Below are 131,044 nucleotides of genomic sequence, written 5' to 3'. Positions count from 1 at the left end.
TACGTTATGCCCACCTTGGATGATGTCCTCTACAAGCTACCCAAAGCACGCATATTCACCCTGGTGGACGCACGTGATGCTTTTCTGCAATGCCGCTTGGATGAGGAGAGAAGCCTGATGACAACATTATGGACACCGTGGGGTAGACGACGTTCCCTGAAGCTCCCATTTGGCGTTTCGGTTGCTCTGGAGCTGTACCAAAGAAAGCAACATGAACTGCTGGCGGGCCTGAAGGGGATTGAGCCCATATAGCCGATGACATCCTCATAGTTCGCTTCGGGGATACGGAGGATGAGGCCAACCACGACCACGACACAAACCTCATTGTTCTGATGGATCGGTGCAGAGAAGTGAAGCTGAGGCTGGGCCTAAAAAAGCTGCAATTCTTAGCGAAGGAGGTCGGCTTCCATGGCCACATACTATCGGCAGAGGGCCTCAAGGCTGACCCCGACAAGATCAGAGCGGTTCTGGACATGCCGAATCCCACCGATGCAAAAGGGGTCCAGCGATGTGTTGGATTTGTGAACTATCTGTCCAGGTTCATGCCACGCCTGTCAGAGGTATGTGAACCACTGAGGAGACTGCTGAACAAAGACGTGCCATGGCACTGGCTGCCGAAGCATGATGCCGCCATGAAGGAAATCAAGACACTGGTCACAGCAGTGCCAGTCCTACGATATTATGATGTCCACAAGCCAGTCACCATACAGAGTGACTCTAACCACACAGGTCTGAGTTACTGTCTGCTTCAGGAGGGACGACCTGTTGTGTTTGCCTCCCACGCACTGACCCAAACGGAGCAAAACTATGCACAGATTGAAAAAGAGTGCCTGAGCATCGTGTTTGCCTGCCAAAGTTTCCATTACTATCTATACGGGAGGGGTGATGTGACTGCTGAGACGGACCACCGCCCATTGGTCTCCATCTTCAGTAAACCGCTCTTCAGTGCACCGAAGCGTCTTCAGAGCATGCTCCTCACACTTCAGAACTACTGCCTTGCAGTGATATACAAGCCGGGCCCCGAGATGTATATAAGCGACACGCTCAGCAGGGCCACCACTCCACGACAGAGTAGTGGCACATTGTACCGACGTGAAATGGTCTGCAGCATGCACCAGGAGCAGTGTGACACAGCAGCTATTCAGCAGGCAGACTACCTGAACGTCAGCAGCCAACGTCTGGCACAGATCTGGAAGCACACAGAGGAGGATGTGTGTCTCCAGCCGCTCAAGTCAGTCATGCTGGAGGGATGGCCTGAACATAAAGAAGAGACCCCTGTGGCCATTAGGGACTACTGGGGCATCAGGGATGAGATAAGTGCACAAGATGGAGTGCTCTTCAGGAGCCAGCGAATCATCATCCCCAGAGCTATGCGTCCTGAAATGCTGCGTCGAATTCACTACAACCACGTGGGGGGCGAGGCATGTTACAGACAGGCCCGCGACATTCTACTGGCCAGGTATGCAGGCAGAGGTCAAAGACGTTGCACAGCAGTGCTGTGTGCAATGAATGTGCACACGAGCAGCAGAAAGAGACTATGATGTCACACCCGCTCCCCACCCACCCATGGCAGCTGGTTAGCATGGACCTCTATAGTTATGGGGCGCAGGACTTCCTGCTCATCATCGACCACTACTCGGACTTCTGGGAGATCGACCTTCTCCCTGACCTGTCAGCGGACACCACCATTCGCCAGTGCAAGGCACAGTTTGCCCGTCATGGGGTCCCTGACAGGGCTATATCCGATGGTGCCGGACAGTTTTCTGGTGGTGAGTTCCAAGCTTTTTCAAGGGAGTGGGGTTTCGAGCATGTCATGTCCTCCCCAAGGCATCCGAAGGCCAATGGCAAGGCGGAGTCGGCTGTAAAGATTGTGAAGAGCCTCTGCAGGAGGGCAGACCGTGCCCTTGGACCCTTGGACCCTTGGAAAGCCATTTTGCACTGGAGGAATACGCCCACTGAGGGCATGCAGAGCAGCCCAGCACTGCGCCTCATTTCACGAAGACTGTGAACCCTTCTCCCTGTGACTGACCAGCTACTGACACCTCGGGTCGTCACAGGGATCACAGACAAGCTGAGGGTGAAGCATCAAGCAGCGAAGCTTGATGCTAAACTAATGAAAAGTGCTGCTGTACTCTAATTTGATTATTTTAATAAGCCATGTAATTCTCTATGATCTAAGGTTTTGAACAAGTGTGATACTGGTGTGTGGTCAAAGCGTGCACATCTGATGTTACTCACAGTGGTCCTCGGTGTGCTCAGAAAGCTTGTGTGTTTGCCCAGACACATGAAAAGTTAGAGCATTTGTGGCGACAAGTAGTGATGTCTGAATGGCGCCCCGTGGGGCTTCAAACTGTTTGCGACAATTGTGCCGCAAACTGTTTTATTACTCGGCGCCCCATTCATTGAGAATATGGACGCCACGTGACTGATGACGTTTGTTACACCAAGTGCACTGAAACACTAAGCACCCCGTTCAACAGGTGACACACTGGTGCTCCATTCACCAGGTGAAACAGTTCAGTGGTCCGCATCTATGGGTGGTCCAAAGCACCGGCCGGTCCGAGATGCGTTAGAATGGATGAAACAGCGCGGTGCGATGCTTATCGTGTCAATATCCCTTGGAATGATCACATTAGCGTTCCGATTGCTGACAGACAGTTTGCATCCAACCAGAAGGAGATCCCAAGTCTGGGAACATTTTGAACTGGTGCCACCGAACAAAGTAGACTTTAATCTCTAAGAAATGTATTTTCAGGCTATGTTGCTAACACAGTAGAAAATAATAACCAAACACATGTAATTTTAATTGCAGGTGAAGTGTTTGCTTTGTTCCCAGCACCTGACGTACAGTAACACACATCATCAATGATGAGGCATTACCGATCCTGCATTGATCTACCTATGCACTAGCTTTGATCTATGGTCTTATTCACACTGGCCTTCTCCATATGCACAAGTCTAGCACTTGTCAGGTACTACTTTCAGGGTACCCTGACCTACCCTGAAAGTAGTTGTGGGATGTTGCAGTCTGTGACAGCCTTGTTTGATATCAATTTGACTTTCTAAATGATCAAAGGGCATTTGCTATACAAATTTCTTTGATCCCTCAAAATCACAACAACAGTAGTCAGAGGGGACCCCATGCTGGGACTACGGTGGACCAAGGCCAAAGTAGACGGGACCCTGACCTAATTTCTCCACCACACGAAATGGGGGGGTGTTGCTAGCCATAAGCACCCTAGAAAAGGGAAAGTAGCTTTGATCTACCTGTGCACTAGCTTTGATCTAGGGTCCTACTCACAATGGCCTTCTCCCTCGTCTTTCTATCCTATCCGGCTCCTGAGTGTACAAAAGTTGAAATTTGACATTGACCTATTTTTCTCAAGGTCAAGGTCATCATCTCACTTTCATTCCCTATGCTGCCCAAGTCATTTGCTTTTTGTTTCATCTTTCCATCTGCAATGGTTGCAAACAAACAAACAAATGGACGAACACACAAACACTGACAATTGCAATACATTACCACTTTGAAGCGGGAGGTAACTAGAACAAATGCAATCACAGACTGCAACATCCCGCGACACCCCTAAATTAAAATTTTTACCCTGATCTACTTGCATAAGTCAAAGATCAAAGGTAGTGCTCTGACCTACTGTCATTGATGAAAGCACTAGCTTTGATCTATGGTCTTACACTAGCCTTCTCACATGTCTTTCTATCCTATCCAGTTCCTGAGTGTACAAAAGTTGAATTTTGACCGTGAGCTTCTTTTCTCAAGCTCATCATCTCACTTTCATCGTCTTTGCCATCTGAGTAATGTGCTTTTTGTTTCATCTTTCTATCTGCAACGGTTGCGAAGATATTTGGTGGACAAACGAACGAACAGACGAATACACAAACACTGACAATCACAATACATCACTGCTTTGAAGCGGGATGTAACAAAAGTTTAAATCCTAGAGATCAAAGCCAGACAAACTTATAAAAGCAATCCAACATAACTAAAAATGTGTTTACTCAGGTATGTTTCGATACAATACTGTGAAGACTCTTCCACAAATAAATTTCACAGCCATTCACAAGTTTCGTAGGGAAGATAAAAGTCAGCACCACAGGGTTGAAGGAAAAAAATGGCGAGATCGTTCCCATTATGGTCGCAAATACATTAAATGTGAACAGCAAGTAACGCCTCAGCTGGAAAACTGCCAAAGCACAAGCAGGGACATGCAAAATCGTTTTAAGAACAAATATCATTTGAAAACATTGAAACTTAAATATGATCTAGCAAGAGTGACAGAACTCCTAATTCTCAAAGAGAATGAGTTCCAAAGTCAATATAAACGGGACTATGCCATCATTGAAGCTCAACAGGCAGAGATCCTCTTGCTCAGGGAAAGTCTGCAAGACCAAAGCAATAGAGTTGCAAACATCCAACAACAGAAGCAAAAGGAAATTGATGAACTGAGAGAGAGATTGCAGGAAGAAATTCACATAAAACATCAAAAAGAGATGGATTATTTCAACTGTCATTTAAATATTCAAAAGGCTGAGGTCCAGATAAATGTATTGCAGAACAAGGTCGATCAATCTGACAACATGCTCATCAAAGACGATAAATACATTCTGGATATGAAAAATGACATTGGTATTTTCTCAGAATCATTCACCAAGACCACCAGAGATTTTCAGGAGAAAATAAATGATATTGACAGTGCAGAAATCTTACAGACATATAACGAAGATCCGCCGGACGAGTCCAAAGAAGAACTTGCAGAGAATAATGGACATTGTAAAATGACAGACAAGTCTTTTAATGCCAAGGAAAATGAAGACCTGGATGACAAGACAGAAAACCTGGTCAAGAAAAATAAAACCAGATACTTCTGGCAAAGAAAACAGTCCATGCCGACAACTGATAATAACGAGATGAAAGCTGAAATGGATGAAATCGAAAAGAGATATAGAGATTTAAAAGTAATTTGAAAAGTACTAATCATCTTTGGCCAGCACTACCTCACAGCAAGAAGGTTCCAGGTTTAGGGTTCGGTATCTTTGAACTCTTGAACATTTTCTCAAAAGCTGAATCTAAAGCGAAGGCCTACTGAGTAAGATGTTAAGACTGCATTAGACACACATTTTTCATCCAAATCTTTGGCGCAGTGGATAGCGTCGTCATCTCACAGCAAACAACACAGCAATATGTGGGTTCTCTCCGGTTCTCCAGCTTCCTCCCACCTCCAAAAACATGCAATTTAGGTGAACTTATCAATCTAAATTGATCGTAGGTGTGAGTGGTTGTTTTTCTTTCAAGTGGCTCTGCAATGAGCTGCCAAACAAATACAGAGCGTACCCCACCTCTAGTTTTCAGACTGAAATACAGCACTTTTCTAAATTTGGTCAATGTTCCATCAGGGGAAAAGAGTCCTGAAATATATTACCAGTTTATGTTAGATACTATGCCACTGACATCATCTTTTACAAAGACCCTCAAACAGTGGTTAGTAGTAAGCCAGACCTGATGCGATACTTAAATTTTCAACTCATTAATTTATTTATCTTCAGTACACACTTCTTCCACTGTTGCGGGTTGCAGGGGTTGCTGCAGCCTATCCCAGCAGACATGGGGTGTGAGGCAGGGTACACTCCATGTGTGACGTCAACTTTTATTGATAACTTTTATTTATAAAGTGCTTAATCACATGAGCAGATATTTCAAAGCACTTTCACAGACAGAAACCCAACAGAACCCTCCAGAGCAGCCATATCCAACAGGGGCGGGGGAAAACTCCTTTTAGCGTAGCCTAGCCTATCCCATTACACTGGACGGCCGTTGGTCCACCACACATGACCCGCGGTTGTCATCATATGCTATGTGTTGGGCAATTGAACCTGGCGGTGCCCATTCTACTCCAGGTTAGATGCAGTTCAATGTCATAACCAGGAAACTCCCTCATTGAGGAAAAAATTCTGGTCTGGGTAGGACCCAGACTAGTCTAGAGGGTGGCTAACCGCCTGGACCGGTTGGGTGGAAAACAAACAGAATGTGGATAGAGCCAGGGCAATAGAAAGAGAGAAAGAGACAGTTGCAGATTGGCCAGATAATCACTGTCTCAAGTTTAGAACTTCTGTATTTTTATTTTCTATATGGACTTTTAATGTGAATTGGGATCTATTTTATGTGTAAAATTGTTAAAGCACCTTGACTGCAGCCGCGTAATCAGATCACATTATGTTTTTAAACCATTCTTAACCAATAAAGTCTGTCACGTGGATTGCTCTATGCATGTTCACACGACGGTATAGATGTGAAACTGTCTTCCAGTTTTTATATGGAGCCAATTGACCCCGGAAAACCAGAGATATGATTGTTTACCCTTGATCCAAGACACGTGTAATTGCCTTTTTTAATTGGTGTAATCAGTTGGCAGTCGCTGTACTTCCGTCCATGTAGTCGTCAGCGTACAAGTGGGGTTGTATTTATTCACTTGATTCGAACGTGTTCATTTTGTCACGTGATGCAAACTGTACCATGATTCATGCATTTTGTCACGTCATACAAATATGTCGTGCATTTCACGTGGCACTGTTATTTTGAAAAACTGCTTTGAAGAGTGGCATACATAACACAAACTGTATATAGTTATGTTAGAAGCCTATGGCAAACCTTTTTTAGTTCAAAATCAAATTGATGCGCATGTGTTTGGTTTCTATGTCAATTAAATACAATTTGTTCCATTATTGAATTTGAGTGTATGTCTATTTTGGCCCAACAAACTCCTTTGAAGAGTAGCTTAAGTGACACAAGCTGTATATAGCTATGTTAGAAGCGTATGACAACGTTTTTGGAATTCAAAATCAATTTGATGAAAATGTTTTTGGTTTTTATGTGCAATAAAATAAAAATTTTCCATCTTCGAATTTTACTGTCTATTTTGCCCCAATATGTCAATATAGTAAGTTATATGGAAATAACTATCTCTTCATATAGCTTAAGTTTTGCTGAAGATAAGTATACCAAGCGTGGGTATGTTAAATCATTTTTAATGAGGTATATAGAGACATATATCAAAGGTACCAAAAAACGGCCAAAATACGTCAGGGTTCTTAGAGTTAAATCTATTTGTGTATTGCTTGTGGGTTTTTGACTTGCCTTAGGTCAATGGATGTAAATTAGCAACTGTGCTAAATCCAACATATTTACATTGATGCTCTGGCATCAACAGGAATAATATACAATGCCCTAATCAAAAAAAATCATTTAAAAAATGCTGCATGATTTCAGTCGATTTGTTCACCGTTTGTTGACTAATAAAGATTAATCACATTACCAATCCATCAGTTCTGATGGATTTGTGATCTACATTTCCGACTCTTCACTGTGAATGTGAGCTTATTGATTTAAAATGGTCCAGGAAAGTGTTGCTCGACCAGGCTACATGAATGTATAATGTGTAAGTGTGAATCTATATGGATTCTGTAGCCATGGTGTCATAGTAATGGTATTATGATGTATAATCATTTAGGTGAGACTAATTAGGACAACCATTAATGCTCTTGTCACATCGCCTCCACTCCAGTGTTTTTTGTTTTACCTGCTTTCTCTAAGTTTGACTCTTTCTCACTTCAGTTCAAATTAATGATTTATATCTTCTTCTTTTCCTTTCGGCTTCTCCCTTCAGGGGTCGCCACAGCGAATCAATTTCCTCCATCTAGCCCTGTCCTTTGAATCCTCTTCTCTCACACCAACTACCTTCATGTCCTCCCTCATTACATCCATAAACCTCCTCTTTGGTCTTCCTCTAGACCTCCTGCCTGGCAGTTCAAAACTCAGCATCCTTCTACCAATATATTCACTATCTCTCTTCTGGACATGTCCAAACCATCTCAGTCTGGCCTCTCTGACTTTATCTCCAAAACCTCTAACATGTGCTGTCCCTCTGATGTACTCATTCCTGATCCTATCCCTCCTGGTCACTCCCAGAGAGAACCTCAGCATCTTCATCTCTGCTACCTCCAGCTCTGTCTCCTGTCTTTTCTTCAGTGACACTGTCTCTAGACCAAACAACATCGCTGGTCTCACCACAGTTTTGTACACCTTTCCTTTCATTTTAGCTGAAACTCTTCTATCACACATCACACCTGACAGTTTCCTCCACCCGTTCCATCCTGCCTGTACACCCTTCTTCACCTCTTTTCCACACTCTCCATTGCTCTGGACTGTTGACCCTAAGTACTTCAAATCCTCCACCTTCTTGATCTCTTCTCCCTGTAACCTCACTCTTCCACTTGGGTCCCTCTCATTCACACACATGTACTCTGTCTTACTGCGGCTGACCTTCATTCCTCTCCTTTCCAGGACAAACCTCCACCTCTCTAGCTTCTCCTCCACCTGTTCCCTGCTCTCACTACAGATCACAATGTCATCTGCAAACATCATAGTCCATGGAGATTCCTGTCTAACCTCGTCTGTCAGCCTGTTCATCACCATAGCGAACAAGAAGGGGCTCAGAGCTGATCCCTGATGCAGTCCCACCTCCACCTTGTACCCCTCTGTCACACCTACAGCACACCTCACCACTGTCTTACAGTCCTCATACATGTCCTGCACTGCTCTAACATACTTCTCTGCCACTCCAGACTTTCTCATACAATACCACAGTTCCTCTCTGGGCACCCTGTCATCAGCTTTCTCCAGATCTACAAAAACACAATGCAGCTCCCTCTGGCCTTCTCTGTACTTCTCTATCAACATCCTCAAAGCAAATACTGCATCTGTAGTACTCTTTTTGGCATGAAACCATACTGCTGCTACATACTGCACAAATGTTCACTTCTGCCCTTAGTCTAGGTTCCACTACTCTCTCCCATAACTTCATTGTATGGCTCATCAGCTTTATTCCTCTGTAGTTGCCACAACTCTGCACATCTCCCTTGTTCTTAAAAGTGGGCACCAGCACACTTCTCCTCCATTCCTCAGGCATCTTCTCACTATCTAAGATCCTGTTGAACAACCCAGTCAGAAACTCTACTGCCACCTCTCCTAGACACTTCCATACCTCTACAGGTATATCATCAGGGCCGACTGCGTTTCCACTCTTCATCCTCTTCAATGCCCTCCTCACTTCATCCTGACTAATCTTTGCTACTTCCTGGTCCACAACAGTCACCTCTTCTAGTCTTTGTTCTCTCTCATTTTCCACGTTCATCAACTCTTCAAAGTACTCTTTCCATCTTCCCATCACACTACTGGCACCTGTCAATAGACTTCCATCCCTATCCTTAATCACCCTAACCTGCTGCACGTCCTTCCCATCTCTATCTCTCTGTCTTGCCAACCGGTATAGATCAGTCTCTCCCTCCTTACTGGCCAACCTAGCATACAAGTCATCATAAGCTTCTTGTTTGGCCTTTGCTACCTCTACCTTCACCTTACGCTGCATCTCCCTGTACTCCTGTCTACTCTCCTCAGTCCTCTCAGTGTCCCACTTCCTCTTGGCTAACCTCTTTCCCTGTATACACTCCTGTACCTCCTTATTCCACCACCAAGTCTCCTTATCTACTTTCCTTCCAGATGACACACCAAGTACTCTCCTACCTGTCTCCCTGTAGTTGTCCAGTCATCTGGAAGCACCTCCTGACCACCCAGAGCCTGTCTTAACTCCTTCCTAAAAGTCATGCAACACTCTTCCTTTTTCAGCTTCCACCATTTCGTCTTCTGCTCTGCCTTTGCCCTCTTGATCTTCCTCACCACCAGAGTCATCCTACACACCACCATCCTATGCTGTTTGGCTACACTCTCACCTACCACTACTTTGCAGTCACTGATCTCTTTCAGGTTAGACCGTCTACACAAGATGTAGTCTACCTGTGTGCTCCTACCGCCACTCTTATAGGTCACTCTATGTTCCTGCCTCTTCTGGAAGAAAGTATTCACTACAGCCATTTCCATCCTTTTTGCAAAGTGAACTACCATCTGTCCTTCTGCGTTCCTCTCCTGGATACCAAACCTGCCTATCACATCCTCATCACCTCTGTTTCCTGCACCAACATGTCCATTGAAGTCTGCTCCACTGACAACTCTCTCACTTCTAGGCATGCTCTGCATCACTTCATCAAAGTCCAACCAGAATTTCTCCTTCTCCTCCAGCTCACATCCTACCTGTGGAGCATATCCACTAACAACATTGAACATCACACCTTCGATTTATAGCGTCAGACTCATCACTCTATCCAACACTCTTTTTACCTCCAGGACATTCCGAACAAACTCCTCCTTCAAGATAACTCCTATTCCATTTCTCTTCCTATCCACACCATGATAGAACAACTTGAACCCTGTTCCTAAACTTATAGCCTTGCTACCTTTCCACCTGGTCTCCTGTACACACAGTTTGTCTACCTTCCTCCTCTGCATCATGTCAACCAACTCTCTACCTTTTCCTGTCATAGTTCCAACATTCAACGTCCCTACTCTTAGTCCTATACTCTTGGTGTTCCTCTTCTCTTTCTTTGAGCGAACGCACTTTCCTCCTCTCCTTCTTCGACCAACAGTAATCCAATTTCCACCGGCACCCTGTAGGTCAACAGCGCCAATAGCGGTCGTTGTTAACCCGGGCCTCGACCGATCCGGTATGGAAGTCATAGGTTTGATTCGCATCTTTGATTTGGCAAAAGTTTTACGCCGGATGCCCTTCCTGACGCAACCCTCTGTATTTATCCGGGCTTGGGACGGGCACAATAAGACACTGGCTTGTGTCCTCTTGCGGCTATATTAAATTAATGATTTATATACTGTATAGATATTTTAACTGTTACATAGTGCACGCGCACACACACGTGCCCTCTCTTTCTATCTATCTCTCTGTCACCGTCTCACACAGTCACTCAGTCACACACACACATGCACAAACAGACACACACACAATCACACACACACACACACACATACCTTAAGACTTGGCCTCTCAGAATTCTGCAACTACCAAAACTCCCATAGACATTGACTTTGACTGCTTGAACATTATTTGTATATAATTTGGATTATCATTGAAAATATCTAAGAATAAATTGGTGGAATAGATAAAAACATATCAGGACTAAATGAACTTCGTATAACTTGGCGAGAAAAAAATGGAAACATTGAAAAATAAATAATTTTAAAAAAGTTTGGTCATAAAAATAAAAAAATTGAAAATAAAAATTAAAAAAAAAAGTTGTGTTTAGTATGACAATTCTTGTTCATGCATACTTTATAGTTCATAATTTCCAATTGCATGTGTTGTATTCATTAATCCACTTCATGTTCTGAGTTCATAAAAAACTTAAATAGTTAAATAGTTCTCCTACTTTTGTGATCAAAAACATTGATTTGAACTGCAATTTTGAGGCTGTTCGGTAAATACTTTTAAAATAAAGAATAAATACGGCAACTTCTAATCAATCCATATCAATTTCAGGCTTAACATAATGTCGTGATTTCAGCCCCACCCATTTCCGGTCAAAACACAGCCACTTCCGGTTTAAACCCCGCCCATTCCGAGTACAGATACGGATACAGATAATTTAGATGGTTGAACAGATACAGATAGTGGTGTACTCGCTCAGCCCTAGTTGGAACCACCTTATCCTCGACCTTCTTCACCACGACAGACCTATACAGCGACTGCATCACTGCAGAAGCTGCACCGATCCGTCTGTCAATCTCACGTTCCATCATTCGCTCACTCGTGAACAAGACCCCAAGATACTTAAACTCCTCCACTTGGGGTAAGGACTCTCCACAACCTGAAGAGGGCACACCACCCTTTTCCGGTCGAGAACCATGGCCTCGGATTTAGAGGTGCTGATCCTCATCCCACTCGTGTGACACTCGGCTGCAAACCATCTCAGTGCACGCTGAAGGTCCAGGTTTGATGAGGCCAACAGGACAATATCATCTGCAAAAAGCAGAGACGAAATCCTTTGGTCCCCAAACCAGAGTCCCTCCGGATCCTGGCTGCGCCTAGAAATTCTGTCCATAAAGATCATGAACAGAACCGGTGATAGAGGGCAGCCCTGCCAGAGTCTAAAATGCACCCGGAACAGGTCTGACTTACTGCCGGCAATGCATGTGGACTGGTTGGGCAAACTCCCATGAACCCTCGAGCACTCATTGCAGAGTATAGAGCTGGTCTAGTGTTCCACGACCGGGACCAAAAATTTTATACAAAATGCCTGCAATTAAATTTAATTAACACTTTTCTTTAAAAAAAAGAAAGAAAGCTGCAATTAGGTAGTAATTATCAAATAATGAATAAACATACGAGCAGTCATACTTGATCTCGTTGATGTCCTGTCCAAGTTCGCTCCCTTGAGTGTTTTCTTCATCGGTGTGTTTCTTCTGTAGTTCAAGGAATGAAAGAGTGTAAATCAACCAGCAGCCACCAGCAGTTGATAAGGTGTTTTGGGGAATTCCCTCAGAATACGTACAGTAAGTTTCCATCATTCATACATTTTCCTCAATGCTTTTTCCACTTACACTAGGGGTGGGCGGATCGATCCAAATATCGATATTATCGATACTAAGCAAGTAATTGGATTGGATCGCTATTATTGTCCTGGGATCGATATTTCACTCCTCCACCAATTTCCTCAAAGCGCCGCTTCTCTGTGCAAATAGCGCGTCCCCCTCTCTCTCTCTCGCCCAGCACCCCCTGCTACTCAATCTGCCTGAGTGACTCAGGCACACCTTTAGCCCCTCCCACTACCTGGCCACTGGCCTGCTGCATCCTCCGGACAGAGACAATGTACGGTACTCTGGCAGAGGCTTTTCAGCCACAAAATCAACAATACCCACGTAATCTGTTTTTCACAATGTCATTGGGTATCAATTTTTGGAGATTGGTTCAATGGTTTTATGATCACCCAGTTGGAAAAAATCTTGTTTTACTAAGGGTAAAAGCTATCCATTACCCAAGGAATCGATTAATCTATTGATTAATTTTATTACTAAAGTAATCAGATTGTTATGGCCGTAGCTCATCCATTTGTATTGTGTGTCCCTCTGCGCCCCTGCCTCTGAGCTGCTGGCCCTGCCCTGCTCTGCTCCCAAATGCTCCGCCCTCCGTCAGTGCCAGGTGTGGTGTCTCTGGGACGCCTGACTGCACCTCGTCACCAGACCATCTCCTGATTGGTGTGCTGTCTTCCTGCCTGGCCCAAGCCCTGCCACGTCACCTGGCAGGGACACTTTAAAAAGCTTTGCAAGCCAGCTAGTCAGGGCGCCTGTCTGACTGTGGCAGCACGCCTTTGACTCTGACGAATTGCGAACTTGTGACCTTGCGGATATGTTGAATTTGTATCCGACCCTTGGTTAAAAGCTTGTTTAAGTTGAGTATTTTTTTGTTAGTGAAGTTTTGATCTTTGAAATGCGCCCATTGGCTGAGAACCTTAGTTAAACCTTTGTACTTGTTTGCGAGAATTTCGAATAATGTTTTATGTTCCCCCTTTTTGAAATCCGTTATTATGTTACCTATCCAGTCCTCTAGCTGGGTCGTAACATAAGTGGGGGCTCGTCCGGGAATCGAACACGGGACCTCTCGCAATAGTTGGTTTATTGACCTCTCGCACTAGTTGGCTTATTGACCTCTCGCACTAGTTGGGTAATTGACCTCTCACTCGTGTGTTTAATTGAGATCGTTGATTGTGTGCACCTGTCATGTCACAGTTTGACTTAGACACTTTCTTAGCTTCCCCCTCGCTAACGGTAATAAATATTTGTATAAAAGATGATTTATTAAATATAGCCAGTCATTTCAGTCTCTCGGTGCCGAAAACAATTTTGAAAAGGGAGCTCAAGGCTCTGGTTACAGGTAAGTTGGTGGAAGTGGGACTGATTGAGGCTCCAATGCCGACAGTGTCAGCCAAGGTTGAAGAGGTCCCCCTGAGTGGAGAGGCTGGTAGTCTACCACTTAAGGGTGACTCTTCAAAGGGTCGGGATGATGATGGAGCCTCAGACGAGGGCTCCCATTCCCCTTCCCTCAGCAGTTCCGGGTCCAAGGACGCAGCCCGTTTGAAGCTGCGCATCGCTCGCCTGAAAATGGAAGCCCAGGTGAAGGTGGAAACCCGACAGGCTGAGCTGCAGTATCAGCTTGAGGTACAGAGAATGGAGATGGAGAAAGCTGTACGGCTGCATGAGCTGGAGATTGAGGCTCTGAGGTTGACTCAGAAGCCCAGTGTGTCTGCTGGTTCTGAGACCAGAACCCACTCTTCCACCACTTCCCTGCCAGCGGCCTTTGACATCGGTAAGAACATTGTTTTGGTTCCTACATTTCGAGAGACTGAAGTGGACTCCTATTTTGGTGCATTTGAGCGTATAGCTAAAGCTTTACAGTGGCCACCTGATGTGTGGGCCCTTTTACTACAATGCAAAATTCAGGGGAAAGCTCAGGAGGCTGTCGCAGCTCTTCCGGTTGAGGATAGTTTAATTTATGACTCTGTTAAAGCTGCTATCCTTCGCGCCTATGAACTGGTACCTGAGGTCTATAGACAAAAATTCAGACACCATAAAAAGGCCTCATCCCAGACTCATGTAGAGTTGCCAGGGAGAAAAATATTCTTTTTGATAAATGGTGTACTGCTGGTAAGGCTAACGACTTTGACTCTTTGAAAGAGCTAATTTTGATGGAGGATTTTAAAAAGTGTCTTCCAGAACATATTGTGGTATATATAAATGAACAAAAAGTGTCTAGCTTGTCCTCTGCCGCTGTGTTAGCGGATGAGTTTGTATTAACGCACAAAATAGTTTTTTCCTCTGGTGCCGAGGAAAAGCCTCATTCGCCTCCTGCTCGGCAAAACTCTCTCCCCTCTGGTAGCCCTAAGAAAGAGAACAGGGAGTGTTTTTACTGCCATAGGTCTGGACATCTCATCGCCAACTGCTTGGCCCTGAAAAACAAGTCTTTGAGCTCATCACAGCCAAAAGGTGTCGGTATAATTAGAGCCAAGTCAAGCGTCAGCGCGAACTCCGCTGGTGAGTCGCCCGATCCCTGTTTTAATCTGTTTGTTTCAGACGGTTTAGTTTCTCTGTCAGGTGAACCCGATGACCAGAGCCCAGTGCGTATTTTGCGTGACACTGCTTGTTCACAATCTGTGATCCTGGCTAATGTGTTGCCGTTTTCTGAGACGTCTGCTTGTGGTTACAGTGCTGTTTTACGTGGTATTGAGATGGGTTATGTTCCGCGTCCTGTGCACCGTCTCCACGTGCAGTCAAAACTAGTAACAAGATTCTTCCCAGTTGCTATCTGTCCTGCGCTGCCTATTAAAGGTGTATCATTTTTAATGGGTAACGATATAGCTGGTGGTAAAGTTACCCCCGCGTTAGAAGTGTTGAATATCCCTCAGTGCGCAGACAGATAAACCTTGGTCTTCTTCTGATGCCTTTCCATCTTGTGTTTTACTCGAGCACAAGCTCGAAAAGATGATAATGTGTTTCCATCCGACATTTTTCTGATGCCGGCCTTCTCAGGAGAGGCTGAGCCAGAGACGGAGGCAGAAGGTGCCCTGGAGCCTCCGTGCGTAAAGGCCGCTCCTACCTCTCCTGACAGCTCGTCTCTTCCGGTGTCTCGCGACCGCCTATGTGCTGCGCAAAGGGTGGACCCAACATTACAGAAATGCTTCTCAGGTGTGGTGAGTGCTGACAAAGCAAAGGGAAAAAAGGTGGCTTATTTACTCGATGGTGAAATTTTAATGCGTAAATGGTCCCCTTCCCTCTCCGACGCAGAATGGAGTGATATATTTCAGATAGTTGTTCCTTCAGTGTACCGTTCACATGTGCTATCTGTGGCCCATGACAGTCAGTGGTCTGGACATTTGGGTGTGACTAAAACATATGTAAGATAAGCTAAAATTTAAATGAAGTATATGTGTGTTTCTAAAATGTCATAATCTACATTTAGAAGTGCTGCACCCGAATGTACTAACAAACACATCCTGTTCCAGTTAATCACCTACTGCAGACAGCTACAACCTTGATGACGATTAGAATGTTCCAACATAGATAACCACAAGTTAACTCCCAACATGTAGAAAAACGTCTTATTGTTCTCGACCTTGTGTGTGATCTAAACTGTTACGACGCCTGCGCGCGTCTTTATCTAACCCTGCTCTATCCATTTTTTAATAAAAGAAAGCAGCCGGGTGGGACAGAGTCAGAGTCTACTTTGAATTGCACCAAGTCAAGTGCATCTCTTCTGTGTTTCTCCCTGCTGCAGCTGGTAAAACTTTAAAACCTCTCTGGGTGCCTTTGTCTGATGACCCTGGTCTAGCTTAGAACAGTTTTTGAGTGAATGATCGAGATTTAGACCCAACATTTCTCTGGTGCCGAAACCCGGGACCCAAGACCTGGACTTCAAATCGACACGGGAACGCGAAGGCCATCGAACCAAACCGCATTCCATCACACTACGTTCGTCGCTCCGAAAAAGGCCTAACTTGACTTCCTGCGCCGAGGAGAAGCTCCGGTGACGGGTCCCCCGTGAACCAGGGCAACATCGGACAAGGTAAAATCTGATAAATAAAAAGAATTCAAGTGAAATTTTGTTGTGTTGCAAGGCTGGACCATATAATACCAATTTAAATAAGCAAGATATCTCCTAATAGGTTCAGTCTGTCCGGGACGACTGACCGGGCCCCCTCCCACGTAAAGTAACTGGTGAGAGCTGGAAAAGGGGTGCCTATTGAGTTGATTTAGGACCTGAATCTTCCTGTATTCACGGCAGTGTGTGTCGAGTTCCGGGAACCGACCAACGGTGTTTCAAACTGATTCCGCGGCGAAAAACATTAAGAGTCCGTCAAGACCGACGCAGTGTGTCTTCGGTGCAACGTTTCTGCGTACCAGAGTCGACTATAAAGAAACCCTAAATTTTAAGAATCAAACGTTGGTCCTGCCTTCACAAAAAATACGTTAAAAGCCCAGAGAAGGAAAAGTGCACTATAAAACGGTTCGAACCCAAAAGTGTTTCATTGTTTCATGTCATGTCTGTCTTCGATGTGTCCACTGCTTGGCTATAAACGTGAAAGTTAAGAGTGAATGATAAACTAACATCGGATCAGCGGATCCATTCTGTGCTGTGTGGCACATTGTGTCTGTGGACAAGCGTTTGCTCCGTTCGCGCGCGTCGCCCGTTCACACACACACGCACACACACACACACACACACACACACACACACACAGACACACACAGACACACACAATCAACCTTTTAATTGTAAGACATTATTACTCACATTTAATGTAAAGAACATTTCTGTCGCATGAAATTTCTGAAATATTCTGATTTTATTTAAAACTAAATGAAGTTTTCTTTTCCGTTTTGTTTGTTCTAATTCGTGGTTGTAGTTTGAAGTTTGGAACACTACAAACCCTCATTCCTCACACACACACACACACGCACACACAAACATTTGCACCATGGGACTGACCCAAGCAAAAGACATTGCAACCAAACCCGACGTCTGCTTTATGCAACAATGTCATGCGGACTCATGTAAATTTCTGGAAAAATGGATCAAGAAACACGGATTAAACCCATGTTTGAAGAACTCTGAGGAAATTACAGAATTGGTCCGAAGATTGCGAGAAGAGCGAAAGGAAAAATTGAGGAAAGGAAAGAAAACGAATGTGAAAGATGAGGAGCTGAAAATGGCCAAACTTTGGCTCGAACAAAGCACAAAGAGAGTCCTCGCCATCCGAGAGAAAGACGAGAAAAAAAAGGCAAAACAGTCAGCCACGATGGCTGCGCTGGGCATCTCCCCAGACCACAAGACAACGCCCAAACAGCCATCCGAACACTCGACTGAAGCAAGTGATCGCCACGAAAGCCAAAGCAAGTCTGACGAGAAACAGGAAGATCCTCAGAGCACCCTCGAGGGGCGGACCCAAAAGAACCGCCTCAGAAGAAATGCCAATGCACACCTACCAGATGATAGCTCACCCTCCCTCACCCGTCATGCTCGCAGACAGCAAGAACGCTTGTATCCTGAGCTGCCACAAGAGGGCGTGCAAAACTCACCCCAACAAATGAACAACCCATTCGCCACCAGCAGCCCTCCAGCATACACAGGCAGCCCACAGTTTCAACCACTCCCCAAAGCCTACGGCCCCCTCTCATGGCCCGATAGCCCAGCCCAAACAACTGGGGCCGTCACCCAATACCCCATGTTCGCCGTTGCAAATCCGGCCTACACAGGCCAGCCGAATGGCCAGCCACCAACCATCCTGGTACACCGCCCATGGACTCAGCAGGAATGCGCCGAAGCTTGCAAGGGCCTTGGGGACGTCGAAAATAACCCCACAGAATGGACAATGAACTTCCACAGCTTGGCTCTTAGCTACCACCTCAACGGCAGAGAAATGGAAAGCACCCTTAGAATGGCTCTAGGACATCGCTGGAGCAGACATCTCAACGCCCCCTCGGATGGACTACTACGGCCTCTCCAACGACTCACTTGTCTGCCTGACAACCAGTCCAAGCCCTTCATGTAGCCTCCGACTTTCCACAGATTCCACTGAAATTCTGGTCCACCTCCAAAGCCGACGTGGGTCTGTTGACCACAGCCTCCCAAGTGACAATCGAACCAAAGACAACGTACAGACCCAGAGTGAAGCAATACCCCTTAAAGCCCGATGCCAAGGAAGGCATCCGTCCCGTCATTGCTACCATGATTGCTGCCAAAATCCTCGTGGAGTGCCCCACAGCTGAGTGTAACACACCCATCTTCCCAGTTCGAAAGGCAGACTCCACTACGTGGCGCCTGGTCCATGATCTCCGAGAAGTCAACAAAGCCATCGTCCAACGAGCCCCGTGCGTTCCAGATCCACATACTCTACTGAATGAGCTCCGCCCGGAGCAACGATGGTTCACAGTCATTGACCTCGCCAATGCATTTTTCTCCATTCCTCTCCACCCCTCTGCCATGGGTTGGTTTGGGTTCACTTTTGATGGAAAGAAATACACTTATACGAGACTCCCTCAAGGTTTCTCCGAAAGTCCCACCATCTTTTCTCAAGAAATCAACAACTGTATCGCACTCCATGGCCATGCCCAAAGCACCCAAATCCTACTCTACGTCGATGACATCCTCATAGCCAGCCCTACACCAGAAGAAAATAAACTCGAAGCTGCATCCTTGTGTACGCACCTGGCCAACACAGGAAACAAAGCCTCACTTGCCAAGATACAATGGTGCCAGCAAGAAGTCACCTTCTTGGGCCACAGAATCTCTGGAGAAGGTCGACAACTGACCGCAGAAAGAAAAGACGCTGTTCTACAAGCACCTCGCCCTGCCACAAAGAGACAGATGATGGCATTCCTGGGCCTGACAAACTACTGCCGTGCATGGATTGCGTCCTACGCCGAGAAAACACAGCCACTTCTAAACCTCATATACTCAGAGGATTTGCCCCTGTCTGCCCGCCTGGATTGGACCCCCGAAGCTGCAGAGGCCTTCACAGCACTCAAATACATCATCACAGACTCCGGGGTCCTGGCCCTGCCCAACTACAAAAAACCCTTCACCCAAACGGTTGATTGCAAAAGCGGCTTCATGACATCTGTCCTCCTCCAACCCCATGGCCAAAAGCTCAAGCCAATAGCCTACTACTCCAAGAAAATGGACCCTGTCGCCGCTGCGCTACCCCCATGTGTTCAGGCCATCTGTGCCGACGCCATGGCTATCACCATGTCAGCCGAATTGGTCCTGTTCCACCCTCTGACCCTACTTGTTAACCATGCAATCGATATTTTGCTCACCAAAACCAAAATGTCCTTCCTCTCACCAGCTCGACATCTCAACGTAACCGCTACGTTGCTCTCACAGCCCCATTTAACCATCAAACGGTGCGGCACCCTGAACCCAGCTACACTGTTGCCTACTGCTGAAGATGGTGACCCACACGACTGCCAAGAACGCACGTCTGTCTGTTGTAAGCCCCGAAAAGAAGTGCAGGCCTAGTTGAAAGAACAAACGGTACGGTCAAATTGGGACTCCGCAAAACCATGGAAGAAACCAAAAAGCCATGGCCAGAGTGTTTAGACTTAGTCAAAACATACATGCGCATCACACCCACAAGCACAGGTCTGACACCATTCGAAGCGGTACACGGCCGACCATTCAACCTCCCACTGTGGGAAGGTCAAACGGTACAAGAACAAATAGGCCAGCTCGATCCCCTGACAGAATGGCTGTGCAAACTCTTTGAAAAAAGAGAAATCCAAAGAGCAAATGATCTGCCCCCTTCCTCTTTATCTCTGTCGCCCACACAGGAGCTGCTGAGACCTGGGGACCTGATCTTGCTTAAGGTGATCAAGAGAAAAAACTGGTCAAGTCCTAAGTGGAACGGGCCCTACAGAGTATTGATCACCACCCCCACGGCTGTCAAGATTGCTGAACGAGACACGTGGATACACCAGTCCCATTGCAAGAAGGTCCAAGAATTACAATGAAGGTCCAGCAACTCCTGGTAACAACCATTGGACTCCTGATAGCCACCCCAACTAACCAGCAGAACATCCAAGCAAAAATCTGGGGAGACGAGTACAAAGCAACAGAATGCCCAACCACCACCAGCTATGATAGAGGTGTTCAACCTTACACGTACTGCCAACCCCTCAATGGAACCAAGGCATCGATCACCATCCCCTTGGAAGGACTCACCACCTACTGCTACCGTTGCAACTCCTGGAGGAAACAAGCCAATAAACAACGACGCAACGGAATCAAATACCACGACTTCTACTGGTATGCTGGAGCACCAAGGAATCCTCAAGTGGTCCACTATGACTCCAACCAAGGAGAGCCCTACGAGGAACCATGGAGTGAAGTCTTCCTCTACACATATTGGCCAACACACTCCGGCGATCAGTACCAATGGGCAGTATCGAAAACTGCCAAAGCCTACCGTCAGCTCTTCCCCAAGATGTCAAAAAACGACACCCACGTAGTAATAACAGTTGTGCCCACCACCCCAGGATGCGTCAGATTCAGCCTGTGCCCAGCAACAGATGGCCCGGACCCAGAATTCAACATTCGCGTCTGTGTCTTATCACCTAAAACCATTCCCTCCGTAGTCGGAGGTAACCCTGCTCTCCCAGCAGCTACAAAACTCATCGCCCCAGCCGTCATCCCGCCAGTACCACACGACGACCCCAGCCACTTTGGGTCTAAATGGACTATACACGACGATGAGAACGACCCCGATCATCCTTCTCCATTCCACGCCAACCTTTGGTGGAAGTACGCCAACCTGCAGCCCATAAAGCCAACAAGTCTGGTTGCTATGTTTGCTCCATCCTCCCCCACGCTGTGTCCCAACCACACCTCTACGCATCCCCACTCAGCGAAACCCACTCTCTCAGCATCCTGAACCAGACCCTGGGACTCACCCCCACGGACCCAAACGCACCTCGGTATACCCCACTGCCACGTTTGACCAATGCTACGCCCCTAGGTCTTAGAGTCACTCTCAACCACAATGACCTAGACCACTGCACTGGTATCAATGGCACCTGCTTTCAATTGTGTGTCAACATCACTGGAGCTAATCTGAAAGGCTCCATTATTCCAAGTCACTGCAAAACAATCCGTTCCATTCCCTCTACTACTCACACCATTGCCCTGGACGAGATTTGGTGGCTTTGCGGTTGGAGAGTATATATGGCCCTGCCCCGAAATTCATCTGCTATCTGTGCGCCAGTTCGCGTATCCGACCACACCTACCTTCTGACTCTTGAGGACCTGCCCACCAGAAGAAGCCGATATGTGGATTTCAAACCTCATGATCCCATCTGGGGATCCGATGTCCCCTCGGAAAACAAACATTGGACAACAGGACAAAAAGTCCTCCTAGCCCTTTTTCCAAACATTGGGGTAGGAAAAAACATGTTGCGCCTTGAGACCATCGACTATCGCCTCCAAAGTTTTATTAACGCCTCTATCACCATCAATGATGCCCAGAACAAAGAACTTACTGCTCTACTCCTCATGGCTCTCCAAAACAGGATGGCCCTCGATCTTAGTCTCGCCCCCCAAGGTGGTGTCTGTGCAATGATCGGTGAATCCTGTTGTACCTACATCCCAGACGAGAACTCCACCATCATCGATGCTATGCGTACTATGACGAATCTTCGCCGCGCCATATCCGCGGACCCTCACCCCCAAGCTGGCTGGCTCGATTGGCTCTTCACTGGCACATGGTCCCAGGTGCTGGTAAAAATCATCTTCCCCTTTGTCGCCGTCGTCGTCCTCTTCCTCCTGACATGTGCCTTTTGCTCATGTTGTGTGATCCCCATGTCCAAACGCATGATGAGCCAGGTGTTCGTTGCCCACCTCCTGTCAAAATTGAGGACATTGACTCTGACATTGACGAGGAACTATCCTCTATCTAAAGAACTTTCTCCCTCGTCGGGGGAGCAGGCACCCGCCTGGTCCCCTGCTGCGTGGTATAGCCACCACCAAGCACCCGTCGCAACTTAAGCGATTGTGGCGCCTTCGGTCAGGCTCACCCTTTTTCCCACAGGTCTTCCAGGTCATGAGACTGCCGCTCCGTGCGGAGGGTAGGAGGGGAATTTTCCCTAACTGTGCATTTTTCCATGTTCCCATTCCGAATTGCTTAAGGTTTTTCGCCCCTCCCTGGGTTGACCACCTGTTTGTGAAGTTTCTCCCATGATGACACGATGAAAAGCTTTCGAGACAAGTTGTGTTTGATGTTTAGAAACCCACAACAGGAGGGAAATGTAAGATAAGCTAAAATTTAAATGAAGTATATGTGTGTTTCTAAAATGTCATAATCTACATTTAGAAGTGCTGCACCCGAATGTACTAACAAACACATCCTTTTCCAGTTAATCACCTACTGCAGACAGCTACAACCTTGATGACGATTAGAATGTTCCAACATAGATAACCACAAGTTAACTCCCAACATGTAGAAAAACGTCTTATTGTTCTCGACCTTGTGTGTGATCTAAACTGTTACGACGCCTGCGCGCGTCTTTATCTAACCCTGCTCTATCCATTTTTTAATAAAAGAAAGCAGCCGGGTGGGACAGAGTCAGAGTCTACTTTGAATTGCACCAAGTCAAGTGCATCTCTTCTGTGTCTCTCCCTGCTGCAGCTGGTAAAACTTTAAAACCTCTCTGGGTGCCTTTGTCTGATGACCCTGGTCTAGCTTAGAACAGTTTTTGAGTGAATGTTCGAGATTTAGACCCAACAACATACCAACAAATTATGAAACATTTCTTTTGGCCTGGTTTGAAATCTGATGTTGCCAAATGCTGCCGCTCCTGTCACATTTGTCAAATTTCAGGAAAACCAAACCAACCCATTCCTCCCGCTCCGTTGCACCCCATACCTGTCATAGGAGAACCATTCCAACGAATAATGGTAGATTGTGTCGGACCTTTACCCAGAACAAAAAGTGGAAACCAGTTTTTGCTGACCGTTATGTGCGCCGCCACTCGTTTCCCCGAGGCCATCCCGCTGCAAAATATCACAGCCAGATCCATAGTCAAAGCCTTAACACGGTTCTTTTCCACATTCGGCCTTCCTCGTGTTATTCAGACAGACCAAGGCAGCAACTTTAAATCCAACCTGTTCAAGCAGGTGCTGTCCACTCTAAAGGTGCAGCATGTAGTCTCCAGCCCGTACCATCCCGAATCTCATGGCACGTTAGAACGCTGGCACCAGACGTTAAAGTCGATGCTTCGTAAATATTGTTTGGAGACTACAAACTGTTGGGATGAAGGAGTCCCCTTTGTTGTGTTTGTGGCTCGTGAAGCTGTACAAGAATCCCTCGGATTCAGCCCCGCTGAGCTCGTTTTTGGACACACGCCCCGCGGTCCGTTGAAGTTTCTGCAGGAGACATTTCTGTCATCCGCCGCTTCTCCTCAGAGTAACGTGTTAGATTACATTAATAAATTTCGTGAGCGATTGCACCATGCTCGGTCGTTTGCAAAACACTCTTTATCCTCCTCTCAAAATGAAATGAAACATCAGTTTGACCGTTCTGCTGTTCCACGACAGTTTCACCCCGGTGACAAAGTTTTGGCGTTACTGCCCATCCCAGGCCCCGCGCTCTCGGCTAAGTTTTGCGGCCCGTATGAAGTCCGTGAGTGTCTCGGTGAGACAGACTATGTCATTTGTACACCCGAGAGAAAACGCAAAACCCATGTATGTCCCATAAATATGTTGAAGCGGTATTACTCCAGAGAGAGTCCCGAAAATACCGAGAACCTGTCCCGAGCCTGCATAGCCACCTGTGACTCCCCGCAGCTGCGCGCTTATAGTGGCGGAGTCCTCCGACCAGTCCCATGAAGTAGCTGTGCGTGCCTCCTCCCATCAAAGACCCCGTCTGTCCAACTCAGAAATGTTAACGGTATTGGCGGATCACTTATCCCACCTGTCACCTGAGCAACAGGTTGACATAACGGAGTTAACAAAACGATACTCTTGTCTGTTTGGTGACGTTCCATCCCGGACTACTGTCACACTGCATGACATTGACGTGGGTGATGCTCGGCCGATCAAACAACACCCTTACCATGTAAACGCCGCTAAGCGCCCCATAATGAAAAGAGAGGGTGAGTATTTATTAGAAAATGGTTTAGCCGTCCACAGCTCCAGTCCCTGGAGTTCTCCGTGTCTTCTGGACACTAAGCCCGACGGGTAACATCGTTTTATTACGGACTACCGAAAGGTAAATGCCGTTACTGTCCCTGACTCCTATACGTTACCAAGGATGGAAGATTGTGTGGATAATGTGGGTTCAGCAAAGTTTGTGAGCAAGTTAGATTTGCTCAAAGGTTACTGGCAGGTGCCGCTAACCGAACGCGCATCTTTGATTTCCGCTTTTGTAACCCCCGACTATTTCTTGGAATACACCGTCATGGCCTTCGGTATGTGTAACGCACCGGCCACCTTTCAGCATCTCATTAACTCCGTGCTGGCCGGTTTATCACATTGTAGTGCTTATTTGGACGATCTTATTGTGTACACCCCCACGTGGGAGGAGCACATCCAGATCTTGGAACAGGTGTTCGCACGTCTCGCCAACGCATCCCTCACCATAAATTTGGCCAAATGTGAATTTGGTAAGGCCACTGTCACCTACTTGGGGAGACAGGTAGGCCAGGGACAGGTGCGACCTGTAGAGGCTAAGATTTGTGCAATCTCAGAGTTCATTGTGCCATCCACCAGGAGAGCCCTGCGCCGCTTTCTTGCTGGTTACTACCGCAGCTTCTGTAGAAATCTTTCCACCGTGGTGCGACCACTAACCAGCTCCTTAGCCCAAAAGTTAAATTTGTGTGGTCCCCAGAGTGTCAGACTGCTTTTGAAAGTATAAAATCACTTCTGTGCCACTCTCCCGTGCTCGCTGCACCTGACCTCTCTCGACCCTTTAAACTAGAGGTTGATGCCAGTGGGGTGGGAGCTGGCGCTGTTCTGCTGCAGGAGGATGGGGATGGAGTAGATCACCCAATCTCATTCTTTTCACGAAAATTCAACAAGTACCAGGTCAACTACTCCACCTTTGAGCAAGAAACCTTAGCTTCGTTGTTGGCACTCCAGCACTTCGAAGTTTACCTCGGGTCCAGTGCTTTGCCACTTACAGTTTTTACAGATCATAACCCTCTCACCTTTTTATCCCGCATGTATAATCACAACCAGCGTCTCATGCGGTGGGCACTGGTTGTTCAGGACTACAACCTGAACATTAAACATAAAAAGGGATCTGAGAATGTGTTGGCTGATTCTCTGTCCAGACTGTAAGTATGGTGTTTGTATTTTGGGAGATTTGAACAATTTTTGTAGTAAGTATGCTTTTAGTTTAGATGGGTAATTTGATATGTAACCCAGTGGGGTTCCATTTTTTAGGGGGGGAGTGTTACGGCCGTAGCTCATCCGTTTGTATTGTGTGTCCCTCTGCGGCCCTGCCTCTGAGCTGCTGGCCCTGCCCTGCTCTGCTCCCAGATGCTCCGCCCTCCGTCAGTGCCAGGTGTGGTGGCTCTGGGACTCCTGACTGCACCTCGTCACCAGACCATCTCCTGATTGGTGTGCTGTCTTCCTGCCTGGCCCAAGCCCTGCCACGTCACCTGGCAGGGACACTTTAAGAAGCTCTGCAAGCCAGCTAGTCAGGGCGCCTGTCTGACTGTGGCAGCACGCCTTTGACTCTGACGAATTGCGAACTTGTGACCTTGCGGATATGTTGAATTTGTATCCGACCCTTGGTTAAAAGCTTGTTTAAGTTGAATATTTTTTTGTTAGTTAAGTTTTGATCTATGAAATGCACCCATTGGCTGAGAACCTTAGTTAAACCTTTGTACTTGTTTGCGAGAATTTCAAATAATGTTTTATGTTCGCCCTTTTTGAAATCCGTTATTATGTTATCTATCCAGTCCTCTAGCTGGGTCGTAACACAGGTAAAAATAAAAGGTTCACAATGTGTTATTGATATTGTGATTTATGTGTCTGCTTTCCTATTTGGTCTGAATTGTAATGACATAACTAAAAGTTGTAAGAAGAAACTCCATTTTCAATATTTATTACCCCAAAATGACTCTCATAATCTCTTATTGTGAACCACATACATACATTAAAGTGTCAAACTTTAATTCCTGAAATAAAATTACGTTACATTGCTGCTTTTTTGGTTTGACTCTCTTGACTTTTGTTCTGAAACAATTGTTGTAGTAAAACTATTTTTAATATTTTAGTTAAATAAAAAATAAAACATTTTTTAGTGCCTAACATCTTATCACAATTATAATAAACTCAAGGGGGGCTTGGGTCAACTATTCAATAATCATGACATTTCCAAGTAAAAAGTATCGGTATCGTCCAATACTACCATGTATTTACTTGGTTTCGGATCGATACCAAAATTCCCAGTATCGCCCACCCCTAACTTACACGGTTAATCATGGGTGTTGCTGGAGCCTGTCCCAGTTGAAATGCAGGCATACGGCAGGAACATTCCCTTATAAGAATTGTCTGAAATTATGTACAAATTATGTGAAAATAAGTTTTGAACAAAAAAGTTTCAGGACCCTGGACAGCAGCGACTGGAGAACTGGCCCCTGAATCTTAACTATCTGACCATTGAAGCTAAAAAGAAATAAGTTATTCCAGCTGCTGAGTTACACTGATGGACACTAGTCACGATGACATGGGGACAAAAGTGCTCTTGAAAGGAGGTGGTGGCTCTTAGAAGAGCCGTTGGGCTGGGGGGTCGGCAGGAGGAGGTCTACTTGGAGCTGGTGTACTTGGTCACGGCCTTGGTGCCCTCAGACACGGCGTGCTTGGCCAGCTCCCCGGGCAGCAGGAGACGCACGGCGGTCTGGATCTCCCTGGAGGTGATGGTGGAGCGCTTGTTGTAGTGAGCCAGACGAGAGGCCTCACCGGCGATGCGTTCAAAGATGTCGTTCACAAACGAGTTCATGATGCCCATGGCCTTAGACGAGATCCCGGTGTCTGGGTGCACCTGCTTCAGCACCTTGTACACGTAGATGGCGTAGCTCTCCTTCCTGGGCCTCCTCCTCTTCTTGCCGCTCTTGCTGGCGGTCTTGCTCACGGCTTTCTTCGAGCCCTTCTTGGGCGCTGACTTCGCTGGTTCAGGCATTCTTCCTCTTCCACCTCTTTCCCTGGAAAGAATAATGAATGCCTCAGGCGGTGGGGGTGACCTCATTTATAGACATTCCATTCAAATAGCTCTGTGTGGACCCTCTCCTCTGATTGGTGGAGTTGCACACCGGTCCATCTGGTCGGGTCGGGTACATTGGTTTCTTTCACTTCATAGTAAAGCACAAACTGTCTGTGTGGAAATTTTCTTCAGGCTCCTCTAACATGTTCAGTCCTCAAGTTATTTTCCTCTGACTCCGACTTTTACGTTTGAATATTAAAAATGCAACTTATCGTTTTGTCGTCACGGCTTCAAATTTGGTGTTACTGTCATCGCTGGAATCGATTCCACACATCGTGTTCACCACGCGTGTCGAGTGACGTGGATTACAAGGGTTAAAGGTTGTGACACAGCATCCGGCGAGCAGTTGATCCACTAGAGTTCCATTTACTGTAGAAAGTCACCATATAGGACAGAGAGGACCAGGATGTAACGCAGAGAGTAAAGAAGAAGGAATTATTTTTTTAAAAGTAGTTATTAAGCAAAAATTGTTATCTAAACAAAGAAATTAAAATAAATGTTATAATAAAAAGACATAATAAAGACATATTTTTCTGTCCCTCCAAAGAGACCACTGCTCTAATTTCTCCACCCTGTTGACGACCTTGTGGTTCCGGTCAGGAGAGAAGTAGTCCCGCCTCTGTCCTCTATCACGTCCGCAGAGTAGACATATTGCTCTGTGAGAACGGACAGCTCCTCATTCAGTCCAGAACTTGTGATCTGAAGATGAGTGGAAGAGGAAAGGGAGGAAAAGGACTCGGGAAAGGAGGCGCCAAGCGTCACCGGAAAGTTCTCCGTGATAACATCCAGGGAATCACCAAGCCCGCTATCCGCCGCCTGGCTCGCCGTGGTGGAGTGAAGCGGATCTCCGGTCTGATCTACGAGGAGACCCGCGGTGTGTTGAAGGTGTTCCTGGAGAACGTGATCCGTGATGCCGTCACGTACACCGAGCACGCCAAGAGAAAGACCGTCACCGCCATGGATGTGGTGTATGCTCTGAAGAGGCAGGGACGCACCCTGTACGGCTTCGGGGGCTAGACCGCTAGTGACGTCATCAACCAAAGGTCCTTTTCAGGACCAGCACTGTTCAAAGAGTCCAGTTCGATCTATAAATAATGCCGATTGTAAATTATAAACTACGTACAGATTGAAAGGATCACGTCCTCAATAGATTTAACAAATAGCTGATTTCAGTTCAATCTGCAGCACTAAACCTAATGGTGTCCATTCAACTAACAAATCATTATCAAGGCATTGTTACATACAGGCCCTGTCAAGACTGGTCGCCTATAACTGATTTGTAGTGCATTCAGATTGATGTTGCATATCTCGTGTGTAGTCTGAGCGTTTTCATGATAGGAAGTTTGCGTATTTTTCCAAACAACACAGACATATAGCATTGTAATTGAGTAATACAATATGGGCACACATTTTTTGTTAAAGAAACTGCTGATCTGATGTTGATTAAATTAATATCACCGGTACATTTAAACAATTTCTGGTTAAGTTTATATGTGGCTTCCATTTGAATTTATGCTTTAAATTACTATTACTTTTACTATTACTTTTCATTGATGAACTTGTCCATAACATTAAATCATTCTTGTCAAATGATCAAATCCTACTTTGTCTGGTTGTTTCACAAATTTCCCCGCTGTGGGACAATTAAGGCTTATCTTACCTCTTAACTCATCTGACCACAGTTGCAGCACATGTTGAAACCAGTTTGATTTCAACGAGACAGTTTCTTTCCTCGTTCTCACATTGATGTTAGACTTGAGATTCCAGCCACAAAATCTGTAGCATCCTAAATTATGTCAACCCAAAATATCAACGAAATAAAAAGGAACCTTTTAATATCAGTATACAATTGTACATGAAATTACAGGGCTAGAGGTCGAGTTTGTCCCTGGAGCACCACTACAGATCATAAAAACCCAAACTTCCTGAGACGAAGGTTTTTCCTGATTCGTTGGAAAACTTGGATACTCATTCAGGCAGAGAAAGAGCATGATGGAAGTACTGGGATTTGTACCAAAAACCTACCTATTGTGGGGCAACAGTACCAACCACCCTGCCACTGTGATTAAGCAACAAATCAACCCTACATCTATGTTTCATGTACATTTACATGTACACATAAATGCGCAACTAAACGAAAATCTGCTGAACACAGGAGAAGCTCTGATCAGTGAATAAAGAGGCTCTGAAAAGAGCCGTTGGGGTGTCAGTGGGGCTGTGACGTCAGTCTAAGCCCTCTCTCCGCGGATGCGGCGGGCCAGCTGGATGTCTTTGGGCATGATGGTCACCCTCTTGGCGTGGATGGCGCACAGGTTGGTGTCCTCGAACAGGCCCACCAGGTAAGCCTCGCTGGCCTCCTGCAGAGCCATGACAGCGGAGCTCTGGAAGCGCAGGTCGGTCTTGAAGTCCTGAGCGATCTCTCTCACCAGACGCTGGAAGGGCAGCTTCCGGATCAGCAGCTCGGTCGACTTCTGGTAGCGACGGATCTCTCTCAGAGCCACGGTACCGGGCCTGTAACGGTGAGGCTTCTTCACGCCGCCGGTGGCCGGAGCGCTCTTCCGAGCTGCTTTGGTGGCCAGCTGCTTTCTGGGGGCTTTGCCTCCAGTAGACTTACGAGCGGTCTGCTTGGTTCTCGCCATCGGTTCTTGCTTGTCTCCACAGGAACACAAGAATGCTGCAGAGACAGGAGAGCCGCTGCTCTTAAAGCGTCCGAGCGGCGACCACTGGTTGGTGGGGGGCTCCTCCTGGAGCTCAGCTCCGCCCAGTGGAGCGTCACACAGCCCGCAGCTCATTGGAGCCGAGTCTGAGCTGGAACGTCCCGTCTGACCAGCTCCCGTCAGCCTCTTTCTGGTTGGTCCGGCGGGGAGAGTGGCGCGCTCTGCTCCATATAAGTGAAGGTGGGGGCGGTGTGAGCCCCATTTTCTGTGAGCTACATCTCTAGAGAAACCAGTCAACATGAGCGGACGTGGTAAAACCGGCGGTAAAGCCAGAGCTAAGGCCAAGACCCGCTCCTCTCGTGCCGGGCTCCAGTTCCCGGTCGGCCGTGTTCACCGGCTGCTGCGTAAAGGGAACTATGCGCAGCGCGTCGGTGCCGGCGCCCCCGTCTACCTGGCGGCTGTGCTGGAGTACCTGACCGCTGAGATCCTGGAGCTGGCTGGAAACGCTGCCCGTGACAACAAGAAGACTCGGATCATCCCCCGTCACCTGCAGCTGGCTGTCCGCAACGACGAGGAGCTCAACAAGCTGCTGGGCGGGGTGACCATCGCTCAGGGCGGCGTGCTGCCCAACATCCAGGCCGTCCTGCTGCCCAAGAAGACCGAGAAGGCTGCCAAGAAGTGAACTGCTGGAGCCCACAAGCGGCAACACAACGGCTCTTTTCAGAGCCACACAAGGCTGACAAACAGACACGTTTTTCCTCCACATTTCACCATCAAAAATCATGAACCCAATTCAAACAAGTTCTGAAACTGCTCAGTCTTCAGGGTTGAACATTTAACCACTGAAATTTGATCAGACTATTGAAACCCTGCTGACCACTTTAATATGTACAGGATATGTTCACAGTAACTCATTTCAGTGGCTTTGATACACTTAATTCGAATACAATTTATTTTCAACACTTTCCGACAAGTTTGTAAAAAGCCTCTGACTAATTCTAAAACAAGCAGGCTTCATGACTAGTAAAGGATTACAATCATTTAGACTGTTTAGAAATCTGGAGTCAAATGAAATTCCTCAGATTTGAGGGACTGCAGACTATTTTCAAAAAAATTGAAAGGTGAAATAAGGATAATAATGTAAAATGATCATGGAATACAATTTATTTTCATTTGTTTCTAATAGAAGTTTGTAAAAACATTTGAAGAAATTCTAAAAGAAACAAGCAGGTTTCATGACATTAGTCACAGATTACATTCATTTAAATTGTTCAGAAATCTAGAGTCAAATAAAAAATGTTCAAACATTGAGGGAGTCATGAAGGAAACAACTTTGTCCATAGAATTAAAACAACCAGGAAACAACCTGTTCATGTGGTTTAAAGTCTTCTTTTTTAATTGGAATTATTTTTACTAAGGTTGAAGGATTCTCAAGACTCGTGTGTCCTGCTCTATTATTATTTGTGTAAAATCATTTAAACCTTTACTTTAAAAAATAAAACACCTTTAGGAGGAGATACTTTATGATGTAGTTGAAAACTGCTGACTTTTTATTTAATTGGCAAATTACATTTTAGTTCACAAGTTATTTTTTAATTTCAAAATTACCCTTTAAAGCTGACTGACTTTTACTAACAGGCTCCATATTTTAAAAGTTCTCTAATCTTAAGAGGATGTTAACATCACTTCAGATTCTGATGATTCTGAGCGTGAACCAGATCAGAAATTAGTCTCCCTGTTCCTCCAGCAAAGACACATATGGAATATCTTCAACCAACCTAAAACAAGTCCAGTTGGTTTTTGTTTTTTTGTTTGGTTTATTTGAAAGGGGACAATGCATTTCCATAAAACACATGATTACACATGGTTAAAAAAGCCAGAATTAGCCAGAAGGCTAGTTTTCATCTGTAGTCCCCTGGCCATGATGTATAACAAGCACAAAATAGTAAAATACATCTACAATATAGTGAAAATGTACATATTCAAACACTTATTGTACAATTAAAAGATACATAACATAACATTATCAACATAACATTCTGATTTATATCACACTGATTGTGTGTCTTTACATGATATATGTTCATAAAAGATAGTTCCAATGAATAATTTTAGTTTTATCTGTATGGGTCAGTTAGAACCTGAATTTAAGACGTATTCCATTTTAATTGATCAACATCACCCAATGAAAAATAATGCTTTTTTTAGGCTTCTAAAAAACCATGTTATGTAAACTATTACACTGGATATGTCAGTTTTTCTAACATGAATACAAACCAGTTCAAAAGAGAATAACAGCAGTTTGTGTGTTTTCATTAAAGGTTCTTGTTTGAACTTTATTGTCGTTAGAATTGTGTTTCTGGTCTGTTTGTCTCCAGACTGCAGCTTCAGCAAAGACGAATCAAGACCCCGACACAAAGAGAGACGGAGACCCCCTTACCCCGTGATCAGCTCCACCAATCACAGGAAGGAGACCACACAGTCTGCTTTGAATGGAGTCTGTTCAAATACAGTCACCGTGGTGCGTCTTGATTCATTTCTGTGTGACCAGAAAGAAGAAGAATGCCTGAACCAGCGAAGTCAGCGCCCAAGAAGGGCTCGAAGAAAGCCGTGAGCAAGACCGCCAGCAAGACCGGCAAGAAGAGGAGGAGGACCAGGAAGGAGAGCTACGCCATCTACGTGTACAAGGTGCTGAAGCAGGTGCACCCAGACACCGGGATCTCGTCTAAGGCCATGGGCATCATGAACTCGTTTGTGAACGACATCTTTGAACGCATCGCCGGTGAGGCCTCTCGTCTGGCTCACTACAACAAGCGCTCCACCATCACCTCCAGGGAGATCCAGACCGCCGTGCGTCTCCTGCTGCCCGGGGAGCTGGCCAAGCACGCCGTGTCTGAGGGCACCAAGGCCGTGACCAAGTACACCAGCTCCAAGTAGACCTCCTCCTGCCGACCCCCCAGCCCAACGGCTCTTCTAAGAGCCACCACCTCCTCTGGAGAGCTGATCCGGTCTGTCAGTAGACGCGGGTTTCTGTTCTGTGGTCTGATGGACCAACTTATTGTAATCAAGTTATAACTAGACATTAAATAGTACGGTGTTGGATGTCAGAACGAGATGAACAGTTCAGCCAGCACTCTTCCTTAATAATTTTACGCAGAAACCTGCGCGCAGCGACGTCAATTAATCGCATTGGGATTGTTCTTCCCCACTGCAGTTAGCCTCATGAACAATCCCCCCCCCCCAGGTAACCATCCGCCCATCACCACTCTGCAAAGACAGTTTACAGTTGGTACTTCTTTTCTCGCCGTCAAACACCATCCTGATACTGGAAGCGTCCACTAATAGAAAACAGAACTGGTGTGAATTCAACTCATGTTACATGGTGTTTAATTTAAAAGCGTATATGGAACTAAACTGTTGGGGGTGATTTTAGATCAATTCGTTTTAAAGCCACAAACAAAATATAGTAGACAACGTTTCAAAGTGTGCTTTTATTTTAATATTTAGTTATTTCCAAAAAAGCAATTTCAAAACTAGAAATGTGTGTACATATACGTATTTCTTATGGTCATAATATATGGTCATATTATGTTGACGTTTGGGAAAAATACACAAATAAAACTTCAGAACATGAAAACAATAGTTTTTAGAGTCCAGCATTTTCAAAGTGTTAGATACTGTATCCTTAAAAACCTCAGAAATACTATTTTCAATTAAAGACAAAATTTAGAGGGTTGAGCGTCTTTGAAAGAATTACTTGGAACTACTGTTGGAACACATTCGTGTTTTATGTTTAGGAGTTATTTCACAGAATGGATTCAGTGATAATTTGTGTTGGTCTGTTGATTCTCAGAACACATGTTAACATAGAATAACTAAGGATTATAATGTAAAATGACTGATGTGAAATGACTAAGAACAAGAATGTAGAATGAATCTTTTTATCTATTTCTGTATTGGTGATATTGTGGGTAATTTAATGGATTGTACAGGATGGAATAATATCAAACGGCTTCAACTGATTCCTTTTTTGATCTTTTTTTTGTATATTTAACAATCCTTTGTCAGCTGAATAAAACACAAATTTTTTACAGCAGATTTATCTGAAAGAAACTATTAAAGTCATGAGACTGAACTTTATGAACATCACAAGTACAATGTTGGGTTGTGAGAAATTAAGTTATTATCTACACTTTGTACTTGTTGAATCACTTTAATTTCATATATTTCTTCAACAATAAATTCAATGAAAACTTGTTAACACAGAAATTATTCATTGTCTTGAATAAAGTAAATTGAATGCAAATGCAGAATCCCTAAAGGAAACATGTGGTCAGCTGCTGATGGTGAATGAGTGTAACGTTAGTGAATGAAGTGAGTTTGTAGCTCAGCAGTAGTGATGTGGTTGTTCAGCAGTGATGGTGGTGTGGTGTGAGGAAGAGTTGATGTGATGATGATGATGATTAGAATGCTTTTTTTTTTGAGGAAAGCTCTTTCATGTGGACATGGGGGCTCTAAAAAGAGCCTTTAGTCAGACGTGTGTTCATCACAATGATGACAGCTCACTTCTTCTTGGCTGCTGCCTTCTTGACTTTGGGCTTAGCAACCTTCTTGACTGCCTTCTTGGCTGCGGGGGCCTTGGTCTTCTTGGCCACTTTCTTGGGGCTCTTGGTGGCCTTCTTGGGGCTCTTGGCTGCAGCTTTCTTGGCGGCTGCAGGTTTCTTGGCCTTCTTGGGGGACTTCTTAGCGGCTGCCGGCTTCTTGGCTGCCGCCGCCTTGGGCTTTTTAGCCGCTGGCGGTTTCTTGGCTGCGGGCTTCTTGGCTTTAGACGCCACTTTCTTGACGGGCTTCTTGGCCTTGGGTTCGGCTGCTTTCTTGTTCATCTTGAAGGAGCCTGACGCCCCGGTGCCCTTGGTCTGGACCAGAGTCCCTTTGGCCACCAGAGCCTTGATGGCCATGTTGACCCGCGCCTTTTTCTTGTCCACATCGTAGCCGCCGGCAGACAAAGCCTTCTTCAGGGCAGCGGCTGACACGCCGCTCCGCTCCTTGGACGCGGCCACTGCTTTCAGGATCAGCTCGCTGACGCTGGGGCCAGACTTAGCCGGTCTGGGGGCCTTCTTCTTGGCTGCTTTGGCCGGGGCCGCGGCTGCTGCTGGAGCTTCTTCTGCCATCGTTTTCTCTGTTTCGTTCCTCCGGACTCCGATTCTCGTCGCTGAAACGACTGCTGTCGAATCCGGAGCCGGAGGCGGGCCTTAAACGCACCATGAGAACCGTGGAGACTCAGCCCAGCTCAGCGGCTCCTCTGTCCGGCGTGAACGTGGGCTCACTTGTGTTTTCTGTCACATATAAAACACTCCAAAGTCCCCGTGGGACGCGTCCTGAAGGCTGGCCGTGAAGGGAGAGGACCGCGGACTAGAACCTCTTCATCCTGAACTCGTGGAGAACTCTGAGACTCTCTGGCTTGAGTTCAGGGAGCCTCCACACCTCACGAGTCCACCGCCGTGTCCCGCCAGTCTCCGTGACTTTTCCCACTCGTTAACGTGATGAAATGTTTCCGATGCATCGGAGCTCCATCAAACTCCGTTTTCCAGCGACTCCACATCTTTGCTCAGAGAATCAAAGTGACAGCAGTTGTCGGCTGAGGATCACTTTGGACTCAAGTCAAGTTGTTGTGGAGCAGCAAACACACTGATGGTGACCGAGGCTCGGGGACCGTGGAGCCAGACTTCCTGTCACAGCTGTGGACTGTGGACATTTCTGCTGCTGGCAGCTCGTTTGGACACAAATCAGCTGTTCATAGTGACACTGATGTGACAAAGTGGAGTTTCCATCTCTGCTCATCTCTTGGTTAATGTGTTTATCTGGGGGGGGGGTTAAATTCATGGGATATGAGTATATTTTTAAAGATTTACAAACACTCCCATGATTTAATCTTTTTAAATCTTAAATTCCCAGCATGGTTAGGCATTTTCTGCTACACGTTCATCAATACACTATCAAAGGCCTGATTAGCTCAGCTTACAGATCAGTGGAACAATTTTTATGACATGATTTATTTGGTGTTTACAATACTTGTTGCAAACCCTGCTACCAACACTGAACAACGTGAGAAAAATACATCATTGATTTCTGAATATAATTTCTTTCCCATTGAAATAACTAAGGTAACATTCTCTTTGAATAACTAGTTGGTTTCACATAATACTTGATTTTAATTAATTTAAAAGTTTTTGAAATCTGTCTCACCCACCTTTTCAATCGTGGCATGTTTTCCCCAACTTCAGTATTTATTTATTGCACAAACATTGAAGCCGTTTCCTGGATTTTTCTCTTGTCTGTTTTGCTCATCTCAACTTTTATAGTATTTCCTCTTCTTTTTGGATTTTTTTTTTGTCACCTGCAGCAAAATATGCATTAGCAGTGCTTTCCATTCTGTGCTTACACTAACTTCCATTACTCAATAACCTTATTGTCTGATTACCTGGAAGTCCCAGATGGAGAGCTGGAGATAGATTCTGGATATTCTGCCCCTAAATGGGAATTACTGAATGGAAATAAAAGAAAATAATTCAGTACGTGAAATTCAGAAATGTGTTATCAACATGTAAAGCAATTAAATTATATGTCAGATGCACCTGCAGCTAAGTCATGTCCAGCTGAAGAGACAGGACATAGATTGAGGCTGATGTCGTTTTTTTAAGGCCCTCTCATGAGGTCTCATAATGTCACATAAGGTCACATAACATCTCATGTCTGGTAAGTTAAAGGCTTATGATGTCTCATAAGGTCTTGTAGCATCTCAAAGTTTCATGAGGGATCATAATGCCTAATTTCTCATAAGGTCTCATAAATCCAAAGGCCTGGAAATCCCGTCCACACTTCAGCAACTACACGATTATGACTGCAAATTCGATCTGGCCCTTCTGCCACACTCTCTCTGCCTCTCTCTCCTTTCCTTACCCTGTGTCTATCCCCAGTGTATTTCCTTTCCATGTCAGCCAGTCAAGGTTTCTAAATAGTTTCTAAAGTCTGAGTAAACTGGAGGAGACACAACCCTGTTAATGTAATTAAAACCTGGTACTCAAATCACAGCAACAGGGATGTGAGTCCATAATAGTTATCTTTCTCTCTGGAGTAGAAGCTAGCTGATCAGCCAGCTGTTACTGTTAATAAAGAAAAACCTATATAATAATAATAGTAATAGTAAACTACAATGTAACTTTAAGTAAGACAGAAACATGTCTTCTCATACTCAAAATAAATTCTAATACAAATATGAGGAAGAAAAACACCTTGTTGTTGTTGTTGTTCATATCCAGCGGCGACTTGATAAGTTCAGACTGCATTGAAAACAGACTGTGTTATCCAAAAGCTGTTGAGTCGATCCACTGGACGTTAAGAAAGTTCTTGAAGACGTTTCGTCTCTGATCCAAGAGACTTCTTCTGTTCAGAGAGTGGCTGATAATGTCCCAGCTTATAAACCCTGTGGGGTGTGGTCAGTGCTTTTCACATTCCAACGACCATCATTACACCCGTCTGGCTCTCCAACGATTGTTGGTGGGGGTGTCAAAGGGGGTCGTTGAGATGTGAGTTACACCTTTGTATGCTAATGAGGGTCATTAGCATGAGACCTGGGTCAATCCACTGAGACATATAGGAAAATTCCATGGGCTTTGTGGAAAAGGTGAGAGGACTGAGATTGGATACAGATGAGACCATGGTATCCTACGACGTCACCTCCCTGTTCACATGTGTCCCCACAACGGAGGCTGTGGAAGTGGTGAGATAACGGCTTTGACAGGACACCGCCCTCAGCGACAGGACAAACCTCAACCCCGACCAGATCTGCAAAGTTTTGGACCTCTGCCTCAACACAACCTACTTCCAGTAAAGGATGCTGAGTTTTGAACTGCCAGGCAGGAGGTCTGGAGGAAGACCAAAGAGGAGGTTTATGGATGTAGTGAAAGAGGACATGAAGGTAGTTGGTGTGAGAGAAGAGGATGCAAAGGACAGGTTTAGATGGAGACAATTGATTCGCTGTGGCGACCCCTGAAGGGAAAAGTCCAAAGTAAAAGAAGAAGGAGATAAAACAATATATAATCATTCACTGAAATCATCTCTTCTTAGCTGATTCCATGTTAAAGACACACAACCAGTCTGATATAAATCAAAAAGAGAAAAAAGGAACCAGCTGGACTTTATTTTTAGGTTGGTTGAACATGTTCCATGTGTGTCTTGGCTGGAGGGAGAGGGAGACTAATTTCTGAGCTGGTTCACAATCAGAATCATCAGAAGCTGAACTGATCTTAATGCGGTTAAAAGACTCAGATTCATCCTCTTCCTCTTTACTGTCATGGTCTAGTAGGGGTTCCAGAACCTCCAGAACTGACATTTGCTGGCTTATACTCACGTAACAGTTAGTGGAACATCTATTATTATGGATTGTAATGCTGGTTAGACTCCCAAGCAGAGTACCTTTTAAATGTGTGACTGTCCTTCTCTAACATCTGACTAAACACTTGCTGGAGCCATCTCTGGTAAAGTTCAACTGGCACCATCCTCTCATTTCAGCACCACCGCTGGCATCTGATGGTGTTATCTCCAGAAAGTACCACTAGAGGACTCCCAACTCCAACAGACTGTAGTTACAGAATATAATTCCATTCCCATTGAAATAACTAAGTTAACATTCTCTCTGAATAACTACTTGGTTTCACATATTACTTGATTTTAATTAATTTGAACATTTTTGAATTCCAAGTCATGTCCAGCAGGAGATACAGGACAGATTGAGGCTGTTGTGATAGTAAGGCTCTTTCATGAAGTCTCATAATGTCACTTATGGTCACATAACGTCTCATGTCTGGTAAGCACAACTAATGTAATCAGACTTCAGAAAGAGTTGCTTGATTTTTTTATAATTTGTACTGACACCAAACACCATAAGAAGTAGGTTCATTTATTCTGATAAGTGATGATGAAACGAGGAGGAAAAACGTGTCTGTTTGTCAGCCTTGTGTGGCTCTGAAAAGAGCCGTTGTGTTGCCGCTTGTGGGCTCCAGCAGTTCACTTCTTGGCAGCCTTCTCGGTCTTCTTGGGCAGCAGGACGGCCTGGATGTTGGGCAGCACGCCGCCCTGAGCGATGGTCACCCCGCCCAGCAGCTTGTTGAGCTCCTCGTCGTTGCGGACAGCCAGCTGCAGGTGACGGGGGATGATCCGAGTCTTCTTGTTGTCACGGGCAGCGTTTCCAGCCAGCTCCAGGATCTCAGCGGTCAGGTACTCCAGCACAGCCGCCAGGTAGACGGGGGCGCCGGCACCGACGCGCTGCGCATAGTTCCCTTTACGCAGCAGCCGGTGGACACGGCCGACCGGGAACTGGAGCCCGGCACGAGAGGAGCGGGTCTTTGCCTTAGCTCTGGCTTTACCGCCGGTTTTACCACGTCCGCTCATGTTCGACTGGTTTCTCTAGAGATGTAGCTCACTGAAAATGGGGTTCAGACCGCCCCCACCTTCAGTTATATGGAGCAGAGCGCGCCACTCTCCCCGCCGGACCAACCAGAAAGAGGCTGACGGGAGCTGGTCAGACGGGACGTTCCAGCTCTACTCGGCTCCAATGAGCTGCGGGCTGTGTGACGCTCCACTGGGCGGAGCTGAGCTCCAGGAGGAGCCCCCCACCAACCAGTGGTCGGAGGTCCGACTCCGCGTCATCGCTGTTCAGCCGCTCGGACGCTTTAAGAGCAGCGGCTCTCCTGTCTCTGCAGCATTCTTGTGTTCCTGTGGAGACAAGCAAGAAACGATGGCGAGAACCAAGCAGACCGCTCGTAAGTCTACTGGAGGCAAAGCCCCCAGAAAGCAGCTGGCCACCAAAGCAGCTCGGAAGAGCGCTCCGGCCACCGGCGGCGTGAAGAAGCCTCACCGTTACAGGCCCGGTACCGTGGCTCTGAGAGAGATCCGTCGCTACCAGAAGTCGACCGAGCTGCTGATCCGGAAGCTGCCCTTCCAGCGTCTGGTGAGAGAGATCGCTCAGGACTTCAAGACCGACCTGCGCTTCCAGAGCTCCGCTGTCATGGCTCTGCAGGAGGCCAGCGAGGCTTACCTGGTGGGCCTGTTCGAGGACACCAACCTGTGCGCCATCCACGCCAAGAGGGTGACCATCATGCCCAAAGACATCCAGCTGGCCCGCCGCATCCGCGGAGAGAGGGCTTAGACTGACGTCACAGCCCCGCTGACACCCCAACGGCTCTTTTCAGAGCCTCTTCATCCAGTAATGAGAGCTTCTCCTTAGCCTTTAGGTCAGTTACGCATTTATATGTTCATGAAACTGATTGTAGTTGGTTCTGTTGCCCCCCAACAAGAAGGTTGGTAAAAATCCCAGGATTTCCATCATGGTCTTTCTATGCCTGTATGGGATTCCTCTAGTTGCCCAACATAATCAGGAAAAACATGCATCTCGGGAACTTCAGGTTGTGTGGACCTGTGGTGGCGCACCCAGGACCAACTCTCAAGCTAACCTTGTAATTTCGTTGTATAATTGTATACTGACAAGGTTCCTTTTGTTTCGTTCACATTTTGGGTTGCCGTTATGAAGGATGCTACAGATTTTGCAGATGGAATCTCAAGTGCAGCATGAATGATTTAATGTCGACAAGTTATCAATAAAAAATATCAATTTGTGGTATCAGGGCAAATTGCTAAATTCAACTAACACTAAATTGAGTCAAAATTGAGGAGTATGCAAAAATGATTCCTTAAGTCATTTTTAGATCATAAATTCAAATGGAAACCACATACTATGTAAACCAGAAATTGTATATAGGTATTGGTGTCATTGAAATTTAATTTCACAACAGAGTTGATATTTGACAAGAAATGTGTGTACATATTGTTACTCAATTATATGTAATTGTGTTGACATTTTGGAAAAAGTTTCCTATCATGTTAACACTCAAACTGTTCTTGGATGATATTAGTACAGTACTTTAAAAGTTTAGATCTTTGGTTCTTAACCTGGGTTCGATTGAACCCTAGGGGTTCGGTGAGTCGGTCTCAGGGGTTCGGCGGAGACTGGTGTCAAGACATCACTGGCTGCAGGTGATCACGCTACATCGATTAGCCTACCTGTGCTACTGGGGATTTTGTGCAATCAGTAGTCGATTTATGTCTGTCATGATGCTACGTCATCTTATTGATGAAAGTAGTTGTACGAATATGTGCAACGTGAATTCACATGTACTGTTTAACGGAACATGGTGGGAGTCAGCGTTCTGCATGATTTGCAATATCAAGTTGAGCCACTCTAGTCTTGCACGGGCAAAAATAAAGGAACACTTCCTCAAGCTGCTGAGAAAACAAAATAAACGGACTTTGCTGTGAAAATGACATCAGAGTAGCACTTGTCAAGGTGTAACCACACATATGTGAACTGGTCTCTCAATAACAGCAGAAGTCACACTGGTTTGCAGGCAGGTCATTTCATGTGAGTTCATGCACTGTTTTGGTTTTGTACTTTTAAAAAGACATTAATGCACAATTCATTAAATACAGCAGTAAAACATATACTTATCCCTTAAATTTGAGAGAGAAAGGTTTTTCTTACTAAAGAAGGGTTCAGTGACTGAGCATATGAAATCGGCAGGTTTTGGTACCTCCAACAAGGATAAGAACCACTGGTTTAGATATTGTAATATTAAAAATACTATTTTGAGTGAGGAACAAAAATCTTCCCACGTGTAATCAGTTATGTTTTTAGAGGAAGTGTATAATGGGAAAGCACTTTCTCAGCTTAATGCCCGCAACTAGGGTTACAATCAACAGTGCAAAATCTAATAAATTATTCAGTCACTGAATAATTTAGTTCAGGGTCTGTCTCCACATTTGGCGTGGTCCCCTGAGCAGTACCAGAACTACCATTTCTGTTACTTGGCAACCATTTAATGGACGGTCGGTGAGGATCGATTTCACCTGGCGAGTTTAGCTAGAAACTAGTGATGGGTTGGGCAACACCAATGCGTCGGCGCATGCGTCAAGCTCTGAGAGCGAAGCGCCGTGTCGATACATGTATCGCTTTAACAAAGTCATGTGACGATACAGATGTCACGTGACTGATACAGCACCAAAGACCTTAGAGCACCTTTTATTGTTATTGTTAAATAAAAATCACCCGAATCTCTTTATTTTGATTTTCACATGTTATGACCTTATATACAGTCAAGTTTCCTTTATTGACACCCTCAGGGAAATTCAGAATCACAGCAGTCCCAATGTGGGGTGGGGGGTGGGGGGTAACAATAGACATGAGTCACAGAACGAAAAATAACTAACAGAAAGAAAATAGCTATCATTGGTTATTATACACACATTCACACTATTTATTGATTGCATATAAAGGTAGATATTTAATATTAGATGAAGATATGAAATATTACAATATGCAGTGTAAAATACATTAACTTAAATAGTATTATACATATTATACATTATACAGGTCATTGCTTCTGTATGTTAAAGCACTTTGAAATGTCTGCGGCCATGATTAAGTGCTATATAAATAAAACTTGATTGTCATTTGGACTGACTAGGTTGTCTGTAATGATTTCCAGCAGGTTTCTAGGTATTCAGCAACACAGTATCAATAGTTTGGAAGTGTGTCACAACGCCTCATGAGGCCTCATCTACCCATCACTACTAGAAACATGACTCTTTCTGAACTCAGTGCTGGTCCTGAAAAGGACCTTTGGTTGATGACGCCACTATTGGTCTAGCCCCCGAAGCCGTACAGGGTGCGTCCCTGCCTCTTCAGAGCATACACCACATCCATGGCGGTGACGGTCTTTCTCTTGGCGTGCTCGGTGTACGTGACGGCATCACGGATCACGTTCTCCAGGAACACCTTCAACACACCGCGGGTCTCCTCGTAGATCAGACCGGAGATCCGCTTCACTCCACCACGGCGAGCCAGGCGGCGGATAGCGGGCTTGGTGATTCCCTGGATGTTATCACGGAGAACTTTCCGGTGACGCTTGGCGCCTCCTTTCCCGAGTCCTTTTCCTCCCTTTCCTCTTCCACTCATCTTCAGATCACAAGTTCTGGACTGAATGAGGAGCTGTTCGTTCTCACAGAGGAATATGTCTCCTCTGCGGACGTGATAGAGGACAGAGGCGGGGCTACTTCTCTCCTAACCGGAATCACAAGGTCGTCAATAGGGTGGAGAAAATAGAGCAGTGGTCTCTTTGGAGGGACAGAAAGTATGTCTTTATTATTTTATTTTATTGTAACATTTAATTATTTTTGTTTTAACTGTTTTTATTTCATTATTTCATTTTTTTAAACATTTCTTTCTTCTTTACTCTCAGCATTACCCCCTGATTCCCTCTGTCCTATATGGTGACTTTCTATAGTAAATGGAACCCAACAGAACCCGACAGGAGAACCCAAAGCTCCGTGTGTTCTGGTGATGAAGAGCACACCGACACACCGATGAAGAAAACACTCAAGAGAGCACACCTCCACCAAAACTGCAGTCATTCCCACGGCAAACAATCAGAAAATAGTTTCATACAACCACAAAAAACATGTCTATTCAGCATGACATCAAGATCAAGTAGAACATGCAGCAATATATTTTATTCATCTTCCAACCCGCTTAATCCGCTAACGCAGGTCGCGGGCAATATATTTTATGATAATTCAAAAATTAACACCTAATTGCATTTTTCCTTTTTCGAAAGAGTTATAAATTATATTTTAGTGTAGGCATTTTCTACTAACAATTACAATTTTGGAGCGTTGCTTTATAAATAACACAATGAGACAAAATAATACTGGAATTTTTAAATTTCTGTAAAAAGTTGTTTGTTTTTTAAATGAAAGATATTTCCTGTGTTTAAGGTTGAAACAAATGTTTAATATCTAAAAACAGTTTTAAGAGGTTACAGACTGTACTTAAAAAAAGTAGTCATGGGTCATCTGAAGGTCACTGACACATGTAGGTCTCTCATTTTAAATCACTAATAATCAGTCCATCAGTCTTCACTATGTGTTTTATTTGTGTCAGCATTTTAATGCTGAAGAGAAATCTTCATCAACAGCTGTACATGTAGACACTCACCTCATCTGATCCTAAGACATACATGTCAGTATAGAAGTAGAGTTCCATAGTACCCCAGAGTGTCCAGTGCCTCAACAGGTGTGGTGGCAGCAGAGTGTCCATGTCCTTTACTTTACACAACACCTGAATGTTTGACCTGCAGTTATGTTGAAGCACCGGGAGGAACTCTGCTGTTTTAAGTGTGAAACGACCGCTTTATTCCCTCCTCTTCCCTTTGCAGCCTCAAATGAATCCTTTAAACGTTTACTGATAATGACAGATTTCATTCACATTTTGTTTAAAATTATAGAAGAATCTAAACTACTTTGTTTGCTTCAGGAAGTTCACACTGGCCAAACAGTAACAAAAAATTAGTTTTGGGTTAATTGGTCATATTTTCTGATTCAGTGAATTTATATATAGATTTGTTCCTTTAACTGCATGTATTCAGACTAACACATTAATAGTTTTAGCCCTTGTTGGTCGATCAAAATTGAGTCTTTATATATTTTAAAGAGTCTTCATGAGATATACTGTTTGGGGTTGTCCATTGGTAACATTAATTGTAAAGAAATCTGTTCACATCGGTGCACATAAAAGTTTTCTTGTACTTTTCAGTAAAATACACAAAGTCATGGCTATCCAAAGTTGTTTAAATCAATCCACGGGCCTTTAAGAGAGCTTCTTGAAGATGCCTCACCTTTCGTCATAGAAGTTATCCAAAGTTGTTCCATTTATAGTTATTAGGATTCTTTCCCACTTACGGGGCCTAGATGGTGACAACATGTTTCGTCAATAGCTAGAGTGTGCTGTCTTAATTTCCCTTCGGGGATCAAACCAGTATATAAAATTAAAAAATTAAATTAAAAAAAAAACATGTCATCATCTTGGCCTGTGGGTAAAGAAAGGCTTGGTGAAACTCACATTTCAACGACGCTCTTTGACACCCCCTGGTGCTCTCATTAACCATTGTTGAGGAGCCAGACGGGTCTTGACAGTGGTCGTTGGAATACGAATAGCACTGACCACACCTCACAGGGTTAAGAAACTGAGACAAGACCAACCACCGCTAGAACTGAAGAAGCGTCTTGAGTGAGAGGTGAAACATCTTCAAGAAATGATCTTAAAGTCCATTAGATTGATTTCAGCAACTTCAGACACAAATAAATGAAATTGAAACTCAATGCATTAACAATAAAAAAATAAATGGATGTCTCCAAAAACATTTAGTAAAGTTGAATTGAATTCCTTTGCAATGGACATGAAAATGAATGTTGGAATTGATTTAGCTTTGCATTGATAATCAGTACAATCATAGAAATGTTAACAATAAATAAACCTTTGCAGTAATTAATATTTTAAAAGTTGATGTTGTTAAGAATTAAGAATAACATAACTTGACCTTTTGCCTTATCAGATGTACCAAAGAGATCATGATGTTATTGGACCTAGTCAGTAAAAAGAAGACGTATGTCTCAACTAAGCTGCAGTTGTGACAGGTGGGCCAGAGGTATGGGATTTAAAAGAGGAAGTAATGTCAGTTCTAGACTCTTCTATAATGGACTGACCAAAGCCTGCTACTGCGTAAAGATTAGGAAACTTTGTGATGCTTCAATCTCATGTATGAAAAAATAACATTTTGAATTGATCACTCAAATCCTCTCTCTGGGTGTACAAACACCATGAAATACAAGGAACAGCTCTTAGTGATAATAATATTATTATTATTATTAATAATAATAATAATAATAATAATAATAATAATAATCAATCAATCCTTCAATGATCCCTGTAGGAAAATTACTTTTTTCCACTCTGAATATTCATATGCGTATATCTATAGATATAGATCGTACAGGCCTGTACATACATACATAGATTAATTACAAAGGATGGAAATAGCTACAGTGAATATTTCTTCCAGAAGAGACAGGAACATAGGGTGACCTATAAGAGTGGAGGTAGGAGCACACGGGTCCTGACTACCAAGAGCTTATCTTAACTCCTTCCTAAAAATCATGCAAGATTCAACGCTTTTGATCACAATAGTATAGGAACTATATATAGAATGAGTAAACACAATGCATTCACAATTAATTAAGTGCATGCAATAGGAAATTATCAACTACGAAGTATGCATGAACAAGAATCGTCATATTTAGCAAAACTTTTAATTTTTTTTCTTCTTTTTCAGTTATTTTTTTTTTATAATCATAATTTTTTTTCAATTATTTATTTTTAGTACCTAATGTTCTTGCCATTTTTTCCCCACATAAAGTTAAACAATGTTGATTGCAGTGAGTGAGTGTGTGTGTGTGTGTGTGTGTGTGTGTGTGTGTGTGTGTGTGTGTGTGTGTGTGTGTGTGTGTGTGTGTGTGTGTGTGTGTGTGTGTGTGTGTGCGCGTGTGTGTGTGTGTGTGTGTGTGTGTGTGTATGCGCGCTATGTCTATGTTAAAATAGTTATAAAGTATATCAATTATTAATTTGAATAGAACAAACAGGTAAAAAAAAAAGGACGAGTGGAGGCGGTGGTTAAATGCACGCGTACTTGCAACAAAAAAGCAAAAAGAAAGTTCACCAGGTAACCAAACACCGAAAACCTAGGAAGAAAGACGTGAGGAACAGTGAAGCCACCAACAGAGAAACCAGTAAATGTCTGCGTGTGCCAGAGAGTGGGATAGGGACAAACTCTGCTGTAACTGCAGTCTGTAGGGAGGGATGTAGAGAGGGAGTATGTGTGAAAACAGTCAGGATGATTTTCCTTCAGTCCGATCACGAATATTAACGGGTTTTATTCGTATCGTACTCGTCAAAAATGCGTTATCCATACCGAATACTCATATGAAACGAGTATCCGGCTCAACCCTAGTGTCTACCATCCTCCTCCGAATCATGTCAACCAGCTCTACCTTTTCCTGTCATAGTTCTAATATTCAATGTCCCTACTCTCAGTCCAATACTCATGGCATTCTTCTTCCCTCTCTTCCTACGAACACGCTTTCATCTTCTCGTTCAGTTGTCCCAATTCCACCAGCACCCTGTAGGTGAATTGCATTGATGCTGGTTGTAGTTAACCCGGGCCTCGACCGATCCGGTATGGAAGTCATAGATTTGATTCACATGATTGATTTGGTTTTATGTCAGATGCCCTTCCTGCCACAACGCTATGTATTTATCCAGGCTTGCGACCGGCACAATAAGACACTGGCTTGTGCCCTCTTGCGGCTACATCTAGCATTAACAGCATTTAATGATTAATTAATTTAATGATAAATTTGTATATACTAAATGCTGTTACTGCTACAGCATCTAGTGATTAATATCCATAAATAAATAAAAAATCTTAATAGATGTCACTTAATAGATGTCACTGCTAGATCTCACCCAGTTTCACCGCTTGTTCTTGTATTTGCATTATTCTAGATAGATAGATAGATAGATACGTACTTTATTAATCCCGGAGGAAATTGCATATATCCACTGCTCAGGCATTAAATAACAAATAATACTGGATAAACACCAGGAGAAAAGGAAACATTGACATCACAGGACATACCACAAGACATACATTACACTAACAGACAGACACATGCAGCACTAACAGGACTTATATACTAAACTATAACTAAAATATAAACAGTATAAAATTTAAAAATATTACAGTATTAAAATATAAACAGTATAAAATAAAATCTAAACAGTATAAAATTGAATTAAAATATAAAACAGTATAAAAAATAAATAAATTATATATATATATATATATATATATATATATGCTGCTGTTAGATTGTCTCCAGTCACACATTACTACAACACAGTCGGGATAACTCATCCCAACTCCTGTCGTGCTCTGCTGCCACCCTCTGGCAGTTATAAAATATAGCATCACCCTTTGACACAAGTGATAAATATGAGTTTTAAATGACAAATCCAATCACAGCGACTAACGTTGTAGGACAGGGGTATTCAATTCCGGTATTAAAAATTTCTTCTTAGTAAAAGGTCCGAACCCAAGTCCAGTTTCTGTTTTATAGCCGGTCCCTATGTCCACATTATCATTTATTATCAATTTTCAATGCAGGATATGTTTAACTGAGTGCACAGCTAGCTCTTTTACCTCACCATAAATAAAAGTAGACCCAGGCAAATCAATTTCAAGCTTTTGTGTTAGATTGAAGAACACACAAACCTCAAAATTAAAAAATAAAGTGCAAAAAGAGCTGAATAATCTTTTGTCTCGTAAAGACATCCCAGCCTAAAGAACTGAGGGCCTACACTTCAAGTAAAAAATTTTTTAACATGTTCAAAAAGCATGAATAAAAACTTTTTCAGAGGAAAAAAACAGAACTTTCTTCATGAGAGAAAGGGGCATGCATGGTGCTCTCTGAACAGCTGCATCAAGCTGTTAATATTTCTGATTTTCTGGTTGCCGTTGAAGTTGACATTGGGAATATTTCCACTCATCTTTCTGTTTTCCTCTCAAACAATGTCTCAACAACAGATTTTAAGCACTTATTCACAACTGTCCCATCAATAACAGATGTTTATGTTGCCCCAAAATCCAACATGCCTTTAGTGAACATTCGTTTGCATTTTTCTCGATCATTTTGCCCTCAGCTCAGACTTCAGGAGATAATTCTGTGCAAATTATCTCCTGAAGTGGCCCTTCATGTTATTAATTAATTAATGCTACGTGTTCAAAATATATGAGGTAAAATGGTTTTGAACTGCCTGACGGAGTAATGAACATACATTTCTCCGTTCACTCATTGTTAACCAGCGGTTTTCCTCATTAACCTCCCTTCGTTCGGAGCTAATCTGTCCTCACCGTCTCCCTTCCTCTGTGCTCCTGTAGCGGTAAACTCACAGCGGTAGCGGCAGCGAGCTGTCTCACTTCCAGGTGCGCTGACAGAGCAGGTAATAAACAATCTGATTGGCTGAACTGAGTGGAGCCATTACCGTGTTAACTGTAGTAGCAGCGCCCGCCCTCTGTATCCGTGACTGTCAGTAAAAATCCGCCAAGAAAATCTACTCTCGTGAATTTATCATGGAGTGGTCACGGGTCCGGACAGAGCCATCACGCAGTCCGCTATTTGGTGACCCCTGTTCTAGGACATATTCATCATTCAATGTGAGCCGAAATAACAAACCAGAGAACAATCAACCACAAGTAAGAATAAATGGAGTGTTGGTCTGCAGTTCTTGTTTGTGCCAGCCTTGAAATTCAGCCTGCATGAAGAGAAGAACGAAGCAACAGGAAGCAGAGCAGTTAGCGTAGTGGTTGATGTTTCAGAACCATGGACAGCAGCGACTGGAGAACTGGTCTCAGAAGATGCAGGAGCTCATCGGTCAGTTGAAGCTAAAAGGTAGCGAGAATTTCTTGCAGCTACAGAATAAAAGTAAAGACATTGGGACAAAAGAAGTGCTCTTGAAAAGAGGTGGTGGCTCTTAGAAGAGCTGTTGGGCTTGGGGGTTAGCAGGGGGAGGTCTACTTGGAGCTGGTGTACTTGGTCACGGCCTTGGTGCCCTCAGACACGGCGTGCTTGGCCAGCTCCCCGGGCAGCAGGAGACGCACGGCGGTCTGGATCTCCCTGGAGGTGATGGTGGAGCGTTTGTTGTAGTGAGCCAGACGAGAGGCCTCACCGGTGATGCGTTCAAAGATGTCGTTCACAAACGAGTTCATGATGCCCATGGTCTTAGACGAGATCCCGGTGTCTGGGTGGACCTGCTTCAGCACCAGCTCTTGCTGGCGGTCTTGCTCACGGCTTTCTTTGAGCCCTTCTTCGGCGCTGACTTTGCTGGTCCAGGCATTCTTCTTCCTCCTCTTCCTCTGAAAAGAAAAGCGAGTGACGCAGGCGGTGGGGATGACCTGGTTTATAGACATTCCATTCAAACAGAACTGTGTAGATCCTCTCCTCTGATTGGTGGAGCTGCACACCGGGTGGTCGGTCCGGTTGTGTTTTCTCTGAGGCCTCAGTGTGGAGACGAAGAGAAGAGAAGACAAAGACGAGACAACGAGCTGTGATCATGTGACTGAAGTGTGAGCAGCTCTTCATCACCAGAACACATGGAGCTTTGGGTTCTTCTATCGAACTGTCTCTGTTTCTGTCTCTAGTCTTTATTGAAAAATCAAACAAGTTATTGGATCAATTCCCCCTAAAGGTCAAATCGGTCCACATGCAGCACGTCATGAAGGATCTAGATAGATTGATAGATAGAGATAGATACTTAATTAATCCTTGAGGAAATTGCACATATCCACTGCTCAAGCATTACATAATGAACAAACACTGGACAAACACCAGGAGAAAAAGAAACACTGACATCACAGGACATACCACAAGACATAAACCACATTAACAGATACTTACAGCATGAACAGGACATATACTAAACTATAACAAAAATATAAACAGTATAAAATTAAAGAAAATAACAAATAACAAAGCGCAATTGAAAATTAGCAGGAGTCCCACATGGTGTGTAAGGTACACCCTTCTTACAATGTAAGGGCGTCACTATCTAATATCACAACATCTAATATCGGTCTAATATCACAATGGTCAAAAATATAAGGCGTCACTATGCAGTACAGGCTGACATCCCATTTCCTCCCCTCCATTCAACCGCGTGCTGACCTCACCACCTCCCCCCCCGCTCCTCCTGAGAGAGTCATTGTACCCCCTGATGGCACGGGGCATGAAGGAGGACCTCAGCCTCTCTGTGGAGGCGCTGTGTGACAGCAGTCTGCCCCTGAAGGTGCTTCTCTGCTGGGAAAAAGTGGTGTGTAGGGGGTGGCTGGTGTTGTTCATGATAGCCTTAACTTTAGACATGGTCCTGCTCTCCAGAAGTGTCTCCACAGAGTCCAGGCTCAGCCCAACCACTGAGGAGCTCTATGGATGAGTTAAGACGGTCCATATCTCTTTTCCTAGCCCCCTCCACCCCAACACACAAAGCGTATGACAGCACACTGGAGACTACGGACTGATAGAACACAAGAAGGAGTTTAGGACAGATGTTGAAGGAGGCCAGTGTAGCAAGTTCCCTGGCTACATTATTTCAAAGATATCAGTGTTTGGACTAGGTCAATCAGAGGTCAGATTTGTCTCTTGGAGGCAATGGTACAATGAACCACACAAACACAGTACTTTAAGTGCAAATGGTACCTTGCATTAATTTGTGAAAAAATATATGCATACAGTGAACCCCAATATTTAATCTGCAGAAAGAAAAATAAACTAACTAAAGTGCACTTAACATTCTTGAGGCATCACGGCATTCCAAATCAGGTAAAAACCACACACAATATTTACTTAATCAACACACTGCAATTTTCCAAAATAATCCAGTTTACAACATCCAAGCTGTAATATGTCCAGCGGCAATGTCGTGCGTGTGAGTGTGTGTGGGTGTGACCGAAGGTGAGGTGGGGGACCGGCTTCCAGGGCCTCCTACCAGACCAGTTGAGGTTTTGTGAATGCGTGATTTCATAACACCATGTGACAAGAAGTTCCACACTAGTTTGTAACCTAACGGACTTTGATATATTAATAATAAACAAATAGCCATTAAATATTAATAATGAACATAAAATAACCATTTTAACCATATTAAACTTTCATCCTGGTTACACCAGCCTCCTCAGGAAGTACATCCTGCTCTGCCCCTTCTTGTAGACACAGTCCGAGTTGAGTGACCGGTCCAGTCTGCTGTCTAGCTGCAGTCCCAGGTACTTATAGTTTCCTACCACCTCCACCTCACTGCCCTCGATGATCACTGGCTGTGGAGAGGGGCGTGCCCGCTGGAAATCCAGCACCATCTCCTTGGTCTTGGAGACGTTGAGCTGGAGCTGGAGCTGGTTCTGTTGGCACCACGAAGTCAGCCACCAATGCTCTGTACTTCCCCTCATCACCCTCCCGGATACATGCCACTATCACAGTGTCATTGGAGTACTTCTGTATGTGGCATGTATCCGAGTTGTGCTTGTAGAGGGTGAAGAAAATGGGGGAGAGCACGGTCCGCTGTGGCACCCCCGTGCTGCTGGCCACCATAGAGGACAAACGGTCTCCCATACGGACGTACTGGGGTCTGCTAGGTAGTCGGTGATCCAGCTCAGGAGTGGAGTGGGCTCAGGAGGAGTGGCAGGGGTGGAAGGAGAGGAAGCACAGGAGGAGGGAGCATCAGTGGAGCGGTCTGCAAGGCAGGGGGAGGCCTGGGACAAGGAGCTGGGAGTGGTGGGGGAGCTGAACCGATTGAAAAAGCTGTTTAGTTTAGATCTGATCACATTCTCAGGTTATCTTCTGGCTTGTCTGCATTAAGATGAACTTGATTTGGTTCCTGATGAAGTTCTTTAATGGACAACAGACCTCAACTTGAATGGATGTCCCACATTGTCTCTTTCACTTCATAGTAAAGACTCAAACTGTCCGATGTGGATTTTCCTTCAGGCTCCTCTGTCATGTCCAGTCCTCAAGTGGACATAAGAAGAGAAGCCTGAGCAGCCAGAGGCTGCGCCTCCCAACATGCAGGACCAACAGACCAAAGAACTCCTTCATCCCCCGAGTGATTAAACTGCTCAACTCTTCTCTGGGGGAGATGAAGAAACAGAGAGTCCACACAAGAGCGGAGGGATGACACGATCAATGCACCAAGCACCAATCAATGTAAACAATATAGACACTACCCATGCCTATCCAGGTTTATTTATTCATGCCCTCTTATTCTTAAGCACATTTATGTCTCTGTATTTGTATATTCTTTTCATTTGGTTATTTATTTATTTATTTATTTATTTATTATTATCTCTGGGTTATTTATTATTCTCTCTATCTGGTGGGTTATTTATTACTCTTTCTATCTGGTGTTGGCATTACCTTCTGTGTGTCTTTTCTTTCTGTGTACTCACTGTGCTGTGTGTAATGTGAATGAGAAATTAATTTCCCTGATGGAACCTCCTGAAGGGATGAATAAAGTCCTACTCTGCTCTCTCTCAAGTTACTTTGCCTTTATCATTTGTCATCACATCTTCAAATTGGGCGTTAGAATCGATTCCACACGTTGTGTTCACCACAATTGTTGAGCGACCTGGATTGCAAGGGTTAAAGGTTGTTTCACAGCTTCCAGCGAGCTGTTGATCCACTAGAGTTCCATTTACTGTAGAAAGTGACCATATAGGACAGAGAGGACCAGGAAGTAATGCTGAGAGTAAAGAAAAAAAGAAATAATTGGTTATAGTCAATAAAGAATTAATAAAGTAATAATTCAACAAAAATAGTTAAAACATTAAAGTAAATAATTAAAGTAAATGTTATAATAAAACAGACATAATAAAGACATTCTCTGTCTCTCCAAAGAGACCACTACTCTATTTTTTCCCACCTTATCAGGAGAGAAGTAGCCCCGCCTCTGTCCTCTATCACGTCCGCAGACGAGACATATACATCTGTGAGAACGAACAGCGCCTCATTCAGTCCAGAACTTGTCATCAGAAGATGAGTGGAAGAGGAAAGGGAGGAAAAGGACTCGGGAAAGGAGGCGCCAAGCGTCACCGGAAAGTTCTCCGTGATAACATCCAGGGAATCACCAAGCCCGCTATCCGCCGCCTGGCTCGCCGTGGTGGAGTGAAGCGGATCTCCGGTCTGATCTACGAGGAGACCCGCGGTGTGTTGAAGGTGTTCCTGGAGAACGTGATCCGTGATGCCGTCACGTACACCGAGCACGCCAAGAGAAAGACCGTCACCGCCATGGATGTGGTGTATGCTCTGAAGAGGCAGGGACGCACCCTGTACGGCTTCGGGGGCTAGACCGCTAGTGACGTCATCAACCAAAGGTCCTTTTCAGGACCAGCACTGAGTTCAGAAAGAGTCCAGTTTCTAGTAGTGATGGGTAGATGAGGCCTCGTGAGGCGTTGTGACACACTTCCAAACTATTGATACTGTGTTGCTGAACACCTAGAAACCTGCTGGAAATCATTACAGACAACCTAGTCAGTCCAAATGACAATCAAGCTTTATTTATATAGCACTTAATCATGGCCGCAGACATTTCAAAGTGCTTTAACATACAGAAGCAATAGTGACGTCATCAACCAAAGGTCCTTTTCAGGACCAGCACTGAGTTCAAAAAGAGTCCAGTTCTAGTTGAGACCCCCTAGGTGCAATGGATCCACGCGGTTTACTTTACCGCTCATCCGTTGACTAACGGTAATAATGTTTCTGGTACTGCTCAGGTGACCATGCCACATGAGGCAGGTCCGCGGACCGTAGTTTGGGACCTCTTGTTTAGAGATTCTACTCTAAATTTCAAAGAGGGAATAAATGAGTTACAAAGGTTACAATCAACAGTACAAAGCCTTAGTTGCATCCATAAAACCGAGAAAGTGCTCTGAAATTACACACCTTTTAAAGTGCAGTACTAATACAGTCCGTGTACGGTATATTAATGTTTTCATGATGGGAAGCTTTGTGTGTATTTTTCCACACAGCACAATGACATGTATAGCATAATTGAGTAATACAATATGTCTGTTGCCATAATTAAGTGCTATATAAATAAAACTTGATTTCTTAATAAAGATATTGCTAATTTGATGTTAAGGTACTGGTGTTATTTAAATGTACTTAACAGTTTCTGGTTTACATAGTTTGTAGTTTCCATTTGAATTCATGATGAAAAGTGACTCCTAAGCAATTGGTTTTGTACACTCTTCAATTTTGAAGTGTTGGTGTTAGTTGACTTGCAATTTCACTGATACCACAAATTGATATCTTTTATTGAATGATAACTTGTCGACATTAAATCATTCTTGTCACCAGATTAATTTTTAATTGCAGCACCCTTTTTACCTCATCTGGCCGCCATTGCAGCAGACATGTTGAAACCAGTTTGATTTCTCATTGATGCTGCACTTTAGACTCCAGCTGCAAAATCTGTAGAATCCTTCATTATGGCAACCCAGAATGTGAACGAAATAAAAAGTTTTTCCTGACTATGTGTGAAAACTGGAGGACACCCCTTCAGGCAGAGGAAGACCATGATGGAAAAACTGGGATTTCTACCAACAATCTTCTTGCTGAGGGGAAACAGAACCAACCACCCCAGCTCCCCGGGCAGCAGGAGACGCCGAGCACGCCAAGAGAAAGACCGTCACCGCCATGGATGTGGTGTATGCTCTGAAGAGGCAGGGACGCACCCTGTACGGCTTCGGGGGCTAGACCACTAGTGACGTCATCAACCAAAGGTCCTTTTCAGGACCAGCACTGTTCAAAGAGTCCAGTTCTGTCTATAAATTATTAGTACAAAACCTAATGTGTACATTCAACTGACAAAGTTAAGAATACATGGTTAAACTAAGACCCCGATCAGACTAGTTGCCGATGTCCAAACTAGCGCGAACTAGTCCAGCTAGACCTGGACTAGTTTGACTAGTCCAGTTATGGTGAGACCCCCCCCCCCCAGGTGAAACTGATCCACGGTGTTTCCTTTATCATCTGTCCAATAAATGGCTACCAAGTAATGGAAAGAACATTTCTGGTACTGCTCAGGGGACTATGCCAAATGTAGGGACAGGCCAACCGGTCTTAGTTAGGGACCTCTTTTAGTTTCTGATCTGAAATTACTAGTGTTTTATTCTGTATTCAGAGGAGTTTTCCAATGTTTTTAAGTATACAATAACTAAAACTAAGACGCCAAAAACATTTTTATCAATGCCTTCATAATTTGAAGCATTCTGTGTGTTTCTCCCCCAACCTCAACACAATGACATATACGGTATTAAAGATTAAACACTTTGTCTACACAAACGGGGAAATTATCTTTTACACTCCTTGTTGTACATGCACGTACATATATACGTGTTAGTAGCACAAACACTGTATACAGGCCCCTATAAACACAACACACACTTGGGGCCTTCTGGCATGCAGTTAATCACACATGATTAATAACCACACATGACTGGGGGAGGCCGAGTGATGGGTCGCGACTTCGGGTTACAAGTTAGTAACACAATATGTACATTTGTTCAAAAACTTTGCTCATGTTGAAAAAAAAATTAATGAATTAAAGTTACACACAACACCAATACTTTTACAGAATTTCCAACTGAATTTATGATTTACAATTACTCCCAAGAATTTAATTTATTCTTGCAATTTTAACTCCCTTTAGTATTAGTTGAATTTTGCGATTTGCCCTGAATCCACCAAACACCATTTTACAATTTTTTTTAACAATTATGGCTAGAATTCTTTTAACAATCTCTTCAAGTCTGAATTTTTAGTGGCCCTGAACAAAATTAATTTGTATCATCCACGAATGTAATAAATGTCAACTTACTGAATAAAACTCTGGTCTGATCCCGCTGGGGTCACCACAGCGTGTCGTCCATTATTCATTTAGATGAATGCTCATGTTTGTTTGGCGAAGTTTTTATGTGTGATGCCCTTCCTGCAGCAACTCTGCATTTATCCCGGCCCACAGGTGACAGGCTTGTGCCCCCGTAGGGCTGCAGATGGTGGGCATTGAACCCAGAGCAGCATACATGTGAAGAATGAGCTGTCACCGAGATTACACACTGGAACCTAGTACTTAAATAATAATCTAGTTCAGTGGAATATATTAATACAGGTGATGATGCTGCTCTTGTGATTCCAGCCGCAAAAGTTGTAGCAATCTTCATTATTTCAACAAATCAATCCCAGAATGCAACACCTATATTCTGTTTCATGAACATGTAAACAAAGAACTGAACCTAAATCTGCTGAACACAGGAGAAGCTCTCATCAGTGAATGAAGAGGCTCTGAAAAGAGCCGTTGGGGTGTCAGTGGGGCTGTGACGTCAGTCTATGCCCTCTCTCCGCGGATGCGGCGGGCCAGCTGGATGTCTTTGGGCATGATGGTCACCCTCTTGGCGTGGATGGCGCACAGGTTGGTGTCCTCGAACAGGCCCACCAGGTAAGCCTCGCTCGCCTCCTGCAGAGCCATGACAGCGGAGCTCTGGAAGCGCAGGTCGGTCTTGAAGTCCTGAGCGATCTCTCTCACCAGACGCTGGAAGGGCAGCTTCCGGATCAGCAGCTCGGTCGACTTCTGGTAGCGACGGATCTCTCTCAGAGCCACGGTACCGGGCCTGTAACGGTGAGGCTTCTTCACGCCGCCGGTGGCCGGAGCGCTCTTCCGAGCTGCTTTGGTGGCCAGCTGCTTTCTGGGGGCTTTGCCTCCAGTAGACTTACGAGCGGTCTGCTTGGTTCTCGCCATCGTTTCTGGCTTGTCTCCACAGGAACACAAGAATGCTGCAGAGACAGGAGAGCCGCTGCTCTTAAAGCGTCCGAGCGGCTGAACAGCGATGACGCGGAGTCGGACCTCCAACCACTGGTTGGTGGGGGGCTCCTCCTGGAGCTCAGCTCCGCCCAGTGGAGCGTCACACAGCCCGCAGCTCATTGGAGCCGAGTAGAGCTGGAACGTCCCGTCTGACCAGCTCCTGTCAGCCTCTTTCTGGTTGGTCCGGCGGGGAGAGTGGCGCGCTCTGCTCCATATAAGTGAAGGTGGGGGCGGTGTGAGCCCCATTTTCTGTGAGCTACATCTCTAGGAAACCAGTCGAACATGAGCGGGCGTGGTAAAACCGGCGGTAAAGCCAGAGCTAAGGCCAAGACCCGCTCCTCTCGTGCTGGGCTCCAGTTCCCGGTCGGCCGTGTTCACCGGCTGCTGCGTAAAGGGAACTATGCGCAGCGCGTCGGTGCCGGCGCCCCCGTCTACCTGGCGGCTGTGCTGGAGTACCTGACCGCTGAGATCCTGGAGCTGGCTGGAAACGCTGCCCGTGACAACAAGAAGACTCGGATCATCCCCCGTCACCTGCAGCTGGCTGTCCGCAACGACGAGGAGCTCAACAAGCTGCTGGGCGGGGTGACCATCGCTCAGGGCGGCGTGCTGCCCAACATCCAGGCCGTCCTGCTGCCCAAGAAGACCGAGAAGGCTGCCAAGAAGTGAACTGCTGGAGCCCACAAGCTGCAACACAACGGCTCTTTTCAGAGCCACACAAGGCTGACAAACAGACACGTTTTTCCTCTTTATTGTAGCATGAAGTTTTAAAATATACGGACAAATCTGGATCGCAGCACAGTAATGAAGAATTCATAAACCCAATTCGAACAAGTCCTGAAAGCAGGAAACTGCTCATTCTTCAAGGATTAACATTTCACCACTGGAATCTGTCAGATTACTGAAACCCTGCTGACCAGTATAGGTACAGGATGTGTCCACAGTAACACTCATTTCAATGATAGATACCCTTGTAATGGATTAAAAATAATTTTCAATTATTTCTAACAAAAAGTTGGTGAAAAGTCTTGGAGTAAGTCTAGAAACAGACCTCATTACATTAGTAAAATGATTACAACTGGCTAGATCAGAATTCTGGAATAAAAAAACTCCTCAGACATTGAGGGAGTGAAGTCATGAAGGAAACAACTTTGTCCATAGAAATAAAACAACCTGTTCATATGGTTTAAGTCTTCTCTTTAATTTTACTAAGGTTAAAGGATTGTCAAGACTTGTGTTTTCTGCTCTATTATTATTTGTGTAAATCCTTGTAGCCCTTATTTTAACAAAGAAAGCGTCACCTTCAGGAGGAGATGCTTACTGTATATGATGCAAATAAAGAGAACTGCTGAATTTTAGTTACTTAAATGACAAATTACATATCAGTTCTTTAATTGTTTAATTTCAACATTATCCTTTAAAGCTGTTTGATTTTTACTAACAGGCTCCGTCATTTGGACGTTTAACAATTTTTTTATTGTATATTTAATCAGAATTGATCAGGGATTATGTATCTAACATCTCTTTTGGAGTAACAGTGAACTGATAAATTCTGGAGGATTTCCGTCTTTTCACATTAACCCCCTTTACAAGGGAAGAGCTCCAAACCATCCTGAAGTCCAGGAATCACGTTCAGTTGATGAATGGAGCTGATGGATTCAAACCAGATCCAACACACATGTGATGGACCTCATGTAAATACGTCCAAGTTGGAAAGCTTTTTGGAATGTTTTTATAGGAACAAGTTCACATCAGAAGTTTACATCATTTATCCAAACGTGTATTTCTGAAAATCCGTCACAACAAATACAGCATTAGTAATAAGTAGAAGAAGAAGGTATACTTTATTGATCCCCTGGGGGACATTACAATTGTAATTATGACAGTATGACTGGATAATGATGCAGTGTGTAAAATCAGTGGTCACAACCAATGTAAAAATGTCTTCATGTATTTTCAACATTCACGAAAGAGTAAACATATTTCATTATTATTAGATATAAACACACTTCATTGTCGTTGAAATTGTTTCTGGTGTATTAGTCTCCAGACTGCAGCTTCAGGAAAGACGAATCAAGACCCCGACCCAAAGAGAGAAGGAGACCCCCTCTAACCCCGTGATCAGCTCCACCAATCACAGGAAGGAGACCACACAGTCTGCTTTGAATGGAGTCTGTACAAATACAGTCACTGTGGCGTGTCGGGATTCATTTCTGTGTGATCAGAAAGAAGAAGAATGCCTGAACCAGCGAAGTCAGCGCCCAAGAAGGGCTCGAAGAAAGCCGTGAGCAAGACCGCCAGCAAGAGCGGCAAGAAGAGGAGGAGGACCAGGAAGGAGAGCTACGCCATCTACGTGTACAAGGTGCTGAAGCAGGTGCACCCAGACACCGGGATCTCGTCTAAGGCCATGGGCATCATGAACTCGTTTGTGAACGACATCTTTGAACGCATCGCCGGTGAGGCCTCTCGTCTGGCTCACTACAACAAGCGCTCCACCATCACCTCCAGGGAGATCCAGACCGCCGTGCGTCTCCTGCTGCCCGGGGAGCTGGCCAAGCACGCCGTGTCTGAGGGCACCAAGGCCGTGACCAAGTACACCAGCTCCAAGTAGACCTTCTCCTGCTGACCCCCCAGCCCAACGGCTCTTTTAAGAGCCACCACCTCCTCAGGAGAGCTGATCCGGTCCATCATGAGTAGCAACAGGTGTCTAATCTACGGTCTTGTCTATCAACAAGGTATAATTGGAACTTAAAGGCTACAGTGTTGGATGTCGGTATACTAAATTATATAAAATGTTTGTTTTTTTAAATCTGTTCTGCGCAACGGGTCAACACATGGACTCGGGAATGTTCACCAGTGGGAAGAACGAATAACAAAAAATAAAATTGTCGGCACCGTAAAACCCACGGACCCGGCCGAGAACACAATAGTTACTACAAAAACACCTAGGTCTTAGGTCATCCAGAATCGATGCGCCGCTTCCTGGTTATTATCCTGGTCCAATAAACTGAATCGGTGTCTATTCAAGCATGTTAAATTAAAAGCGTGTATGAAACTAAATTGTTGGCAGTGATCATTGTTGTTAGATCATTGTTGAAAGCTACATACGAAATATAATTAACTTGTTAAAGTGTTGATTTTTAATAATTTTGTTATTTCCAAATAAGCTTTTTTTTAAAAATATATGTACATGTCGCATTTCTCAGTCGTATGTGTCATGTTGATGTTTGGTAAAATACACATAAAACTTCCTGTCATGGAAACATTAACTGTTTTTAGAGTCCAGCATATTCAAAGTTTTAGATACTTAATTCTTCAAACGTTAGAAATACTATTTTGAATCAAGAATACAAGTTAAAAAATGTTAAATTAAAGAAAAATTATTTTAGAGTTGAGTGTCTTTGAAAGAATGTTAGAACTAATGTTAAACACAGACGTTTTATATTTGGGAGTTAACAGAATGGATTTAGTGATGATTTGAAATTGTGTAGATCTGTTGATTTTCAGAACACATTAAAACGTAAAATAATTAAGCATTATAATGTAAAATGATGTGAATTTACCAGGAATTACTTAAAATAAATCCTGTTACTTTTTTTCGTTTATCTCTCTATATTGATCATATTCTGGGTAATTTAATGGATTGTACAGGATGGGAAAATAAAACTGCTGCAACCGATCCGTTTTTTGATCATGTCGCCCACAATTTTTTTGTGTGTTTTATCTAATAATGCTTTGTCAGCTGAATGCGTTCAAATGTTGTACAGTAGATTTAACTGAAATAAAACATGATAGGAACTCAATGAGAATGAACTTTCAGTGAACATCCCGTTAAGTGTTTGGTTGTGAGAAATGTATTTAACTGTTTACATATTGATTTATTTCAATTACATATACATTTCTTCAAAGGAAAGAGTAAAAATAAGTTAATTTTATCAAAACAAATTTGAATAAATTTTCTTCTTATGCAAAGTGACTATTGTTTGAGGTATGTGGTTAGCTGCTGATGGTGAATGAGTGTAATGTTAGTGAATGAAGTGAGTTTGTAGCTCAGCAGTAGTGATGTGGTTGTTCAGCAGTGATGGTGGTGTGGTGTGAGAGGAAGAGTTGATGTGATGATGATGATGAGCAGCATGCTTTTTTTTTTTGAGGAAAGCTCTTCCATGTGGACATGGGGGCTCTAAAAAGAGCCTTTAGTCAGACGTGTGTTGATCACAATGATGACAGCTCACTTCTTCTTGGCTGCTGCCTTCTTGACTTTGGGCTTAGCAACCTTCTTGACTGCTTTCTTGGCTGCGGGGGCCTTGGTCTTCTTGGCCACTTTCTTGGGGCTCTTGGTGGCCTTCTTGGGGCTCTTGGCTGCAGCTTTCTTGGCGGCTGCAGGTTTCTTGGCCTTCTTGGGGGACTTCTTAGCGGCTGCCGGCTTCTTGGCTGCCGCCGCCTTGGGCTTTTTAGCCGCTGCCGGTTTCTTGGCTGCGGGCTTCTTGGCTTTAGACGCCACTTTCTTGACGGGCTTCTTGGCCTTGGGTTCGGCTGCTTTCTTGTTCATCTTGAAGGAGCCCGACGCCCCGGTGCCCTTGGTCTGGACCAGAGTCCCTTTGGCCACCAGAGCCTTGATGGCCATGTTGACCCGCGCCTTTTTCTTGTCCACATCGTAGCCGCCGGCAGACAAAGCCTTCTTCAGGGCAGCGGCTGACACGCCGCTCCGCTCCTTGGACGCGGCCACTGCTTTCAGAATCAGCTCGCTGACGCTGGGGCCAGACTTAGCCGGTCTGGGGGCCTTCTTCTTGGCTGCTTTGGCCGGGGCCGCGGCTGCTGCTGGAGCTTCTTCTGCCATCGTTTTCTCTGTTTCGTTCCTCCGGACTCCGATTCTCGTCGCTGAAACGACTGCTGTCGAATCCGGAGCCGGAGGCGGGACTTAAACGCACCATGAGAACCGTGGAGACTCAGCCCAGCTCAGCGGCTCCTCTGTCCGGCGTGAACGTGGGCTCACTTGTGTTTTCTGTCACAGATAAAACACTCCAAAGTCCCCGTGGGACGCGTCCTGAAGGCTGGCCGTGAAGGGAGAGGACCGCGGACTAGAACCTCTTCATCCTGAACTCGTGGAGAACTCTGAGACTCTCTGGCTTGAGTTCAGGGAGCCTCCACACCTCACGAGTCCACCGCCGTGTCCCGCCAGTCTCCGTGACTTTTCCCACTCGTTAACGTGATGAAATGTTTCCGATGCATCGGAGCTCCATCAAACTCCGTTTTCCAGCGACTCCACATCTTTGCTCAGAGAATCAAAGTGACAGCAGTTGTCGGCTGAGGATCACTTTGGACTCAAGTCAAGTTGTTGTGGAGCAGCAAACACACTGATGGTGACCGAGGCTCGGGGACCGTGGAGCCAGACTTCCTGTCACAGCTGTGGACTGTGGACATTTCTGCTGCTGGCAGCTCGTTTGGACACAAATCAGCTGTTCATAGTGACACTGATGTGACAAAGTGGAGTTTCCATCTCTGCACATCTCTTTTTTAATGCATGTGTTTATTTCTTTTAATTAGAGAAAGTTAAATTCATGGGACACAATTAGATTAATATTTTTTTTAATCTTACATTCTCAGTATGTTTTGGAATTTTCTTCTAAACATTCATCTATAAACTATCAAAGACCTGATTAGCTCAGTTTACAGATCAGTGGAACAACTTTTATGGTGCAACCCTGCTACCAACACTGAGCAACCTGAGAAAATTACATTATATATTTCTGAATATAATTCCTTTCCCATTGAAATAACTAAGGTAATATTCTTTCTGAATAATGCTTGGTTTCACATATTACTTGATTTTAATTACAGGAATTTAAAAAAACTTTTAATCTGTCTCACCCACCTTTTCAATAATGGCATGTTTTTACCAACTTCAGTCTTTATTTATTGCAAACACTGAAGCTGTTTCCTGGGTTTTTCTTTTATCTGTTTTGCTCTTCTCAACTTTTCTTGTAGTTCCTCTTCTTTTTGTATTTTTTCTTGTTTGAGGGGAGCAGCCCATTTTTTCTTCTCCAAGCATTACATTTCCTAAAAGAAAAATATAAGCATTAATTTTATTCCATAATGTTTTCACCTGCAGCAAAATATGCATTAGCAGCCTTCACCATTCTGTGCTTACACTAACTTCCATTCATCAATAACCTTATTGTCTGTTTACCTCGAAGTCCCAGATGGAGAGCTGGAGCTAGATTCTGGATATTCTGCCCTAAACAGGATTTGGTGAATGGAAAGGAAATAATACAGTACATAAAATTAAGAAATGTGTGTACATCATGTAATTAAATTACATGTAAGATACACCTACAGCTAAGTCATGTCCAGCATAAGAGACAGGACATAGATTGAGGCTATTCTCGCGATAGTAAGGCCCTTTCATGAAGTCACATAATGTCACATAAGGTCAAATAACATCTCATGTCTCGTAAATTAATGGCTTAGGATGTCTCATAAGGTCTTGTAACATCTCATCAGGTTTCATATCTCATAAGGGATCATAATGCCTCATCATTTCTCATACAGTCTCATCCAAAGGCCTTGAAATCCTGCCCCTACTTCAGCAACTACACGATTATGACTGCAAATTCGATCTGGCCCTTCTGCCACTCTCTCTGTCTCTCTCTTTTCTTTGCCCTGTGTCTATCCCCAGTGTATTTCTTTTCCCAGTCAACCTGTCAAAGTTTCTAAATAATTTCCAAAGTCTGAGTAAACTGGAGGAGACACAACCCGGTTAATATAATCAAACCTTGATATTTAAATCACAGCAACAGGGATGTGAGTCTATAATGATGTTAGTTTTCTCTCTGGGGTAGGAGCTAGCTGCTCAGTTAGCTGTTTCTGCTGATCAAGAAGAAAAACTTACTTCTGTGAAGAAGGAATAAAAATGATTTTAAAAAGTCCTATTCTGATCATATGTATAAGAAGTTTGTATGAGGGAGAGGGAAACATTCAATCAGGGTAGATCAAATCATAGCTTTGACCTACCCTGAAAGGTCAAAGCTATGCACTTATCAGGTACTACTGTCAGGGTACCCTGACCTACTCTGGAAGTAGGTCAGGTAAGTCGCAGGATGTTGCAGTCCCTGACTGCCTTGGTTCTTGTTATTCTTATTATCAGTCAGTCAGTCAGTCACCTTCAGATTACCACCGCTATATCCGCCGCAGCGGGTCACGGGGAGCCGGAGTTTATCTCGGCGGCATAGGGCATGAGGCGAGGGACACTCCAGGCACGACACCAGTGCACCGCGGTCTTATTATCATAAACTGTTATTTATGATTATATGTGTCACAACTATGTGTCACTGAAGTCTTGAAGACTTCAATCTTTTTCGGTACATTTGTGAGGAAAGACTCACCGTTTCAGGACGAACCTATATGGTCGGATTAATTTCAGAAGACAGAAATACTTTTTCTATTATTCTCAGAGTAAATTCTAATGAAAATGTGAGGATAAACAAAACTAGTCAAAAGAGGATATTTCTTGGTGGATGATTGACAGAATCTTCTGAAACTTTAATACAGGGATGTCAAAGTCAAATACACAGAGCTAGGGCCAAAAAACAAATTTGTTTCAAGTCTAGGGCCGGACTGGTTCAGTGTTTATTTAAACATATTGAAATGATTGCACAGAGCCTAGTGAACCAAGATATTATTTAATGATTAAATGAAAAAGCATAATTCTCTTATGGTTCTGTCAGTAATTTTAAATGAAAACACTTTACAACAGACACATGAACAAAAATGAACCTCCACGTTTGATGGTGCCTTCTTTGATTATATTCTTCATTAGAGCCAAACTTTCTCCACATAGAAGACACAGGTATGTCTTTCACCTCTGAGAACATGTCCTCTGCCTCCCAACGGGCTTGAAACCCCCTGTTCTCAGCATCCACCTTCTATTTAGCCTTTTTTCTAGAGGGCCCCTCTTCAACTGAAAGTTAACCTCTGCTCCGACGGCTGATGAATAATGAAGCCGACTTCACTTGCGGCAGTGACTTCACAGGCTACCATTTTCATTGTGTGGAATGTAGTGTGGGTAAATGAAAAACACCAGCGAGCGGCTGTGCCCGGTTCTAATAGGCGGGCGGGCAGGCAAGCAGGCAGATCGATCGATCCCAAACTGGGAAATTTAAATGTTACAGTAGCATTTGAATAGAAGAACAGACAGAAATGGGGAAAATATACATTGAAGAAAATTAACAAGGGAATAAATAGGGAATAATATTAATATTATTCTCTATTTAATATTATTAAAGAAGGGAATAATAATAATATTAACAATATTTACAATAATAATAATAGTACCCAAGCATGGCAGGCATTAAGTTATAAATAAGTGTGGCACTCTGTGGCCATACACAAGACCTAATGAAAGCCATATCTAAAGCCATATCTAAATCCTCAGACTGGTGGAACTCTATCTGATATTTTAGAGCTATTGTATAGAGTGATGGCTTGTGGCAGGAATGACTTCCTGTACCTGTCCTTTCGACAGCGGAGCTGTAGCAGTCTATTGGAGACGGATCTCTGTTGTCCGTCCAGCGTGTGATGGAGAGGGTGAGTGGGGTTATCCATGATGAATAACAGTTTGTTCAGAGTCCTCCTCTCCACCACAGCCTCCACAGTGTCTAGTGTGGAAGCATGTTTCAGCATGACAGTAGATCTGATTCTGAGGGTCTCCTGTATCACTGACCACCGTGTCAGACAGAACACTGCCCAAACAGACAAACTGTGTCAGTTGGTCATTGATCCAGGAGACAGTGGGAGTGTTAACACCAATGCCCCACGGGTTCTCACCCAGCAGCCTTGGCTGAATGGTGTTAGAAGAACTGGAGAAAAAAAAAAAGGTGATTCTCACAGTGCTCCCCCCACCATCCAGATGCAAATGGACTCTCTGCAGGAGGTAGATGATGGCGTCATCAACTCCCAATAGGGGACGATACGCAAACTGTACAGGGTTTAGCTGCAGCTCCTTCAACTGAGACCTCAAGCTGGCCAAGACCAGCCTCTTCAGTGCCTTCATCAGGTGGGATGTGAGGGCAAACGGTCAGTAGTCATTCAACTCCAATGGGGCCGACTTCTTGGGGACAGGATGTCTCTCTCCTGGCTCAGGCTCAGGTTGTAGAGGTAGAGGTTGTAATAGTAATTAAATATCATCCAGGGGGCCGTAGATAATTCATTAGTGGGCCAGATCCAGCCTGCGGACCTGGACTCTGACATATGTGCCTTAAATTTTTATTTAAGTCGTTTCATGTCAGTCATTTTACATTATAATCCTTAATTATTTTACTTTTTGATGTTTTTAAAAGTCAACATTGATCTCCAAAATTTCAAGTCCCTTCTGTAATATAACTCCCAAATGTGAAACATGTCTGTTTAACATTAGTTCTAACATTACCTCTTTCAAAGACCAACCCTCTAAAAGTATTACTTTTTTCTTTGAATTTAAAAATGAACTTTATTTCTTTACTCTAAATAGTATTTCTAATGTTTTTAACAGTACGTAAACCTTTGAATGTGTAGGACTCTAAAAACAGTTTATTAATGTTTTCTTGATAAGAAGCTTTTCCCCAAACCTCAACACAATATGACAAACATGACTATTTAAATGAAAAACACAATTTGTACATATTTCTTGTTTAAAAATTAGCTTATTTGAAAATAACTAAATTAAATATTAATTTAAAATGTAATAATAGCAACACTTTGACAGGTTGTTTATGTTTTGCAGGTGGCTTTCAACAATTATCTAAAATTACTCCCAAAGGATTTAGTTTCATATACGCTTTTAATATTGATCCATTTCACATTACTTGAATCGTTAATATGCCCAGAAACACCAATTGTTTTCCCAGCTGGGTAAATTGATTTTTCGTTGCCGACATTTTTTGTGGTATAGTGGTACCTCTACTCACGAAATTAATTGGTTCCGGAAGAAATTATGTAAGTAGAAAATTATGTAAGTAGAGACGCGTTTTCCATGCAAATGCCCTAATCCGTTCCAAGACCACAAAAATTCCGACATAAATGTTTTATATAGCATAAAAATGCATCAAAACATGTAACAAATAAATATTACGATTAGATTATTACACAATAAATGAGCGTTGTGCATAACATAAAAACAAAGAATAAAGAATAATAATGCATTTTACCTTTTAACAGCTGTCCCCATTGTTTTTTGCCCTCTTTGGTTCATGTTGGAGGACACCAACAATGCTGAACAACAGAGCGAATTCCAGTCCACCGTTTGAACTTCTCCAAAACTTTTCTTCATCTTTTCTTTTCTTTTCTCCGTCACTTTCTTGGGGTCCATAACGAATATGTATTATATAAGTTATTATATTTGCGCAAAACTATCAGACTACCTCACGGGTGGAGTGCCGAGACACTCCATAAGCATCCTTGTGGAGTGGCAAACCTCTTAGCCAATGGGATGCCAGGAAGATACAACAAGATACTAGGTAATAGCCAATGGCAGAACAGCTATGTGAATGTTGGGTCCAGGAACCTGTGGGAGAATCGAGAATCAGTCATTCTGTGTTTTTACATTACTGTGTAAGTCGAAATTTCTTTCGTAAGTAGAGGTAACATTTTCCTGCTGAGAAATTTCGTCAGTAGAGACATTCTTAAGTAGAGGTATCGCTGTATAAAAGTTTTGTTGTTCTTCCTACTGGTGAACAATCCGGAGGCGAAGAATTGACTTTGTTGCACGCAGAGGTTGCTGCATAAAGTAGACTTCAGAGAAAGTGTTGGTTGTTTTTTTATACTTTGTACTGACACCAAACACCATAAAATGTATTTTCTACTTTTCTGACGGTTGATGATGAAACGAGGAGGAAAAACGTGTCTGTCTGTCAGCCTTGTGTGGCTCTGAAAAGAGCCGTTGTGTTGCAGCTTGTGGGCTCCAGCAGTTCACTTCTTGGCAGCCTTCTCGGTCTTCTTGGGCAGCAGGACGGCCTGGATGTTGGGCAGCACGCCGCCCTGAGCGATGGTCACCCCGCCCAGCAGCTTGTTGAGCTCCTCGTCGTTGCGGACAGCCAGCTGCAGGTGACGGGGGATGATCCGAGTCTTCTTGTTGTCACGGGCAGCGTTTCCAGCCAGCTCCAGGATCTCAGCGGTCAGGTACTCCAGCACAGCCGCCAGGTAGACGGGGGCGCCGGCACCGACGCGCTGCGCATAGTTCCCTTTACGCAGCAGCCGGTGAACACGGCCGACCGGGAACTGGAGCCCGGCACGAGAGGAGCGGGTCTTGGCCTTAGCTCTGGCTTTACCGCCGGTTTTACCACGTCCGCTCATGTTGACTGGTTTCTCTAGAGATGTAACTCACAGAAAATGGGGTTCAGACCGCCCCCACCTTTACTTATATCGAGCAGAGCGCGCCACTCTCCCCGCCGGACCAACCAGAAAGAGGCTGACGGGAGCTGGTCAGACGGGACGTTCCAGCTCTACTCGGCTCCAATGAGCTGCGGGCTGTGTGACGCTCCACTGGGCGGAGCTGAGCTCCAGGAGGAGCCCCCCACCAACCAGTGGTCGGAGGTCCGACTCCGCGTCATCGCTGTTCAGCCGCTCGGACGCTTTAAGAGCAGCGGCTCTCCTGTCTCTGCAGCATTTTTGTGTTCCTGTGGAGACAAGCAAGAAACGATGGCGAGAACCAAGCAGACCGCTCGTAAGTCTACTGGAGGCAAAGCCCCCAGAAAGCAGCTGGCCACCAAAGCAGCTCGGAAGAGCGCTCCGGCCACCGGCGGCGTGAAGAAGCCTCACCGTTACAGGCCCGGTACCGTGGCTCTGAGAGAGATCCGTCGCTACCAGAAGTCGACCGAGCTGCTGATCCGGAAGCTGCCCTTCCAGCGTCTGGTGAGAGAGATCGCTCAGGACTTCAAGACCGACCTGCGCTTCCAGAGCTCCGCTGTCATGGCTCTGCAGGAGGCCAGCGAGGCTTACCTGGTGGGCCTGTTCGAGGACACCAACCTGTGCGCCATCCACGCCAAGAGGGTGACCATCATGCCCAAAGACATCCAGCTGGCCCGCCGCATCCGCGGAGAGAGGGCATAGACTGACGTCACAGCCCCGCTGACACCCCAACGGCTCTTTTCAGAGCCTCTTCATTCACTGATGAGAGCTTCTCCTGCGTTCAGAAGCCTTTACTTACGCATTTACATGTTTGTGAAACTGATTGTAGACGAAGGTTAAATTTGTTACAAAGCTTTCATCAGTGGCAGTGGTTGGTACTGTTGCCCCATAGCAAGAAGATTGTTGGTAGAAATCCCAGTTTTTCCGTCATGGTCTTCCTCTGCCTGAAGGGGTGTCCTCCAGTTTTCACACATAGTCAGGAAAAACTTTTTATTTCTTTCACATTTTGGGTTGCCATAATGAAGGATGCTACAGATTTTGCAGTTGGAGTCTAAAGTGCAGCATCAATGAGAAACCAAACTGGTTTCAACATGTCTGCTGCAATTGCGGCCAGATGAGCTAAAAAGGGTGCTGCAATTAAAAATTAATCAGGTGACAAGAATGATTTAATGTCAAGTTATCAATTTGTGGTATCAGGGCGAATTGCAAGTCAACTCACACTAACACTTCAAAATTGAAGAGTATACAAAACCAATTGCTTAGGAGTCACTTTCCATCAAACTATGTAAACCAGAAACTGTTAAGTACATTTAAATAACACCAGTACCTTAACATCAAATTAGCAATAAAGAAATCCATCAAGTTTTATTTATATAGCACTTAATTATGGCAACAGACATATTGTATTACTCAATTATGCTATATATGTCATTGAGCTGTTTGGAAAAATACACACAAAGCTTCCCATCATGAAAACATTAATATACCGTACACGGACTGTATTACTACTGTACTTTAAAAGGTGTGTAATTTCAGAGCACTTTCTCGGTTTCATGGATGCAACTAAGGCTTTGTACTGTTGATTGTAACCTTTGTAACTCATTTATTCCCTCTTTGAAATTCAGAGTAGAATCTCTAAACAAGAGGTCCCAAACTACGGTCCGCGGACCTGCCTCATGTGGCATGGTCACCTGAGCAGTACCAGAAACATTTTTACCGTTACTTGCTAGAAATTCAACGGATGAGCGGTAAAGTAAACAGCGTGCATCCATTGCAGCTAGGGGGTCTCAACTAGAACTGGACTCTTTGAACAGTGCTGGTCCTGAAAAGGACCTTTGGTTGATGACGTCACTAGCGGTCTAGCCCCCGAAGCCGTACAGGGTGCGTCCCTGCCTCTTCAGAGCATACACCACATCCATGGCGGTGACGGTCTTTCTCTTGGCGTGCTCGGTGTACGTGACGGCATCACGGATCACGTTCTCCAGGAACACCTTCAACACACCGCGGGTCTCCTCGTAGATCAGACCGGAGATCCGCTTCACTCCACCACGGCGAGCCAGGCGGCGGATAGCGGGCTTGGTGATTCCCTGGATGTTATCACGGAGAACTTTCCGGTGGCGCTTGGCGCCTCCTTTCCCGAGTCCTTTTCCTCCCTTTCCTCTTCCACTCATCTTCAGATCACAAGCTCTGGACTGAATGAGGCGCTGCTGGCTCCCACAGACCTATACATCTCGTCTGCGGACGTGATAGAGGACAGAGGCGGGCTACTTCTCTCCTGACCGGAACCCCACCGTTGTCAATAGGGTGGAGAAATCAGAGCAGTGGTCTCTTTGGAGTGACGGAAAGTATGTCTTTATTATTTCTTTATTTTATTATAACATTTACTTTAGTTATTTTCTTTAATCTTTTAATTATTTTTAATTATTTACTTTTTTTAACATTTATTTTTTCTTTACTCTCAGCATTACTTCCTGGTCCTCTCTGTCCTATATGGTGACTTTCTACAGTAAATGGAACTAGTCTAGTGGATCAACTGAAGTTGTGTCACAACCTTTGACCCTTTCAATCCACGTCGCTCGACACGCGTGGAATCTATTCCAACGATGATAGTAACACCGAATCTGAAGTCGTGACGACAAATGATAAATTGAACTTTTAATAGTCAAGAGTCAGAGGAAAGTAACTTGAGGACTGGACATGTTGGTGGAGCCTAAAGGAAAATCCAAACAGGACAGTTTGAGTCGTTACTATGAAGTGAAAGAGACCAATGTAGGACATCCATCCAAGTTGAGGTCTATTGTCCGTTCTTTCAACAGGAACCAAATCAAGTTCATCTTAATGCAGACAAGCCAGAAGATAACCCAAGAATGTGATCAGATCCTTCATGACGCACTGCATGTGGACGGATTTGATCTTTAGGGGAAATTGTTGGCTCATTGTAAACATATTTCTATAATTGCTTTTCGCTAGTTTTTGTTCTTTCTTGTTTCTTAGTATATTTTGGACCAGTTCTCCGGTCGCTGCTGTCCAGGGTCCTGAAATATCAACCACCGCACAAACTGCTCTGCTTCCTGTTGCTGTGTTCTTCCCTTCATGCATAATTTGAAGGCTGGCACAAACAGGAAGAACTGGAGACCAACACTCAATTTATTCCTGTGTGGTTGATTGTTCCCAGGTTTTATAGTTCAACTCACCTTGAATGTTGAATATGTCCTAAACGTTAGTCATTGTGATTGGATTTGTTGATTAAAACTCATTTATCATTTGTGTTAGAGTGTGGTGCTATGTTCTATAACCGCCAAAGGGTGGCAGCAGAGCACCACAAGATGGAGTTAGGTTACGTTAGGTCACTTAAGTGAACTATTGATGGAATTATTTTTTACAATCTGGAGGCAAGTGCTTTACATATTATTTTAATGTCGGTGTTGATTACTGAAAGAGGTCGTTAGCTCGAAGGATGTGTGGGAACATCATCTGGTTTTAATAACAACTTTGATTAATTTAATCCTGCACCTGAACTACACGGCGGGTCACTTCCCTAACTCAATTAATGTTACTCCATCTCAAATTGATGAGTTTTTTTTGACAATACAACAGACTCACTGTGAAAAAGATTATATTTAATTGCTCCACTAAAAAATAAGACTATCAAACAGCTCCCACCAATCCCCACATCCACCACCAATGAAGGCAATATTCCCGAAAACTTGAGAATGCTGCTTTCATTGGTGGTGTATGTGGGAATTAATGGGAGCTGTTTAATAGTCTTATTTTTGCGGCAAACAGTAAGTTATTTGTTGTAAAAAGTAGAGGCACAAGTTAGTTTGATAAAAGAAAATCCACATGTGACTGAACATCTCTTGGAGCTCTGCTCTGATCTCCTCCTTTTTTCCTTTGAGAGCAATCTGAATCTAGAAATAACATTTGACATTTGTTAATTCAGTGTCTTATTATATATATATATATATATATATATATATATATATATATATATATATATATATATATATATATATATATATATATATATATATATATATATATATATATATATATATATATATATATATATACACTTTGAAAAGCTAAGATACTGCGCAGAACCCTCAGACTCCCAGGCCTCTGGTAGAGGACCCGAGCTTGAGGATGACACACAGATACCACCCTGAAAGGGTGAGAGGGACTTTTTTTTAATTTTTATATATATATACTCTGAAAAGCTGTGCGAAGCTGTTTATTGCACTTTATTCTGTGTTTTCTGATTATTTTATGGATTGAAAACATTGAAATTATCACCGTCTAAAGATGTTTTTTGGAGTGGGGGCTTGAGGATCATACCCTCTCTGAATAAGTAATGGTCACTCACAGTAACTACTACAGTAGCTATTTGAATCTACCCAAAACAAGTGGATGTATCTAGTTACCTCAGATTTGTTAGGTAAATTCTACATGTTGCTCTTTACAGTGTGAACTGATCTTAACGCGGTCCTCAGATTCAGACGCATCCGCTTCCTCTTCACTGACATGGTCTTATAGGAGTTGCAGAACCTCCAGAGCTGACATTTGCTGGCCCCTACTCAACAGTTAGTGCAACATCTATTGTTGTGGATTGTAATGTTGGTTGGACTCCCAAGCAGAGGACCTTTTAAATGTGTGACTGTCCTTCTCTAAAAACTGACTAAATACTTGCTAAAGCCATCCCTGGTCAAGTTCAACTGGTACCATCATTTCAGCACCACCGCTTCCATCTGATGGTGTTATCTCCCAAAAGTACCACTAGAGGGCTCCCAAATCCAACAAACTGTCAACACCCTTTGGGTAAAATAAAGAACAGCCTTGCGGTAATTCGACTTCACTGTCGCAATGAAACAAAAAAGCACATGCGAACCAGTATCACCTGAAAATGGAGAACCGTCATGTTAGAGGAGCAGAGGTCACCCAGAGAACATTGGGGCTGGAACTAAATCCACTGAAACCTGGTCCTCAATGACCATTGGTCTCAGGACAACTGATGGCCAGAGGCTTGTTCCTTGAAGACTCTTCATCAAAAAAGTCACAATTCTTCCAGTTAGTCTACTTATTTGTCAGGTGATTCTTAGGTTTAATGAAGTTTAAAGTATGTTACTATGGAAACATGCAGGGAAAGTAACTGGGTATGGGGCAGGGTCACTTGAGGGATTCAGTTGCTTGGGATTTAGAAATTCAGTAGAAACAAATAAATGACACAATAAACCAACAGACAACCCTCTAAAGAGCTAAAGGAGGTGCCATGGTAGTGTGACTGTCATGGTGTGACCTCATTTACAGACAGCTGAAATCTGCAACCAGAATCTGGAATCACTTCAGTGCCATTATTATTCAGGAGACAACACATTTTTTCGGGGTCCAAACAGTAAGATTGAGGACATTAGACACCGTCAGCATAGATTCAGGTGCTGAATCTCCCTAATATCACGTGCAGGAAAACAAGCTGAATCATCAGGTCTGGGATATTTGTGGTGTTCTAGATCATATGGGGTTGTCATTGTGTAATTTTTGTATTAGCATGAACAAAAGTACTGGCTTCTATTTGACAAAGAATACTTCATCTTTCTGTAATCAAGATTCTAGTTCCGGATGATGATCCAAATTGTGGCCATAATGAGACAGTCAGCGTTTTAATTTTTTTTTACTCAAACTGTTTTACAGCAAAGCAGAAAAAGTAGTAGACAGTCACAGACCCACTTCAGCTCATTTTCCACTGGTGCCGCTGGTAATCCGGGTGTTTTTTCATTAATCCTCTTTGATTAATAAAAAAGATGCATGATTTATTTCTTTAATTGATAATAAAATTTTCTGAAAGCAATAAGCAAGAAATATACACCAACCTGTAGCCACAAGTCATTTACTTCTCACAATACCAAGACCTGAAACAATCAAAGCTTTATATTTGATTTATAATTGGGCCCCGGACCCCAAACTCCTGCAGTACTCTCCACAAGATACCATGAAGGACGCAGTTGAGTCCCTTCTTCAAATCCACAAAATACACGACTTTCCGCTCCTGAGTCTGCAGACAGTTTGTCCAGAATTTCTTTAAGGCCTTTCACATTTTGACGTTGACTCTCTGTCTGTCTCTCTGTCTGCCTGTCTCTCTCTCTCTCTGGGTGTAGGGATCGCTCTGAGTGTGTCTGGTTCAACCTGACCTATCGGTCCCAGTTCTTCTGGCTGTGGGGGGCTGTGTGGGACATGCTAACCTGTCCCATGGATGAACTGTGGTGGTGTTTCTGAAAGAGGAGGGATTGGTGGCAGAGCTAATAGCTAGCAGTGTCACCGTAAACAGTGGCTACCTGCAGGTCTGGCTCACAGTGCCATCCACTGGGTTACAGTGTTGGGTGTCCCCCTCTTTTTTTCCAACAAGGCTCATGTTCCTAACCGGTCAGTCGTTCAGGAGACAGGCGTTGATGTTCCTGAACAGTCAGTCATTCAGGTGTTCATGTTCGTGACCAGTCAGTCACAGTCGCTGGCTGTCGCCTTCAGAGTGAAGCACGGGACGGGTACTACCTGGTAGACACCAGCACAGGAAGCATGTAGTGTTTTGAATGTGGGCATGTGGGACACAAACAGATGGCCTGCCTTCACAGGGGTCGGCCATCGGCCAATAACTCTGAGCTATCGGAGGAGTGCGACGACACCCCTGCTCAGCCCAGCAACTCTGTTTCCCAGCCGGGTGACGTTAAGGTGATCCCAGGATCTGGGGCACATTGTATCCAGGATCCCAGCATTCAGGCTGCAGATGGCTCAGAAGCTGCTGTACAGCTGTGTCCCTCATGGACTGATACTATATGTCTGCTGCTGAGGAGGGCCGGATGCCTGGATTACAACCAGCACCTGTTCCTACTCTGGCCTGGGACCATGGATCTGACTGGTATTCCACTGTTTTATGAGTCCGTCCTGCAGGATGGCAGGTTTTAAAGTTCTGATCAGTGGCAGGATCATGGAGGAACCTCTGTTCAGTCTCCTTACATCTCTAGCCCTGTCCTCTGTCAGCCTGAGCTCCAGACTGGGGTAGGGTTGCTGTGTGAAGCTGGGTCACCTCATGAGAGTCTACATTGACCATCTGCATGAGCTGCTGACCATTAGGTCCAGGAGATTGCTCCTCAGGCTGGTGGTGGAGGTCTGTGCTTTGATGCCAGGAGCCCTCAGAGCGGTTCCAACGGACAGAACTGTGTTGGATCAATGGGAGGATGGAGCTGAGTACCTTCATTGGTGGTCTCTCCTGCGGTGGATCAGTGGCAGGACGAGGACTTCCTGCTGACTTTCAGGACCCCAAAGATGGGTGATTTTGAGACTCTGGGGAAGAAGGTGGTTTATCAGATCTGTGTAAAGGTCTCAAGTCTCCGCTCTTTGGTAGGGGTGAAGGTCCAAGTGGAAGGAGGTTTTTGGCAGGGGGTCATCCAAGACGGACTGTTGGCAGTCCCTGTACAACCCCCCGTTGATGAATGGACGGGTGACCTCCAATGGAGGGCTGTACATGGGGCCACAGCTACAAACAGATATCTGATACACCTCAGTCCCGACACAGGGGAGGGGGGTCTTTTTGAGGATGTGGTGCTGATGCTGAGTGAGGGGACTGAGGATGTGGTGCTGACTGGGATGCTGGCATCTCTGCTCAGAGTGGAGGTGCAGCTCCACAGGCTGACAGAACAGTCTGACACCTCTGTGAACTCTAAGGGGGCAGGATGCTCTGGTTTTGGTCACTGAGGACTGTTTGGTTTTATTTTTTTCTGGCTGTAACATATGATATTAACAGAAAGATGAATAAAGATGAATGTTTTTTTAATGGTTTTCTTAATATTTTTATATTTATATGTTGGTTTGCATGTTTAGTCGTTCTTTTGTTAATGTTGGGTCAGAACTTTTGTTGTGGATTGGTTGATCTGGTTTGTGTTTTTTAAGTAAAGGGCGTGTTAACCCCCCCCCACCCTTCATATTGTGGGTTAGTGTGTGTGTGTGTGGGGGGGGGGGGGTGGCCCCCGTCTCCTGTTCAGTGTGTGACCGCCCCTGTCCATTCAGACGGGATTAGAGCCCTGCTGGTGTTTTGTCTGCTCTGACGCGTGGATGCTGCGCCTGTCCGTGGATTCTGCCAGCACCACGGCTCATCTCATTAAGGATTTTTACCCTCCGTGGGGTTTCCCCACGCCTTGGTGCGTGTGCCAGCCTGACGGGCTGCGGGGCAGAATGAGGATTGGCCTCGGTGTCATCCCGCAGCCCGATCCCGCCTGCTCGGGATTTTGTGGCCTCGGCGCGTCCACTCACACGCAGGATTGTTCCACGGCCAGACGCCCTCGGTGTGTGTCTACATGCTAGAGGATTCCACGACCCGCACAAACGAGGCTTCCCTCCGGCGTGACTGGAGCGATGCGACGGGGAGAGGACCGGCGGGCCGACGGGGGTTGGTAGGATGATGCTCCGGTGGGCTGCTGGGGTCCGACGCACGGGAGGGATCCGTTTCCACGAGCTGCTAACGGATTTCACGGCTCACACGTCACGACTGGAGACACGAGTGGGCACCAGACACACCAGAAGCCATACGTGAAGGGTTTGGAACACAGCCCCTCTTCATCTAGTGCGTCCAGCCGCTCGTTTGTCGGTGGATCGCCTCGGCTCCTTTTTTCCTGGGACCGCAACAGACGCCCCCCCCCCCACCTCCCCACCCCCACCCCCGGCCGCCTCTGCGTGGAGGACGACGAGCCCACGGAAGGTAAAAACACGACACGACTCCCATTTCACACCAAACAGGTCTGTAGAATGCGTGTCATTTATTTGGTCTAATGAAGTCACCCCCCCACCCACACCCCCGGCAGGAGCAGATTATCAGGTTATGACTGGGGGGTTTGCCTCCCTCAGACTCCACTGGGGTGTGTGTGTGTGTGTGTGTGGGGGGGGGGGGTCATGTTATTATGCAGAGCAAATTACAGTATTTCATGCATGAATCACAGCAGGACGGGTAAATATTACCACCACCACCCCCCCGGGGTAAAAATCAGTGTCGTGTGGAGACCATTAACACCACCCAGGCTCCTCCACGCTGCGGCTGGACACCCTCCTGTGGGCTCCATGTGAGGAAGCCTGATGTTGGGCCCCATCGTCAACAACTGTCTCCACCTCATCCAGTGAGCCCCCCCACCACCCCCCACTCCCCACATCAAGCCGTAGATATTGGGCTGCTGTTGCTACCCAGTTCCTGACAATGACTCTGCCCTCCACCGCCAACCAACTTCCAGCTCCGCAAAGCCCCTCCTTCAAGACTCAGCCCCCCCACAGCCGCCCCCCCCCTCCACCGCTCCGAGCTGGAGGCAACTCCAACAGGATCCGTTCACACCCCGGCTGAAGCTCCGATCGCTTTGATGGATCCAAACTGGTGCTCAACCATCACCATCAACATCACCATCATCATCATCATCATCATCATCATCACCATCACCATCACCATCATCATCATCATCATCATCATCATCATCATCATCATCATCAACCTCCTTTAAACGGGCACCAAGTAATTTTGTCAAGTGTGATTTTACGGTGGAAAATGTTCCAGAAGCTGTTGCTGTGGATTGGCACAAATCAAACTTATTAATTAATCTCCCAGCTAATATTTACAAATCATTGTACTAAATTATCTGTGTGATGTTTTGCACAGTTGGTTATTTCTGTGGAGCATGTTTTCTTCGGGTGTTGCTCTGATGTGAATGTAAAGTAGACAAAGCAGGAAAGGAGGGAACGTGTCCACAGATCCGGATCAATCACTGCTTATAATAAAATAATAAAATCGTGACTATACGATGAAACAGTGTGAGCTCGTGAGTAGATCCAGTCATCAATCGAATAACATTAGATTGATGATTGGATCTGTAGGAACACATTCTATCTTTTGACCCTATGAGTCCATAAAACCCTGACAGGGGAAAGAAAAGAAATCTCTGGGAGAACCACAGATACACACACACACACACACACACACACACACACACACACACACACACACACACACACACACACACACACACACACACACAAAGCCTTTTAAGCTCATTTTAGTGTTCATATTCTTTGAAATGGTCATTTGAAATAAATTCTCATTGCTTTTGTACTTTAGGAAATGTTTTCTTTGCAACACAATTGAATTGAATTTTGTTATTATAGATAATATGTTTTTATTATGTTGCTTATACTTTTTTTTGCACTTAAATACACCTGAACTAGACTATGACGTTATGCAAAACTATGTCAACTTAAACAATATGTTCTTAGCTGTTCAACTAAGATGATGGTGGGGTTTTTTTTTTTGTATGTTAGTCTTGTTAATCAAATAACAAAATCCCCTCTCTGCTGATGTCTTTATGCTGAGTTGAATCCTGCGTATCTTAAAACGTTGGGAATCTGTCATGTTGTTGTCCTCATGCTGCATACTGAATGATCAGTTACTGAAAACGCAAGATAGTGGCAGTACGGCAGGACATCAGGTCAAATTTCAAAGTCAATTCAGTTTTATTTAAATATCACTGAAGCACTTGTGTTGCACTTCAAGATGCACGGCTTCACTACATTAAAGATTTTCAGTAGTTAGTCACGTGATACCGTACGCGCATGCTATTGCCTGACAGCATCCGGAAGTGTGCTGCGTTCTGAGACTCATGGAACGCAGTGCACTTCCCTGTAAAGGAGAGTATGGATGTTGAATGTTGGAACTATGACAGGAAAAGGTAGAGAGTTGGTTGACATGATGCAGAGGAGGAAGGTAGACATACTGTGTGTACAGGAGACCAGGTGGAAAGGTAGCAAGGCTAGGAGTTTAGGAGCAGGGTTCAAGTTGTTCTATCATGGTGTAGATGGGAAGAGAAATGGAGTAGGAGTTATCTTGAAGGAGGAGTTTGGCCTGGAGGTAAAAGAGTGTCAGATAGAGTGACGAGTCTGAAGCTAGAAATCAAAGGTGTGATGTCCAATGTTGTTAGTGGGTATGCTCCACAGGTAGGATGTGAGCTGGAGGACAAGAAATTCTGGTTGGACTTTGATGAAGTGATGTAGAGCACATCTAGAAGTGAGAGAGTTGTCATTGGTGCAGACTTCAATGGACATGTTGGTGCAGGTAACAGGTGATGAGGAAGTGATGGGCAGGTTTGGTATCCAGCAGAGGAACATAGAAGGACAGATGGTAGTTGGCTTTGCAAAAAAGGATGGAAACGGGTATAGTGAATACTTTCTTCCAGAAAAGGCAGGAACATAGGGTGACCTATTAGAGTGGAGGTAGGAGCACACAGGTAGACTACATCTTGTGTAAACGGTGTAATCTGTAAGAGATCAGTGACTGTAAAGTAGTGGTAGGTGAGAGTATAGCCAAACAGCATAGGATGGTGGTGTGTAGGATGACTCTGGTGGTGAGGAAGATGAAGAGGACAAAGATAGAGCAGAGGACGAAATGATGGAAGCTGAAAAAGGGAAAGTGTTGCATGACTTTTAGGAAGGAGTTAAGACAGGTTCTGGGTGGTCAGGAGGTGCTTCCAGATGACTGGACAACTACAGGGAGACAGGTAGGAGAGTACTTGGTGTATCATCTGGAAGGAAAGTAGATAAGGAGACTTGGTGGTGGAATGAGGAGATACAGGAGTGTATACAGAGAAAGAGGTTAGCTAAGAAGAAGTGGGACACTGAGAGGACTGAGGAGAGTAGACAGGAGTACAGGGAGATGCAGCGTAAAGTAGAGGTGACAAAGGCCAAACAAGGGGCTTATGATGACTTATATGCTAGGTTGGGCAATAAGGATGGAGGGACTGATCTATACACGTTGGCAAGACAGAGAGACAGAGATGGGAAGGACGTACGGCAGGTTAGGGTGATTTAGGATAGGAATGGAAGTCTATTGACAGGTGCCAGTAGTGTGATGGGAAGATGGAAAGAGTACTTTGAAGAGTTGATGAATGAGGAAAATGAGAGAGAACAAAGACTAGAAGAGGTGACTGTTGTAGACCAGTCAAGATTAGTCAGGATGAAGTGAGGAGGGCATTGAAGAGGATGAAGAGTGGAAAGGCTCTCGGTCCTGATGATATACCTGTGGAGGTATAGAAGTGTTTAAGAGATGGCAGTAGAGTTTCTGACTGGGTTGTTCAACAGGATCTTACATAGTGAGAAGATGCCTGAGGAATGGAGGAGAAGTGTGCTGGTGCCCATTTTTAAGAACAAGGGAGATGTGCAGAGTTGTGCCAACTACAGCAGATTAAAGCCGATGACCCACACAATTAAGTTATGGGAAAGAGTAGTTGAAGCTAGTCTATGGGCAGAAGTGAGCATTTGTGAGCAGCAGTATGGTTTCATGCCAAAAAGAGTACTACAGATGCAGTATTTGCTTTGAGGATGTTGATAGAGAAGTACAGAGAAGGCCAGAGGGAGCTGCATTGTGTTTTTGTAGATCTGGAGAAAGCTTATGACAGGGTGCCCAGAGAGGAAATGTGGTATTGTATGAGGAAGTCTGGAGTGGCAGAGAAGTATTTTAGAGCGGTGCAGGACATGTATGTTTAAATGACCGTAAATAATAAAATAAATAGTTCATCGCAATATCGCAGAATTTCGTTATTTGCTGGTGGTCCTGGAACGCATTAACCGCGAGTAACGAGGGACTGTACACCAGATATTTTTTTCTGACCAGACCAAATAATTAAATTAGATATAAAAGCAACCCTAGGCACAAAATGGTGTGGTCTCAGAAACATCGTTGTATGTAAAATAGTTTTTCTTATTAAAGCTAAACAAGCCACCTCACTAAACAGCTAAATATCTTGTCGACTTCACAATAGAAGTCCAGTGTTTATTTATCCTCATTAGCGCAACTGTCTCAGACATATCTTTCATGTCATGCTAACTTTAATTCTTTCTTTTGCTTTTTTTTTTCTAGGATCAGGAGATAACATAATACACCAATAAAGGGATCCTGCTCGAAATGGCGCCATGTGGATTGAGCTCTTTTTTTACCTTGTGAACTGCAGAAAGGAAGCAACCACGAGGACGAAGGGACAACCAGTAGAAGGAGGTGGTGGCGGAGGACTGGGGGCTTTGGTGTCCGAAGAAAAGGTGGTCTGGGTGTCAGGGCATTGGGGATGGCGACCGGAAACGAGAGCAGCGAAGAGCCCGCTGGGTCTATGGCAGCAGTGGTTGCTACTGCAGGAGGAGTGGTAGCAGAGAGTCCTTCCTCGGCGGTCTCCACCTACATCAAACTTGTGCTACTGGGGCTGATCATCTGCATCAGCCTGGTAGGCAACTTGGTTGTGTCGCTCCTCGTACTGCGGGACCGGACCCTGCATAAGGCACCTTACTACTTCCTGCTCGACCTGTGCCTGGCAGATACCATTCGCTCAGCCATCTGCTTCCCCTTTGTGCTGGTGTCTATAAAGAATGGTTCAGCCTGGACCTACAGTGTGCTCAGCTGCAAGGTCGTGGCTTTCATGGCGGTGCTTTTCTGTTTCCATGCTGCTTTTATGCTGTTCTGTATCAGCGTAACCCGCTACATGGCCATAGCACACCACCGCTTTTACTCAAAACGCATGACGTTCTGGACATGTGTGGCAGTGGTGTGCATGGTGTGGACGCTGTCAGTGGCAATGGCTTTCCCGCCTGTGTTTGATGTGGGCACATATAAATTTATTCGCGAGGAGGATCAGTGCATCTTCGAGCATCGCTACTTCAAGGCTAATGATACGCTAGGTTTCATGTTAATGCTAGCTGTACTCATTCTCGCTACACATGTTGTCTACATGAAGCTGCTCTTCTTTGAGTACAAGCACCGTAAGATGAAGCCAGTCCAGATGGTGCCAGCCATCAGTCAAAACTGGACCTTCCATGGCCCGGGAGCCACTGGCCAAGCCGCAGCAAACTGGATTGCAGGCTTTGGTAGGGGTCCGATGCCACCAACTCTGCTAGGAATTCGGCAGAACTTGCACAACCAGAACCGCCGCCTGTTGGGCATGGAGGAATTCAAAGCAGAGAAGCAGCTTGGCAGGATGTTCTATGTGATCACACTGTTGTTCCTGGTGCTCTGGTCTCCCTACATAGTGGCTTGCTATTGGAGAGTGTTTGTCAAGGCTTGCACAATACCACATCGGTACCTCTCTACCACAGTGTGGATGAGTTTTGCCCAAGCCGGGGTGAACCCTATTGTCTGTTTCTTCCTTAACAAAGACTTGAAGAAAGGGCTCCTTTCCCACCTACCAGCCTGCTGCAGGACTAAACCTCATCTGCCACGAGAGCCTTATTGTGTCATGTAAGCAGAGATGATGACATAAACATGGAGGATAACCAATGGGCAGCCAACAGACAAGTTTTGGGAGTGTTTACTTGAGTTTTTTGAGGTTTTTGATTCAATGAGAGCAAGTTTTAAGCTTTGGTTGTGAAACTGAGTGGAATTGTAATTCAGGAATGGCAAATCTTTGTTTTCATCCAACAACCCATCTTGTTTGTTTCAAAAGAACAGCAGACATGGAGTCAGACATTCTGAAAACCTTAAATGCTAAACATGCATGAAATGCAGAAACTCACCCAGATGAACGGGCTAATAATAGTAGCTGCATAATGAAGTAGACAAATAGATTAAAATGAATTAATTAATCCTGGATTGATACAAAGGATATTTGAATTGATTTTTATCACAGCAACAATATTGAAATGAAGTAGCTGATAAACACAGGTTTAATTAATGATCGATTTCTAGTGAGCCAACATGTAAAATCCTGTGTTTTCTTTTTCATCAGAAAAATGGTAATGGTGAAAAAGATCTAGTAGTTTTCCAATTAAAAATCTACAAGAACAAAGAATCAGCTTTTGTAGTCTAAATGTAAATTTCATTAATGTGCTAAATTCAATTTTATTAAAAAAGTGCAAAACTTGAATAAACCTTAAACAATGTTTTTGCCCATCCTCTCTGACATGTATTCATTTGAAAACAGTACAAAGATAATCTAAAGTTTCACTGTAGTATATATGCCAGAAACATGTTTCAAACCTGTGTGGCATACCTTGGAATATTCCACAAATAGATAAATGATATAGGAGGAAAGGTGTACTCTTCATAGGTCAGTGACCTTGGGAGCTGGAAAAACATTTAATACCCATGACCTATAAATCCTCAGTAAATTAAAGCACCAGGGTCTTCAGAAATGCGGTTCTTCATGAGCTCTGATATACTCAGCAAAAACAGTTATACACCAAATACACATAAAGACTCTAATTATAAGTGAAAGCCCAACACCAACAATCCAGACACTGACTTCAGCTTGAGCTCAATGTGTGGAAGCTGACTTACTCTAAAATGGAAAAATGTACTGTGAAATTAGGGTTTTATCAAAGTCCAGGATACCAAATAAAAAAAAAATCCATATTCTAACCAACAAGTTCAATCTAGCATCGTTGATGGAATGGAGGGCGTTAGTTCCGTGGACTGTTATGGATTTCCCTGGATTGCCAGGGAAGTTTATTAGATTACTTACAGACTTCATTTCAGTATTTTCTCTTCTGTCATTTTTTTCCCCTGAACTTTAGGAAAATCTTCACGATCGTCAGGTTAGAGCATCTGTTGAGGTGTCTGTGGAAACACCAGGCCACATTCTGCGAGGCTTCAATGTTACAGAGCTCACACACTAGATTTGCCTGCTTGAAGTCCAAACCAGAACATCAATGGTTGCTTAGAAATACTTAAATATGACTATGGAGACTATGGACCATTGAGAAAGCATCAAAATTGAAAGCACTATCTTGTCTTTGTACTGTATTCAATATATATATATATATATATATATATATATATATATATATATATATATATATATATATATATATATATATATATATATATATATATGAGTTACAGGATGATTTACTGCTTTACAGCATTCCAACATATTGAAATCCTTGTTGTTCTTTTAAAACAAAAACATGACAACCATTTTATGAGACAGTGGAGAAACGAGGAAATGCTGGAAATACAAAGATTCATGAATTGAACTGGGGACATTGCTGCTCATGGTCGGGACAGAGTAAAACCCAAACAGAACTGTTACTTTCATAGTATACCTATTTAGTTTCTTGATATTGTTATTCAAAATCTACATGTGCAGGTGGTGTAGCTCAAGGAAGGGCAGAAAATGTCATTAGTTGTTTTAAAAACAGTGTCATATCCCCCTCCCACTGAAACACAGAAGACAATGGACAACACTCATCTCTTTGAGGGACAGGTGTGTCATCTTTTTCCAACCAAGAGCCTTCTTTGGTTCTGACTGACCGGTAGAGAGTCCAGATACTGATAGTCCTGTTAACAGTTCCAACAGGAGGATCACGATCTGGAGTCCACCAGTCAGAACCGCCAACTGGAGGATCAGTATCTGGACTCTAATATTTTGTGTCTTTCTACATACCCAAGCATCCCACACAGTCTAGGTTCATAATGGACAGAGTCCAGAGTAAAGCACTCATCCCCCTGATCATACCTGAGGAACATAGTGGCACAAAGACATGTCTGCAGTCTGAATCCTGAAAAATACTTTGTTCAGATAGGTGACGGTGATGATGATGATGATGATGATGATGATGAAAAAAGAAAAATTATGTCAGATCTGATCCAGAGCTGGTGCTGTACATTGTCATTTGTAGACATTTCTTATTGCCTGAATAATGTCTCCATTGGCTGGACGGTGAAATGTTGCACTGGTCATTGGTACGATTGGTTCCTGCTGCCATGACAGCAACAAGGCACAAGTGAGTTTCCCAGTGCATTATCAGTGCACTGTTCACAGTTCACAGTTAGCTGTACAGAGCTCTGTATTAGGTACCTGAGTAAATCTTATTCATTTAGGTGTAACTTGAAAATTACCCTATATTACCAAAGGTGGATACAATTTAAGTAAGGTATGTCTGTTCAGTGCTTTCTCTGACCAATCCACCCGCTAATAAACAGCTCCCTAAAGCAGGTAGGCTGCCTGTGGTGAAGTTGGCTTTGAAAAGGTAACACAGAGTTTGTCGTAAACTAGTTGGAGCAGAGATTAAATTACTGTGATGTCAGAACTCATTGTGTAGGTAATCTGAGAATTACACCTGATCATGAAGTCACTTCTGAATACGATCACCACCTTGCCTCAGACTGAAGCCCTCTGGAGTTCTGGGGTCAACAACATTGTGAGCACTCTATCCACATCATGTTCTTGGTGTTGTTATTTATAGTAACAACTACCTGTAGGGTTTGAAAACACAAAAGGCCCCCAGGAACCAAACTTAGAAAATGCTTAATAAAAAAAGCACACACAGGACAAGACACCCATTAAATTCACTTATTTAATTTGGTTTATGATGGAATTGGACTTTTAAAACATCTAGAATTATGACGTCAAACATTTTACTGCTAATGTCAAATTTATTTAAACCTAGAACACTCATCAGATGAATGTGGAATAAAAGTATCAGTCTCTCCCTCCTTACTGTCCAACCTAGCATACAAGTCATCATAAACCCCTTGTTTGGTCTTTGCTACCTCTACCTTCACCTTACGCTGCATCTCCCTGTACTCCTGTCTACTCTCCTCAGTCCTCTCAGTGTCCCACTTCCTCTTAGCTATCCTCTTTCTCTGTATACACTCCTGTATTTCCTCATTCCACCACCAAGTTTCCTTATCTACTTTCCTTCCAGATGACACACCAAATATTCTCCTACCTGTCTCCCTGATCACATTAGCTGTAGTTGTCCAGTCATCTGGAAGCACCTCTTGGCCACCCAGAGCCTGTCTTAATGCCTTCCTATAAGTCATGCAACACTCTTTCTTTTTTAGCTTTCACCATTTTGTCCTCTGCTCTGTCTTTGTCCTCTTCATCTTCCTCACCACCAGAGTTATCCTACACACCACCATCCTATGCTGTTTGGCTACACTCTCACCTACCACTACTTTACATTCGCTGATCTCCTTCAGATTACACTGTCTACACAAGATGTAGTCTACCTGTGTGCTCCTACCTCCACTCTTATAGGTCACCCTATGTTCCTGCCTCTTCTGGAAGAAAGTAAGGAGAGTAAAGAAACTACAGGAGAGTAAAGTACAAGGAGAATTAGGATTAGGTGCTGGATTTTACTTAAGTATTGGTATCGGTTCAGGGGTGAACGGCACCCAACCCTCCTTAATTGTGATGGTGATGATGATGATGAGATGGATGAATATAAAGCAGCTGATTACTAAATAAATCTGGTGTCAGCACCAACTTGACTTTCTGTTGTTCTACCGTAGAGCAGAGGATAAATCACCACCATTCGTTCACATAGAGTCGCGAAGAAATGAACACGCAGTAGAAGGCACATCTACTGGTTTACTTTTGCACAATTACTGTTAAATTGATTAACTGTGCTTCTTCCTCGTTTCTCCTTGAACACATACTTGAAGTGGCGTTTAGCTGGCAGCAAAGGACAGCGCACACAGATTGTAATTTGTCAGTGAATGTCTTAAACACAACACAGTCCTTGGGGCTGAGGGCCATCGGTGTGTCTGGGGTTTTGAGGTGGCCCCTTGTCTCTGCTGTGGTGTATCCCAAACAGCCAACAACAGCATGCCACACTTTACCGTCAATCGTGTTATCTGCAGAAATATGGCCTTACTCCATTAAAGCATCCAAACAATGCAGCATAAAATAGACAAATATGTCTGTATGTGTGCACTAAAGAGGAGAACATGGAACACTGTGGACACAAGTGACAACTGGACGACTTGTTGCTCTTCCCATCCAAACCCGGTGGACCGGAGGGCTGTGGTCATGGACGGATGATAAGAAATTATCCGACTGAACCCTGCTTTGGATTTTTTTTTTCTGGTATTTTCCTCTCAGATATTAATGAATGAAGGAAACAAACGTGGCTGTTCTTTTCTTATTTGTGAGACAGAGCCAGAGAAACGTGAAGAGGCCTGACTTTTTTGGTTGCCTCGGCAGATTATCTTTTGTAAATTTACTGTGACCTCTGTACTACTAAGTGTGTATCATATTGGCAGCAAACCAACTTTGAAATGCAACAAAACATTTCTCGATCATTCTGTTTACTGTATGTGTGTGTTTCTATCGGCAGGTATGAATGTGTTAATGTGTAAGATGACGGTCACATGGATGACACAGAGTTAAAACAGACCTGGTATTACAACCTGTCCTGGGCCATGTGACACAAGTCCAGCTGTTTACACCTGGTTTACATCTGATTAGCACCTTGTTAACACCTGGTTTACATCTGGTAAACACCTAGTTTACACCCAGATTACACCTGATTAATACCCGGTTTACACCTGGTTTGCATTTAGTTTACACCTGATTAACACCTGATTCGCGCCTGGTTTACACCTCGTAAAGACCTAATGGGCACCTGGTTAACACTTGGTTTGCATCTGGTCTGCACCTGGTTTACCTTGGTTTACAACAAATTTAAACACCTGGTATACACCTAGTTTGACAAGTCTACACCTGGTTTACCATGGTTTCCATCTGGTTTACACCCGGTTTACAACTGGTCTACACTTGCTTTACACCTGGTCTACATCCAGTTTGCACCTGCTTTACACCTGTTACCCTGGTAACCTGAAGATGATCTAACTGACTCTGCTGTTCACTTGTGATGACGCTCAGGATGGATGGTCATACCAGGTGTGAAAAGGTTCATTACTGAATATATGTTGTACATCTTTCCTCTATGACACAAAGATCTGAATGTATTTTCCAATCAATGAAGTTTACTCCTACTCCCTTTTGTAAAACAATAGATGATTTTTTTTTTTTTTTTTTTTTACACACAAAAGGATTAGAAAGGTGAGATAAAGCATCTGGCTAAAAGTGACTGCATCATATGAATGTTTCATTGAAGAATCCATGCATTAAAAAAACAATGTAATGTTGTCATTTTAATGATAAATAATGAATTATACTGAAGCCTTCATCCTGCTTCCAAAAGCAGGACTCATATTCATTCCCTTTAGAGCATAGCGCCAAAATAATCAGCTTGGGCCCCCATTTCTCCTCATTCACTAGTAAAAAAGACACTGGACATAGAACCATGAGCAGTCAGACAATCAGAGCACTTGGAAACAAATAGTAACTTTGAACCTTAACATCCAGGCGTGCCTCAGCTTTGAACGATCTGTTTGGTGGATCCACAGGCCCATCAGCCGACACCCCGACAACACCGTTGTCCGCTTTCTGTTGGGTTCATGACCAACATGTATAATACAGGTTCGTCCCAGAGAAACGAGCATCGGTAGATTCTCTAAGACCACCTGACTTGTTACCAAGGTAGTTAATAAACTCCAACCTATCAAGGTCACTCTGTGAGGACAGGATCACTTAATAGGATACAAGAATCCATAATAAATATGTGAATAAAAAGTCTCTAATTGTCAATCAAACATCTACTTTTTTCAGCTGTGATTTCAAAGTGTTCACCATTAGATGAGCTCTTTTTTATTCCTTTTAGAATCAGAGGTTGAGTTTAGCTCAATTTTCCCACAAAGTTTTTTTCTGATTGTTCCAACACACATAAATGCACTTAAACTTTTGGAGTTCATTCTCTTTTCATTATGCTAGTGTTTGACATGCAAATAGAATGATTTAGGGAATCGACTATAGGTTTGATATACCATGTTCCTTAAGTAAAGTAAATACACCCAAAATGAAGAGAGCTTCAACACATTTCTTTCATTACGGGTCTGATTCTGCTCCAACTGAACAAGCTGGCTTGGAGCTATACCTAAAAATGAATCCCACTGTTGATAAAACAAAAGAACTTGAAATCAGAATGATGCTGTGTGAACCAGCGTCCCTCAAACCACATGGTGGTTTGCTCTGTGTTACTGATTCAAACAGCAGTTCAGCTGTTCAGCATGTCTCTGGATTTATGGCTTTTGTTGTCCGTTTTGTAATAAAAATCAGTTTTGTTTAAAATAATCACATTATTCTGATAACCCAAAGCTGGCTCCTGGTGGAGGTTTGCTTGTGTTTGTGAGATTTAACCATTGACAAATAAAGCCGAATATCAATAAAGCAACTTTTATTTATATAGCGCTTAATCACATCTGAAGACATTTCAAAGCGCTTTACAGATAGAAAGCCAACAATGCCCTCCAGAGCAAGCATAAGTGACAGTGGCTGGGAAAAACTCTCTCATTGAGGAAGGAACTCTGGGCAGGACCCAGGCACTGGTGCAGCTTTTCTGATCACAACCCAGTGACTTACTGGATTTACGCTAAACTTTAATCTACTCCATGAAAAAACAAAGACATCTTGACATTCATATTTTGGAGTCCAAATGTTGGGTCAGAGTTGTCTCCTGCAGAGTCAAGATGCTGATCACACGTCCAAACAGCTGCTCCATCCGACAAGAACACGCCTGAATTGAATTGATTGGTGTCAGGGCTGTACCATCTGTACCGTATAGCAAGTCCAGTCCCTTCATTCTCCCCCTCTTCTAGTAACAAATGTTCATTTGTGACATGCTGCATTGATAATATGCTGCCATTTATAAAATGTGAGGAAATGAAGGCCTTCCTTGCAGAGATCCTGGCCAACCTGATGGCCTCGTCTGACCCAGACAAACTTTATGTGGCACTCATGACCTCAACCACCTGTTTCTGTTCTTTGGAACTGGGGAAATCTTGATCCTCCACAAATCCAGATCAATCCCTGCCACAAGAGGCGAGGCAGATGATTGGCTCTAGCTAAGAACACATTCAACACCTTTCTGGCCTACATTTCCACCTAAGCAGCAGTGATAGGATGAGTCTCCCAGCAGGATAGAACCAGTCCTTTGGTCCAATCAGCAGTGACATCTAGACTACACCAACACCAGGAGTTAGAACACTTAACCTCCACCAGGTAAGGGCGCCTAGATTAGTTATATCACAGTGAGTCAAGTAGTGATCAGACAGGAAGTAATCCATTGTCTGTTGCCGTGGCTTCCTGTGAGGAGGCAGTCCTCCAGTGAAGACCAAGACCCTCAAAGAACCTCTAAATGAGATATAGTAGTTATCTCTCGAAGCAGATCTTGCTGGGGGTGATGAAACTTATCGTCGTTGGCTGAACTGTGACTCAGTCTCACATATTTTAATAATTTGTCTGGTTAATATCTGTTCTAACGCTGAAACCACCTAGAAAATCATGTTTGTGTTGAAGGACATCTGTAAGGTTCTCTTTTCTCCTATGGGGGTAAATTATTGTTTAACCAGAGACCAGATGAACGCAACGTCAGGTGCAGCTGGCTTCACAGCTGAAGCTGACCCAAAACGCTATCTAGTGGTAAAAAAGTGTAACACACCATAAAATAACGCCTGAGTCTTGGTCATGAGTCTGCTCCCAGAAAACGGTGGACTGGAGTCCAAAAGGTAAGAAATCAATCGAAGATGAAGCGGTTTGATAACCAGTGACCGATTCTTCTGTTGGGTCTAAGTGCAGCAGAGAAAAACACGAAACACTTGGCTCACAAACAGGTTGCCATAGCAACTGTGTTACACTGTGAGGAGCTGGTTTTATGGAGCTAAATGAAGCCTGGGTTCCATGAAGTCTTTCTTTGACAAACTTTCCTCAGGCTAGTAAAGCATGAAAACATGAGTTTATTTTATGACAATTTATTTACAAGTTTTAATGTTCACCAATGAAACCTTGAAGTACTAAGAACTAAAAAGTTTTAATATTCACCTAAAATCGACTACGTGACCACAAACTACTGCTAACAGGAACCTCAGGAGTCACGTCATCGTAAATAGATGAACGTTCCCAGGTGGTGCGCTGCGGTTCTCCTGGACCTTCATGTACTCCTGGTTCGACGGCGCCGAGGGTTAGTCCTGACTGCAGGTCTAGTTCACTGCGTGTTCAACTGAGGTGTGAGGAAGACGGGCTGCGAGCTGATAGTCATCGTCTGAGCAGGAGACTTCAATAACACCTGCTTTAAAGAACCAGATCCTGCAGTCTGGTACCAGAGGACGACATGACGAAGGCTTTCCATCGGGTCTCTGGTTTGGATGGGACGTTATCGATCCTGCAGTCTGAAGGGACGGACAAACACTTAAAATAACTGGCATAAAACAATGAAACTACCCACTATTGAGGTCCGGGGTTCAGCAGATGTTAAAAGCTTTGATTTCAGAATGGGGGTGGGAATCGATCTTCACCACTTCATTTCGACTCAGACAGCTATGATGCTGTCATGAAACAAACATGTCTTCCCTCATGAGGAGCTTCTGGCTTTGTGGGACATGACACCCGATGTCACCGAGTGGACGTGGATAACCGCCTCCTCCTCCCTGTGGACGCAGCAGCCGATCCACGTCTCCGCTCTGAGTGGACGTCTGAACTAGTGATTGATGCTCAAAGCCTGAGTCTGGACCCTCAGCCCCTGGTTCTCAGGGCGGATGGTGGCTCGCGGCTCCTGTCCACGCCAGGAAAAACACACGGGGCTCAGAGGAGTGCTTGGTGGCCACTACGTTTCCACGGTGTGTTCTGCTCGGGTGTCAGTGTGAAGCAGTTCTGTACAGGTCTGGTGTTGGCAGTGGTCCTGGGTCAGAACAGATACTTTCGACACGAGTCCGACCCACACCGACACTCCACTCGAATCCTCTTCTTCGGGGAACTGTTGAGACCGGCAAGGCTGAAGCTGGAGTCCATTTTGGTGCTTTCTGTGTCGACTGGATCGACTGGAAAACAGGACAGCAGGATTGGAAAGGCACTGACTTTGCATTTTTTCCCACTGCATCTGAACCCAGCACAGAAATACAAAACTAATTTTGAATTTTGCAAAATGGAATAAAAGTCTTTAAACTTCTGGAAACCACTCTTTGATTCAATCCGTCTGAAACAACTGCAGCTAGCTGTGCTTGTCGAACGGGTTCAGACAGCTGCAGGCCGAATGCTCCGAGTCAAAGCGACAGGAGTTTGAGAATCTCGACTCTGATCACCTCTAGAACCAATCGTAATGATGCCGTTTAGATCGGACCGCTTACTCTGTGCCCACAGCGTTTAGAAACCAACATCCCATCAGAGACGAAACACAGGTCAACACGGCGAAACGCTGCTTCTCTTGATCAGAAACACAAACTGGCACCAGAACCAGAGAGAGAACCAACAAGTGATCTATAGAACAAACTCTAGAGCAGTGGTTCTTAACCTTGTCGGAGGTACCGAACCCTGCCGGTTTCATATGCTCACTCACCGAACCCTTCTTTAGCAAATTTTTTTTTTTCAAATTTAAGGCATAAGTATATGTTTTACCGGTGTATATAATAAATTGTGCATTAATGTCACCTTTTTCAAAGAACAAAACCAAGACAGTGCATGAACTTACATGAAATGACCTACCTGCAAACCAGTGTGACTTCTGCTGTTGTTATAGAGAGACCATTTCAGATATGAGTGGCTTCACCTTGACAAGTGTCACTCTGATGTCATTTTCACCGCAAAGTCTGTTTCTGTTGTTTTCCACGCAGCTTAATGAAGTGTTCCTTTATTTTTGCCAGTGCCAGACTAGAGTTGCTCAACTTGACATTACAAATCCTGCAGAACGCTGACTCACATCACGTTCAGTTATACAGTACATACATGTAAATTCACGTTGCACATATTCGTCCGACCACTTTCTTTTTTTGCTCAACGTAGTTACTATGAATTAAAATATTAAGAAAGCAATCAGATGACGTATCATCATGACAGGCATAAATCGACTACTGAGTGCGCAAAATCCCCTGTAGCACAGGTAGGCTAATCGATGTAGCGTGATCACCTGCAGCCAGTGATGGCTAAGGGGGGTGTGTCATCACGAATTGACACGATGTGTCAAACGTACAGTGATTCGTGTATGTTCGGCAAAAACTCGGGTGTTTTTTCTTGACCCCCGTCTCCGCCGAACCCCTGAGACCGACTCACCGAACCCCTTGGGTTCGATCGAACCCAGGTTAAGAACCACTGGTCTAGATACTCCAGAGGTTCTACAGCACAAACTGATACTTCTGCCAACCCAGACTTGTAGAATCTTCTAATGTAGTTTCCTTCTGCCTGCATGTCGTCCTCTATTACACCTGTAACAGCACATGTCATTACACCAGTCCTTAGCACACATGGTTCATAACAGTGAATTTAAAAAAAACAAGAAGCTCAGGCCAGCGACAGTTACGGGCGTGAAAGCTGTCTGACAGTTAACAGGGTGTCAACTAACAGACGCCCTGTTAACGCCCACCCTCCCCCCAACCAGAGCGCCAGCGTAGTCCCATACACCACGGGCCCCCGAAGGTTAGACGCTAGTCTGTGTCGATCTCGTCTGATAAGGCCGTTCCAACCTGCTGGACTGACACCTACTGTGCATCTTGTAGTCGAAGGTGAGCTCCTCTCCTGCCCGAATCGGCCGCGTTGAAAACAGGGCGATCCTGGGCAGCCTCTCGTCGATGTTGTCGACGAAGACATTAAATACCTGCAGGTTGGGGTTACACTGCAGGAGAACACAACAGCAGTCAGGAGCTGAACACATGTCAGTCTGCATACATAGATAAACAACCACAGAAAATATGGCCGCTGCATAAAGAGAAGACTTATCAAACCGCAATGTCTTTGATTCTTTTGGTTCTTCTTTATGTTCAGAAGTCACCGTGTTACTTGAGTGTGACCTGACGTATGATTACATGGTCACTACGGGCACACTGAAGCAACGAGCTCCTTAAGGTCTGGACAGACTCAGAGAAGAGGCTTTGAACCAGGCGGTATCTTTGAAGGCACTTACGCTGTGGTTCACGAAGTGGGAGATGTTGCCGTGGTGAGCTGCGTCCACCGTGTACACGTCCTCCACATAGTCCAAGTCAAACAGGTAGGTGGAGCCCTCGCGGTCGTAAATGTGACCCCGTCTCTCTGCTTCATCTGTTGTGATGATCTGGAGGAGGAGAACAAACATCTCAGAAGACGTTATGACTGCTACAAAAAGAACATTAACAAAATTGGACTCTTTGCAAAAACTGACAAAGACGTGTGCAAAGATGCACGCCTATTGGACAGAATGGACGATTTAAACCAAAAATGCACCAAAATAAAATAATTGATACTGAATTGTGACATGCAATGTATGAATTTTGGTGACAATATGCTGCAACGAGAGAGATGTTGTTGACTTAGGGGACGGGAATCTTACAAGCCAATGGCTTCTACCCGTCAACCCTTTTTTTTTTCAACCCTGTTGCTGATGTTCCAACACTGATGAAAGTGAAATCTGTTGTAATAACATGTCTGGAGAGAAGAAAAATAATAAACTTTTACTACAGATATTAAACACACAGGGAAACAAACACTGATGCTGAACTCTGCTAGAAACCTGAGCTACGTTCTCCTGATGTAGGTAGAGCTGACGAGTCGACTGGGGCTGATTTATAAAGTTTTGTTTGATATTCAAAGAGGTCGCTAATAATCCTGCATGTCTGGTTTGTTTAGCCTTCATGCTAATCCTGGTTCTTACAACCTTAAGGTAATAGTTTCCCAGGTTTTTGCAACTGTAAAAAATGAGTCAGCTATTTTTATAACACTTGATAGTTCGAGCAGATTTTGTGAAGTGAAGTCAGACGATAACCTGAGCAAAGAGATCCGTCCAAAAACATCTGGATACACATGGAGAGCCGACCGTGTGTTTTGAAGGACATGGGTTCTGAACCATCGACACACAACTTTAGAACCAGTTGTGATTTATGATGACGTCTGTGTGGTCAGAGCCTGACCCCAGGTGTGAGGCGTGAGCGGGTCTTACCTCTCCTACGTATTCCATGACGAACACGTTCTTCTTGATGTGCTGCAGAGTGCGGACCCCCCACCCTCGACCGTTCTCCGTCTTAAAGATGCAGAGGTCGATCTGGATGCCTTTCTGCACCACTCTGTTGGGGCAGTCCGGGTCGCAGCTGCACTGGGAGTTACACTCATAGATCGGCTTTCCTGGGCGGATCCGAACCTGTCCCTTCTCGTTGTACGCCATGCGGTGCAGCGACGCCCCAGGACAGCAGCCGTTCACCGGTTCGTGGAAACAGTCCTTACACTCACATCCCACAGCCATCACATTTAAAACGATGCCCTGCCCCACTTTGTAGTTGTTTATGTAAGTGAAGTTTTTGGGAGGACCCTCCAAGTCCACGTCGTTCACAACAAAAATATGACCCGGGTGGTTCCGAGTCTCGTTCAGGTGGACCTCCCAGCGCAGCAGGTTCTGACGGACTTTGGCTTTCTGCATCAGAAATGAGGAGACTTCCTTGTCCAGTCTTTTAGGGGTGGTGTGTCTCTTGTGGCGACGGAGCTCCAGATCCAGATCCTGGTGGAACTGTTTCATCAGTTTCGAGCATTTCAGGTTTCTCTTGGGTTCCCAGGAGTTATCAGCCTCTGGGTATCCCTTCCACTTCACCAGATAAAACTCTTCCTCCTCAAAACACACAACAAATTGAAAGCAAAATGTTTGATTCTTTCTCGGGTATGTCAGCACTGAGAGATGAGACACGGGCGACATGCTTTCAATGGTAAAGAGTTCAAAGCTTCAGAAATGTTTTTTAAGTTGTTGATACTCAACCAGATAATCAGTCTACTCATAACCTGAAGGGATAAATTCTTTAACTATATCAAGTCCGATGTTACTTTACAAGGCTTTTAAAACAAAGAGAAGCAGACGTGTCCTCTGACAGGAACACCTCACCCTGATCTTCTTGTAGTCGCAGAGGAACTCCACCTCGTAGTCGTTGATGTTGGCACCGATCACCCCCAGCTGTCGACAGCGGAGCCGCTCTCTGCGGCACAGGACTTCCATCTCATCCCAGGACATCTTACAGGGTACGTTGCAATTTAAAACGTCTCTCTGCAAAGGTGGAGCGAGGGGTTCTGGAGACAGGGCGTAAATGGCTGGTATCAACCACAAAGAACCTGACGCGTAAAGCACGTAGTAACAAAGATCCAAACGAGTCCCTGAGGATTAATCCGCTCACAAACTTCAACAGGAAGTGGTAGACTAGTCTGAGAGTAAGAAATCATTGAGCACAAATCTGTAAGGGTATAAGCACTGTGATTGGACAACGTCTGAAGTTGATATCCGTTGAAATGAGCACCAGTTACTTATTTGTATGAAAACATTTCACATTTCATTGTAAACTATTTAAATGTGATGTAAATGGACTAACGCAAAACCACTGAACGTTTTGTGTCTGACAGTTACGACCTGGGTTACGTTCACGGGATCATTTCAAACACAACCAACCAGTGGTGGCACCCTGTGAACTTAACTATGTTTAACCGGCCAGTCAACTAATCATGACAAACATCAAAATCAAGTTCGACAAAGCCAGACTTTATTAGAGCTGGATAAACGACAGAATGGAATCCTCCATTCGTAAAGAGTCGGGTGAAACTTCATTGATTGAATATAAATAGCAATTAATTAATGTTCTATTCAATGCTTCACAAGTAGTGTTAAACCGGTCTCGAAAAGGAAAAGACAACTTCGTAAACGCATAAATCAAGGTGTTTAAAACTCTAGTTCACAGAGAAACGTTTCCATCGGAGGAGAATCCAGATCCTTCATGGAGGGAGGATGGAGGGACTGATGGACAGACAGTCGGACAGAAGGACAGCATCATCTGCTCTCATACACATTCCACAGGACAAAACAGCGACACACACACAGAGCAGATGTGGATCCAGGCGTGATCTACAGGTTGCCGTGGAGACCTGGACACTGACATGTCACCTGCGTGACGCTCAGGCCCACCTGTAAGTTCATTCAGCAGCAGAAACGTCAGAACACGCGTGGGTCGCGGGATGATCTGAGGTCGGTTCCTGTCTGACGGAACCGGGGCCTCCGTGGGGGGCCCTCCCCCCAGGGAGCCCACGGAAAGACGGATGATCGAGCGTGAGGCGATCGAGGACTAAAGCAGCCCGCTAAAACACACCACACACACACACACACACACACACACACACACACACACACACACACACACACACACACACACACACACACACACACACACACACACACACACACACACACGTTCACTACATTCACTACTAGTCCCGTTTCAACGACACCAGCGGCTCCCGTTTAACGACCATCACCCACCGTCGGAGCCCCGCGACACTAAAAGTTGTCACCGGTCCAAATGTTCACGAGATTCACACTCAGAACCCACGGAGAACCGGTAATAAACCAACGCGACATTCCACGGAAAGTCAGAAGCAGTTGTCGTATTTTACCTTTCAAATTTTCCGCCATGTCTTCCGCACAGCCGCCAAAATAGTCGGAACTCTACTGGTCAGAAGTTCCCGCCCCTCTAGTGACATTCGGTTGCTGATTGGTTGAGGATTGTATTTCAGCTCTCTGATTGGCTCAGAAAAACCTGTCGGACCGGAAGAGTGAATGCCGCACTTTCGGAACTTGTTTTTTTTTTTGTGTGTGTGTGTTTTCGTTGTAGTTCGGTTCGGAACGGAACAGTTACATAACGAGAATTATGTTTAGTTCCAGAGAAGAGTTCTTATTCACACACCACGCGTGTTGGTCGGATAACGATGGTCAGCTCCGTCCTGACAGGACATCAGTGTGTTGTTGTCATCCTACTGGGATTCGATCAGTCCCCTCCAGAGGGCGCTAGTGGGACAGAAACAACATTCGGGACTCGATCCCTCTTCATGAATACAGATGTTTATCACTTCAGTGATTTAGTCATTTTCTCTCACTGATTTACTTTGTGCGGTTTGTTAACAGCAACACTGTGAACATCTAATTTAAAAACGTAATTCATAAAATAGACACTGATCAACCAGTACATGATGATCTTTGTGCAAACTAAAACTAGAACCAACCCAGTCACAGATTGTAACATCCCGTGACACCCCTGAATTCAAATTTTTACCCTGACCTACTTGCATAGGTCAAAGATCGAAGCTAGTGCTACTTTCATAGATCAAAGCAGTACTTTTCTTGTTTTTACTCTCACTGGCCTCCCTCGTCTTTCTATCCTATCCGGTTCCTGAGTGTACAAAAGTTCAAATTTGAATTCAAAATTTTACCCTGACCTACTTGCCTAGGTCAAAGATCAAAGCTAGTGCTCTGACCTACTGTCATTGATCAAAGCGCTAGCTTTAATCTATGTTCTTACTCACACTGGCCCTATACCCCGTCTTTCTATCTCATGAGTGTACAAAAGTTTAAATTTGACCTTAACCTAATTTTCTCAAGGTCAAGGTCATCATCTCATTTCCATCCCCTTTGCTCCCTGAGTAATGTGCTTTTTGTTTCATCTTTCTATCTGCAATGGTTGCGAAGATATTTGTTGGACATACAAACAGACGGATGGACGGACGGACAGACAAACACACAAGCACTGACAATTACAATACTATGCAATAAATGTAAATCTTGGTTGTGATTTGACAGGTGGGGAAACCACAACCAAATTACACGATACCACTTATGATTCCAGGTCGTTTTCAATCACTGCCACAATAACATGTGGGACAATTGGTATGTCATTCATTGTGACACAATGCTTTGTGGTGCAACTCAAACCACATCGAGACAAGAGTCAGATGACTGTAGTGTCCACTCAGAAGTCCCAGTGGCCTAATGGATAAGGCACTGGCCTCCTAAGCCAGGGATTGTGGGTTCGAGTCCCATCTGGGGTGACCGACAGCAGAGTGGCGCAGCGGAAGCGTGCTGGGCCCATAACCCAGAGGTCGATGGATCGAAACCATCCTCTGCTATCCACCTTTTAGAGGTGTTGTGAACACAACTTGAAAATGAATTAAGCAACACTTTCTTTTCTGTGAAGACCTGAAAAACATCATCCTTCTTTTCCGCTGCGTATCATCAAGCAGGTCTGATTCCATCCAGTGGTTCTAGACCAACTTCATCCAGAACGCTGGCTCTGATTTAGAAATCATCTGTAATGATCACCTACATGGGATCCTTACAGGGGAAATTATGTCCACTCTAGTTAATTAAGTTAATTAATTGTCCATGCCCGATTAATGTGCTTTTTGTTTCACCTTTCCATCTGCAACGTTTGCGAAGATATTTGGTGGAGAAACGAACGGACGAAAGAACGAACGAACGAACGCACGAACACTGACAATCACAATACATCACTGCTTTGAAGCAGTATGTAAGTACTTGACTAGCCCATAACCCAGGGCTGGATGGATCGAACCTGTCCTCTGCTGTCCACCTTTCCAAGCACGTTGTGACCTCAACTGAAAATAATTCAACATCACTTGTCTCTAACTGTGAACACTTGAAAAAGACAAATTCATCTGTGTTTTCCACTGCATATCAACTTATTTCTCTTTAATCCAAGCAATTAGTCCACAAGTCAATACACATTTGACACTAAATAATTAATAATGATAACTAATTAATAACACTTTTTCTTGCTGTGACAGTTTTCAGTCAGACATTCAGTCACAGGCTCAACAATGTCGGATGTTTCCCATCTTTCTTTAATTTCTAAGGAAATATGCGTACATCCTGATTTTATCAAGCTTTTTCAGGGGTTGGTATTTAACAGGTTTGCTGCTGATCCATATCAAAACCTGAATCCAACAGATTTAATAACATTTCTGACTTTGACAAATGCAATAAATGTAAATCTTGGTTATTTGGCGGGTGGGAAAACCATACCCAAATTACATGATCCCAGTTTAGCCTGTTACGCATCTTCTCCAAGGCTACAAACATTTCAGTTGAGCAAAGTAAGTAAACCAGGGGTTCCAGGTCATTTTCCATCACTACCGCAATAACATCTGGGACCAGTGGTATGACATTCATCATGACACAATGGACTTCACTGGTGCTTTGTGGCGCAACTCAAACCAGATGGACTAAACAGTCACCTCACCCATTCAGAAGCCCCAGTGGCCTAATGGATAAGGCACTGGCCTCCTAAGCCAGGGATTGTGGGTTCGAGTCCCATCTGGGGTGATAATCAGCAGAGTGGCGCAGCGGAAGCGTGCTGGGCCCATAACCCAGAGGTCGATGGATCGAAACCATCCTCTGCTATTCACCTTTTGGAGGTGTTGTGAACACAGCTGAAACAAATCCAACATCAGTTTTCTGTTTCTGTAAGCACCTGAAAAATACAGTCACCTTTACTTTCCATAGCCCATTAACTTCCATCCATGAATGAGCAGGATGCAGTTTTCCTCTGTGCTAAGCGAGTCTTTCTGTTTTTTGCTTTGCTTTTTGGTGGTTTTGCATCTGTTATTTTTATACAATTGATATCACTAGGCTAGTGTACTCCAGGGAGGAGTTAATGTCCACGAAGGTCAAAGGAGAACCAGAAACACACAACCTTATTCCCACTGAGATATCCATCGAGTGTGTCAAGTTGTAAGGGCTAGGCTAATGTCTAGAACAGCTAGCTGGATGCGGGTCAAGCCCTCCGTCCCCTCCGTCATCATGGGGAACGTAAACTCGCTGCCTAACAAGCTGGACGAACTGACGGAGCTGTGCAGGACTGAGGGAGACTAGTTTGTTCGTGTTCTCTGAGACTTGGGCAACGTTCCCATCAGCCATGTAGCTCGGAGCTACATAGCTCATTAGCCACGTATAATGTTTATATTCCTTCTTTAATTCATTTTCAAACCGCTTCATCCACGGTCACAGGTCGCGAGGTGCTAGAGCCTATCCCAGCGGACTGGGGTGAGAGGCAGGGTACACTCCGGGCGCAATGCCAGTGCACCACAGAGCCACTCATAGGCACAGATAAACACTCACAAACACACTGTCACCTATGGGCAATTTGGGACTGGTTGCCTGTGTACTTTCATGTCTATGTATTGCACTTTACCCTTTTAGCCCCTTACAAACCTAGGTTAGCATTGTCGGTGTTCAACACCATCATCCCACAGACCCTGGTGCAGAAGCTGTCAGAGCTGGGACTGTCTGCAACCGCAGGGAACTGGGTCCTGGACTTCCTGGCAGACAAATCACAGTCAGGATACACAACACTGTCTCCTCCCCTATCACCCTCAGCACCGGCTCCCCACAGGGCTGCGTGCTCAGCCACCTCCTGTTCACCCTACTGACATACGACTGCTAGGAAAAACACCCGAGCTGTCACACAGTAAAGTTTGCGGATGAGACAGTAGTGGTGGGACGCATTCAGACAAATGAACTCCAGTGGTGCTCTGTAGTCACCTTCATGCCCCGTATGTCACCACAAAAGCATGGGGATTTAGTGCAATATGGTGCTTTTTTAAATGCAATAGACTGAACAATCATACACTTTAATCTGTCACATTGTACATAAAATTGTTGTTCAGATACTGTACATATTCAATTTTCCTTTTTTTTAAATCTTATTTTTACCCAACAGACTAACTGGGACCTTCAGAGGGGTATTTCGTACTGTCTCATATGGAAACATGTGTCAGCATGAGAAATAAAGACTCTGATTCTGATACTTATTTTTACAGTGCTTATAACAAACAAACACTCGTCATTGGTGTCCACAAAACATAAAGGATGAACCAAGAAGACTGATTCACTTCATCAAAGAGGAAACAAGGAACAATATTCACAAACATAAACCAAAGGATCAAAGACCAAATGAGAAGATCAAAGAGATCATAACCTGATCAAAGAGATCAGTTACCCGATCAAAGAGCTCATCACCTGATCAAAGAGATTTCCTGACATTCATAAAAGCAGGATGATATAATGATGATGATGATATATTCGAACTGCAGCTCCGAGACGTTTCCTGCATTGTATGCCGTTGACGAAATAAATGTTGAAGCTATTCCAACTTCTCTTGTGACAGTTTATGCTCTGGACCCACAGAAGATTGACTGCAAAATCGAAGAGGAGAGGACAAGATTGAGAAATCTTATTGCTACGAAGGCAGCCATTGAATACCAAGACCTAGAAGAAGCGGGACAGTGGACTTGGCTTGAGGTGGCGACAGCAACCGCTCCCTTTGCATTAGGCATGGTCACTGGTGGTGCAGGTTATTACTATTTCCACAAATCCTTGCAGTTTCTCTGCATGTGTCTATCTAAGCTAATTGATGTCTGAACACTATTCAGACTGGATTAAGAACACAAGTCTGAAAAAATGCAGCCCCTCAGTGTGCTGGCAACACTTCCAGAGTGTACCCTGCCTCTCACCCATTGTCAGGTGGGATAGGCTCCAGCAGGACCTGTGACCTGCATTTGGAAATGATTCAAACTAATTGTGCCAGAAAACAAACCAAAATTTCGGGGCGTTGAAACGACACAGAATAGTGACATCTGGTGGTGTTCTGAAGTAAATCATCAGCTTCAAACCTGCCTTCTTGTCCTGGTTGTACTTCACTCTGTACAGAATAAAAGATTTAAAGCAAAACGGTTTCTGTTGATTAATGTGAGAAGTGATTGTGCTACACAGTGAATAAATAGCGTAAAGTGAGAGGGTGTGTGCTTGTGAAACAGGGCCAAACTAATAAGACTGCATTGGAAACATTTCACAGATTTTTAGTTAAAAACAGGCTTTTCTCAACTGATAGGTTTCAGATTGGTTCGACTTTGGCTGACAACTATGACCAGAGGCATCCTGTGTGCGAGGCACAATCCGAAAATTCTACAGGAGAGACAGGAGAGAATGAATGCATTAGTGGCAGCAGGGGCTCAGTTCACTAAGCTTTGGGCTGGGATCCGGAGGGTGGCCGGATCAAGACCCATGTTGACCAAAACACTTGGAGTGTGGATTGGAAGGCAAGAGGTGTCAGTTCACCTCCTGATCACTGCCAAGGTGCCCATGAGTAAGACGCTATCCCCCTGCATGCTGCTTATTGGCCCCTGTGACAGGAGACAGCTGGAGGTAGCAGAGCAGAGTTTGAGGCGAGATCCCCCATGCGCCACCCATAACTCTGCCTCCCCCTACTGTTTGATGTGTGATGTTACTAATTGCATGCCTACAGGCCCCTAGTGTGTTGTGTTCAGGGGTCTGTATTCAACTATGTATGTATGCATGACCTAACCCATATGTAACTACATGCAGCTGTAGTGTAGAGTGAGAAAGACAATTTCCCCATTGAGGGATAATACAGTGGACTTTCTTCTTCAATGAAAGAAGACATGAAGGTAGTTGGTGTGAAAGAAGAGGATGCAGAGCATAAATATCACGGTGAAAAAAGTTAGAATAGGTCACTAAATACTAACTTTGTTTACCGTTAGTATACAGCATTGAATACTAACGGTGAACCATATTAAAAATTAACCAACATGAAAATGTTGGTTAATTTTTAATATGGTTAATTGGTTAATATGATCATAAAATTGTACAGAAACTGTAAGAACAGTGACGGATACCTCTTGTTTTCACCATCAATAACTGAAAAAACTTGCTGTTCCTATAAGAAAATAAATTTGACCCTCCTCTGGGTCACGTCTGGTACAACGGACGATATCTGGACTTGCAGTTCAGCGGATGCCTCATTCAAGGTGAACTGATGAAGACGTGTGCAGAAACACTCACGTCTATTTCGACTGAATGGATGGTTTGAAATAAAGATGTGCCACAATCACTGTCAAAATTTAATTTATGAATTAGTTGAAAACATTGTAATGAGAGGTGTTTCTTTTGATTCTAGCAACAGGAACTACGCAAGCCAGAAAGCTTCTACCTGTCAGCCCTTTTTTTCCCCGGAAGTTGTTGATGTTGCAAATGAGATAAAGGTGTTCAAGTCTGTTCAAATGACCATCCATTATAATCCATCCATTTCAACTATAATGGATGGATTATAATGCTTTAATGACATGTCTGAAAAATAAACTAACTAAATAAAAAGCCCCGGATTTATAGCAATACACAAAGCAGTTCAAATAAAGGAAGTACATGCTGCAATAAGACAGATACTTACCTCTTCAGTGATAAGATGGCAGGTGACAGCCAAGTAGTTCATGGACATCCACAGGTTGACATCAGAGGCTCCTGCTTCATCACCTTGTACTTGACCTCCGCCATATTCCCTAATGCCTTCCTATTAGGGATTATGTAGGTGGGGTCCAAAATGTTGACAAAGGCCAAAGGGTGGCATTACATGAAATACAGCTCTTTTGGTGAACATGCAATAATCTTCTAAATCCTACAGAACTACTTGCCACCGTACTTTGACACCTTTATCTTCCACAGTGAAAAATGATTGCACATCCATCAATGCAGCAGCAAGCTTTTATTTCTTTGACACTGCAAAAAATCAGCATATCAAGAAAATTAACACAGAGAAAATGTCTAAAATGTGGTTGTTGGAGCCGTTTTATACTTTATGTGTAAGCCTTATTTATTTATTTCCTCCTGAGACCCAGCCCATTCATTTATGTCGTTCATAATGGACATTTTGTTCATCTGTATCTCAAGTCTTTGGCGTTACCCTTCCAAGCCCTATAGTATTTTGTAGGGGACATCCTGGGCTTTCCAGTGATGTATCATGTGATGGGCTTGCATACTGGGAACTTTACTTTTGTCCTCTTTCAAGATGGCTACCATACCAACAACCACATTTTATGGAAAGAGGAGAGGTAAGTCAAATATTCTTTATCTATTGATATTTTTACCATGATATTTATATATGTTCTTGTTCATAGAGAACAATATTTTTACATCTGAAAACAGTTTCATTATTTCTGTTTTGAAATAACAGGCATTTAATGAATGTCAACTGTAGTGGACACCAGGACCGTTTTAATGTTTTTAATGATTGCACAATGTTGTAGGACAAAGAAATGAAGCAGAGAGTATTCTACACCGGATAGTAGAGGGATATTCAGATTTGGAGCTGTCAAATGAGGAAAAGGATGAGGAGGATGAGTATCAGCCTGTGATAGGTGAAGATGATGATGAAGAAGGAGAGGAAAAAGATGTAGGAGAATCTGATGACACAGACTCAGAGGCAGAGAAGGAGCAGCAAAGTTGTCGTGCTCTGTGGGCCAGGACTAACTTGTATGTTTTATTTAGTTTCAGGCTAATGTATTACATTTTATGAAAATGCTAGATTATTGTAGTATTTGTACTATGTGTGAATGCTGTTAAATATATGCAAGTTACCTAAAAAATATGCTCATAAAGTTGGTCAATAGGGAGTCATATTGCATCCATGATTTGAAATCACTGCATTAATCCAAATTGATGTGGAAAAAAATAACTGCTACTCCTTTTATTAACTTAATTGGTTTCTTTTTTTCATCCATCATAACAGATTCACACCTGTGCTACCTGGGCTTCCTTCCAATCAAGATGACCCTAAAATCCATGAATACTGGAGTCCAATCCAGTACTTTTCACAGTACATTGATGATGAAATCAAAGACAGCTGCAAACTGCAAGACTGTCACTGAAAACTACTGCCCAAGAAATCAAGATATTCTTTGGCATATCAGTACACATGGCCTGCCTTGGCTATCCCAGAGTGAAAATGTTTTGGGCTAAAAAGACTAATGTGCCAGTTATTAGCAGGAAAATGACAAGGGATAGGTTCTACAAGCTGAGGAGCTCACTCAAGATTGTCAATGACCTGGATGTAACTGAAGAGGCAAAGGAGTCAGACATTCTGTAGAGAGTCAGACCATTGCTTGACCGTGTGAGGCAAGGTTGTCTCAGCCTTCCAAGGAGTGACAAGGTGTGTGTTGACGAACAAATCATCCCATTCACAGGCCGCTGCCCAGTCAGGCAGTATGTGCCAGGAAAGCCAAACCCTACTGGCACTAAAGGTTTTTGTGTTTGCCTCGCCAAACGGTCTGGTCCTGGATTTTGAAGTCTATCAGGGCAAGAACACATTCAGGGGCCAAAGACTGGGAGTTGGAGCTACAGCGGTCCTGCGAATGGTCAAGTCAGTTCCTACAGGAACACATGTGTTCTTCGATCAATATTTCTCAACGATCGATCTCATGGACGCTTTGCTCTCAAAGGGTCTTCCAGCAACTGGAACCATTATGAAGAACAGGGTTCCAAAGCAACGCTAGCTGCCAGGAGATAAGCAGCTAAGAAAATAAGGGAGAGGGGCTTCAGTGACGTTGGTCCGGAGGGGACCTGAGCTGGCAGTGACAAAATGGTTTGATAATAAACCAATTCTGATGGCCTCCACTGTCTTTGGGAAAGATCCACAGGATATCTGTCGTAGATGATCCAAATAAATAAAAGTCATGAACAGGTGAGACGGCCAGCAGTAATCAGGGAATATAATGACAACATGGGTGGCGTAGACCTCTGTGACCGAATGCTGAGCTTCTACCGCACGTCAACCAGGACCAAGAAGTGGACGTCATGTGTGATATGACACATTTCTTTGATGTTGCCATCACAAACGCTTGGATCCTGTACAAGTCTGACAGCAAAGCCCTGAATCGACCAGCTAAGACCACACAGCAGTACCTGGACTTCAAATTGCACCTGGCTGTAGAGCTGCTGGATAGTCCCTCATTTGATGACAGCAGTGAAGACAGTGAGGAAGAGTATCAGCCACCAACCAAAACAAGGATCCCACAACCAGAGCCATCTGTACGCAAGCTAGGAGCCAGGCACATGCCAGAGATGATGGATATCAAACATGCAGAAAGATGCAGGAACAAGGGCTGCAATGGCAACACATACTGTATATCAGGTGCACCAGATGCAAGATGTTCCCCTGCATAACCAAAAAGAAAGCATGCTTCCAGGATTATCACAGCTAAAATATCCAGAGGAAGAAGAAAAGCAGAACTACCTTTGTTCTATGTCTTATAGTTCACTGTTGAACTGAATACATGTTTTACATTACACTGTAATGTATTACAATTTGTCCTTGCAAGCGACTACTAACAGAAGAGTGATCCAGAATTTTATTGTTGTTGTTCAAATTGAATGTGTTCTTGGGTGAATATCACTCTAAAGATATAATCTGCTCCTTTTTTCCCATTTTCTAAATTCAGTTCTATTTTCACGCAGATATCGTCCTGTTGTCCTCTTCAATGGACATGCTTTGAAATTAAAATAAATTTTTTTTTTTTTTAATTAAAATTGTAAATTGTTTTTTTAGGCCCAAATAGATAGGAAATCACACAAAAACAGAAATTGTAAGACACTTTTTTCCCCTAGTTGTCAGGAGGATTTAGCTTTAACTCTGATGCTATGTCTACTTGTTCACGCCTCACTGGCTGCTGCACCTTTCCCAGGTTTGGTAATCAGCTGTCAGAGATCAAATCAGAGCGGAACAGTGGTAAGGGAGGCACATAGTTGTTAACCAACGTAAGCCAGCATATACAGAACCCGGTTATTACTTTGACCATTTATCCCATAAATTGCATCTTGGAAGACATGTTTTCATGAAATACAAAAGAAAAAGGTAAAAATGTACTTTTTAAAATGAAACATAAACTTACTTCTAGTTAAAAACATCATCAGTAGGTAACAATAACAGTACGCTTTTTTTAAGCCCTGGTAAAGAACAATGAACTCGATGCAGAAAGGGCAACACAACCGGTCGGGAAAAGTTTGGGATAAATCCTTCTTTGTTTGTGTTCAAACATATGAGCGTCAGGTGATCTCTGAACTGTGGTTCGACCAAACAAAGCATTTGGCGTTTTGGACGTCATCAGTCACATGATGAGCATCCTTTGACACACACCCCAAAACATAGTGCGAACCACTCTGATTCACAAAGGTAAAACAAGCGCTGAAGCATCCATCGTGATTGTTAAAGACAAACTTTAAATTTTTGTCATGTCATAAGAATAATAATCTGTTGTCACATCACATTTGTTGTCTATTTGCTCAACATTTTTTTCCTGCTATGACAGTTTTCAGTCAGACATTCAGTCACAGGTTAATTGTGTTCCTCTCTTTCTCCTGTCCACTTTTCCATCACTGCCACAACAACATCTGGGACCATTGGTATGTCATTCATCATGACACAATGGACTTCACTGGTGCTTTGTGGTGCAACTCAAACCACATGGACACAACAGTCATCTCCCCCATTCAGAAGCCCCAGTGGCCTAATGGATAAGGCACTGGCCTCCTAAGCCAGGGATTGTGGGTTCGAGTCCCATCTGGGGTGATCATCAGCAGAGTGGCGCAGCGGAAGCGTGCTGGGCCCATAACCCAGAGGTCGATGGATCGAAACCATCCTCTGCTATCCACCTTTTAGAGGTGCTGTGAACATGAATCCACCAACACTGTCCTCTTTTTGTGAACACCTGAAAAAGACAAATTCATCCTTATTTTCATCAATTTCATCCAAATCTCTTGTGACTCATCCTCAAATCGTCCATTACTCATCCTGGATTATCATGATCAGGAAGCTGGTCATCAACACACTGTTACCTCTGGTGAGTCAGCACCTATCATAAAAAGTGGATAAATTTCACGTGACCAAGTCCACAGTGAGCTCACAGACAATATAGTTCAACACATTATTATGGGTCACATATTGCTGCTTTGTGCTCCTCTGGATGTAATCAGCCCTGCTTGATTATATGCAGCAGAAAAGAAGGATGATGTTTTTCAGGTCTCCACAGAAAAGAAAGTGTTGTTTGATTCATTTTCAGTTGTGTTCACAACACCTCTAAAAGGTGGATAGCAGAGGATGGTTTCGATCCATCGACCTCTGGGTTATGGGCCCAGCACGCTTCCGCTGCGCCACTCTGCTGTCGGTCACCCCAGATGGGACTTGAACCCACAATCCCTGGCTTAGGAGGCCAGTGCCTTATCCATTAGGCCACTGGGGCTTCTGAGTGGACAATACAGTCATCTGACTGTTGTGTCGATGTGGTTTGAGTTGCACCACAAAGCATTGTGTCACAATGAATGACATACCAATTGTCCCACATGTTATTGTGGCAGTGATTGAAAACGACCTGGAATCCCTGATATGTCTTGAGCCCTGGACGAGATGTGTAACAGGCTAAAGTGGTATCGTGTAACTTGGGTGTGGTTTCCCCACCTGTCAAATCACATCCAAGATTACATTTATTGCATCACCGCTTCAAAGCGGTGATGTATTGTAATTGTCAGTGCTTGTGTGTTCGTTGGTCCGTCTGTCTGTCCATCCCTCCCTCCGTCTGTTTGTATGTCCAACAAATATCTTCGCAACCATTGCAGATAGAAAGATGAAACAAAAAGCACATTACTCAGGGAGCAAAGGGGATGAAAATGAGATGATGACTTTGACCTTGAGAAAACTTTGTTAAGGTCAAATTTCAACTTTTGTACACTCATTAGATAGAAAGATGGGATATAGGGCCAGTGTGATTAAGAACATAGATCAAAGCTAGCGCTTTGATCAATGACAGTAGGTCGGAGCACTAGCTTCGATCTTTGGCCTATACAAGTAGGTCAGGGTAAAATTTTGAATTCAGGGGTGTTGCGGGATGTTGCAGTCTGTGACTGCCTTGTTACATCCTGTTTCAAAGCGGTGATGTAATTGTCAGTGTTCATCTGTTTGTTTGTATGTCCACCAAATATTTTCACAACCATTGCAGATAGAAAGATGAAACAAAAAACACATTTTCGGGTGGCAAAAGGGATGAAAATGAGATGATGACGTTGACCTTGAGAAAACTAGGTCTAGGTCAAATTTCTACTTTTGTACATTCAGGAACCGGATAAGATAGAAAAACAAGGGAGAAGGCCAGTGTGAGTAAGACTATAGATCAAAGCTAGTGCTTTGATCTACCTATGCAGTAGCTTTGACCTACCCTGAAAAGTCAAAGCTATGCACTTGTCAGATACTACTTTCAAGGTACCCTTACCTACCCTTGGCAGAATGTTGCAATCTCTGACTGACTTGTGGCATTTTTCGAAGTCGGTGATGTTTTTTAAATCTGTCAGATTCAGCATCTAGCCAAAAGTTACTCAGATATCTGTTTGGGGAGTGAGGCTGTGGAACAGATTGAGTATAGAGCTCAAGCAACGTCCAAGAATGACCCAGTTTAAAAATAAGAAAACATGGTTTTCAACAGGTACAGCAGGGAAAAGAAGGGCTTTAACAATCAAGTGTTGTCATAAATGTTTTCAAGATTGGTTTGTTTACACTACGTACTTCTTATGGTTTTTGTAAATATGTATATATTTGTTTACTTCATTCTTTTTCCGTTTTTTTTTTTTTTTGGAAATATTTATGTCTAACTGTATTTGATTAGGATGACTGACTGATTAAGTATTTGAGGAGGGGTTGGTTCAAATAAGCTTATGCTTCCCCCTAGTCCTTTTTGGACATGTGGGATTCAATGCTTTGACTCTTGTTATTGTTGTTTTTTCTACTTTCAATTATCTTGTTTGTTTTTCTCTTCAGTGTATTTCATTGTTTTACTCCCACATGTACAAAATAAAAAGCATTCATTCATTCATTCATTCATTCATTCATTCATTCATTCATTCATTCATTCATTCATTCATGCATTCATTCATTCATCCTTTCAACTCAAACCACATGAACAGAATAGTCATTTCAGACACTCAGTAAGCCCAGTGGCCTAATGGATAATACACTGGCCTCCTAAGCCAGGGATTGTGGGTTGGAGTCTCATCTCGCTTGATCAACAGCAGAGTGGCGCAGCGGAAGCGTGCTGCGCCCATGAACCAGGGGTCAATGGATTGAAACCATCCTCTGCTATCCACCTTATGGAGTTATTGTGAACACAACTGAAAATGAATCTGACATCACTTTCCTGTTTCTGTGAACACCTGAAAAACTCATATTCATCCTTATTTTCCACTATGTATCATCAACTTAATTCAATCAGTTTTATTTATATAGCGCTTAATTATGGCAACAGACATTTCGAAGCGCTTTAACAGACAGAGAAACCCAACTGAACCCTCCAGAGCAAGCATAAGCAACAGAGGCGGGGAAAAACTCCCTCGATGAGGAAGAAACTCCGGGCAGGACCCAGACTCTTTTGGGCAGCCATCCGCCTTGACCGGTTGGGTGGAAAAGAAATTAAAGGAAGATAAGAACAGGGAAAGAGAGACAGAGAGAGTGGCAGATAGACCAGATAGAGTCAGTGTCAATGTGATTAAGGTTATGTTTCCCATAACTGAAGTCAAAGCACAATTACAGCTGCGTGGATGACTGTGTGGCGGCACGGAGGAAGAAAGGAAGCAGGACCCTAGCTGATGGATTGATGAGGGGTGTTACTGGTGGGCTTGGAGGTGCAGGTCCACAGAGGAAGGTCCACAGCGGATGGGCGGATGAGGGGTGGAACAGTATGATGACACGAAGGAAGAGAGGCAGCAGGACCCCAGCCGATGGTTAGGTTAGGGGTGATACTGGTGGATGGGAGGTGCAGGTCCACAGAAGATGGTCCACAGCAGATGGTCAACAGCGGATGGGTGGATGAGGGGTGGATCAGTATGTTGGCGCGGAGGGAAAAAAAGGAAGCCGGACCCCAGTCGATGATTAGGTTAGGGGTGATACTCGTGGGATGAGAAGAGCAGGTCCATAGCAGATGGGTGGATGAGGGGTGAACCTGAGAAAAACCTGTGAGGACATAGAGCACAGAGACTCCAGGGAAGAAGTTTAGTTAGTAGGGTGTGATTGGAGACTTGGAGAGTGAAATCAGAGAGGAGGAGGAGTAACAGAGATGGTTGGAGAGAAGGAGGAGAGAGGAGCTCAGTAAGTCTGGATGTTGAGTCTCCAGCAGTGTAGGTGTATAAGAAAAAACAAAACAAAACAAAAAACCTTGTAGCCTAAGTTGCCTTAATTGTAAAATTTGTGAAAAAGAAAAGTTTTAAGTCTAGTCTTAAATAGTGAGAGGGTGTCTGCCTCCCGAACTGAGGTAGGGAGGTGGTTCCACAATAGAGGGGCTTGATAGCAAAAGGCTCTAGCCCCCGTCCTACTTTTGTAAATTCTAGGAACCACCAGCAGGCCAGTACGTTGAGAGATTAATGCTGTAGATGGATTATATGGAACTAAAAGTGCCTTCAGATAGGTTGGTGCCTGGCCATGAAGGGCTTTGTAAGTGAGGAGGAGTATTTTAAAATCTATCCTAGCTTTCACAGGAAGCCAGAGAAGCCAACACAGGAGAAATATGGTCTCTGGCACTGGTCCTGGTCAGAACATGGGCAGCAGCATTCTGAATGAGTTGAAGAGTCTTCAGCGACTTTTTGGAGCAGCCTGAAAAAAGTGCGTTACAGTAATCTAGTCTGGAAGTGATGAAAGCACTTCCAGACTCTTGACTCGCCATCAAATCATCCATAACTCATCTTGGATTAGCCTGATCAGGACGCTGGTCATCAACACACTTCTACCTCTGGTGAGTCAGCACCGACCATGAAAGGTGGATGAGTTTCACATGACCAAGTCCACAGTGAGCTCATGGACAATGTAGTTGAACACATTATTATACAGTAGGTCACATATTGCTGCTTTGTGGTACCACAACAAAACGGCCATGGGGACACAGAGTCAGGTGCTCCTCCAGTGGGACGAAGAGACTGTAGTTGATTTCCAGCCTTGTAATTCTGGCTCTGATTGCCGTAGAAAGTTCATTAGATTGGAATGTAATCACAAGCAAGTGGCTCTGGTGGAAGACTGCACATTCAGAGTTTGTTGTGTACCGAGACCATAAGGGTGAATGATGACGTCAATAAATTTGACCAAGGGGTACAAGCAACATCAACCACAAATCATCACGGCACATTATTCTTAACACCTCTAAAAGATGGATAGCAGAGGATGGTTTCGATCCATCGACCTCTGGGTTATGGGCCCAGCACGCTTCCGCTGCGCCACTCTGCTGTTGGTCAACCCAGATGGCACTCGAACCCACATTCCCTGGCATAGGAGGCTAGTGCCTTAGCCATTAAGCAACTGGGGCTTCTGAGTGTGTAAGATGACTGTTGTGTCCATGTGCTTTGAGTTGCACCACAAAGCACCAGTGTAGTCCATTGTGTCATGATGAATGTCATACCACTGGTCCCAGATGTTATTGCGGTAGTGATGGAAAATGACCTGGAACCCCTGGTTTAAGATAAGATAATAATAAGATAAAAGACCTTTATTGTCCCACAGTGGGGAAATTTGTGCGATCGTGGCAGCGGGGGGGGGGGGGGGGGGTCAAACATAAATAGTTAAATAATATACATACATATTAACATCTGCAACATATGAAATTTACATATTCACATATTGGAAACATATTAACATATATCATATTATCCGAATGTACATTATATTTACACACCAAAAAAAAAAAGAATATACACTACAGGCACTACTTTGCTCAACTGAAATGTTTGTAGCCTTGGAGAAGATGCGTAACAGGCTAAACTGGGATCATGTAATTTGGGTGTGGTTTTCCCACCCGCCAAATAACCAAGATTTACATTTATTGCATTTGTCAAAGTCAGAAATGTTATTAAATCTGTTGGATTCAGGTTTTGATATGGATCAGCAGCAAACCTGTTAAATACCAACCCCTGAAAAAGCTTGATAAAATCAGGATGTACGCATATTTCCTTCGAAATTAAAGAGAGATGGGAAACATCCGACATTGTTGAGGTTAAACAAATAAATAATTTAAGTGGAGTAAGCAAGGGTTGCCCTTTCCATTTGTAGCCTGAACTACAGGGGACTCTATCCAGTCTCCTGATTTGACATTTCTGTCTGATTTTTTGTTTAAGGTCCCATCTTATGCTTTTTAAATTCATATCATTCAGCTGCCAGAAGTCAAAATACACTGTAATTGAAATGTCTTGTCCCAAAGTGATCCATGGTGCTCAATATCTTTGATTGAATATTGATAAAATCACTTCCGCTCCGAAACGCTCTGTGTTAATGGGCGTGGCTCTGAGCTCCCCATCTCCACCCCCCTCCCCCCTCTTAGCGCCCTCTAGCAACACCTCCCTCCCCTCTCGGGTTCATGTGCGTTTTGTTTGCATGCGCCACTTGAACGTGCGCGCACTAACGATGGGCCTGGAACTTTTCTTTCAGTAACTTCGTTACTACGTATTTCACTCTTATTTTTCTCGTGTTTGTCTTTCTTTTTAATAACTGTTGATTTCTCTGCGCTGAGCGTGGAGCCGCTTTCTCAGTCAGCCGAATGTGACTCCGTTGTTCATTGTGTAAACACTAGATGGGCCGATCCTATTGACCGGTAAATATCGCCAAGAATTTAAAAAACACAGTGGTTGCACATAAATCAGTGACGATGACAACAAATGTTTACAGACAGGACGTGATTAACGCTGTTTTTTTGACAATCATCACAGACAATGAGAGATCGCAGAGAGCGAAACTAAAGCAGGCTAAATGAAACATAAGGTAAGCCAAAGCGTTTGAGTACAGTACAGTATATGGGCGCCGTCCCTATTTTCCCTATTCTGCATTCACAAACCTACAGCGAGAAAAAGGAATCAGTGATACATTTCTGCGTGGATTATTTCACATGCAGGCTTTATGTCAGTTGAACTTAACCCTTGACAGGTAACAGTGCGTATCTATTAGGCTGTAAATAAAGACTGAGGCTGTTTGTTAATGAGCGGTGTGGATACATGCAGCTGTGTTTGCTATGACGATGAGGATCACCTTTAATGGACACACACACATGAATGAAGCGGAGTTAACTAGTTAGTCAAATGCTAGCGGACTTCAACAGCTTGTGAGGAACTTTCAGTGTGTAGCTCTGAGCCAGGACATTACCGCACACTGCTACCGTAGCCTGAACAAACTCCCCCTCGGGGATGACCACACCCATATCCAGGTGTACAATCAAATATGACTCAGGAAAGGTCAATTTACTTTAACAATCAATTTAATTTGTTACTTAACAAATTTGTTACTCCCACCTCAGTGGATTAAAGCTGGGCTTGGCCTCTACAAGCCCTAGGAGAAAATTCACCCAGCAGAGGTAGAGATGTTACATTACACTAATACAGGATTTTATTAGTCATGTGTTGTCTTTATTTCCTGCTATTGTTTCTGGTCAGTCTGAGGGATGAGAACTTTAGTAGATAGAGTAGTAATGACATTTAAATGGCTTCAAATGGAGATTGTAGTTTGAACTTTCACAAATAATGACCAACGAACAATTCAGTTTATGAACAGCATCTCACAGCCAATTCTTTTCTACGTTGATAGCTTCCTTTATCGCATACACAAATATAGTAATCACTCACATATTTGCGCTTCACGATGCCCGACTTCACTACATTGTGGATTTCACGTGATACTGTACGTGCATACTATTGGCTGACAGCATCTAGAGGTGCGCAGCGTTCCCAGACTCACAGAACTTCTGTGTATTGAAGAAACATTTGTTGTTGTACACTCTTCATTGGGGGAGTGCATATCTGTCTGAAGCCACGTATGTAGAACAGATTGATTGTGTTCCTCTCTTTTTCCTGTCCACTTTTCCATCACTGCCACAACAACATCTGGGACCTATGGTATGTCCTTCATCATGACACAATGGACTTCACTGGTGCTTTGTGTTGCAACTCAAACCACATGAACACAACAGTCATCTCCCCCATTCAGAAGCCCCGGTGGCCTAATGGATAAGGCACTGGCCTCCTAAGCCAGGGATTGTGGGTTCGAGTCCCATCTGGGGTGATCATCAGCAGAGTGGCGCAGCGGAAGCGTGCTGGGCCCATAACCCAGAGGTCGATGGATCGAAACCATCCTCTGCTATCCACCTTTTAGAGGTGCTGTGAATATGAATCCAGCTACACTGTCCTCTTTTTGTGAACACCTGAAAAAGACAAATTCATCCTTATTTTCATCAATTTCATCCAAATCTCTTGTGACTCATCCTCAAATCGTCCATTACTCATCCTGGATTATCATGATCAGGAAGCTGGTCATCAACACACTGTTACCTCTGGTGAGTCAGCACCTATCATAAAAAGTGGATAAATTTCACGTGACCAAGTCCACAGTGAGCTCACAGACAATATAGTTCAACACATTATTATGGGTCACATATTGCTGCTTTGTGCTCCTCTGGATGTAATCAGCCCTGCTTGATTATATGCAGCAGAAAAGAAGGATGATGTTTTTCAGGTCTTCACAGAAAAGAAAGTGTTGTTTGATTCATTTTCAGTTGTGTTCACAACACCTCTAAAAGGTGGATAGCAGAGGATGGTTTCGATCCATCGACCTCTGGGTTATGGGCCCAGCACGCTTCCGCTGCGCCACTCTGCTGTCGGTCACCCCAGATGGGACTCGAACCCACAATCCCTGGCTTAGGAGGCCAGTGCCTTATCCATTAGGCCACTGGGGCTTCTGAGTGGACACTGCAGTCATCTGACTGTTGTGTCGATGTGGTTTGAGTTGCACCACAAAGCATTGTGTCACAATGAATGACATACCAATTGTCCCACATGTTATTGTGGCAGTGATTGAAAACGACCTGGAATCCCTGATATGTCTTGAGCCCTGGACGAGATGTGTAACAGGCTAAAGTGGTATCGTGTAACTTGGTTGTGGTTTCCCCACCTGTCGAATCACATCCAAGATTACATTTATTGCATCACCGCTTCAAAGCGGTGATGTATTGTAATTGTCAGTGCTTGTGTGTTCGTTGGTCCGTCTGTCTGTCCATCCCTCCCTCCGTCTGTTTGTATGTCCAACAAATATCTTCGCAACCATTGCAGATAGAAAGATGAAACAAAAAGCACATTACTCAGGGAGCAAAGGGGATGAAAATGAGATGATGACTTTGACCTTGAGAAAACTTTGTTAAGGTCAAATTTCAACTTTTGTACACTCATTAGATAGAAAGATGGGATATAGGGCCAGTGTGATTAAGAACATAGATCAAAGCTAGCGCTTTGATCAATGACAGTAGGTCGGAGCACTAGCTTCGATCTTTGGCCTATACAAGTAGGTCAGGGTAAAATTTTGAATTCAGGGGTGTTGCGGGATGTTGCAGTCTGTGACTGCCTTGTTACATCCTGTTTCAAAGCGGTGATGTAATTGTCAGTGTTCATCTGTTTGTTTGTATGTCCACCAAATATTTTCACAACCATTGCAGATAGAAAGATGAAACAAAAAACACATTTTCGGGTGGCAAAAGGGATGAAAATGAGATGGTGACGTTGACCTTGAGAAAACTAGGTCTAGGTCAAATTTCTACTTTTGTACATTCAGGAACCGGATAAGATAGAAAAACAAGGGAGAAGGCCAGTGTGAGTAAGACTATAGATCAAAGCTAGTGCTTTGATCTACCTATGCAGTAGCTTTGACCTACCCTGAAAAGTCAAAGCTATGCACTTGTCAGATACTACTTTCAAGGTACCCTTACCTACCCTTGGCAGAATGTTGCAATCTCTGACTGACTTGTGGCATTTTTCGAAGTCGGTGATGTTTTTTAAATCTGTCAGATTCAGCATCTAGCCAAAAGTTACTCAGATATCTGTTTGGGGAGTGAGGCTGTGGAACAGATTGAGTATAGAGCTCAAGCAACGTCCAAGAATGACCCAGTTTAAAAATAAGAAAACATGGTTTTCAACAGGTGCAGCAGGGAAAAGAAGGGCTTTAACAAACAAGTGTTGTCATAAATGTTTTCAAGATTGGTTTGTTTACACTAAGTACTTCTTATGGTTTTTGTAAAAAAAAATTTTCTACTTTCAATTATCTTGTTTGTTTTTCTCTTCAGTGTATTTCATTGTTTTACTCCCACATGTACAAAATAAAAAGCATTCATTCATTCATTCATTCATTCATTCATTCATTCTTTCAACTCAAACCACATGAACAGAATAGTCATTTCAGACACTCAGTAAGCCCAGTGGCCTAATGGATAATGCACTGGCCTCCTAAGCCAGGGATTGTGGGTTGGAGTCTCATCTCGCTTGATCAACAGCAGAGTGGCGCAGCGGAAGCGTGCTGCGCCCATGAACCAGGGGTCAATGGATTGAAACCATCCTCTGCTATCCACCTTATGGAGTTATTGTGAACACAACTGAAAATGAATCTGACATCACTTTCCTGTTTCTGTGAACACCTGAAAAACTCATATTCATCCTTATTTTCCACTATGTATCATCAACTTAATTCAATCAGTTTTTTTTATATAGCGCTTAATCATGGCAACAGACATTTCGAAGCGCTTTAACAGACAGAGAAACCCAACTGAACCCTCCAGAGCAAGCATAAGCAACAGAGGCGGGGAAAAACTCCCTCGATGAGGAAGAAACTCCGGGCAGGACCCAGACTCTTTTGGGCAGCCATCCGCCTTGACCGGTTGGGTGGAAAAGAAATTAAAGGAAGATAATAACAGGGAAAGAGAGACAGAGAGAGTGGCAGATAGACCAGATAGAGTCAGTGTCAATGTGGTTAAGGTTATGTTTCCCATAACTAAAGTCAAGGCACAATTACAGCTGCGTGGATGACTGTATGGCGGCACGGAGGAAGAAAGGAAGCAGGACCCTAGCTGATGGATTGATGAGGGGTGTTACTGGTGGGCTTGGAGGTGCAGGTCCACAGAGGAAGGTCCACAGCGGATGGGCGGATGAGGGGTGGAACAGTATGATGACACGAAGGAAGAGAGGCAGCAGGACCCCAGCCGATGGTTAGGTAAGGGGTGATACTGGTGGATGGGAGGTGCAGGTCCACAGCAGATGGTCCACAGCAGATGGTCCACAGCGGATGGGTGGATGAGGGGTGGATCAGTATGGTGGCGCGGAGGGAAAAAAAGGAAGCCGGACCCCAGTCGATGATTAGGTTAGGGGTGATACTCGTGGGATGAGAAGAGCAGGTCCATAGCAGATGGGTGGATGAGGGGTGAACCTGAGAAAAACCTGTGAGGACATAGAGCACAGAGACTCCAGGAAAGAAGTTGAGTTAGTAGGGTGTGATTGGAGACTTGGAGAGTGAAATCAGAGAGGAGGAGGAGTAACAGAGATGGTTGGAGAGAAGGAGGAGAGAGGAGCTCAGTAAGTCTGGATGTTGAGTCTCCAGCAGTGTAGGTCTATAAAAAAAACAAAAACAAAACAAAAAACCTTGTAGCCTAAGTTGCCTTAATTGTAAAATTTGTGAAAAAGAAAAGTTTTAAGTCTGGTCTTAAATAGTGAGAGGGTGTCTGCCTCCCGAACTGAGGTAGGGAGGTGGTTCCACAATAGAGGGGCTTGATAGCAAAAGGCTCTAGCCCCCATCCTACTTTTGTAAATTCTAGGAACCACCAGCAGGCCAGTATGTTGAGAGCGTAATGCTGTAGATGGATTATATGGAACTAAAAGTTCCTTCAGATAGGTCGGTGCCTGGCCATGAAGGGCTTTGTAAGTGAGGAGTATTTTAAAATCTATCCTAGCTTTCACAGGAAGCCAGAGAAGCCAACACAGGAGGAATATGGTCTCTGGCACTGGTCCTGGTCAGAACACGGGCAGCAGCATTTTGAATGAGTTGAAGAGTCTTCAGCGACTTTTTGGAGCAGCCTGAAAAAAGTGCGTTACAGTAATCTAGTCTGGAAGTGATGAAAGCACTTCCAGACTCTTGACTCGCCATCAAATCATCCATAACTCATCTTGGATTAGCCTGATCAGGACGCTGGTCATCAACACACTTCTACCTCTGGTGAGTCAGCACCGACCATGAAAGGTGGATGAGTTTCACATGACCAAGTCCACAGTGAGCTCATGGACAATGTAGTTGAACACATTATTATACAGTAGGTCACATATTGCAGCTTTGTGGTACCACAACGAAACGGCCATGGGGACACAGAGTCAGGTGCTCCTCCAGTGGGACGAAGAGACTGTAGTTGATTTCCAGCCTTGTAATTCTGGCTCTGATTGCCGTAGAAAGTTCATTAGATTGGAATGTAATCACAAGCAAGTGGCTCTGGTGGAAGACTGCACATTCAGAGTTTGTTGTGTACCGAGACCATAAGGGTGAATGATGACGTCAATAAATTTGACCAAGGGGTACAAGCAACATCAACCACAAATCATCACGGCACATTATTCTTAACACCTCTAAAAGATGGATAGCAGAGGATGGTTTCGATCCATCGACCTCTGGGTTATGGGCCCAGCACGCTTCCGCTGCGCCACTCTGCTGTTGGTCAACCCAGATGGCACTCGAACGCACATTCCCTGGCATAGGAGGCTAGTGCCTTAGCCATTAAGCAACTAGGATTCTGAGTGTGTAAGATGACTGTTGTGTCCATGTGCTTTGAGTTGCACCACAAAGCACCAGTGTAGTCCATTGTGTCATGATGAATGTCATACCACTCGTCCCAGATGTTATTGCGGTAGTGATGGAAAATGACCTGGAACCCCTGGTTTACTTACTTTGCTCAACTGAAATGTTTGTAGCCTTGGAGAAGATGTGTAACAGGCTAAACTGGGATCATGTAATTTGGGTGTGGTTTTCCCACCCGCCAAATAACCAAAATTTACATTTATTGCATTTGTCAAAGTCAGAAAGTTATTAAATCTGTTGGATTCAGGTTTTGATATGGATCAGCAGCAAACCTTTAAATACCAACCCCTGAAAAAGCTTGATAAAATCAGGATGTACGCATATTTCCTTCGAAATTAAAGAAAGATGGGAAACATCCGACATTGTTGAGGTTAAACAAATAGATAATTAAAGTGGAGTAAGCAAGGTTTACCCTGTCCATTTGTAGCCTGAACTACAGGGGACTCTATCCAGTCTCCTGATTTGACATTTCTGTCTGATTTTTTGATTAAGGTCCCATCTTACGCTTTTTTAATTCATATCATTCATCTGCCAGAAGTCAAAATACACTGTAATTGAAATGTCTTGTTCCAAAGTGATCCATGGTGCTTAATATCTTTGATTGAATATTGATAAAATCACTTCCGCTCCGAAACGCTCTGTGTTAATGGGCGTGGCTCTGAGCTCCCCATCTCCACCCCCCTCCCCCCTCTGAGTGCCCTCTAGCAACACCTCCCTCCCCTCTCGGGTTCATGTGCGTTTTGTTTGCATGCGCCACTTGAACGTGCGCGCACTAACGATGGGCCTGGAACTTTTCTTTCAGTAACTTCGTTACTACGTATTTCGCTCTTATTTTTCTCGTGTTTGTCTTTCTTTTTAATAACTGTTGATTTCTCTGCGCTGAGCGTGGAGCCGCTTTCTCAGTCAGCCGAATGTGACTCCGTTGTTCATTGTGTAAACACTAGATGGGCCGATCCTATTGACCGGTAAATATTGCCAAGAATTTAAAAAACACAGTGGTTCCACATAAATCAGTGGCGATGACAACAAATGTTTACAGACAGGACGTGATTAACGCTGTTTTTTTGACAATCATCACAGACAATGAGAGATCGCAGAGAGCGAAACTAAAGCAGGCTAAATGAAACATAAGGTAAGCCAAAGCGTTTGAGTACATTACAGTATATGGGCGCCGTCCCTATTTTCCCTATTCTGCATTCACAAACCTACAGCGAGAAAAAGGAATCAGTGATAAATTTCTGCGTGGATTATTTCACATGCAGGCTTTATGTCAGTTGAACTTAACCCTTGACAGGTAACAGTGCGTATCTATTAGGCTGTAAATAAAGACTGAGGCTGTTTGTTAATGAGCGGTGTGGATACATGCAGCTGTGTTTGCTATGACGATGAGGATCACCTTTAATGGACACACACACGAATGAAGCGGAGTTAACTAGTTAGTCAAATGCTAGCGGACTTCAACAGCTTGTGAGGAACTTTCAGTGTGTAGCTCTGAGCCAGGACATTACCGCACACTGCTACCGTAGCCTGAACAAACTCCCCCTCGGGGATGACCACACCCATATCCAGGTGTACAATCAAATATGACTCAGGAAAGGTCAATTTACTTTAACAATCAATTTAATTTGTTACTTAACAAATTTGTTACTCCCACCTCAGTGGATTAAAGCTGGGCTTGGCCTCTACAAGCCCTAGGAGAAAATTCACCCAGCAGAGGTAGAGATGTTACATTACACTAATACAGGATTTTATTAGTCATGTGTTGTCTTTATTTCCTGCTATTGTGTCTGGTCAGTCTGAGGGATGAGAACTTTAGTAGATAGAGTAGTAATGACATTTAAATGGCTTCAAATGGAGATTGTAGTTTGAACTTTCACAAATAATGACCAACGAACAATTCAGTTTATGAACAGCATCTCACAGCCAATTCTTTTCTACGTTGATAGCTTCCTTTATCGCATACACAAATATAGTAATCACTCACATATTTGCGCTTCACGATGCCCGACTTCACTACATCGTGGATTTCACGTGATACTGTACGTGCATGCTATTGGCTGACAGCATCTAGAGGTGCGCAGCGTTCCCAGACTCACAGAACTTCTGTGTATTGAAGAAACATTTGTTATTGTACACTCTTCATTGGGGGAGTGCATATCTATCTGAAGCCACGTATGTAGAACAGATTGATTGTGTTCCTCTCTTTTTCCTGTCCACTTTTCCATCACTGCCACAACAACATCTGGGACCTATGGTATGTCATTCATCATGACACAATGGACTTCACTGGTGCTTTGTGGTGCAACTCAAACCACATGAACACAACAGTCATCTCCCCCATTCAGAAGCCCCAGTGGCCTAATGGATAAGGCACTGGCCTCCTAAGCCAGGGATTGTGGGTTCGAGTCCCATCTGGGGTGACTGACAGCAGAGTGGCGCAGCGGAAGTGTGCTGGGCCCATAACCCAGAGGTCGATGGATCGAAACCATCCTCTGCTACCCACCTTTTAGAGGTGCTGTGAACATGAATCCAGCTACACTGTCCTCTTTTTGTGAACACCTGAAAAAGACAAATTCATCCTTATTTTCATCAATTTCATCCAAATCTCTTGTGACTCATCCTCAAATCGTCCATTACTCATCCTGGATTATCATGATCAGGAAGCTGGTCATCAACACACTGTTACCTCTGGTGAGTCAGCACCTATCATAAAAAGTGGATAAATTTCACGTGACCAAGTCCACAGTGAGCTCACAGACTATATAGTTCAACACATTATTATGGGTCACATATTGCTGCTTTGTGCTCCTCTGGATGTAATCAGCCCTGCTTGATTATATGCAGCAGAAAAGAAGGATGATGTTTTTCAGGTCTTCACAGAAAAGAAAGTGTTGTTTGATTCATTTTCAGTTGTGTTCACAACACCTCTAAAAGGTGGATAGCAGAGGATGGTTTCGATCCATCGACCTCTGGGTTATGGGCCCAGCACGCTTCCGCTGCGCCACTCTGCTGTCGGTCACCCCAGATGGGACTCGAACCCACAATCCCTGGCTTAGGAGGCCAGTGCCTTATCCATTAGGCCACTGGGGCTTCTGAGTGGACACTACAGTCATCTGACTGTTGTGTCGATGTGGTTTGAGTTGCACCACAAAGCATTGTGTCACAATGAATGACATACCAATTGTCCCACATGTTATTGTGGCAGTGATTGAAAACGACCTGGAATCCCTGATATGTCTTGAGCCCTGGACGAGATGTGTAACAGGCTAAAGTGGTATCGTGTAACTTGGTTGTGGTTTCCCCACCTGTCAAATCACATCCAAGATTACATTTATTGCATCACCGCTTCAAAGCGGTGATGTATTGTAATTGTCAGTGCTTGTGTGTTCGTTGGTCCGTCTGTCTGTCCATCCCTCCCTCCGTCTGTTTGTATGTCCAACAAATATCTTCGCAACCATTGCAGATAGAAAGATGAAACAAAAAGCACATTACTCAGGGAGCAAAGGGGATGAAAATGAGATGATGACTTTGACCTTGAGAAAACTTTGTTAAGGTCAAATTTCAACTTTTGTACACTCATTAGATAGAAAGATGGGATATAGGGCCAGTGTGATTAAGAACATAGATCAAAGCTAGCGCTTTGATCAATGACAGTAGGTCGGAGCACTAGCTTCGATCTTTGGCCTATACAAGTAGGTCAGGGTAAAATTTTGAATTCAGGGGTGTTGCGGGATGTTGCAGTCTGTGACTGCCTTGTTACATCCTGTTTCAAAGCGGTGATGTAATTGTCAGTGTTCATCTGTTTGTTTGTATGTCCACCAAATATTTTCACAACCATTGCAGATAGAAAGATGAAACAAAAAACACATTTTCGGGTGGCAAAAGGGATGAAAATGAGATGGTGACGTTGACCTTGAGAAAACTAGGTCTAGGTCAAATTTCTACTTTTGTACATTCAGGAACCGGATAAGATAGAAAAACAAGGGAGAAGGCCAGTGTGAGTAAGACTATAGATCAAAGCTAGTGCTTTGATCTACCTATGCAGTAGCTTTGACCTACCCTGAAAAGTCAAAGCTATGCACTTGTCAGATACTACTTTCAAGGTACCCTTACCTACCCTTGGCAGAATGTTGCAATCTCTGACTGACTTGTGGCATTTTTCGAAGTCGGTGATGTTTTTTAAATCTGTCAGATTCAGCATCTAGCCAAAAGTTACTCAGATATCTGTTTGGGGAGTGAGGCTGTGGAACAGATTGAGTATAGAGCTCAAGCAACGTCCAAGAATGACCCAGTTTAAAAATAAGAAAACATGGTTTTCAACAGGTGCAGCAGGGAAAAGAAGGGCTTTAACAAACAAGTGTTGTCATAAATGTTTTCAAGATTGGTTTGTTTACACTAAGTACTTCTTATGGTTTTTGTAAAAAAAAATTTTCTACTTTCAATTATCTTGTTTGTTTTTCTCTTCAGTGTATTTCATTGTTTTACTCCCACATGTACAAAATAAAAAGCATTCATTCATTCATTCATTCATTCATTCATTCATTCTTTCAACTCAAACCACATGAACAGAATAGTCATTTCAGACACTCAGTAAGCCCAGTGGCCTAATGGATAATGCACTGGCCTCCTAAGCCAGGGATTGTGGGTTGGAGTCTCATCTCGCTTGATCAACAGCAGAGTGGCGCAGCGGAAGCGTGCTGCGCCCATGAACCAGGGGTCAATGGATTGAAACCATCCTCTGCTATCCACCTTATGGAGTTATTGTGAACACAACTGAAAATGAATCTGACATCACTTTCCTGTTTCTGTGAACACCTGAAAAACTCATATTCATCCTTATTTTCCACTATGTATCATCAACTTAATTCAATCAGTTTTTTTTATATAGCGCTTAATCATGGCAACAGACATTTCGAAGCGCTTTAACAGACAGAGAAACCCAACTGAACCCTCCAGAGCAAGCATAAGCAACAGAGGCGGGGAAAAACTCCCTCGATGAGGAAGAAACTCCGGGCAGGACCCAGACTCTTTTGGGCAGCCATCCGCCTTGACCGGTTGGGTGGAAAAGAAATTAAAGGAAGATAATAACAGGGAAAGAGAGACAGAGAGAGTGGCAGATAGACCAGATAGAGTCAGTGTCAATGTGGTTAAGGTTATGTTTCCCATAACTAAAGTCAAGGCACAATTACAGCTGCGTGGATGACTGTATGGCGGCACGGAGGAAGAAAGGAAGCAGGACCCTAGCTGATGGATTGATGAGGGGTGTTACTGGTGGGCTTGGAGGTGCAGGTCCACAGAGGAAGGTCCACAGCGGATGGGCGGATGAGGGGTGGAACAGTATGATGACACGAAGGAAGAGAGGCAGCAGGACCCCAGCCGATGGTTAGGTAAGGGGTGATACTGGTGGATGGGAGGTGCAGGTCCACAGCAGATGGTCCACAGCAGATGGTCCACAGCGGATGGGTGGATGAGGGGTGGATCAGTATGGTGGCGCGGAGGGAAAAAAAGGAAGCCGGACCCCAGTCGATGATTAGGTTAGGGGTGATACTCGTGGGATGAGAAGAGCAGGTCCATAGCAGATGGGTGGATGAGGGGTGAACCTGAGAAAAACCTGTGAGGACATAGAGCACAGAGACTCCAGGAAAGAAGTTGAGTTAGTAGGGTGTGATTGGAGACTTGGAGAGTGAAATCAGAGAGGAGGAGGAGTAACAGAGATGGTTGGAGAGAAGGAGGAGAGAGGAGCTCAGTAAGTCTGGATGTTGAGTCTCCAGCAGTGTAGGTCTATAAAAAAAACAAAAACAAAACAAAAAACCTTGTAGCCTAAGTTGCCTTAATTGTAAAATTTGTGAAAAAGAAAAGTTTTAAGTCTGGTCTTAAATAGTGAGAGGGTGTCTGCCTCCCGAACTGAGGTAGGGAGGTGGTTCCACAATAGAGGGGCTTGATAGCAAAAGGCTCTAGCCCCCATCCTACTTTTGTAAATTCTAGGAACCACCAGCAGGCCAGTATGTTGAGAGCGTAATGCTGTAGATGGATTATATGGAACTAAAAGTTCCTTCAGATAGGTCGGTGCCTGGCCATGAAGGGCTTTGTAAGTGAGGAGTATTTTAAAATCTATCCTAGCTTTCACAGGAAGCCAGAGAAGCCAACACAGGAGGAATATGGTCTCTGGCACTGGTCCTGGTCAGAACACGGGCAGCAGCATTTTGAATGAGTTGAAGAGTCTTCAGCGACTTTTTGGAGCAGCCTGAAAAAAGTGCGTTACAGTAATCTAGTCTGGAAGTGATGAAAGCACTTCCAGACTCTTGACTCGCCATCAAATCATCCATAACTCATCTTGGATTAGCCTGATCAGGACGCTGGTCATCAACACACTTCTACCTCTGGTGAGTCAGCACCGACCATGAAAGGTGGATGAGTTTCACATGACCAAGTCCACAGTGAGCTCATGGACAATGTAGTTGAACACATTATTATACAGTAGGTCACATATTGCAGCTTTGTGGTACCACAACGAAACGGCCATGGGGACACAGAGTCAGGTGCTCCTCCAGTGGGACGAAGAGACTGTAGTTGATTTCCAGCCTTGTAATTCTGGCTCTGATTGCCGTAGAAAGTTCATTAGATTGGAATGTAATCACAAGCAAGTGGCTCTGGTGGAAGACTGCACATTCAGAGTTTGTTGTGTACCGAGACCATAAGGGTGAATGATGACGTCAATAAATTTGACCAAGGGGTACAAGCAACATCAACCACAAATCATCACGGCACATTATTCTTAACACCTCTAAAAGATGGATAGCAGAGGATGGTTTCGATCCATCGACCTCTGGGTTATGGGCCCAGCACGCTTCCGCTGCGCCACTCTGCTGTTGGTCAACCCAGATGGCACTCGAACGCACATTCCCTGGCATAGGAGGCTAGTGCCTTAGCCATTAAGCAACTAGGATTCTGAGTGTGTAAGATGACTGTTGTGTCCATGTGCTTTGAGTTGCACCACAAAGCACCAGTGTAGTCCATTGTGTCATGATGAATGTCATACCACTCGTCCCAGATGTTATTGCGGTAGTGATGGAAAATGACCTGGAACCCCTGGTTTACTTACTTTGCTCAACTGAAATGTTTGTAGCCTTGGAGAAGATGTGTAACAGGCTAAACTGGGATCATGTAATTTGGGTGTGGTTTTCCCACCCGCCAAATAACCAAAATTTACATTTATTGCATTTGTCAAAGTCAGAAAGTTATTAAATCTGTTGGATTCAGGTTTTGATATGGATCAGCAGCAAACCTTTAAATACCAACCCCTGAAAAAGCTTGATAAAATCAGGATGTACGCATATTTCCTTCGAAATTAAAGAAAGATGGGAAACATCCGACATTGTTGAGGTTAAACAAATAGATAATTAAAGTGGAGTAAGCAAGGTTTACCCTGTCCATTTGTAGCCTGAACTACAGGGGACTCTATCCAGTCTCCTGATTTGACATTTCTGTCTGATTTTTTGATTAAGGTCCCATCTTACGCTTTTTTAATTCATATCATTCATCTGCCAGAAGTCAAAATACACTGTAATTGAAATGTCTTGTTCCAAAGTGATCCATGGTGCTTAATATCTTTGATTGAATATTGATAAAATCACTTCCGCTCCGAAACGCTCTGTGTTAATGGGCGTGGCTCTGAGCTCCCCATCTCCACCCCCCTCCCCCCTCTGAGTGCCCTCTAGCAACACCTCCCTCCCCTCTCGGGTTCATGTGCGTTTTGTTTGCATGCGCCACTTGAACGTGCGCGCACTAACGATGGGCCTGGAACTTTTCTTTCAGTAACTTCGTTACTACGTATTTCGCTCTTATTTTTCTCGTGTTTGTCTTTCTTTTTAATAACTGTTGATTTCTCTGCGCTGAGCGTGGAGCCGCTTTCTCAGTCAGCCGAATGTGACTCCGTTGTTCATTGTGTAAACACTAGATGGGCCGATCCTATTGACCGGTAAATATTGCCAAGAATTTAAAAAACACAGTGGTTCCACATAAATCAGTGGCGATGACAACAAATGTTTACAGACAGGACGTGATTAACGCTGTTTTTTTGACAATCATCACAGACAATGAGAGATCGCAGAGAGCGAAACTAAAGCAGGCTAAATGAAACATAAGGTAAGCCAAAGCGTTTGAGTACATTACAGTATATGGGCGCCGTCCCTATTTTCCCTATTCTGCATTCACAAACCTACAGCGAGAAAAAGGAATCAGTGATAAATTTCTGCGTGGATTATTTCACATGCAGGCTTTATGTCAGTTGAACTTAACCCTTGACAGGTAACAGTGCGTATCTATTAGGCTGTAAATAAAGACTGAGGCTGTTTGTTAATGAGCGGTGTGGATACATGCAGCTGTGTTTGCTATGACGATGAGGATCACCTTTAATGGACACACACACGAATGAAGCGGAGTTAACTAGTTAGTCAAATGCTAGCGGACTTCAACAGCTTGTGAGGAACTTTCAGTGTGTAGCTCTGAGCCAGGACATTACCGCACACTGCTACCGTAGCCTGAACAAACTCCCCCTCGGGGATGACCACACCCATATCCAGGTGTACAATCAAATATGACTCAGGAAAGGTCAATTTACTTTAACAATCAATTTAATTTGTTACTTAACAAATTTGTTACTCCCACCTCAGTGGATTAAAGCTGGGCTTGGCCTCTACAAGCCCTAGGAGAAAATTCACCCAGCAGAGGTAGAGATGTTACATTACACTAATACAGGATTTTATTAGTCATGTGTTGTCTTTATTTCCTGCTATTGTTTCTGGTCAGTCTGAGGGATGAGAACTTTAGTAGATAGAGTAGTAATGACATTTAAATGGCTTCAAATGGAGATTGTAGTTTGAACTTTCACAAATAATGACCAACGAACAATTCAGTTTATGAACAGCATCTCACAGCCAATTCTTTTCTACGTTGATAGCTTCCTTTATCGCATACACAAATATAGTAATCACTCACATATTTGCGCTTCACGATGCCCGACTTCACTACATCGTGGATTTCACGTGATACTGTACGTGCATGCTATTGGCTGACAGCATCTAGAGGTGCGCAGTGTTCCCAGACTCACAGAACTTCTGTGTATTGAAGAAACATTTGTTATTGTACACTCTTCATTGGGGGAGTGCATATCTATCTGAAGCCACGTATGTAGAACAGATTGATTGTGTTCCTCTCTTTTTCCTGTCCACTTTTCCATCACTGCCACAACAACATCTGGGACCTATGGTATGTCATTCATCATGACACAATGGACTTCACTGGTGCTTTGTGGTGCAACTCAAACCACATGAACACAACAGTCATCTCCCCCATTCAGAAGCCCCAGTGGCCTAATGGATAAGGCACTGGCCTCCTAAGCCAGGGATTGTGGGTTCGAGTCCCATCTGGGGTGACTGACAGCAGAGTGGCGCAGCGGAAGCGTGCTGGGCCCATAACCCAGAGGTCGATGGATCGAAACCATCCTCTGCTATCCACCTTTTAGAGGTGCTGTGAACATGAATCCAGCTACACTGTCCTCTTTTTGTGAACACCTGAAAAAGACAAATTCATCCTTATTTTCATCAATTTACTTCCCTTTCATCCAAATCTCTTGTGACTCATCCTCAAATCGTCCATTACTCATCCTGGATTATCATGATCAGGAAGCTGGTCATCAAC

At 44.1% G+C, this 131,044-nt stretch overlaps 19 protein-coding genes, 9 non-coding genes and 1 pseudogene across 30 annotated transcripts; 15 read left to right on the top strand and 14 right to left on the bottom strand.

Annotated features, from left to right (window-relative positions):
• Positions 1–26,582: 26,582 nt before the first annotated feature.
• On the bottom strand, positions 26,583–27,673 carry LOC137609403 (histone H2B-like). Its single transcript, XM_068336408.1, has one exon. It carries the CDS (start codon positions 27,646–27,648, stop codon positions 27,274–27,276), a length of 375 nt encoding a protein of 124 aa, XP_068192509.1. The 5' UTR covers positions 27,649–27,673; the 3' UTR covers positions 26,583–27,273.
• A 750-nt stretch (positions 27,674–28,423) lies between these two features.
• Positions 28,424–29,236, top strand: LOC137613410 (histone H4). The gene has a single exon (XM_068342621.1). The coding sequence runs from the start codon at positions 28,435–28,437 to the stop codon at positions 28,744–28,746; it is 312 nt and encodes a 103-aa protein (XP_068198722.1). The 5' UTR covers positions 28,424–28,434; the 3' UTR covers positions 28,747–29,236.
• A 704-nt stretch (positions 29,237–29,940) lies between these two features.
• On the bottom strand, positions 29,941–30,368 carry LOC137612181 (histone H3). The gene has a single exon (XM_068340579.1). It carries the CDS (start codon positions 30,366–30,368, stop codon positions 29,958–29,960), a length of 411 nt encoding a protein of 136 aa, XP_068196680.1. The 3' UTR covers positions 29,941–29,957.
• Positions 30,369–30,684: 316 nt separating this feature from the next.
• On the top strand, positions 30,685–31,127 carry LOC137602988 (histone H2A). Its single transcript, XM_068326147.1, has one exon. It carries the CDS (start codon positions 30,685–30,687, stop codon positions 31,066–31,068), a length of 384 nt encoding a protein of 127 aa, XP_068182248.1. The 3' UTR covers positions 31,069–31,127.
• A 1,813-nt stretch (positions 31,128–32,940) lies between these two features.
• Positions 32,941–33,872, top strand: LOC137609454 (histone H2B 1/2-like). Its single transcript, XM_068336481.1, has one exon. It carries the CDS (start codon positions 32,949–32,951, stop codon positions 33,321–33,323), a length of 375 nt encoding a protein of 124 aa, XP_068192582.1. The 5' UTR covers positions 32,941–32,948; the 3' UTR covers positions 33,324–33,872.
• Positions 33,873–34,948: 1,076 nt separating this feature from the next.
• LOC137610710 (histone H1-like) lies at positions 34,949–35,558 on the bottom strand. The gene has a single exon (XM_068338474.1). It carries the CDS (start codon positions 35,555–35,557, stop codon positions 34,949–34,951), a length of 609 nt encoding a protein of 202 aa, XP_068194575.1. The 5' UTR covers position 35,558.
• A 3,835-nt stretch (positions 35,559–39,393) lies between these two features.
• LOC137602997 (histone H2A) lies at positions 39,394–39,842 on the bottom strand. The gene has a single exon (XM_068326160.1). The coding sequence runs from the start codon at positions 39,834–39,836 to the stop codon at positions 39,453–39,455; it is 384 nt and encodes a 127-aa protein (XP_068182261.1). The 5' UTR covers positions 39,837–39,842; the 3' UTR covers positions 39,394–39,452.
• Positions 39,843–40,005: 163 nt separating this feature from the next.
• On the top strand, positions 40,006–42,528 carry LOC137602963 (histone H3). Its single transcript, XM_068326109.1, has one exon. It carries the CDS (start codon positions 40,183–40,185, stop codon positions 40,591–40,593), a length of 411 nt encoding a protein of 136 aa, XP_068182210.1. The 5' UTR covers positions 40,006–40,182; the 3' UTR covers positions 40,594–42,528.
• A 112-nt stretch (positions 42,529–42,640) lies between these two features.
• On the bottom strand, positions 42,641–43,491 carry LOC137603002 (histone H4). The gene has a single exon (XM_068326173.1). It carries the CDS (start codon positions 43,453–43,455, stop codon positions 43,144–43,146), a length of 312 nt encoding a protein of 103 aa, XP_068182274.1. The 5' UTR covers positions 43,456–43,491; the 3' UTR covers positions 42,641–43,143.
• A 6,472-nt stretch (positions 43,492–49,963) lies between these two features.
• LOC137610762 (histone H2B-like) lies at positions 49,964–50,286 on the bottom strand (annotated as a pseudogene).
• Positions 50,287–53,966: 3,680 nt separating this feature from the next.
• On the top strand, positions 53,967–54,470 carry LOC137613583 (histone H4). Its single transcript, XM_068342922.1, has one exon. It carries the CDS (start codon positions 53,967–53,969, stop codon positions 54,276–54,278), a length of 312 nt encoding a protein of 103 aa, XP_068199023.1. The 3' UTR covers positions 54,279–54,470.
• Positions 54,471–57,318: 2,848 nt separating this feature from the next.
• LOC137612275 (histone H3) lies at positions 57,319–57,759 on the bottom strand. The gene has a single exon (XM_068340731.1). It carries the CDS (start codon positions 57,727–57,729, stop codon positions 57,319–57,321), a length of 411 nt encoding a protein of 136 aa, XP_068196832.1. The 5' UTR covers positions 57,730–57,759.
• Positions 57,760–58,074: 315 nt separating this feature from the next.
• Positions 58,075–58,953, top strand: LOC137602980 (histone H2A). Its single transcript, XM_068326135.1, has one exon. The coding sequence runs from the start codon at positions 58,075–58,077 to the stop codon at positions 58,456–58,458; it is 384 nt and encodes a 127-aa protein (XP_068182236.1). The 3' UTR covers positions 58,459–58,953.
• Positions 58,954–60,016: 1,063 nt separating this feature from the next.
• LOC137609992 (histone H2B 1/2) lies at positions 60,017–60,779 on the top strand. The gene has a single exon (XM_068337383.1). It carries the CDS (start codon positions 60,026–60,028, stop codon positions 60,398–60,400), a length of 375 nt encoding a protein of 124 aa, XP_068193484.1. The 5' UTR covers positions 60,017–60,025; the 3' UTR covers positions 60,401–60,779.
• Positions 60,780–62,017: 1,238 nt separating this feature from the next.
• On the bottom strand, positions 62,018–62,626 carry LOC137610852 (histone H1-like). The gene has a single exon (XM_068338726.1). The coding sequence runs from the start codon at positions 62,624–62,626 to the stop codon at positions 62,018–62,020; it is 609 nt and encodes a 202-aa protein (XP_068194827.1).
• A 6,047-nt stretch (positions 62,627–68,673) lies between these two features.
• Positions 68,674–69,114, bottom strand: LOC137602972 (histone H2A). Its single transcript, XM_068326123.1, has one exon. It carries the CDS (start codon positions 69,112–69,114, stop codon positions 68,731–68,733), a length of 384 nt encoding a protein of 127 aa, XP_068182224.1. The 3' UTR covers positions 68,674–68,730.
• Positions 69,115–69,446: 332 nt separating this feature from the next.
• On the top strand, positions 69,447–69,870 carry LOC137612172 (histone H3). Its single transcript, XM_068340567.1, has one exon. It carries the CDS (start codon positions 69,460–69,462, stop codon positions 69,868–69,870), a length of 411 nt encoding a protein of 136 aa, XP_068196668.1. The 5' UTR covers positions 69,447–69,459.
• A 1,049-nt stretch (positions 69,871–70,919) lies between these two features.
• On the bottom strand, positions 70,920–71,339 carry LOC137614009 (histone H4). The gene has a single exon (XM_068343419.1). It carries the CDS (start codon positions 71,337–71,339, stop codon positions 71,028–71,030), a length of 312 nt encoding a protein of 103 aa, XP_068199520.1. The 3' UTR covers positions 70,920–71,027.
• A 10,933-nt stretch (positions 71,340–82,272) lies between these two features.
• Positions 82,273–83,731, top strand: LOC137612267 (probable G-protein coupled receptor 173). The gene has a single exon (XM_068340719.1). The coding sequence runs from the start codon at positions 82,299–82,301 to the stop codon at positions 83,460–83,462; it is 1,164 nt and encodes a 387-aa protein (XP_068196820.1). The 5' UTR covers positions 82,273–82,298; the 3' UTR covers positions 83,463–83,731.
• A 6,617-nt stretch (positions 83,732–90,348) lies between these two features.
• LOC137589100 (histone-lysine N-methyltransferase SUV39H1-like) lies at positions 90,349–98,477 on the bottom strand. Of its 3 annotated transcripts, none has more exons than XM_068306579.1 (6): positions 98,442–98,477; positions 96,892–97,073; positions 95,965–96,624; positions 94,957–95,103; positions 94,539–94,668; positions 90,349–92,884 (listed from the first exon to the last, which is right to left on the bottom strand). In XM_068306579.1, the coding sequence occupies exons 1-6, from the start codon at positions 98,458–98,460 to the stop codon at positions 92,751–92,753; spliced, it is 1,272 nt and encodes a 423-aa protein (XP_068162680.1). In that variant the 5' UTR covers positions 98,461–98,477; the 3' UTR covers positions 90,349–92,750. The 3 variants fall into 3 exon arrangements, with proteins under 3 accessions (XP_068162680.1, XP_068162687.1, XP_068162696.1); XM_068306586.1 differs by lacking the exon at positions 98,442–98,477 and adding an exon at positions 98,308–98,427; XM_068306595.1 differs by lacking the exon at positions 98,442–98,477 and adding an exon at positions 97,957–98,080.
• Positions 98,478–99,796: 1,319 nt separating this feature from the next.
• Positions 99,797–99,869, top strand: trnar-ccu (transfer RNA arginine (anticodon CCU)). Its single transcript has one exon. It is a non-coding gene; the product is annotated as a tRNA-Arg (tRNA).
• A 1,221-nt stretch (positions 99,870–101,090) lies between these two features.
• On the top strand, positions 101,091–101,163 carry trnar-ccu (transfer RNA arginine (anticodon CCU)). Its single transcript has one exon. It is a non-coding gene; the product is annotated as a tRNA-Arg (tRNA).
• Positions 101,164–109,182: 8,019 nt separating this feature from the next.
• trnar-ccu (transfer RNA arginine (anticodon CCU)) lies at positions 109,183–109,255 on the top strand. The gene has a single exon. It is a non-coding gene; the product is annotated as a tRNA-Arg (tRNA).
• A 597-nt stretch (positions 109,256–109,852) lies between these two features.
• On the bottom strand, positions 109,853–109,925 carry trnar-ccu (transfer RNA arginine (anticodon CCU)). The gene has a single exon. It is a non-coding gene; the product is annotated as a tRNA-Arg (tRNA).
• A 6,754-nt stretch (positions 109,926–116,679) lies between these two features.
• On the top strand, positions 116,680–116,752 carry trnar-ccu (transfer RNA arginine (anticodon CCU)). Its single transcript has one exon. It is a non-coding gene; the product is annotated as a tRNA-Arg (tRNA).
• A 597-nt stretch (positions 116,753–117,349) lies between these two features.
• trnar-ccu (transfer RNA arginine (anticodon CCU)) lies at positions 117,350–117,422 on the bottom strand. The gene has a single exon. It is a non-coding gene; the product is annotated as a tRNA-Arg (tRNA).
• A 6,270-nt stretch (positions 117,423–123,692) lies between these two features.
• trnar-ccu (transfer RNA arginine (anticodon CCU)) lies at positions 123,693–123,765 on the top strand. The gene has a single exon. It is a non-coding gene; the product is annotated as a tRNA-Arg (tRNA).
• Positions 123,766–124,362: 597 nt separating this feature from the next.
• Positions 124,363–124,435, bottom strand: trnar-ccu (transfer RNA arginine (anticodon CCU)). The gene has a single exon. It is a non-coding gene; the product is annotated as a tRNA-Arg (tRNA).
• A 6,270-nt stretch (positions 124,436–130,705) lies between these two features.
• Positions 130,706–130,778, top strand: trnar-ccu (transfer RNA arginine (anticodon CCU)). The gene has a single exon. It is a non-coding gene; the product is annotated as a tRNA-Arg (tRNA).
• Positions 130,779–131,044: the final 266 nt, after the last annotated feature.

The sequence above is a fragment of the Antennarius striatus genome, chromosome 2 (assembly GCF_040054535.1).
Source record: "Antennarius striatus isolate MH-2024 chromosome 2, ASM4005453v1, whole genome shotgun sequence".
Lineage (NCBI taxonomy): Eukaryota > Metazoa > Chordata > Actinopteri > Lophiiformes > Antennariidae > Antennarius > Antennarius striatus.
Note: the sequence above shows the minus strand (reverse complement) of the source record. Positions and strands in the feature narration are given on the sequence as shown.

What these genes read in the sequence shown, in the direction of transcription:
- LOC137612267 (XM_068340719.1), top strand. Translation starts at nt 82,299, where the DNA reads ATGGCGACCGGAAACGAGAGCAGCGAAGAGCCCGCTGGGTCTATGGCA.
- LOC137589100 (XM_068306579.1), bottom strand. An exon ending in GCGACTACAAGAAGATCAGG is followed by an intron (nt 96,625 to 96,891) that starts GTGAGGTGTTCC and finishes GTGTGTTTTGAG; the next exon opens with GAGGAAGAGTTTTATCTGGT. An exon ending in CTTCGACTACAAGATGCACA is followed by an intron (nt 92,885 to 94,538) that starts GTAGGTGTCAGT and finishes CCTGTTTTCCAG; the next exon opens with TCGATCCAGTCGACACAGAA.
- LOC137602988 (XM_068326147.1), top strand. Translation starts at nt 30,685, where the DNA reads ATGAGCGGACGTGGTAAAACCGGCGGTAAAGCCAGAGCTAAGGCCAAG.
- LOC137613583 (XM_068342922.1), top strand. Translation starts at nt 53,967, where the DNA reads ATGAGTGGAAGAGGAAAGGGAGGAAAAGGACTCGGGAAAGGAGGCGCC.
- LOC137612172 (XM_068340567.1), top strand. Translation starts at nt 69,460, where the DNA reads ATGGCGAGAACCAAGCAGACCGCTCGTAAGTCTACTGGAGGCAAAGCC.
- LOC137610852 (XM_068338726.1), bottom strand. Translation starts at nt 62,626, where the DNA reads ATGGCAGAAGAAGCTCCAGCAGCAGCCGCGGCCCCGGCCAAAGCAGCC.
- LOC137613410 (XM_068342621.1), top strand. Translation starts at nt 28,435, where the DNA reads ATGAGTGGAAGAGGAAAGGGAGGAAAAGGACTCGGGAAAGGAGGCGCC.
- LOC137614009 (XM_068343419.1), bottom strand. Translation starts at nt 71,339, where the DNA reads ATGAGTGGAAGAGGAAAGGGAGGAAAAGGACTCGGGAAAGGAGGCGCC.
- LOC137612275 (XM_068340731.1), bottom strand. Translation starts at nt 57,729, where the DNA reads ATGGCGAGAACCAAGCAGACCGCTCGTAAGTCTACTGGAGGCAAAGCC.
- LOC137602963 (XM_068326109.1), top strand. Translation starts at nt 40,183, where the DNA reads ATGGCGAGAACCAAGCAGACCGCTCGTAAGTCTACTGGAGGCAAAGCC.
- LOC137602997 (XM_068326160.1), bottom strand. Translation starts at nt 39,836, where the DNA reads ATGAGCGGACGTGGTAAAACCGGCGGTAAAGCCAGAGCTAAGGCAAAG.
- LOC137602980 (XM_068326135.1), top strand. Translation starts at nt 58,075, where the DNA reads ATGAGCGGGCGTGGTAAAACCGGCGGTAAAGCCAGAGCTAAGGCCAAG.
- LOC137609454 (XM_068336481.1), top strand. Translation starts at nt 32,949, where the DNA reads ATGCCTGAACCAGCGAAGTCAGCGCCCAAGAAGGGCTCGAAGAAAGCC.
- LOC137610710 (XM_068338474.1), bottom strand. Translation starts at nt 35,557, where the DNA reads ATGGCAGAAGAAGCTCCAGCAGCAGCCGCGGCCCCGGCCAAAGCAGCC.
- LOC137612181 (XM_068340579.1), bottom strand. Translation starts at nt 30,368, where the DNA reads ATGGCGAGAACCAAGCAGACCGCTCGTAAGTCTACTGGAGGCAAAGCC.
- LOC137609403 (XM_068336408.1), bottom strand. Translation starts at nt 27,648, where the DNA reads ATGCCTGAACCAGCGAAGTCAGCGCCCAAGAAGGGCTCGAAGAAAGCC.
- LOC137603002 (XM_068326173.1), bottom strand. Translation starts at nt 43,455, where the DNA reads ATGAGTGGAAGAGGAAAGGGAGGAAAAGGACTCGGGAAAGGAGGCGCC.
- LOC137609992 (XM_068337383.1), top strand. Translation starts at nt 60,026, where the DNA reads ATGCCTGAACCAGCGAAGTCAGCGCCCAAGAAGGGCTCGAAGAAAGCC.
- LOC137602972 (XM_068326123.1), bottom strand. Translation starts at nt 69,114, where the DNA reads ATGAGCGGACGTGGTAAAACCGGCGGTAAAGCCAGAGCTAAGGCCAAG.